The following is a 144,179-nucleotide window of genomic DNA, read 5'->3' on the forward strand; positions in this document are numbered from 1 at the left end:
TGGGATGATTGGATCTACTGACTCCTGTTTGTTATAGTACGCTTCTTTGCTTCAATGTTAGGCTAGTTGACCAAGTTACACTTCTTCAATGGATGGAATCATTTAGCACAATGATTTTAACCATCTCTAAGTAGTTGCTTCATTACAATTGGCTCACGGCCAATGAAGGTTTTGGTGAGTGGAGCTGAGGACATTCATTTGGGCTTGGTTCTTTAGATATTTTCTTGTGTGCTCATTTATTTTCCTTTAGGCCATGATGATATGGGTAAGTACTTGTCCTTTGTGTGATGCTTTTATACCAAAGGATATGAAATTTTTTTAATAGTAATATTATTTAAAATATAAAATTATACTTTTTATCTTGCTAAATTTGCAAGTGATTTAAACCTATATGAATGAAATGAAATTTGGATTAAAAATATTCATATTTTGTTTATTATTAATATTGATTAAGAAGATAGTGCTCTTAATATTCTTTACAACCTTTGAACTCAAGAAATTTATCAATATTCACATGATTAAAATAAAATAAATATAAAAAATATTAAAATTAATTTACCTTTCTTGTGAGAAAAGTCGTATTAATTTAATATTATTTATTATATAAATACTTTCAATTTTATATATATTTTTTAAATGTCATGGATAATGTAACCATAATGATGAACAATGCAAGTCCATATGAGGTGTGTTTTTCTTCTTTTTTTTTTTCTTTTTTAATTTTTGGTATTGTTTTCCTTCCTAGAAACTTCATAAAAAGATTTTTATCCTCTCACATTTTCATTGTTTTCCTTGAAGAAGGAGCATAAATATTAAGCCAAGCCTCCCCCAATATTAAGTATAAAAAAAAAAAAAAAACCTTATATCTCTTTTTCAATTGTAACTTATAGCATGCAATCATGAGAATTTCTAATATTTTCAAAGAATTATAAATAGTTTTTTTTTTCAGTAAAATATTTTATTTTATTTTAAAACATATAATAAATTAAAATAATAAAACTAATTTTAATACAAATTAATTTTTTTATTTTTAGATTCACTTTTGTTAGGTAATTTATCATGTTGTATTTTTTAGACGTAGTAAAAAATATATATATTATATGTTGATATTGCTAATTTTAATATATAGAATGTGAGAAAATATTATTTTAAATCAAATTTGCAGTTAACTCTTTCCTTATGAATAGATCTAAGATTGATTTGTCTTTTTTTTTTTTTTAAATAAAAATAAAAATCATAGAAACAACAACACACCAATCTTATTTTGAAGTGCAATTTAATTTAAATTAATGCTTGTCCTATATGTGTAATTTATGAATAGAAAAACAATTTAAAACACAATGATTTAACAAGCCCTAAATATATAGTTGCAAATATTATAAATATAATTGTAATATTTATGAATTCTTACATTCAAAAGACTTTGTACAACAAACATTGATTTTTTTTATTTATTAAACTATACATTTTATAATAAATTTACCCTTCAAAAATTATATATACAAATTTATGAATTGATTGTGAATAACTCATTAACTTACAAGTAACTCATGATTTGAAATTTTCGTACAACTTCTAATACAACTAAATAATGTGTAATGTAGGTGATGCAAAGTTGAATGCATAAATAAAATTAATCCAATCATGAATAGAAAAATAAAAACTAAAAACTCACTTATTACATCATGTCTTACTTTTAAGGATTTTATCCCAACAAGCTCCCACTAGCTCTAAAAGTAGATTAAGTATCGCATAAAGAATCTGCTTAATAATCGCATCACCTTTTTAAAGTATCTTACTCCTTCTATGTTTTCCATTTTGGTGGTTTCTTGGTTCTCTAAATTAAAAGTGCGTTTAAAAGTGATTTTAGAAAGTGTTTTTAGTTTTTTTAATACTTGAAAATTTTTATTTTTCAAGTATTAGAAATGTTAGAAACACTTCTCAAAATCACCATCAAACGCACTTTATGTCACCGCCCTACTATTATCACAAAATAAGATTATAGGCAATACAATCAAGGGAACTACATAAAGTACCATAAGGAATTTCCTAAACCAACCAACTTCCATTGTTACCTTAGAAGTAACAACAAATACCACCTAAAGTGTACGCATGCCTAGAGCAGACATGTGAGAGTCCTCATCAAACTAAAAGTCCAAATCTATGTATATAAGGGGTACCAACTCATCACAAAGATACACAAACATATAATTCTTATTCTCCAAAGATACTTGAGTATAAGTTTGATATTTGTTCAATGTTTTACTCTTGGATTGGCTAATGTTAACTAAGGGTACATTTGGGAGTGATTCTAAAAAGCATTTATAACATTTCTAACATTTAAATGATAAAAATTTTTAAGTATTAAAAATATTAAAAATGCTTCATAGAATCACTACCAAACGGGTTCTAATTATAGTAGCCCAACCCAATTCCTAGTGAGTTGATTGTCATCTATGTAGAAGACCTAAAACACCACCATGCTTCTCTGTATCTTTGTGTACACATAAGGATCATCATTGTTTAGATCAAAATAAGGGTTTTGATTTCTAGTCAAAACATTTGTTCCATGAACAAGATATGCTTGGATTAATCTAAAAATGGACTTATATAATTTGCATACTAGGTACTCTTGGCCCTTTGCTATAAAACTATTTAGTTGCATCATGTAGATACTGTCATCGAGATAGTCATTCAAGAACAATGTCTTGATATCCATTTGTCTTATCTCCTCATTGAGATGCATTGCAATATATAGGAATGATATGATACATTTGAGCATGGCTATGGACAAAAAGGTTTCTCATAGTCGAAACCAAGTTTTGTACTATTGCCTTTAACTATATGTCCGTCTATATAAGTTTCAACTATTCCACCTACTCCTTTCTTCCTCTTGTAGACCTACTTACATCTTTAAGTTTTATCCATTTAATTATTTCTACAAGATCCAAGACTATATTAGAATACAATGATTATAACTTTCCCGCCATAGGTCCTTACTATATACGAGTATCAATGTTGCTCATCACTTCATTATAACTTGTGGGATAAAATCCTCTTACTATAACCAGACATTCATGTACTAGAAGAATCAAGAATGGTATCTGTCTATACATTTATATCCATAGCATCCTATACAAACGTGGAATTGTCCTTTAGTGTTCTCTAGTCTATATCATCATTTGCCCTATTACTTATTAATTTATTCAACTTGTTTAGTAAAGACCTTTTACGAGTTTATAGAGGATACTACTTTATGATACATTTCTAATAAGTAATCTGATCCTCATATTTAAATTTAGTTTTTATAGTTATGTTTTTCCTTTAAAAAAGAGTCACTTTAAGATTTTATATATTTTTTATTTTGTTTTTCTTTAAAAAATAAACAAAAATAAGTGACGATTCCAATTTTTTTTTTAAAATTAGTTTTTTAGAATAAGAACTAAGTTTCATCGTTAAATGGGAATACACGTGAAAAATGCAAATCTACAAGTTGGTATAAGAGTTCCTTCTCAATTGAAAGGATACGAGGCCAAGCCTCTTGAGAACCATCAATCAATGAAGATGTTAGGCCTATATGGTAGGATGAGTAGTGATATCTACACCATCTAAGGAGGAAAAGTCCTTGACCTTCAAAACTATGTCTCTAAATAAATGCATGTGATTTAAAGTATTGAGGGTGATGAACCCAAAGTAGACAATATCAAACATGTACAAGAAGGTGAGTTGTAAAATAATGTCTTTGAATTGAAGATTAAATATTTTATAACCACGAGAGAATAGACCCAAAATAGATAATATCTTCAGAAGCGTCCAAATGTCATAACATAATCTATGAACCCTTGTATCTAAATGCAAAACCATTGAATAGCTCAGCCTCATTAAATCAAAATGAGGTAAAGGAAACATATATCTATCTATATATCAACTTATACATGGGTGAAAAAAGTACACCCAATTATCAACAACATCAATTTATATACTTTACACTGTTTCATAAAGCAAATTGTTGCTCCTCTTTTTGTCCTCACATTCAAAGCCTTTCACTCCAAAGAACTTTCCGTGCACTGTCTTAATCACTGTCTGATCCGATTTGGATTCTTGAATAGTGAATGCACACCAGGTCTACCTTTAATGGTCCAATAAAAGATTCCATGATCTTCCTTTTTCTCCCCATTCCAAGATAAGATTCTAATTTTCATCAATCCATTAAGATAGTAATACACCATCCATTGATGCCACTTTAGCAAGTAGTCTTCCTCCATACTCCACTAAATAGGAACTCTCGAGCAAGATCCTCTACTTGCATGAGTTAGCTCCACGTAAGTAAAAAAAAAAACAAACCTAAATAGCATGGTTTAAAATGCCTTTAAAGAATTATTTTTAAAACAAAAAAATATATGCTTAGAGATTTAATTATGAAAAACAATATTTTTATCTAATTCTATGTAAAAATACAACATATTTTGTAAAATATAAAAATTTCTAAAATATTCTTCAGAGTTTCGTTATTTTTTAAAAAAATATTTTATAAGAAACATTTAAAAATATCTTAAATTTGTTTCATAAAACAAACTATTTTCACAATAAATTCTCAAAATACCATGTTTTTCAATTAAATTAGGTTTTTTTTTTCCTTAAAAAAGAGGGAAATAAAGTTGTCAAGAATAGTTTCTAAACAAAGCTTAAAATTTTCCTTTTATACTTGAGATTAGACTTTGGTTTTTCAGTGAGTAATTCAAGAATACTTTTAACAACCAAAATAACAATAAAATAAATAAATAAAAATAAAATAAATATTTATAATAGGTTTTAAAAAAATTTCTACAAAAACATTTTTGTTAATTATATCAAATAATTATTTTGTTATATTTTAAAAAAGATTTAGAACTTGTTTGGAAATTATTTTTTAGACTAAAAAATATGTTAGATAATTTCTTCATAGAAAATAGTTTTTTGAAAACATGTTTTAATTGTTTTCATTTCCTTTTTTAAAATTATTTTAAAAATAATTATAAAAAAATATGAAAAATGATTGAAAATAAAATATTATAGGTAAAAATTATTTCTAACAAATATTTGAAAACACAACAACATTCCAAATTTTTAAATAACCTTTTGTTTTAAAAAACATAACAAAATTAGTTTTGAAAATAATTGTGAAAAACTATTTTCGAAAACCTTCCCAAGATATCTTTATATTCTAACATTTAAAACAGTGAGCAATAATTTCATTATTTCCATTTTCGAAAAAAAAAAAAAAAAACAATTTTGAAAAACAATTTTTCATTTCTCCAATTGCCCTCTCTTTACTGGTATGATATTGGTATTTACCTGGATCACTTTTTCAAATGAATAAAATATAGATATTCTTGATTTCATAAAATCCTGTGAGTGATGGAGAACAATTCAAAGAAATGTGTTGAAAAATTCATCATTTTTCTTGGACTTCCATTCCTTTTAACTTTCTTTCGCCATCTGTTTTGGTTATTCCAAGCATTCAATTAAGTGGAGTTCTAGTTGCCACGATTTGGTTGGTTCTACTACCACACAAACCTCAATATAAAAAGTGGGAAGTTCTGATTTAATACTTGAGTGGGTCCCTGAAAAAGATGAAGGGTGAGGATCGATACAAAGTTGTAGAAATATATTACTGTGACAAAGCACATGGAATAAGTTTCTGAAAATTAGAAAAAGATGCAAGCTTTTCCTTGGTATTAGCAAGTGGGAATAAAGAATAAGAAAAGGCAAGTCACTTCTTTTGATCTTTTTATGTCTCCATATTGAATGTGCCATTTGCTAAGTTAATTAATCCATTGCATGAATAAAGCTAAAGAGTGTGGTAGAGAATCCTTAGATTTGATTGGTTTTGTGGATCTAAACCTTTCCCAATTTCACATTATTTAATCTAATGGCTTGAGAGTCTTGATTTGTTTTTTTTTTTTTTTTACTTGATTAAAATATTTACTGAAAACCCAATTTTTGAAAGTTAATCATTTGCCATTTTTTTTTATTTATAAAAATGCATTTATTTTTTCTTGTAAAATTAATTTTTTATTTAAAAATTTACATGTAAATACTTAAAAATGCTAAAAAAATATTTATATAAAAAATAGTTACTTTTCAAAAAAAAAAAGATTAAATTAAAATTTTAAAGATTATTTCATCCATTTTACTTTTATATATATATATATATATATATATATATATATATATATATATATATATAAATTTGGTATAATAATATCTCCTAATAAAATAGTACTGAAATCACCTTCTTCAAGAAAAAAGTTACCAAATACAAAAAAAAATTTCATTTTAAAACTTGAAAACTTTTGTAGAAAAACTTGAAAATCTCATTAAATTCGCTAAATTAATTTTGTTGCAGTTGATTTGATGTGGTTCTGATTCCCAACTTAAAAAAAAAAGGGGAATTAAGAAAAGAGCATTTAAGTCTTAAATCTTTTTAAACCTACTTTAATGTACATTAGAAAAAGGATTTTTAGGCTTTCAAATGCATAATCTTTTGACTTGATGCTATTCTTGTCCTGATTTGAAAGAAAACTAAAATCTAAACAAGAGCTTTGAGTATGAATCCTTTTTGGTTTTTCTTTAAGATAACTTAATATGCATAAAAAGGGATATTTAGTGGTAAAAAAGATAGGCCTTAGGTTTATCCTCTCAAAAAGCGTGTATATGATTGCTAGCTAGGTAGTGCTCTAAGCCTTCGTTATTTATTTATTTATTTATTTTATTATTATTATTATTTGTGTTTTAACTCATTATTAGTATTGCTATTTTAATTTTTGAGCATTTTATACACCTTTCTAGTTGTACATTTTCCTATAAAATTTCTCCTAAACAAAATTAGAAATAGTGCGAATAAAAAGTAAAATATTAATATTCATTAGTTGCATACAAGAGCTATTTAGAGTGGGATTGACAGGTTTTTTATTTGAAGTATATTTAGTGAAAGTATTTTCTCTAAAAGTGTTTTTGATAGAAAATAATGTTTCTCTAAAATACATTATAAGTAATTTTTCAAAATTTTAAAAACGTTTTCTAAATTTTATTAAACATCTAATTTAATTTTTTTTTTAAACTAAAAACGTTTTCTAAAATTACTATCAAATACATTCTCAGTTTCCTTCGAATAAAAAGGGATAATCGTTTTGAAACTTAGCTTGTAAGAATGCTTTCTTGTCGACCTTCATTTTCATTTTTATTTTGATTTTTCACTTGATCAATATTATTTCAACTAGTACATAAATTTGATCTTTCTAGACTTTATTTTATTGGTTACTAAAACCCTGTATAATTCAGGTGGATGGGATTGTAGGAGCCAGCCGAAAGATGCATTAAATGGTATATTATTAATGGAACAATAAGAGGCAGTGCATACTTCTTCCCCCACAATTATTCTCATGTGGGTACCTTTTGGAACAAGCCTTTTCTATTCATTATAATGGTTAGTAGCCTCTAATATTCCATCAATTTAATTTTTTGGAGTATATTCTTTAGTGGGGTGGGGAGCGGAAGTTGTGTTTGATCTTCATATTCCTCCAATTTTTTATGATTTATCTTTTGTGCAGAGCAAGTTTGTTTGATGTGGTGGAACCCTGGAAGCACCAATACCATTGAAGAGTAAGGAAAATTTTCATAAAGATTCATGTAGAACTTGAAGGTGATTTCTTCTCAAGACGAACATGCTCCTAATATTTGGGGTTAGCCCTTGTTTATTTATTTATAGTTAATTTTTAAAATAAGTTGTTTTAGGATTTAAAGGCATATTGGATGGTTTATTTTTAAAAATTTATTATTTTTAACTAAGATAATTTTGTTTTAATGAAAATAAATTGTTTTTTTTTTGTTTTTTGTTTTTGTTTGAACTTATGTATTGATAAAAAAAAGTCACTTATTTTTTCTTTGATCTTTTCAATTTCCAACTTCTTTAATATCTAAATTCAATTTCTTTCTCAAAATAAAATTAAATTCATTGAAAATTTTTTAACTTAAAGGAAATTAAACTACGTACCCTGTTAGATTGAAATACAACAAAATTAAAATAAGTGGACTATTATCAATTCAGAAGAAGCTTTTTTTAGTGGCACTCAAAAACCTCTCACACTTGTCTTGATATCCACTAAAATCAATGATTTCAATTAAATTTGAAAAATAAGAATTTAGGATTTAGTAATCTCCCTAAAGTAAAAATCCAAAAACTAATGAATGAATCTCAACAATCGAGCATACATTTTAATCACAAATTCATAAATCCAAAGATATCACATGCAAGTGAGTAATCGTTTAATCTAAATTTTTTTTCACATTTTCTTAATACATCAAATGTATCTAAAAATCCTAAATGTTACCACATTACCAATTTCTTAACTACTTATACAAGTGATCATTATAAACATTTTTGTTATTGCAACCCATTTTGTTATTTTGGGACATTTGAAGATATATTAAATTTCATCCTTTTTGTAAAATTATTAATTTACAAATATCGTATCTTGGTTATTTAAAATACAGAGTAGATTTTTGTATATTTGGATACCAAGATGTATTAAACAATTAATTTCTAAAATTATTAGTAAGCAAATATTGCATTATACAAAATAAGAAAGAAATAAAATAATTATTTTTTACAAGGATAAACAATGGTTATTTAATTAATATGTAACAATATTTAGATATCATGATCCAACTATTAATCAGTTATAGTCTTTTTTTAATGTATTAGTTTAGGTTAATAATTTTATTTTAAAGATTAGCCGTTCAAAATTATTTTACCATTGCTAAAACTTTTTGGCTTCAAGAGTAAGGTGGTGTTTTATTTAATTCTAAATAAAACTTAAAACTAAATAGTATTTAGTAATATTAAGTATTAAGTTGTTTATTTTTTTAATTTTTTATTTTTATTAAGTCTTAAGAATTAAAGAAAAACCAACAAGTTACTTTTAACATTTAAAAAAGTCAAATATATATTTTGGTTTTTTCTATTTATTAATTTTTTTTTTAAAAAAAGTAATAAGTCAACACAAAAGTTAAAAACACAAATGGTTTGAATGTGAAAGAAAGTTACTTTTAGTAAAAAGTTAAAAAAAAAAAAAAAAAAAAACCAACACCTAAGTTTAAAGACTCAAGGAAGTAAAGGAAATTAAGGTAAGTATATGGGTTTGGATTTTGTTAAATAGTGACAAAATTAATAACTGTATTTAATGTAATAGCTAGAAGTATATGAATTTAAGAAGGTTTAAAATGTTGTTTTCTTATTTAATTTTCATCTTCCAACTTTATTAGATGTCTTATTATATTCTAACTAGTTTAATACTCATAAAAAGAAAACTATTTTTCATAACCCTAGCTAAAGGGGGATGCCAATCAAGCTTGAGGATTTGAGCACAAAATACATTTCTGAGAAAACCCACTAAGAAGCATGAGGGAGTACTACGTCATGGATGCAAAGGCATGTAAGTACTGGTTGATAATGATTTCAAAGGGTAGTAGCTACCAGCCAAATAATAGTGTATGCTTCTTTCATATTTAGTGAATTATTGTTGAGAGTTGATAGACCTATGCATTTCATAGATATATTGTTATTTAAGTTTGCTTCAAGTAGAAGGAAGAAATCTAACAAATTATGTTATTTATGTTTTGGGTGATTTTTGTTGAGGACTAAGTTGAATGAGATTAGATGATCCTAGTTTGAGAGTTATAGGGAATTTTATTGCAATATTTTGTTTTATCCCAAAATTTAAAGGGAGAGATTGTTAATGTCTTTATTTAGGTTGACAATTTTGTTCTAAAGATCACCAGTTCAAAACTACTTCATTACCATTGAGATTTATTGGTTTCAAGTGCAAGAATGAAGACTCAAGAAGTCAAACAAGTTAAGTATATAGTTTTAGATTTGGTTAAGTAATGACAAAATTAACAATTAAATTAATTAAATTAAAGTCTATAAAATTTAAGGAACTTTAAAATATTGTTTTCTTATTTAGCTACTACTCTAATTATTTTAGACTTTCTATTATATTCTAACTAGTTTTTGTCCTTATAAAGAGAAAACTATTTTCATAATCCTAATAAACAAGGAACACACACCAAGAGAATATACATACATACATACATACATGCATACATACATATCATTGCTTCACCATTGATCATAAACCCTCAAAACTAAGGTTTTGACAAGAAAAGCTTGAAAGTCCTTTCAAGGAGGAAAGACAAAGATCAAGTTTAAGCCACCAAGCTCAATATGGTTTTAAGATGATACATTAAGAAGTACAAGAAAATGTTGCATGAAGAATATGAAAAAGACATTAAGGTGTTGGTCATAAGTCTTGTTGGTTAGTAGGTTCCAAGATAGCTAGAATTGTATATGCTTCTTTCTTATTTAGTAGATTGTTGCTATGGTCATTAGACCTATGGCTTTTACATTTGCAAAGATTGATACAGTCTTCGTCAATGAATTTCCAAATATATTTGGTGTCTTTTATGTTCACTAAATACTTATTGATTTTTTAGATTAATACCAATTCTCACTGGCTGATCAAGAAAAAAAATGATTTGATTTAATCTTCATGAACTAGTCCTAAATGAATTAAATGTAGGATATCATTTTTGGGCATTATTTTATTGACTACCTACTCACCCTCTTCCACCTCCCACCCTTGCCTTTGATAGCTTCATGATAAAAAATAAACTTACAGTCTTGATCATAATTATGTTATTTGTTTGGTAAGATATATTTTCTAAATGTAGTGCTAGTTAGATCATCAATAGTGATAATATAGCTCTTCTGATACATCATTAGAGAAGGTTCTCTAACTTATATACTCCTTATTTCCTAAGAGCACCACATTGTTTGGCACCCTTGCTTTGCTAGTGCTAGGGTAGTTGATCATGAATTGCAAGACCATAGGCATTCAACTTAATCATATAAATGAACAACATCTTCTCAAGCTTGAGCTTTGCACTAAATTGACGAGTCAAGATGAGACACCCCACTAAATACTAAAACAAAGATAATATTGTCTCAAATGAATATGAAGAGTGAATAAGAATAGCCTCATAAAGAATGGTAGGGAAACTAAGACCAACATTGATTGCTATGCAATGAAGAATATTTTGTTGTTATGCAAACTAAAAGTATTTTTCAAATTAGCTTACTCATCAAGAATCCAAACTTTAATGCTATTAGGATAAGAATGATAAGGGAAATTTCTTTAATAGCCATTCAATGAAGGTCTGACCACTCTTATAACTTCAATTGGGAATCCATAATCGATTTAGTCTCAAGCTCGATTAGAGGTAGCTTGGTTGACATTTGATTAGTTTTATATCCCTCCTAAATGGAGTTGAAGAAAAGGTCAACATTGGACATGATCTTATATAAGCTCGAGACCGTAACCTTACTTGAGGACACAAAAAAGAAAAAGTAGCTCTCATTGTTGGATGGAACCCAAGTTAGGGATAAACATCCTTAATGAAAGGATGATTAGAAAGAGCATACAATCTTTGAGAAAAATAGGTCCCAAACAAGAAACAAAAAACAACCTAAAAAGGTTAAAAAAAAAAAAAAAAAAAGCTAAGGAAGTTGCCCAAAGAATAAAAAAAGCAACATAAACACACCATTGAACTTGAAATTGATGACAAAGAGTATAACAATCCTATGAAAACTAACAACAATATTTGGTAGAAAGCAAAAAAAAAAAAAAAAAAAAAAAAAAAAAAACCCCTCAAAAATCCAAAGGAGTTAAAAATTTTACTCAAAAAAATAAAGGAGTTAAAAATTTTAGAAATTGCCTCCTAGTTTTGAGTGACAATTAGGTTTTATACTTTGTCAAATCAACAATGAGCCACTTGTTGAAAGCTATGTAGTAGAAATAATTTAAATTTTCACTACAAAACATTTACCTCATTGGAAATGATATGTCTAGTTTTTCCTACCTATCAACAATAAAGAAGGAAATATAAGGGAAAAAAAGGGTCAATTAAGTGTTGACGATATCCAATGTGATGGGTCACTTGGTGCAAGCTCATGTTGGTCATCATAGGCCAGCCCTTAGCTCATTCATTACATGGTCGATTATGGCCTACGGGTAACATCCAATCCAAGGTCCAATGCAACTAAGATTGGGGCTCACCCTAATAAGTGGAACCAAGTTTGGCACATGCATATCAAACACCCTTAAAAGTCATTCATTTAGTGTTATTAAATAAGAATTAACCCATTAAAATGAGTTACTTTGAATGAAAGAGTTTGAGCCATAAAAAGTCGTCCAACATGAGAAGACTCCTATGACATTGAATCCGTCCTTTTTTTTTTTTTATTCCTTCCTCATTCCTCCTCACCCCCTTCCCCCTTTTTTTTTAGTCAGTTTTCTAACTGGCTAAAGATGAGAGATGGGAGTTTAGGTCAAATTCTATTAGTCCATCTCCCTTAGTGTGTATAAGAGAGAGGGCTTATCTTTTCTCTACGCTCAAAACATACAAAAAACCTATGCTATACATACATAGACTTTTATTTCTTTTTCTCCTACGTTTTGAGTGAAACCTTTTGGATTATAGATGTAGGGTATACACTTTTTAGCATTCACGACCTTTGAATCCTTCTTTTTTTTTTTTTAGCATTAACGACCTTCGAATCCTTCTTCACTACATTGTGAGTACATCATTATAGAATTATGATGGAGGTATAGCTAGCTTTAGGTCTTGCACTATCTAGTAATGAGTTTTTGTGATACTATCTATTATTATTGTTGTTATTATTATTACTAATGAAAAAAGATGCTCTTCAACTACACTTGATTTTATGGAATTGATTCGTGTAGTGTTTTAGTTCACAAAAGCATTTAGTTTAATATTAATTGTTGTCCAACAGTGAATGTTACTTCGGTGGAAGGTTAGTGACTACTGTGCAATAGATTAATATAGAGGGAAAATCTAATAAATCATAGGAGGAGGGGATTGGATGCCACCTCAGTTGTCTTAATTTATTGCAGTTTCAGCCGCCATTCTTAGGTTTCCTCGACAAGTGGAACGATTTGTGTGGCTCGTTGGAGAGGTACTCCAACATGCACTATTGTATTAATTCTCAGTTTCAATACATTCTCTTCTTTTACTAAAAAGAAAAGAAAAAATCATCAACTTGGCTCAAAAGAAAGAATTTTCAATTCACAAATTTCAAATCATTAGTAGTGGCAGCATCAGGGCCTATTATTTATTGTCGAAAGCCTTTACCATGTCTCCTAGCAGTAGTACTTCACTATGCCATCCTGCTTTTCCTAAGGGCATATTTCTTTAAAATAATAATTAAATGGGATGAAGTTGTACTCTTGGAAACTGAGAATGCTTCATTATTCTTCATAAATTTAGATACCTATAAACTTATTAAGTTGGTATTCATCCAATATTGGTTTGGAAATGATAATGTTAAATATGCTTTTAATCCTTAAAATTTTGATGAGCACCACATATATCCTATACTACTTTTAAGAAGACCCATTTAATGTTTGGATATAAAGTAGGAAAGTACGTGTTTTTTATAATGTTTATAATCACTTTTATAAAATAAAAAAGTGATATCCAAATAACTATTTTTAAAGTGTTTTTTTTTTTATATAACTTTGCTAAATACCTGATAAGAAAAGTGCTTTTGAGTATTAGAAGATTTTCTAAAATCACTTCCAAATTAACAAGCTCCAATTATACCAATATACACTTGTTTGCAAGCTAGCTAATCATTTAAGCGTTGTTGCATAACTATTTTTTAAAACAACTTTGAAAATCAAATTTTGAGAATAATATTTAAAAAATATTTTTTGATGTTTTTCAAAATAAAAGTATATTTAAAACCTAGAATATTTTAAACCTGTTTTTAATGTTCTTAAATATGTTTTAAAAATAATTTTTATATTTAGTACTTTATTTTTAATCATTTACCATATTTATATAAATATTTTTAAAACAATCTTTAGAAAATAAGTAAAAACAACTTAGAACAACTAAAATATGTTATTTGAAAACACCTAATTTTTTGGTCTTAAGAATAAAAAAAAGTAAAAAACAGTTTTCTCATTGTCAAATGTTTTTTGTTTTTCAACTGAAAACCATTCTCGAAAACAATTGTCAAATATGATTCTATATTCAGATTTTTTTTGGTATTATGTAATTTTTAAGTCTCTAGGATCAGCCTTTGCATATGTTTCATTTTTTTTTCCTAATAATTTTTTCCTTTCTATCGATGGATGGAACATGCCTAAAAGATAGTTGTCACTTGCTGTGGTAAAAAAAGGTTGGATCAATTTAATTACTTCCCTTGATAGAGTCTGTGCATCAGGAAACTCATCAAGTGCTTGTGTTTGCATTTAGAAAATCAGGTATGAAACACATTCACATACCAAGGAAAACCCCACATCTTATTACCAATATTGCACTATTAGTCAAAGCATCTATATGTATAAGCTACATCATTGAATGATTTCTATAACATGAGAAGAATAAGCCTGCTCTTGTTGTCCTAAACCCTAGAAAGTGTCATACAAAAACAAATGGATGCTAGCTAGCAATACTTTCCATCATTTTGAAGGAATTAAAGAGTAGAACTCCCATCAACAAAGTGGCTTTATCCTTTTGTCCTGCAACCACAGCTCAGTAATGTTTTTTGAAAGCATCTCTAAATTTACTTTTGTTTACTAAAAGTGCTCCAAAGACAACCATCAAAGATAGTTTTAGAACAAGTACCTTTGTATATATTGGAAGGTAGCTTGTAACCCCATATAGAGTGAGCCATCCTCTAGTTGGTGAGTGAATTTCTAACCTAGTGAGAGTTTCTAAGTTAGACCCTTATATTTTATCGTTGATTTCTCTTAAATTACTAAATCAACTTTATTGAAAAACATAGGGGTGAAAGATGGCATAAGTACATGTGTCGTTTTAGTGTGGTTTCTTCATGGAATTTAACATGTTGGTTTAATGTTGATGTAACTTCTGAGTTGCTAGGGTAACCAAGTCATATGATGTTCTAATTTTTATATATATAAATGGAACCAACAAAGATAAAGCATTTGATCTCCACTTTCAGGCTAACCACACATAAATATTCACTAGCATATTTTAGCAAAGAGATGGAATCTGAGATTTATAGCGAAAAGCAGACTATCTACGCGTGGAACCTCTTGATATATATGAGATCCACACGTCAACTGTTTAAGTCTGTCCAGGCAGCCTAGATGTGATATTGAGATATCAGGGGAGGATCTCTTTTAGGGTTTCTATTGAATGTATGTGATTTGACAAGATTCTTTCATTACAAAGTTAAAGATGGGGTGGAGTGGAGGGGGGCCTGAGCTAGCTGACCTTTTAGGCCTTTGTTTTAGGCTCAAAAAGCATACTGATGAACCTTGAAACCCTAAAGGAACTAAAGGGTTTTTTCACAAATTTAAACAAAGGGCAAAGCGTGGAGGCCATGAGATGAGGAGAAGTGCTGAAAAGCTAGCAAACATGGGCAGCTCATTGGCTCATGAAGAGTGGGTTGCACATGAAAAAGAGCAATTGCATGGTGACTAGGCTATCAAAATGTCCCATACAAGACCTTTTTCCCCTTGATGGATGGCCACTGAGGATACTAAATCTATTGAGAGCGGTACTCCTGAGGTAGACCCTCCTGAAGGAGGATGAAGAGGAATAACTAGCAGGGTTGATCCTCCATAATCTAAAAAATTTTGAGCTTTTGACCAATCATACGTATAGGAGGTTGTCACTATCAATATATGTACAAGATACTATATTGTTTGTTTTTTTAACGAAAAGTGCACTTTGACAGTAAGAGATTTTAAAAAGCTTTTGTGGAGTGTAAAGGAAGGTGCTGCCTAAATTATTCTTCAGAGCTGGAGAGTGATGGGGAAGAGGGTTCATGGATGTATATAAGAGTAAAACGACCTCCCATACAGGAGAAGCAATTGTCCGAAAAATTGTCCAAGTAAGGAGATGTGCAACAACCTCGAAGCTAGTCTAAACTAGTGGGAGGTTGTCTGCAGGAAGCAGAAAAAAGCAAGAAATGGCACGAGGGAAAATTCAGATGAAGCGTATTGAGAACCCAGTACACAGGCAGGTTACCTTCTGCAAGCGCCGAGCAGGGCTTCTTAAGAAGGCTAAGGAGCTCTCTGTGTTGTGTGATGCTGAAATTGGGATTTTCATTTTCTCCGCCCATGGAAAGCTCTATGAACTAGCCACCAAAGGGTCTCTCTCTCTCTCTCTCTCTCTCTCGTATTGTTTAAAATGAAACTCTCTCTCCCCTCCCTTCTTAAGTTTTCTTGGCATTAATGTTTAAGATTCAGCCCTCTCTCTCTCTCTCTCTCTCTCTCTCTTCTCTTCCTCCCCTCCCCCTTTTGCCTGTGTGTGTATGTCCTTCAGTTTTGTGTATTGTTTAAGATGCAACTTTCTTACTGATTTCCCTTTTCCTCATCACTATGCAAGAACCATGCAAGGGCTTATTGAGAAGTACATGAAGTCTAGTTGCGGGTCTCAGGATGACCAAGCCAAAGAAGCACAACTTCTGGTATGTTACCTTGCCACATCTTTACTAGATCAAACATCATCTCAGTTCTCTCTCTATGCAAAGCTTTAAGGTGTGGAAGGAATCTTATTTTATTCAAAAAGCTTGTGTTAGCATCGGATGCTGGTCTCTGTTGCCTCTTAACATGATATTAGTACTATTTACAACAGCCATGCCCAAACAAATATTATTACATTCTTATCACTACTTTTTGGACCGCGAAAATCATGATCAGTATTTGGCCATTTTTTTTGGGATTGGAACATTATGCCTCTCACCAAACAAGCTATATTATTAATTAGATGATTAAAAATATGCTTAAGGACAGTTGTCCTCTCCACCCATTTCTTTATTCTTTATGCATCCACTTTAGATCATGGGCCACGACCAGAATTTCATACAACTTAGTATACTGGTGCACTCTCCCCCGACAGTAGGATTTTTCTATCTACACTACCCAGCTAGTTCGTTAAAATATTATCTGGAGATTAATCTTGTAAGACACTCAATTAAAAGAAAACGTGCCCTGGTAGTTAACTGATCCAGGATCATTCCCAAGAACAGCCCTAGAATGATATTTGAGTCAGATCTCAGAAAAGAGACCTGACATACATGGAAGATGATACTGGTGCAGTATCATCCAAAGAAATCAAGTAATCAAGATTATCAGAAGAGGCTTTTAGAATACTAGATGGAGATGCGCATGCATACTATTATTGTGAGGAGTTCCTTATATTTATAGGTGTCTTTGTTGATGGAGGATCCAAGCATTACTGACTATCTAGCCCATGATGTCTGGAGCTGGATTAGGACAACCGAATAAAGTACGTTTTTAGAGATTAACCTAATTAAAAATAGAAACTATCATGTCCCACGTTGAGTGTAGATTTTCTCCTGCATAACTGCCCTAGTTTTCCCAAGCTTGAAGTTCACAGTCAGGAGCAAGAAATGTAGATATATGGTTAGTGAAAAATTAGGTTCACTTAGCAACCACCTAATGCCATAGGACAACCACTACATTTTCTACTCTTGAGGCATGCTAGAAGTTACACCTGACTAGTTTTTGGGCTAAGTTGTGCCTTGCAAACCTGTTACCACCGGACTACTTTTGTACCAAGGGGAGTTTTTCTGCCATTATTCGAACCATTGTTGTCTAGTGTTATGCTTATACTGCAAGATCCTACTCAATTTTTGTACCATATGCACAATTCGATTAGGGTCTCTTTGGTAATATTATAAAAAAAGTCTTCAAAAAAATAGTTTTTGAGAGTAGGTCTTAAATAACAATCTTCTCGAATTAGTCTCATTAAAGATACTATATATCTACATATATAATACAAGAGTTCCTATGAAAAACATCAAACTAAGATATATACATAGATTAACGAAAAGATTACTTAAGGGAGAGAGCCTTACAATTATGTTAAACTTGAGGCTTCTTTCTAGGAATAGAAGAATGATGTAGTTGCGTCCCTATGGCATATCAAAATGGTTCACTTTATTATTTATCTTTGAAAAAGTAGACATTCATTTAGTATATCTACCAAGTTATGCTTTTGACTTAAGCATATGTAGGGAACTTGCATCTCTTTAGCCCTATCCAATGGAGAACCTGTTTTGGATTGTTATTTATTTGAAAAAAAAAACTGATTTTATATTCATTTGATGTTGTTACTTATTTTATTTTATTTTATTTACAAATATAAAACAAAATAAGAAAAAAAAGTCTTAAACGAACTTTCAAAAAGGAAATGTGAAGTCCGTAGAATAAGAATGAATTCAAGGGTCAAGTTTCATAGTTGGGAAGTACTAGACACCTTCCTAAGCCTAAAATAAATTGGTTTCTACTAAGTAAACAAAGACATTTGTGATAATTATTCATTAATTCATCAAAAGATACACTGCTATAAAAAATCATAAGAAATAAACTATGAGATGTACAATCTATATATTGTGACATGAAGCATGGTAGATGACAAATAAACCACTGTATTGTCACAATTTTTAATTAGAAAGGTGGAAAGGAGCAAAGACAAAAAATAATCAAATCCCAAAGTCTCAATTCCACCAAAAAAGATTTTCTAAGTCAAGATCTCTTCCTATATGTTTTTCTAATTACATAGGAAGATTTCTTATAGGAAATTGCTTGTATAGTTGTCAAAGATATCTATTCCTAAAAGACGATCTCATAATAAAATATTTCTTTTATGATAATAGCAAACTCCCTTGTACGAACATATTCTATTAGGAAACTATCAATGACTTTCCAATTGATTCAAAATAGAATTTAAGAAACTTTTCCACAAACTCCACCTTAGCTCAAATTCCCAAGATTTAAACAAACTAAAAAAATCTTCTATGTTACTTCACTCTCACACCCCTAAGGGGCCTTCAAATATTACCAACACCAATTAAGTTCAAGGAATGCCTGAACTTAATTATAGGAATAGACTAAGTCATCATATATGTTGAATTATCCATTGTAGGGATTTTTTTATTTTTATTTTTATTACAATAGCACCCTATACAATCACATCTATAATAAAATGCATTCTAACATCAATATGTTTGATCCTCTCATGGAACATTTGATTTTTAGTCACATGTATGACACTTTGGTTATCACAATAGTCAACTCCTATTGTAAGCCTAAATCACCAACCAAACCCTTAAGTCAAATAGCTTCTTTCACTGCTTCTATAGCTTCCATATATTTTGGTTTAGTTGTTAACAAAGCAACTATAGAGTGCAAAGTTACTTTCCAACTTATAATACTACCACAAAGTTCATACATACCCTATCAGAGGCATTCTTCTATACAAATATCTAGCCTAGTCATAATCAACATAACTAACAATTGTCCTAGAGACGTTACTACTTTTATCATAACTAAGCCAACATGTGATATTCCTTTTAAGCATCAACAGATCCATTTCACTATTTTCAATGAATCTTTCCAAGGCGATCCTTATATCTACTTACCAAACTAACAACATGTGAAATGTCTTGCTTAGTGCAGATCACAACACATATGCTGCTCCCAATTACATTAGCATAAGGAACATGTAACATGTGCTCCCTCTCTTCCCCCATTTGTGGTGATAAAGAACTTGAAAGTTTGAAATGAACTGCTAATTGAGTATTTAATGAATTCAATCCTTGCATTCAAAAGCGTTCCAACACTTTCTCAATGTACTTTTTCCATGATAACTACAATTTCCTTGCTTTTTGGTCTCTATGAATCTCCATACCTCAATATTTTCTTTGTTAGCTCCAAGTTCTTTCATTTCAAACTCTCTCCTAAATTAAGGTTTCAACTTATTGATCTCAACATATTCTTGTAGGCAATTAACATGTCATTAACATGTAATCATAAATGAAAGAACCACAAAATAATGTCGTATGATAAACACAACTATCATACTCACTCCTACTGTAGTCATTACCAATCATAAAAGCATCAAACCTTTTATACTGTTGCCAAGAAGAGTACTTTAAATCACAAAGAGATTTCTTCAACAAACATAGTCTTCCTTTCTTGAAATAATGAATCCCTCAAATTGATGCATATAAATTTGTTTTTCTAACTTACCACGTAGAAAAAACAATCTAGATATCAAGTTGCTCTAACTTGAAATCAAACAAAGCAACCATAACAAGTAACACCTTGATTGAGCAATCCTTCACAACTAGAGAAAACATTTCATTGAAGTCCAATCCCTTCTTTTGTGTGTAGCCCTTTTCCACTAAGCGTGTTTTGAACCTAGCATCTTCCACTCTTGGAATTCTTCATTCTTTTTTAATATTTGTTAACAACAATCTTTTGATCTTTAGGATTCTCAACTAGTTTCCAAGTATGGTTTTTTTTTTAAAAAAAAATATTCAATCTCCTCATTCATATAAAAAATCCACTGTGTAGACTCTCTACTAGTTATGGCTTCATGAAAGTACGAGTTTGCTCGTTTTCAATGCTTTCTACCATACTAAATGAATATGCAACCAAATTTGTATACCTTTGAGGTGGTTTAATTTTTGTCCTTGTTTGATCTTTGGCCAAATTTTATTGTTGCTCTTATGGCACATTTTCTTCATCATCAAGATGTTGCACCTCTTCCTCCGTTGGCTTTATTGAAATAAATCTTTCTATGGTTCTTGAAGCTTTAACCTAGAACTCCATATTTTTCTCTCACACTAAGGTTGTTTACTAGATCAAATTGCTCATTCCTAGGACTCGACATTGTAGACTCATTAAAAGTCACATCTTACTAATAAGAAATTTAGAGAATTTTGAATCTAGGCATCATAGACTATATATCCTTTCACTACATTTACATATCTTAAAAATATTTATACTTCCTCACACTTGGTTCCAACTTACCTTCACTCACATGAGCATAAGCAAGATGACAAAAAATTCTTAAAATAACACAATTAGAAGGGTTGAAATTACTAGAAATTGAAGGAGATCTATTCACAAGATAATAAGTTGAAATTACTACTCTGCTTAAAATTCTTTCAACAATCCTGCATTGAAAAGCATGCATTGTGCTATTTCTAAAAGAGTTTTATTCATCTATTCTGTAACATCGTTTTGTTATGAAGTATGCCTAACTGTGCGATGTCTTGCAATACCTTTATTCTTGCCAAACTCATTAAACTCTTTCCTACAAAATCCCATGCCATTATTTGTTCTCAAGAGTTTGATATATTTTTCTATCTATTTCTCAATCAAAGCTTTCTATTGCTTGAACTTCCCAAAGACATCATTATTTTGCTTTTAAATATATAACCAAACGTTTCTAGAATAATTATAAATGAAGATCAATATATATCTTCCAATACTAAGTGATATGACTTGAGAAGGTCTCCAAAGATTAGAATGGATGTATCTAAAGTACCTTTAGTCCTATGAATATCTGCACTAAATTTAACCTTGCATTGTTTCTTGAATACACAATGCTAAAAAAAATATAGTTCTCCCATTTTCTGTCCACTAAGCAGATCTTCTTTGCTTAATGTTGTTCACACTCTCTCATTCATATGCCTAAGCTATATATGCCACAATCTAGTAGTCTTTAAAATTGATATTAAGGTAAAAAATGCAATTGCACCTATAATCGTGCAACCTTGTGTAAAGAACATTAATTTTTCTTCCCTTTCATCACAACAAGAGCGCCCTTTGAAATCCTTAAAACTTCACCTCCAACCATATATATATGTGTCCCTTAGAGTCAAGTGTCCTCAAAGAAATCAAAATTTTCTTCAACTTTAGAACATGTCTTACTCTAGTTAATGTCCTTATAATGTCATCATCTATCTTAATACAAATTGTGTATATCCCAATAACCTTATAAACTACATTGTTTCCCTTGAGAACCTTCCCACCATCTACAAGTTGGTAAGTACTAAACCAATCCCTATTGGTAGATATATGTTAATGACACCTTGTATCAATAATCCATTCATCACCTGAGTTACTAATAGTAACTAAAAGGACATTTGCAGTATTAAAATTTTCTTCTACAACTACTGCATTAGTAAAATTAGAAGTTTTTTTTTTTATCTTTTCCTTTAGGCTATGTTTGGTTCCCGAAAAGTACAAAGGAAAGAAAAAAAATGCTAAGGAAAATGATTTTCTCATGTTTGGTTGTCCTATGAAAAATATAAAAGAAAATCAAATATAATTAAAACTAATTAAAAACTTATGTATTTTTAAATTATTTAATCTTTATATTGATGAGTTAAAATAAATAAAATGAGTTTGAAGTAACAAAAAAAATAATTTATCAACTTTTAATCTATTTTTTTATTTTCCTTCACTTTTTCTTTCCTTCTACTTTTCCTTTGTATTTTCTTTCCCTCGCATTTTCCCTCAAATTTTCCGGGAACCAAACATAGCCTTAGGGTCTAGAAAATTTCTCACATAGTGTCGTTCTTTGTTGCAATTGAAACACTTGTTGTTTTGCCTGAACTTTGATTTAGACTTATATCAACATTTTTTGCCATTTTTTTCTTTATTGCTCTCCCTCTAACTACCAAACCTTCACCTAAACTTTCTTCACTACTCTCAGACACCATCTTCCTACTCAGCATCATCTATAGAGAGAGTATCTCTATCATACGTCATGGTCTCCATGAATTGCTTATAAGAATTCAATAGGGAACACATCAAAATTATGGTTTCATTTTCATCATCAATTCGAACATCAATATTCCTTAAATCCATGATATTTTAATTAAGCTCATCAAGATGATCTTTAATGAACATACTTCCTTTCATCTGAAGAGTGAATAATCATTTTTTCAAATACAAATGATTTGTAAGAGACTTTGTCATATACAAACGTTCCAACTTGAACCATAACTTGACAACAACCTCATGAAGTATCTTATTACCCAAGCACAATAGAATAACATTGTGCACTTTCTTCATAAGTTCACCCTTCTCTTCATCAAATATCGTTGTTGGTAAAGCCTTTCTATCCTTTAGTATTTTGGATAACCCTTGATGAACTAATAAGGCACACAGCTTAATGTTCCATAAATGGAAATTGTTTATTTCATCAAACTTCTCAAACTCAAACTTTGTTTTCATTCTAGGTCTAATATATGCTCTACTGTCAATTTATTGTGAAAAAACGTGACAAATAATAATAATAGGGAGAAGAAAATAAAAGAACAAAAATAGAAAACACACAATGATTTACATGGTTTGGCTTAAATCCGACATCCATGGGCAAAGATGAAAAAGAACTTCTATTATTGAAGGAGATTACAACCCTAGAACCCTCAAATCCCAAAGTCCCAATTATACCCAAAAAGAAACTCTCTCTCTTAGTCAAAATCTCTTCATATGTATTTTCCTAATTACATAAGAAGATTTCATATAGGAAACTAATTGTATAATTGTCAAAGATACCTATCCCCAAAAGGAGATTTCATAATAAGGTCTTTCCTCTATGATAATGGAAAACTCCTTTATTGGAATACATCCTATTAAGAACTATCAATGACTTGCCAATTGACTCAAAATAGAATTTGAGGCACTTTCCAAAAATATGGAATTAAAGTGTTATCCCATGTCTCATATGTATCCAATGGTCCAAATCAAAATGTATAATCCACACCTCTCTACTCAATTTAGTGTCAATATGCTTACATCAAAATTTTCATTTTCTAAAGCAACTAGTACAAGATGTAAAGATGAATGAAAAGAAAACCATACCTTGTACGACTATCGTAATTCTAATGAGATGATCTTTCAGTTGTAGTGGTCTCTTGTAGTTTCTCTTCTAGTCAACCCTATAGAGAACAAACAATAACCCAATAGCCTTCCCTTGCAATTTCTCTTCTAATCATCCCTACAAAGAACAAACGATAACCCATTAGCCTACCCGTTAATAGCATCTTTCTTTTTCCAAATAGTAATTCTCCAAAGCCCTAAAGAATCTCCTTCGATCTCTAATGAAAACTTTTGCATCCTACTATCGAAAAGTTTTAGTCAAATCCCATCTTAGAAAACTAAGATTCCCCTATTAGAAACTATTTCCCTCTTAAAAACCTACCAAGATTATTTTTTTCTTCTCCTCTTTCTCTCACACCGTATTCTCCAAAAACTCTCTCTCCTACCAAAAAATTCTATTAAGAGAGCCTGTCTCTTTAGAAAACTAATCCATTTTATCCTAGTTCCCTACTTCCATAAACAAGCTTTGGAAAATATTTTCTTCCCAAAAGTCTCTTGCTTCTTACCTAAAAAAAATTAGAAAACCATCACCCTTTTCCTCTCTCATCCTTCACCAATATCTTTTCTTTTTATAATTTGTAAATTTTCAAACATTCTTTTTGGATATGGGTTGGGTGAAGCCATTTTTTATTTGAACATGAAAAAATCAAAATCACTTGAAGTGGGAATCAAGATATTAATTTCAAGTGCTTGATTCCCACAATGTAAAGTGGAAGCTCGATAGGTATAGAAATGGGTAAATTAATGGTGTAAATTCATATTTTAGATTTCATGAAGGCCATGTTTAATTTTTTTTATTCAAGCATCTAGTATGGAAAAGGGTAAATTGGAAGTTTGATTTGAAGGGGAAAATGAGAGAAAACGACCTTGATTTTGATTTCAAGTGGAAAATTGATTTGGAACTCTAAGCACAAGTGGCTTTTCGATTGGCCTCTCTAAAATCGATTTGAACTAAAAAAAAAAAGAAAAAAAAAAAGGGAATCGGTTTTCATTTTGCTTTCAAGTAAGAAACTGGCTTAAAGACAACTTTGATTTCTCTACTATGCAAAAATTGAAAATTTTTTCTTTAGCTCTACATGAAATTCATGCAGTACTTGTCTAGTTTCATATTTCTTAACTTCTTACACATTGTTTGGGGTTCTCTAAGTCATCTTTGTACATGGTATGATCTCTTTTAGTACTAAGAAACACTAGAAAGATATCATCCCAAGTCAAATACATAGGGATATGAGTACAAGTGTGAATATGTATATATTGTACATATGTACAAGTAAAACATAGTGAGTTGCATTGAAGAATAAAAATAACCATCAATTTTGTCTTAGAACAATACGTACCCACTCAAATCCTGAAGCCTACCCTCCAACATGGTCACCAATACATCTCAATCTAATGATAATGATCTCAAACAAAAATATGATGAAATGGCATAACCAATGTAAGGAGACAAAATGAAAAACAAAAATGACAATAATTTTTCCAAGACATGGTCATGATGACCAAAATTAAGGGATAACTTGAAAAAGATGATGAATAATAGTATAACTCAAAGATGTGATCACGATGACCAAAATCAATAGAAATATCATAGATAAAAGGCAAAACTCGAGAATGTGGCCGTGATAAATGAGTAAAACTACAAAAAGAAAAGGCAAAACACAAGGATGAAATTTTAATGACAAAAATCAATGAACTGTAGTAACAAAAAAAGAAACTCAAGAACATGGTTGTAATAACCAAAATTAATGGGACTATATGATAATAAATTAGAACTCAAGGATGTAGTTGCAATAAACAAAATCAATGCAATCGTGATGATAAAAAGTGGACATCAAGAATACGGTTGCAAATATTTAAATCAATGAAACCATAAAGATAATAAAAAATCAAAACTTAAGAATGCAATCATGATGAATGAAATCAATAGATCCATAAATGTAAAAACTGAAACTCAAATGGGCAATCATGATAACAAAAATCAATGGAACCGTAAAGATGAAAAATGAAACTTAAGGAGTCACAATGACCAAAGTTAATAAACCATAAAAGACAAAAATAAAAAATCAACGATGTGGTCATGATGACTGATGTCAATGGAACCATAAAGATAATATATATATATACTCAAGAACGTAATCATGTTAATTGTAATCAATGGAACCATAAAAATAAAAACTAGAATTCAAGAACATGATAGTGATAATGAATGGAACCATAATGATAAAAATAAAAAATCAAATCCATGGAACTTAAAAAAGAAAGCTAAAGACACAATCACGATGATTGAAATCCATGGAACTAAAAAAGGAAAGCCAAGGACATAGTCACGATGATCGGAATCCGTAGGAACAAAAACTAAAAAAAGGAAAACCAACATATAACATCTACAAAATCCAAAGTAATCTCTATGTTATCTTAGGGGTGAATCTCTCTTGTTATCTCAATAAAAAAAGGTTATGCCCTAGTGTAAAAGATGTATAAGCTCCTAGTCAATTTGTGCACCCTAAGGGTGAATCTGCCTAATCATCTCAACATCATGGTTATGGCATAATGTAGATAACTCATTAAATCATAAAGGTAAAGCAACTATGTCCCAATATACAATGTCAACTAGATCTAGGTCAATCTCTATAAAAAGACGATTATGCCTTAGTGTGCACCAATAACTCTCAATCAATCCCCATGCTCCATGGGAATGCATCTATAATCTACAAATTTGAACCAATTTCAAACAGTATCCAAATGGGAACTATCGAGCACAATGTATGATGCCATGAGCTCATGATAGTCCTAATTAAGACCTAGGATGAAGAAAATAAATGAAGTAAACTAGGCCCAAAATCCTAATGATACAATTCATGCATGTGATGTACATAGTGTAGTACATAAGGAAATCCAGAGGTCTTTGAATACACTGACACTTTATGGTACAAGAGCGAGAAGAATGAGTGAAGAACATAGGCATCCTATGATATTAATAAACACACAAATGATTGGGAAGGATGAGGGATGAGAATCCAAATTAGTAAGAATGTAAGTATCCTTAGTGATGAATGTAACTTAAAAGAAAGAAATAAAGATATAAGCATAGGTTAGACTAAATCTAACACCCAAGTTGCCTACATGCCTATGATGGGTTGAGGTCCATACATGCTTAGTTCAAAAGACTATAAAAACAAAGAATAATTTTGTAGTTTTTTTTCTTTTTCTTTTCTTGTTTTCCTCTATTTTTCTTTTTATTTTCTTTCTTTCATTGTTTCTTTCTTTATTTTCTTTTCTTTTAACCATGCATCCATAATCATATGACAATCGGGGATAATAAGGTTGTGAAAACTCATGATAAAGTGAATAGACATGATGAATAATCATATGACACCACAATGATTGAAAGGTAGAAGCATATCTCCCATAGCCATGATGAATAGACATTGAAGATGACACCTTCATGAAATACACAATCTTGAAAGTCTTATACATATCACAAAAGCACACTAAGAGGCCCTTCCCCTAGGTACAAAGAAAAGGTGGACATGGTACTAAAAGAAAGACTAAGTAAAGGGCCTGACTAGATAGCAAGGGGTAACTTTAAATGCAAGGTGAATTAGGGTAAGTAAGGCTAGTAAAATGATGATAATCGATCATTTGACTACAATCTCAAACATAGTGTTGTTATGACTATCCATATTGATTGGTTCTAAGAATTGGTTTCCACATAAGTCTTAAGACCAAGTGGTCCCTTATTCTTAAGCCATCTCATTAATTATATAAGGCCTACTTCAAGTACTCTCTAGCAACCAAGGATCCTACACTCAACTACACTCAATTGTCTCAAGTCATCTTTTCCTTAATCTATAGGCTCTATCTTGGGTTTCTTCTCTCTTGATCAGCTTGGCATTGGGTGGAAAGAGGTAGGTGATGCTACGCAATGCTCATGTAGAGAATTTGTAGGACCATGCAAAGACTTCTGGTGATCAAGGTGAATCTTAATGAGATGGTGTTAGTGTCAAAATATGCATTTTCGCCTTTTTATTTAATGAAGCATAATGAGTTTTGATTGAAAGTCAAATCAGATGCATGGTGTATTAGGTCCACAATAGTGTCCTAAATTTAATTTTAAACAAAAGTTCATGCCTAAATCCAAAATGGTCAAATGAACATATCTAATAATGTCCACCAAGTCCCAAGAGTACACATACTCAAGATCTAATGAGCCCTAAAGAAAAAATAAACCGAAACTCCTAAACCAACTAGAGTAGTATTAAATCAAGACCATAGATACCAAATCCAATGCCAAAACTATATCAAATACCAAATTTGATGACTAATCTCACTGAAAATGAAAAATGAATCAACCATAATCCATGTTGCTCAATCATTGTTGTGTTGCTACAATAAAATTATATACAAATGCACCTATGTGTGGGCAAGTGCTTAGCCATGATTCTAGTTCACATCCTACCATGGTACAAGTGGTTTTGAAAGGTAGGTTGAAATAATATCCCAAGAAAAAGGTCGCACTAGCTAATGGTGTGCATGCTTTTGTACACCCCCAAAAAGATGGGACAACTTCACACAAGCATAGGTTACCACTTGCATGTCATGCATAACCTTATCATCTAGGGGGTGTCCTATGAGTAAAGGCTTCATGCTAGTTTGTGCACCTAATGACTCCCAAATTCATCCACATTGCTCTAGGGGTACATAGTGTGTGGTGTAGGTGCATTCAACTATCTAGCCAAACCATGAAAGAACTAAAAAAGAATGACATATACATATCTGTGTTGGGACAAAGCTTATACAGGTCTTTCAATAATTATCATATCTCCATATGCATCTCTGTACTTTTATATCTCCAATCCTCACGAAATCCTCTAAGAATGTCAAGTAATGCTCTATAGAGTCTTCATTACTCCATGTGTACCTACGAACTAGTACATCTCCAAGCCTTAGAAAACTTGTCAATGATGTAATCATGTGGTAATTGCCATCTTCTGTTTCTCTAGATCTAGTAGCGATGTAGCCCAAGTCCTACCTCCATTTCTGAATAGCCACTTAGTCGAAATAACAAGTTGTAGAAGACGTTGATCCGGCTAAATGGTAATATATACCAAATTGAATAATACATCTCAAATGTTCAAATACATCCATAACTTGAGTATAAGGAGTTGGTTGAGCAAGCTCAATTATTCATAACCGGATGAATATACATGCTATCCAAATGCACAACCACAAAAAAAAAAAAAAAAAAAAAAAAAGTCAGAAAGAGTATAAAGGAGAACAACTAATCATAGGGTCATTCAAGCAAACATAATATAAAAAAAAGACACACATAAGAGGGCATCCATCAACAAATTAACCAACATCATATATGCCTCAACTCATGAACTCATGTTCAAGTTTGACCCTCTAACCATCCTCAATGGAATTGTTATTTTGTGGATTTGCATATCTATAGCCCCATCTGATAGTGAACCTTTATTGAATTAATTGTTATTTATTTGGAAAAAAAAATGATTTTATTTGTTTCGAATGGTCAGTTACTTTATTTATTTTTTATTAAAAAATAATATTTTTTTATAAAAGAATAAACAAAATAGGGAAAAAAATCCCAAATACTCGGTAATTTCAGGCCTTGATCGCCTCACTCCTAGGGCCTGGTCTTCTCATAACACTCTGCCAGGCTTCTTTTTGCCCTGAAATAGTTGTAATCTGGTACCAAACTTGAGGAAACTGTAAGTAAACAGTTGCAGGACAGTCAAAATTGGGTAGCTTCAGGTTTTAGAAGGTTATCATTCTCTATTAAGCTTTATCCGTATGCCAAACAGGTTTTACCCTATACACGCTAGTGTCTTATGTACAGACTCATGTGATTTCAAATGCCTAGTTCTACTAAGTTTTTTGTCTTATTAAAATTATTTTTGTACAGAGTTCCTGAAAAATAGAACTTACCTTAAGGTATTCATAACCCTCCAGTTGAATAAGTAACTGAATCTAAAGTCTCTGTATTGTAATTTATGAAAGCCTATCTATTTCTAGTTCTCTCTATAATAATGAATTACATAACATTTTTTTCAGGACACAAAAGAGGAGATTAACATGCTAAAGCATGAGATTGAATTACTTCAGAAAGGCCTCAGGTATGACCAAAATATCCCTTATAATCAATATCTTTATGTGTATGTGTATGACAATTGTGATAAGAGTAGGAAGATTCTTGGAAGACACTTTAGGATAGTATTTTATTAAGTCGTTTTAATTTATTATGACTAACTTTGATCACTTATAGCTTGTAGGATTAATGGAAAGGTTGTGTTGTTTATAGAAGTTGACTTATTGTGAGAGATAGAGAACAGAGAAAATGGCATAGCGGCTTTTTCTAATTGTATGGTTTATCTCTAATCTATATATCGTTATTTAAATAAAAAAATTAAAATTTTAGTAAAAATTTTTTGTTACCTCAATTTAAAAACCTCAATTTTTTATTTTTTATTTTTAAAATCTTTGATATTTCAAACAAATGATGAGCATGCTGCAATAATAGTTTCTAAGCGGCTACCATGGAAATAGATGACAACTACATCAACATGAGATTTCAAACCTATGACTATACCTCAAAAGCTTGGAAATACTTAACCTACCTATTACGTCTAAGACAAAGAAGGGTCATTAACAATTCAATTTGAGGAGGTTGAAGGCTCCATTGAAATTTCTCCTAGGAAATGAGATTTGTTGGTGTGTATTATTATATTTTTTTCCACATGTTATAAATTCTTGTATGCATTGAGTTCATCTGTATATTATTTAAACTTCTATACAAAATCCATTGTATTTTATTTTAATACATTACATTACAAGAATGCATTAATTCATGTAGAATAAATGAAGTTCATGATCTAAGTATGCTTTCAGGTATATGTTGGGAGGTGGGGCTGGAACAATGACACTGGAAGAACTACGTATCTTTGAAAAACATCTTGAAATTTGGATCTATAACATCCGTTCAGCGAAGGTATTAAATATTTACTTACTAAAAATAAACTCATCTATGTTTACACTTTGTAGTTCAGCTAATAAATATCTGTGAACTTTTCGTGCATAGATGGAGATCATGTTTCAAGAAATCCAGTTATTGAAGAATAAGGTTAGGATAAACATATTTTTATTTATTTATTTATTTATTGTTTAATATGTAAAAGTTTTACATTCCAATATATGAATATGTTTGATAGTGATTTTAAGAAACGTTTTTAATTTTTTTTTTAATATTTAAAAGATAAAAATTTTAAATTTTAAAAAAATTGGAAGTGCTTCCTAAAATCACTAAGTTGTTAAATAGATATTTCCCAGTATAAATAACTAAGCTATTATTCCTCGAACAAGAAATTTAAATATTTTATTAAGAAATTTTATTATTATATCTTTAAAAATTATTATATAAAATATAGTAAAGAGAAAAATGCAAACATGAAGAATTTTAATAGAAAAGACAATGAAAAATTGATATGTAGTTTCTTTATGCATATACTATTTTTGCTTAGGTGGTGTTTGTTTTTTGGTTGAATAGAAAAAGTCAAAATATTTGGCTTTTTCTATTAAGCTAAAAGTACCTTATTGATATTAACCAACATAACTAAAGGGAATTTATTAGCAATAAGTTTAGTTTAATTATATTGGTTGATATCAATGGGTTACTTTTAGTTGAATAGAAAAAACCAAATACTTTGGCTTTTTTTATTCATTTAAAAAATAAACACCACCTTATTCTTTTCTCATTTCAACTAAATTTCCAAATCTTCCCTCTAGCCAATTCCACTACTATTGTGAAGGATATCATAAACACTTGTGTTCTTCTTCTCTTACTGTTGTCAAGGATATCATAAGTGCTTATATATGTATATATATTTCTCCAAGTGCTGTTGTAGATCTTACCCCATAGCTTATCAAGATTAGTTAGCTTCTAAGAGCATTTAAGTGGACTGATGTATATATATATATATATATATATATTGCCTTATAGAAGTTTCCATTTTTTTTTCTACTTTTGAGAATCTCAAGTGTTGTTGTAGGAAGTCTGTCTTGTCTGATGAGCCTATTAAAATTAGTTAGCTTCCAAGAGCATTTAAATGAATTTATATTTTTCTTATATTTCATATCTTAGTAAAGAAATAATTATTGCTTTTTATTTTTTGAAGGAGGGAATACTGAAAGCAGCAAACAATTATCTCCAAGAAATGGTAATCAAATAATTACAATAAATAGTAATTTAAATTTCTGTGCATACAAATTCTGCATATTTGACTAATAAAAAGTTTAATTTTTTGCAGATAGAGGACCAAACTGGAATTACCAACATTGCACCAATGATAACTCCGTATCCACTAACTCCACAAAATGAAATATTTCAAACTTAGGATTTGCACACTGGTAGACTCTAACTCATGAAAGCAATGGTGCAACTTAGTAATATCTTTGTGAACTGTATTGTATGAATAAAAACTCTGTAAACCTTTATAATAAGTTACTACTGGGTGGTGGTTGCCAGAGATTGTATTGTAAGCCTTTGTAAAATTTTGCTAATATGCAAGGTCCTAGTGTTGTTATTCAGCTTGAAATTATGGATTGGTTTGCTATTATATAATGGAACTATTTTCTATTATAATGTAGCATTTTAGAGATTTCTTCTCAATTAAGTACTTTCTTTTAAAGAGTTCTGATATAGGCTTTGGAGAATTTTGGTCTCTTTTTCTTTTCTTTTTTTTAATATAGTGATAATATGTTAGTTTGTTTTATAATTGAAATTATAAAATATTGTCTATTACTTTGTTCAATTCTCCCTTCGAACTAGATGGGGGTTGAAAGGTTCAATTTGTACTTCTTTAAGAGTTATATGTGCAAAGCTTAAGCCAATCTTACTGAGGTATACACCTAAGAAGAGATGTGAATTAGATGTCGGTCAATTTTAATCAATTTTAATAATTAATGATGCAAATGTGAAATTAAGCAATATCAAGTTGAATGTAAAGTAAATGAGGGTAGGAAAGAGATGATGCAAAAAAAAAAAAAAAAGACCATTTTATAATGGTTTGGTGCAATTTTGATTTACGCCTACTCTCCCCAAGCTCAAAAACTAAGTTGAAGGTTCCATTAATCATCCAAGGCTTCAACCAAGCCTTAATAACCTTTACACTTTGATTCTCAGTTCCAAGCTAGAGACCTTCCACAACTTGACTTCAAAAGATGTCTCACTCTTGAACTCTCTCATGCACAAGATTACAATTACAGTGAAGCAATACAACAGGATCCTAGCACAACTATTTGCTCAACTCAATTAAAAAGGAACCTAGGATTAAACAACACACTAAAGAATATGAAAATTTTGGTTGAATGCACTCAAAGATCAAAATAGAGCTCTTAGCGTGATGGACAATAAATTCAAAGTTCTCTTTTTTTAATAAATGAAGTTTGAAGCACTTATACATGGGATGTATCAAGAAACTAACCATTTAGATACAATTTCCTTGGACCAATTAACCTGGGTAGTCAATCATTTGACTAGCCATTAGTTGTAGGAAGGTATATATATTAAATGGTTATTTAGAGTCAAAACCTCAATCAATTAGCCAATAGCTTGACTGGTTAAGTTTAAAGCTCAAATAGTGACCAGGACAGAGTCTTAGAGCGTTTGAGAGAAATAGGAAAACATTTGAAAACCAAAAGGTACGTATGATGGGAATTTATAGACAGAAGTGTCGTTGGATGCAAATTAGAGCTCAAGCAGGACACTCAATGGATGTGCCGTTAGATGCAACTAAGAGCTCTTGAGTAGTATTGCTACTAAATGAGGCGCTTGAGCGCTAGATGCAATGGTCAAGCAGTCTTAAACTAATTTTAATTTTAACAGGGGATAAAATACTTAACCAAAAAGTTTAGGATCAAGACTTGACACCAAATAAAACAAAATTTTAAAGATAAATTAAAATGAGCAGATAGTTATGTCCAAAAACTCTTAACATTAAATCAATTAGTAATAACTTAAGTAAGTTGCTTCAGATAATACACATCAATTCATCAAGAATGAGGTTTCAAGATCACAAGTCAGAGTTAATCATAATCTAGATTTCGAAAGCCCAATGCATAACCATCAATGTATAAGAGAGCCAACATAGAAACATAAGTATGGATGTTTAAGGGAATACGACTTATTGTCTAGCTCTAAATTTTGAAATTGATTACTTAAAAGAGATCCAGTTGTGCCTTTAGTCAAATTAAAGAACACATCCAATAAATTTGAATTAAGATTGTTGGATTTCTATTTAACATGGTCTTGTTGATCTATATACAACACAACTTGACTTCCCATTAATTTGATATCATTTTTTATGTTTTTTTTTTCTTTTGAAAGTGGAGGTATTGTATGCCATGATCAATATTGATTTTTCATTTTCCAAATGTTGCAAGTGAGTTGCTTATAGTTGAGAGGATGAATCTTGGAAAGAGTATGAGAGTTATGCTTAACCAAAGATTCAATATTTTGCACTGATTCACTTCAAGAAACAAATATAATGATCATAGTCAAACAAGGTCTATAGATAATAAGATTTGAGCATGATAATGGATCCTTCCACAACAATCAAAGTCTACTTTAAGAGTTCAACTTAAAAAGCCTCCCTCTTAATCATGTACAAGATGTAACTAATATTGAATTTCCCACATACAAAGATATTTAATTATTAGGAATCATATACATCAATAGTGATTAACAAATATCTATGAATCCATCTATATCAAATCTTGTAGATATAGTATATTTCTCCAAATCACAAACTCAAGGTATTACTAATCATGCTAATATATCAAGTAAATAAACAAAAATCATATACCCAATGTAAAATAAGGCCAAAGGAAACAAAAAGATATAAATACTAAGCTCAAAACCTTTGAAGTCTATTTCTAAGATGATCAATTGATTAGGCATATGCCCAAGGATTTCCTAAGGTACTTAAACCTAAGAGAATCTAAGGGTTTGGTAAGAATGTCTACCAATTGATGTTCAATGGGGACAAGTCTAGAGAAACAACTTTTTTTTCAACAAGATCCCTAATGAAATGATGATGGATTTAAATGTGTTTAGTATGGGAATGAAGAACATGATTCTTTGATATATTTATAGCACTAGAGTTGTTACAATGTATGTTCATGGTCCATTACTTAATTCCATAGTGTTTGAGCATTTGTTTCATCCATAAGAGTTGCGTACAATGGCTCCAAGAAACAATATACTCAACTTTAGGCTACAGATAAGGATATAGTGTTTTGTTTATTACTGAGCCAAGTCACAAGACAATCACCAACAAAAAAAAAGCACCAGATGTGTTTTTATGTTCTCAACATTGCAGTCAACATTGGAATATCTAGCAATCACAAAAGAAGAATCATGAGAATACCACAAACCATAATCAAGAGTTCCATTTATATAGTGAATTATTCTTTTAACAGTAGTTAAGTATGACTCTTTAGGGTTTGCTTGGTACCTAGCATAAGCTCCAACACTAGAGATATGTCAGGATGACACATAGTAAGGTAAAGTAAGCTTCTTATCATACTTCTATAAAGATTTTGCTCAACATTTTTTCTAGATTCATCCTTGCTAAGCTTAGTGGTGGTGCTCATAGGTGTCCTAGAGTGTTTAGAGTATTCTAGACCGAATTTCTTCATTAATTCCTAGGCATACTTGGATTGAGAAAGAAAGATTTCATCTTTTAGTTAACTAATCCGCAATCCTAGGAAGAAGGTTAATTCTCCTACCATGCTTGTCTCGAATTTAATCTTTACTAGTATAGCGAATTATTCTTTTAACAGTAGTTAAGTATGACTCTTTGGGGTTTATTTGGCACCTAGCATAAGCTCCAACACTAAAAAGATATGTCAGGACGACTCGCAATAAGGTAAAGTAAGCTTCTTATCATACTTCTATAAAACTTTTGCTCAACATCTTTTTTAGATGCATCCTTGCTAAGCTTAGTGGTGGTGCTCATAGGTGTTCTAGAGTGTTTAGAGTATTCTAGACCGAATTTCTTCACTAATTCCTAGCATACTTGGATTGAGAAAGAAAGATTCCATTTTTTAGTTGCCTAATCTACAATCCTAAGAAGAAGGTTAATTTTCCTACCATGCTCATCTCTAATTCAGTATTTATCTCTTCAGCAAAACTAAAGGCAAGGTCACTAGAGATAGCTCCATAAAACAATATCATTAATATAAATCTGAGTCACTAACAATTCATCTTTGGACCCATTAATAAACAAGATTCTATCAATTTCCCCTCTTTCAAACTTTTTCTCCAAAAGATAGGTTGTGAGTCTCTCATACCAAGCTCTGGGGGCTTGCTTTAATCCATAAAAGAGCTTTCTTGAACCTATAGAAATAATTGGGGAATTTTGGATCCTCGAATCCCTTATGTTGCTTAACATAAACCTTTTCACTTAGAATAGCATTTAGAAAAGTAATCTTGACATCCATTTGGTAAAGCTTTATCCTCTAGAAGCATGCTATTGCCAAAAGGATCCTAATTGATTCTAATCTAGCTATGGGTGCAAATGTCTCTTCAAAATCAATTCCTTGTATTTGTGAGTGTCCTTTGGTGACTAATCTTGCTTTGTTTCTCACAATGACTCCATTTTTATCTTATTTGTTCTTGAAAGTCTATATTATACCTATGACATGTTTATATTTAAATCTAGGGACTAAGTATCACACATCATTCCTAGTGAATTTATTTAACTCCTAGAGTGCAATGGTCCAAGATTCATTTCCTAAAGCTCCCTTCATATTCTTTGGCTCTAATTGGGAGGTATAGCATATAAGACTCATCTCATTAATCTTGATTGTCTCCTAGTAACCACTCATTCATTAACATTTCCTATAACATTTGAGATTGAGTGGTTCTTAGGTATTCTAGATTTATGCTTACTTCTTATTTCTTCAAATGTATCATCTAAAGGTACAAATTCATCACTGTTAGGGTTAATGTTTCTTTCAGGGATATTAATAGGGTTTTCTTTTGTGATCTCCAAGTCTTTAGGGTTATCTTCAATTGATTCTTGGGTTAAAATTTGACTGTCAATTATATCCTGATCAAACCTAGTATCATTTATAACCACATTAGAAGATTCCTGGATAATTCGTGAATTTTAATTATAAACTTTTAGGTTTTACTCAAAGTAGAATAACTTAGAAAGATACCTATACCAGATTTAGCATAAAACTTCCCAAGGTTCTCCCCATTCCTGAGAATATAGCATTCACTACCAAAAGTCATAAAATATTTAAGACTAGGTTTTCTCTCAGTCCATAATTTGTAAGATGTCTTCTATGTTCTAGGCCTAAGAAAAATCTTATTGGTCGTATAACATGTAGTATTAATCGCTTTTGTCCAAAATTACATCAAGGTATTATGCGTATGAATCATCATCCTAGCCATTTCTTGTAACACTCTATTATTTCTTTCAACTACTCCATTCTGCTGAGGAGTTCCAGAGGCTAAAAATTTATGTTTAATTCCTTTAGACTCGCAAAAGAGGTCAACATCCACATTGGCAAACTTTCTCCCCCTATTACTCTTAATCCTTACAATTTGATGGTCAATCTCCACTTATATTTTATTGAATAAAGACTTTAAGTGCTCTATGGCCTCTGATTTCTAAAATGAATAATGAGAGTTTAACTTTTTTAAAATGAAAATGAGCCAAATGTTTCATTATATTCACACATTCAGTACTCAATTATCAACATAGTATTCTAGAACGTTTTGATTTTATATGCAATTAATTGAATTAGTTTGTTGAATTCCAAATTATCCTTAAAAATTTATTAAAAAATTAAATTATTTATTATGTATTACTTAATTTAAAATCAATTTACTTAGCAAGAAAATTAAAAAAATATAGTTGTGTATATAGGAAAAACAATAAAGTCATAACTCATAATATATCAATTTTGGTTTATTATCTTTTTAAGTGATTAGATCTATTTTTAAGCTCCAAATTATTTAAAAAAAATTTTAAACCCATTAATAAATTCAATACAAAGTTGCTTGATTTAAAGTTCATTTCTTTATTGAGAAAATTTACAAAAATATAATTATATACAAAAAATAAATAATAGAGTCATTATAAACCAATTTTTATCCACAAAATTTTGGTATTAATGAGTTTACATATTGAGTTTCAAATTATTACTAAAAGATTACTACATTTGTTAATCATTTTGATGCATTAAATCTTGTTTAATTTGGAATTTATTTGCCTAGTAAAAAAAATAAAAAATAAAAACAAAAAACATATGATTCTATGTAGAAAATAAACAATATAGTCATTCTAGACAAATTTTTGTCCGTAAATTTTTTATATTAATTGGTTAATTATTTGAACTTTAAGTTATTTTTAAAAATTAATAGCTTAGTTAACAAATCAAATGCATCAAGTCTTACTTCATTTCGAATTCAAATAAAACTTATTCATGTATAAAAATTGGAATTCAAAAACCTAATTCAATTAATTGCATATTAATGCAATTAGTTGAATCAGTTACATATATATCATATTTTGAATCAACTAAAAATTTACTTTTAAATATAAAAATTGTATATGCATGTATGCAACATTTGTTTTAAATACCAATATGACATAAAATTATTAGAAATATGTATATTAAGAGTTGATTTGGCATTATTTTTAAAAAACACTTTTAATCTTAAAAATACTTTTAAAGACAAATAAGATATTAAACAAATTTAGGAAACACTTTTAAAAATTTTTAAAATAATTTGTATATAGTATTAAAAAAATCACTCATACTATTTTCTAGAGAAACATTTAATAGGTGATTCTCCTAAAAACAATTTTAGAGAAAACATTGTGAAGACATTATTAATCATTCTCTAAAACTTGTTTAATATAAAATAAAGAAAATAATAAAATTGGGAAAACTAAAAATTAGTTTTTTTTATTAAAAAAAAAGTCATAAAAGAAAATTAGTTTTTAAAAAGAATTAAAATTCATATTTTTATAAACTTTCAAGCTGCAACTTCTTTTTATATTACTTTTCTTAACTAAAAGAATCATAAAAGAATCTAATAGAAACAAAATTTCCACAAAGAAGGTAAGAAAAAAGGAAAGTAGGGTTCTCTTTGGTAACCATTTTTAAAAACAGTTCAAGAAAATAGTTTTTGAAAATTGTTCTTTGATGTTTTGTAAAACAAAATTATATTTGAGAACCTAAAAAGTTTTTAACCTGTTTTTAATATTTTGAAATATATTTTAAAACTAATTTTTATATTTAGAGCTTTATTGTTAATCATCATACATATTTGTATAATTGTTTTTTAAAATAGCTTTCAAAAATAAGTTAAAATACTTGAAAAAAAAATATGTTATCTGAAAATATCATATTTTTTTGTTTTTGAGAACAAAAAATAGAAAATATTTTTTTTATTACCAAATATGTTTTCTAATTTTTTTGTTCTAAAAAATAGAAAACTGTTCTCGAAAACAATTGTGAAACAAACCCTAGGTATCAAGGTAATGATTAGTTTTTAGTTGATGTTTTATTTATATATTGGATTTTATTTTCACACTTTATTATTTATATAATAATGGATTTTGAATAGAAACCAATATCTTCTTCTTTTTCTTTTTTCTTTTTTTAAATTTGTTTCAATTTTTGAAATTTTAATTTATTTTCATATTCTATTAAAAATGATGAATTTTGAGCAAAAGCTAACATTTTCTATAATTTGAATTTATTTTTATTTATATTACTATTTATATTTTACTTCTATTGATATAAATCTTGATTTTTAGTCATATTATTGGCCCTGGTTAACAAAACTTTTATTAAATGTTAGTATGAAAAGACAATTTAACTCCCTTGCCCTATAAGAAAATTAAAAAACAATATTTATTAATTAAAAAATTGTAAAAGTTGAAATTTACATGAAAAAAAAAAAAGATAAGCTAAAAATATTAGAAAATAAGTTAAAAATCTTATTTAGAAATATTTTAAAAAAATTAAAATAATGATTTTATAAATTTTTAATGAAAAAAGAAGACATGGAAAAAAAACAAAGCAAACATAAGCAAGTCACTAATTTGAATAAGAGAATATAACTTTAGAATAATTTTATTTTTATTTAGACTTTATTTTTTTAATTTAATATTTCAATAATTATAGCTAATTAAGTCTTTTTAAAATTCTAATGTGATAGAGTGATGAGATGGTTTAATTATAAAACCATATTTTGACTATTCCTCAACTATGTCAGTTGTATTTGAACTGTTAGACAATCATAATCATCATTGCTGCTATTACAGGGGATTTTCACTTCATAAGGCTTATGCCAAAAATTAATTTAAGGATCAGATCAATATTATTTATTTATCTTCATGTATTTGTAGAATGAATAGAGTTAAAATCTATGGGAAAATCTTAAAATTAGGCCAATAGAATTCTGTCTACTATAATCTATAATAATAATATAAAAAAAAAAAAAAAAAAAAGTACTTCCAAATTTTCTCTACTCCTTTAATATTTTCTTTATTGAGTAATAACTTAATCCCTCAATAAAAAATAATCTTTGTAGAATATCAATAGATATTTTAACCTTGTCTTTTCCATTTAAAAAAAGAATTAGACATTATATTAGTTCATGAACTCTAATAAGAATTCTATCTAGATCAATAAGGATATATATAAAAACTTATATGAGTAATTTTATGGCATATTAATAGGAGTAGTCGCAATTATATTTTAGATTGTTGTTGCCACTTATTATTTAACAAGATGGTAATTAAAATTTTATAATAACAATAATAATATAATTACAATTTTTTTATAATTTATAAATATTATAATTACAATTTTCTATATTTTATCTTTCATCATCTTATATTCTTATTAAATATAAATTCATAACCCAAAAATAAAAATAAGTATTAAAATTTTTGAATCGTAAGTAATTCGATTTCTACACACCCCATATCCTTTAGGACCTTAATTTTTAATTGTTTGTGCAAGAGACCCACAAGTCATAACAACTATTTTTTGAGAAAATAGACACTAGTTTTCAAACATGTTTCCTATACTTTGAAATGTGTGCCAACTAGAAAAGGTTGACTAAAGGGAGACTTCCACTCTCCAATCCAATGGCTTCTAAACCTTTTCAAACATATCCCTAACCCAAAACAGGAGGAAAAAATAAACAAAAATCAAACCAAGGCCACCCATGATGGCCATTGAAAGACAAAGGAAACAAGTCAACCTTTGGAATCTCAACCTCAGTCAAACTACAAACAATAATGCGTAACTACTCAACTGTCCCACGCGTATATCCATCACACAAGGGCACAACCCCCAGAAGTCAAAACCAGCCCACAACACACGCAAGGGCCCATGGGGCACAGCCTAGTGTTCTTGGGAATAGGGACTTTGATACAATTGTAATAGTTTTGGAGCCTCTGAGAACAAACCCAGTATGTGAAATGTGAATGGAGATAAAGTATGGGATGTAGTGTTGAATGTTGATGGCATGAGTCTTATGACCTTATCGCTTCTATCTATTTATCTATCTATCCATCTTTCTGCTCAGCCATCCTTCTTTAAAACTCATCAAACACTAGTTGACTTTCTTGCTACGACAATGTACATTTGAGGTTTACTTCAGTTCTGTGTCTCCAATCCCTAGGCTTTCTTCAACATGTCATGTGGTTTACAGCCTCTACTTTTATTGAGCAGCATGTCATGTGGTTGATTCTCAATATGTCGTACAAACTGATCAATTAAACATGTAATCTGCAACTCTACAACTTTTCAGCCATGCCAGCTGCCAACTACGTACCTTGCTTGTTCAAATGATGATATGGTCTGGAAGATCATTAATTCGAATCCAAAATGAGCAAATTATTCATACAAGTTAGTATGCGATTAATGTGCTAAATATCATCATGGAATATGTATTAAGCAAGGGTGTACCAAAAACCGATTTAATTTAGGGTTATTTATTTAAAAGGATTATTAAAACCCAAATTTAAAAATTTAACCTGTCATCCTTTTTTGACACCGTTTTTCAAAAATGCCCTTATTATTATTTTTTTTTTGTAAAAATAATCATTTTTTTTAAATTCACATATAAATACTCAAAATAATAAAGTACATTTATAGTAAAAATGAATTATTTTTCAAGTAAAAACATGAAAATGGTTAAATTCAAAATTTTAAAATACAAAACAAATTAAACTAATTCAGTCCATGATTTCCCATTTAAAAATTCAAAAATAAATGGATTTGAACCAAAAGTTATATAGATGTTACTTATAAACAACCATTAATTAATTACATTAGTAATTTGTCGCAGATATTTCACATTGGATAGAATCTCAAACCATATTTATATAGCTTTTTTCTATGATTTAAGTTATTTTGTATGACTAGTATGGATGGTAATAATGGTTATTCATCATGACATTAGGTCATATAATAATGTATGGATAGGATTAATCATCAATGCTTCTGATTAATTTACTTCAACTCTGAGCTTCCCATCCCTGGAATTGAAGGATTGGCGAAGTATTTTTAATCATCAATGATTTTTATTTTTTGATTGGAACTTTTTCAATCACATTTTTTAATCAAAGGGTTAGAAGCATGTGATACAAGAAAATGGAGTTTGAATAAGCCTGTTCCCTAACATAAAATATTTAAATGCTTCTCTAACAGAGACAAAACTGGTTTTTAGAAATATTTTTATTTTTAAAAACTTAAAATAATAAGTATGTTTAGTTTTGCCACCTTGACTCAGGTTTTACAAACCCATCTTTTCCTTTTAGAGTTACAATTAAAGGTTTTTTTTTTTTTTTTCCGCTTTAAAATGAAGTAAAATAAGTGGTCACTCAAAAAATAATTTTTACAAAAATCAAATTTTCATAATAAAAAAAGGAGTCATGTGGGGATAAATGTGATGAAAAATATGGTCCACACATTTATATTAAGTTACCTTTGTATACATGCATATATATATATATATATATTATTTTTTTAAAATAGAAACCTCTTGACAAAATATAAGAATGCTTATCTAAAAAATAGATTTAACTTGATCTTAAAAACACTCTTCAATATTTTAAAATTTTGAGGAAATTAAAATTTTTCATTTTTTTTTTTAAAGTTTAAAATTTTTTGAAGTTATTTTCCAACACAAGGTATAAGAATTTATATATTTTGTAAAAAAAAATATCTATTTTTAAATACAAAAAATAGAAAATGTATTTAAAGGTAACCTTATTAATATATTTTGAAAAGTTCATTTTAAAAAAAAATTTAAATGCTTTATAAAGCCTTTTTATTTCTTCATTCAAAAATAAAATATACTTCTCATTTGTAAAATAGCCAAGCCTTATGGTTTATAATCTTGAAAGAAACAAAGTTAAATTTTTATTATTAGTTTCACCCATATGGGAAGGTGGCAAAGAAATGGAAGGTGGTGGGTCTTCTTGAAATTCCATAATATATGAGTTTGGATCACATGGAAACTCTTCAAAGATAGAGCCTAAAGAGAATTGCAAATGGTCTCATGAGTTTCATTTGTTAAATTATGGGACTTCTACTTTATTACATTCTTATAAAATGCTAAAAGATTAAACTAGGTAAAATGATTTTCATAAAAATGAATTAATTTTTGTTGTTTTTATAATGAGATTTAAGTAGCTATTTTATTATGTCTTTTTTTCTATTCAATTTTAGTTACAATTGGGAATCATGATTAACATTTAGCTATACTTCTACAATATTGTGAGAAAATAAAATTGTTAAGGAAGCATGATATGCTTATGAAACTCAAATCTTGCAAATTTAAGTTTTTAGAAAAATCGGTAATTCAATATGGTATCAAAGCTTAGTTTAGCAGGAGACTACGGGTTTAACCCCCTTCTTCGTCTTTCCGTAATTTATATTTCCCCTATTTGGTGGATGTCTCTCCATGGGGCCACATGTGGTGCAAGCTTAAGCTAAATATTGATAGTTCAAAAATCTCCCATTTGCAAATATTTTCCAATAAGAAGCAACTTAATGGTACGAAGCTGCTATTACATAAAAAATAAGAAAATTGGTAGTTGAAGAAAAATATCCCATTTACCAAATATTTTCAACTGCCACTAAGATGCAACTTAATGGTTAGAGGCTATTAAGTTAAGTTAAATTAAATGAGTATATTAATCAAACTGAATGGTGTCTAATAATGTTAGACTTGATGGACAACCACAATCTTTATGGATTAGAACCACCAACTGAAAGATCCTTTTCTCATCTAAGTCGGACAACAACAATATCAACTGCATCCATTAACGTCCAAAGGAGAAGTGACGTGCCTCGAATGGATCGAACCAAATTCTAATTTCTTATATTAACATTGGCCTGACTAGATGAATTAAATCTTTTAGTTATTACAAACCATGCAACTCATCAAACATTGGCCTTGGCCTCGAATCAAATTCCTTTTCTTTTTTTTTTCTTTTCTTAAAACTTTATTAAATGTCCATCTACCTCATCTTACATGACTTGATTTCTTTAAGTCATGATCACCATACATCATGGGAAACATAAATAAGGTTACACTCTAATATCCTTCTCACATGTAGTCTTTTTTGAGCTTATATGTGGATTTAATATTAGGAAAATTAAATAAGATGAGGTTCGAACAAGTAATCAAAATTTTAATGTCATGTTGGACAACTAATTTTGTCAAAATCTTGCTATTATAGGATTTGGAATTTAAATTATTTAATTTATACAACCTAAGAACGATTATTCTCAAGATTTATCAAAAGAATTGAATTCAAATGAGTAACTAAAATAATCAAATACCACCATAGACTATTGGGCATGAAATTTAATAAAGGGACCAATATCATAGGCGTGGGCTCCCGCCAGTTTATGGCGACATGCAAAAGTACATGCAAGTGGTGATGAGGGTAAATGTATGGGTCCCCAGTGAATTGAAATGGAGAAAGGAGGAAACAACTTGGGGAGGTAAGAAGTATAAATTTCCAAGAAAATGCATGCCTGCAGGCGTGTTGGCAATACATCAGTATGTAATTACTGCAATGGAGAGAGCAGATGGATGCATTTATTACTCTCTACCCACCGCCTTAGCATTGCTATTAAATCTCCTCACACACTCAAGCGACACTCCGCAGCTCCCAGTGCATTTTTTTTCAACCCCACCTTACTCTCTGTTAGCGTCTTTCTATCTCTGATGGCTAAGTTTTGGGTATGTTTCTTGTGTGTGTTGTTGGTGGGGAGTTTAGTTTCAGGCCAAGATGATGATCAGTTTAGTCCAGGAGGGCCAAAGAGAGAGATGGTTCCTGCGATGTTTATCTTTGGAGACTCTCTCATTGACAATGGGAATAACAATAACCTTCCTTCTTTTGCAAAGGCCAACTATTTTCCCTATGGGATTGATTTTGAAGGAGGCCCTACTGGACGATTCTCCAATGGTTACACCATGGTTGACGAAATAGGTGGAAACTCTCTCTCTCTCTCTCTCTCTCTCTATCTATCTATCTATACATATATATCTATCTCTATCTCTTTATATATATAGAGAGGGTACGAAGTGATATATATTAGCCTTTGAACTCCATATTTACTAATACATTGGTGGTATTAGTGCTAAAGGTTCCATGGGACTTCTATTCTCTCTCTCTATCTCTATCTTTATCTCTTTATATATATACATATATAGAGGGTACGAAGTGATATATATTAAGCTTTGAACTCCATATTTACCAATACATTGATAGTATTAGTGCTAAAGGTTCCATGGGACTTCTACTCTGTCTCTCTCTGTTTATCTATTTATGTGTGTATGTGAGCCGGTATCTATTGGGCTATATATTTACTGATAAGTGGTATTAAAGTTTCCAAAGAACTTCTGCTTTCAAAAGGCATAATCAGTTGCATGTATGTGACTTCTACCTCCAAAAAGCATTATAGGAAATCAGACCATTACATAGTCAAGAGTCCATTTCACGGACCAAAGACTAAATGTTAGAATATGTCTTTTGGATAACCCTTAATTAATAAGAATGCCATATAATCTTTTCACATCCCTTGTGAATTTTGATGGTCCTCATATAATAGGCATAGTGAAAGGTAGGATGGACAATGCATAGATCAACAGAAGGTAAGAAAGATGATCCCCTCCCTTCATTTCCCTTTGCATTTCGTTAATATTAATATTGAAAACAAATTTTAATTTACTGATATTCATTTTGATGATGAGTGGTGGGGAGGTTGATAACATATATATTTTGGTGTCACAATACATATGCAGCTGAACAGCTAGGACTACCTCTCACTCCTGCATATTCTGAAGCTTCTGGAGAGGAAGTGCTTCATGGTGTCAACTTTGCCTCAGCAGCTGCTGGAATACTGGACATCACTGGAAGAAACTTTGTAAGTACTTTCATATATGATCTCGTTTGAAAGAGATCAGCTATGGTAGTTCAATTCTGTGATGATTTTGGACACTTGATAATGTAAGATAATACTATCCAGAATGCAATTCATCATCGGTCCAAAATGCTTTGACTGTTTTGACAGTCTTTTATTCATACCGGCATTTGTTTCTCTCTTAAATGCAATTCATGAATGCATATTTAGCAGAGCAGCGTATTGATAATGGCTGTGGCAGCCATTAAATGACTTTCTATACTCACAAGAAATGACAACAGGGACTATGAGTTAGTATGTAGTTGGTCAATTCAATAACCGAAGTAATTAACCATGCCCTTGGATGATGAAATGGGTTGACTCTATTTTGTATTTTGTATTTCCCTTGTTGAATATCAGGTGGGGCGCATACCATTTAACCAACAGATACGCAACTTTGAGAACACGCTCGATCAAATTACCGACAATCTTGGAGCTGATAATGTGGCTGAGGCATTAGCAAAGTGCATATTCTTTGTGGGAATGGGCAGCAATGACTACCTAAACAACTATCTCATGCCCAACTATGCGACTAAGAATCAGTATAATGGCCAACAATTTGCGAACCTTTTGATTCAACAGTACAATAGGCAACTCAATGTAAGATTTATTTGCTTGCCCACTGTCTCTTTGCACCATTCTATATACTTGAGTGTCCATAAATACTGAATTCTTACATGTTGACAGACCCTTTACAATCTTGGAGCCCGGAGGTTTGTCCTGGCTGGGCTGGGAATTATGGGTTGCATTCCAAGCATCCTAGCTCAAAGTCCGACTAGCCGCTGCTCGGACGAAGTGAACCATCTCATTCTACCATTTAATGCAAACGTGAGGGCGATGGTTAACAGACTCAATTCCAATCTCCCTGGGGCTAAGTTCATTTACATTGACGTCTACCGCATGTTCCAAGATATCCTTTCCAACTCAAGAAACTATGGTATTTTTTTCCCTTTTTAATTTCACAATGGCAACTTATTTTTATTGTAGAAAATGTTAATGATCAATTGGTTTTTCCTTTTTCCTTTCTTGCTTTTAGGATTTAGTGTTATAAACCGTGGTTGTTGTGGAATTGGGCGAAACAGTGGGCAGATTACATGTCTTCCATTCCAAACTCCATGCTCAAACCGAGAACAGTATGTGTTCTGGGATGCTTTCCACCCAACAGAAGCCGTGAACATCATAATGGGGAGGAAGGCATTTAACGGGGATAAGAGCGTTGTTTACCCCATGAACATAGAGCAGCTTGCCAATCTCGATCTCGAGCCGAACGAACAGAAACCCTAGCTTGCTGTGCTAATGATCCATGCATGTCTTGAATGTACTTGTTCTATCTATGGGGCTATTTCATTGTTATAAGAGCAGAAATTAAGTGTTAGAAAATCAGAAATTTGTTTGTGGGTGCATGCGTGCTAATTTAATTGGAAGTTGGAACAACTTTTGTCTAGGTTATTGGTGTAATCCTTTTTTCTACAATAGCCTGGTGAGCTTCAACTTCACAAACTTTTTCTTTTTCTGTGGCATATGGACTGAAATCCAAAGTAAAGCTGACGCAAAATTAGGTAGAACTGAGAAATTCCTTGTTCATCAAGACCCAACTTTCTTTCAAACTGACTTAAAATTCTAGTCCAGTTCTGATCCAGCTGAGTTTAGCAAGCAGCGGGCAGAAAATTAAGACAAGAACAGAAATATACAAGAGAATTTCAGTAGTCAGCTATCTTTGGGCTTTAATTCAAATGAAACGCGACATCAAATCAGAGTTGGGTAAAAGGGCACACAAACATATTTATGAGACTCAGCTGCCCATCCTCCGTCACTGTGGGGCATCCAAGCGAGCTTCTGTTGAAAGTTTTCTTTCTTTTGAATTGACTCACCAACATCTTTTATGATTGTACTTGTGTTTGGAGTACTTTCTAAACATTAGGTCTAAACGTTAGCCTTATACAAGAGATTATGCATCATCAACCCCCAGTCTTTGTCTCACTTATTTAGGTATTATTAAGCCATTAATTCTGCCAATCTTCATAAGCTTGGAGTAGTCCCGTGACGATGGGCTTGTATAATAATGTTAGGACACCAACCCACCCGTCCCCATCATTTTTCACTTTTGCTACTCCGCCTGATCTCACAATGAATGCTGAATTAAATGTTACACATTCTTTCTCTCATCTACCTATCCCATTTGTTCAACGTTCAGCAGAATCTGATCCAAATTCCAGCTCAATCCCCTTCCTCTCTACAGTTATCGAGCAGGATGTCACGTGATTGACGCTAAATTTCCTGTACAAGCTCATGAATTAAACATGTCATCTGCAACTCTACGCCCTTTTATCAGCCATGCCAGCTGCCAACTACCCCTGCTTATTCAAATGATCACATGGTCTAGAAGATCATGTCATCAATTCGAATTCAAAATAATTAAGCAAATTAATTACTCACACCATTAGTTTTTTGTTAATGTACTAATTAATATAGGATCATAATATCCTTAAAAAGGGGTGTGAGAAAAACCGATTTAATTGATAAAATTGATCGAGTTGAACCATTCCAAATCAATCAATTTTAGAGGTTTTTAGCACACCAAATCAAACTAAATCCGAAATTAACTTAGATTGCCAATTATTACTAAGCTGAACCAAATCAAACCTATCAATTCCCTCTTTAATTTCAATCAGCTTAGTGATGTGATTTAACAAAAGAAGAGGTCTGAGCCAAGAGCTTTGGCATCGTATTAAACATTTGCTTGCTGTTAAAGAAGTCTAAACTATTAGTTAAGCAGGTATTTCTTCTTTCCCTTTTCATACATGATATTGATTGATTTTCATTGGGTCCCAACAACCTACCTTTTTTATGATAACATCAGTACACACTTTACACACCAATCAATCCGGTATGTGGAATCAACTAAATATTTCATGACAGAAAAATTAATCATATTGAAATTGAGTACCGGTATTGTCCCAAATTTGGTGACACTTGGGACCTTGTGATTGAGATATGTTTCATGCTATTCTTAATGATGGAAGTCTACGCTAGACTCCATTGAAGGGTCATTTAATATTTGATGTGTCAAGGTACTGCATCATGGCTCTCTCCTTTGGCAATTTGAGTAGTGATAAAGAAATTGATTCGGTGTGGAAAGAACATCCAAAAGTTTGGTAGAAAATCAAGCCAATATCTCAAAGATTGGCATGAAGAAAGTTGTTTTAAGATGGAAATTAAAAATGCGTTTTTATAGTGATTTTAGAAAGTATTTTTAATTTTTTTAATATTTAAAAGAAAAAATAAAATTCAAATGTTATAAAGACGAGCCATCTTGCATATGCCTTATTTTCTTGCATGGAAACTATGAGGATTCTTATCATATATTCAATGCCCCAAGACTTAGTTTTTACTTTCATTAGATTGAGAGACCAAAGATCATTTATCTCATTACTAATACTGTTATCCATTAATAATTAAGTCTCTCTCATAGATATTGTCATTTCTAGGACCAAACCCGTAAAGCTTTAACATATATATTTAAGTGGAAATCACTACAGCATTCCTAACTTCTTTCCTAGTCCTACAAGCACCCCTCATGCAAGTATATGACATCCTTATTGTCGCGAGCATGACATTCTTCTAATGTTTGGTAAGATTGTTGGTTAGATATATAGAAACCCTTACGGCGAGACAGACTCTCCACCTCAGAGTGAGAGATTGTCTCTAACTAATTGTAATGATCTGCTCCCTCCCATATAGATAGAATAGATAACATTTATATAAAAGGGAGCAGATTATTTTATGTCAAAGCATGCATGATTCCTATATGGGTAGAAAGGTGAAGAAGATAGCAAATGATGATAAAAAAAACCAAGGACAGATTACCTGCTTGAATTGAAAGAATATAACAGCCAACGGAAAATGTCAAAAACACTAACAACCCCAGCATTTACACTGGAAAACAGCTTGAAATTAAAGCAAATAAAACCATTACTTCTGCTCTTAAAATAAATTTAAGAAGTTCCAAACTCTTAAAGCATGGCCAATTGCTGTATATTTATGGGGTAAGCATAAGATTGTGATTTGGAACTGAATGATTTCTTGGCCATTATGATGTTGGCGACGTCGGTTGGATGAAAGGCGTCCCAGAAGATGTACTTTCTGCGGTCATCACAAGGTTCTTGAAGGGGAAGACAAGTTATCTGTCCGTTATTTTTTCCCACCCCACAGCATCCTTTGTCTACTACTTCAAATCCTGCACCATTCATACTCAAAACATGGTTAAAAAACAAGCATATGTATGCCCAATCCTCCTTTTAATTTATTAAACAACTATCCAAATTCACATTTTTTTTTTATGCTTATTAATTCCTCCTTTTTGACGACCTTGTTATTGAATGTCATATTTGTCAGACAATTGGGTTATGAAGATTAGAACTTCATAGAACCATGAAAGAAGTATAGTAGATTAGGCCATAGGGATCAATTAGAAGGAAGATTAATTGGGGGAAGTAGATTACCATAAGTAGCTGCATTTAGTACTAGGTCTTTGGAGTTTTGGAATGAATCCAGGTACACAAACTTGGCTCCAGGCAATTGACCATTGTTGAATCGATCAACCAGCTTTCGAAGCCCCGTGTTGAATAAATTAATTGCGTTGTTGATACTTTCATTGCACTGGCTACCACTACCATTAAATCGGGCCAGCTGATATGGTATGCATCCAATTTGGCCAACCGAGGTCACAACCACCTTACGAGCTCCCAGTTCATATAATTCCTAATCAATGAATAACCATGAATTCACATTTTCATCTCCAAAGAATAAAATGATAACTTTTCTAAAAACATGGCTGATGTTTTACAAAATCAAAAGCATTTATATACTGAATCTTTACATAAAGTACTTTTGAAACATTTTAGAAAATATGGTATTTCTCAAAAGATATGCTACTTAGATTAAGAAGTTACCGTTAGCTGTCGAGAGTAGTCCTGAAGAAGTGCAGCAGCATAAGCCTTTGTGGTGTAATCCGAACCAGTTGAATAGAAATCGGGCATGAAATAGTTGTTAAGGTAGTCATTGCTTCCCATCCCAGAATAGAAGATGCATTTACTAAGATAGCTGTTTAGAGCATTGGTATCTCCTCTGAAAAACCGCCTCATCTGCACAACTGTATTGGCAAAGTTGGAAACCTGTTGGTTCATGGGAATGTGATCTCCCTGCAAATCAATACACAAATCATATCATTATAAACATTGTGAACAAATTATAAGACACCATTCAGGGATTTAAGTAGGCTTTTCATTTAGGTTTTAATTACCAGATTGTTGCCGGTTTCATCACGAATACCAGCTGCTCCTGATGCATAATTCACTCCCCCAAGTAGTGCAGGTCCCCGGGTTCTCGCATAAGATGGAATATAATTAGAAAACCCTAGAAGTTGAGCTGCAAAAATTGCAAGAAAAAGGCAGATACATGTCAGAATAAACCAAAAATCTAAGTGTTTGATTAACTTTATGGATAGAATAAATACCATTTTATTCATTTATTTTACTGAAAGGAAGTTGAATGGAAAGTATTGGAAGAGAATGCAAAAACATTTTTCTAAATACAATTACCAAGAGCATCAACATAAGTTCGACCATTAGTGAACCGGCCAGTGACTCCTTGAGGAAAGTCAATGCCGTAAGGTCTGTAATTAGCTCTGGCAAGTGTGAGGATTCCATTGTTGTTTCCATTGTCCACCAGTGAGTCACCAAAGATGAAGAAACAGGGCACTTGGGGCTCTTGTGCCTGTGAACAAGCTCTAGCACTGAGCCAAAGCAAGGCCAAAAAACCCGAAAAAACTAACTCACTGGAACTCCCCATGTTGCAGCAACCTTAGAGCTTGATTGCACACAGAAAGCTTAGCTCCAAGTATGAAGATTTATAGTAAGGATTGTGGTATTTTGCTATTATGGGGTTCATGTGCTATGGCCTTATGAGATGGGGAAATATGGAAAGAGCCCGTGAGAGTAATGGGAAAAAGCTTTTAGTTGTAGATCATGTGTTATTTTCTTTTGATGAGCGGTGATGGAACGGTGACATCTCGTGACCAACAAAGGCTATATGTAAATACAACATGACAACTATTTCAAAAGAAAATGCCTTGCCTCCTCACATTACTTATTTATTTATTTATTGAATACAAAGTTTAAGGAAAAATAAAGCTACAAGAAAAAAAATTAAAAATTAAAAAAAAAAAAAAAGTGTAGAGATAATAATCATTTCATATATTTCTCTAAATTTATTTTTCTTTTTCTCTCTTTAGTACCAAAGAGGAATATATATACGAAGGAAAGAAAAAAATTATTTGGTTAAGGGAAAATAATAGAGAAAGAAAAAAAATGTTATAAAAAAATTATTTTCTTATATTTGGGTACATTGTATAAAATATAAAAGAAAATTAAATATAATTAATTTAAAATTTATATAATTTAAAAACAAAAAATTATTTTTAAATCATATAGCCAAACAAACTATAAACATGGAAAGAGAACAATATCATAATTTCTTAATATATATTTTACTTTAGCATAAAAGAAATTAGTTATAAAACATTAAAATGTGCAATGTTAGATAGCATGATTTCTATTTTTATTTTCAAAGAAAACATAATGAGTTTTTAAAAAAACATATTTAAAGTCTCTTTGGTAATTGTTTTTGAATATAATTTTGAAAAATAATTTTTAAAAACAACTTTTGAAAACTATTCTCTAATTTTTGTAGAACAAAAGTCCATTTAAAAACTTAAAATATTTTTAACTTGTTTTTAATATTTTTAAATATGTTTTAAAAATAATTTTTATTTTTAATCATTCGTGTATAATTATTTTTTAAAACAATCCTTAAGAAATAATTGAAAACAATAAAAAATAATTAAAAAATATTTTCTGAAAACACCATATTTTCTATTCTTAATAATAGAAAACAAAAAACAGTTTTTAATTATCAAACATATTTTCTATATTTTTTGTTCTAAAAAATGGAAAATCATTTTTTAAAAATAATTCTCAAACAGACCCTAATATGTTTTTTCATAAGAAGATTAATTTAGTGTTTTAAATATTTTTTAAGAAAAATGAATAATATTTTCTAAAAGGTTGAAAACAAATAAGTGAACAAAAGGTCATACACATTATAAAAGTAAGATTAACACTATAAATATAAAAGAAATAAAAATATAAAAATATAAACAAATATTGATATTGTAATGTATATTTGAAATCAAACACTTTCTCAAAAGTGCTTTATAAAAATTTTATCTATTTATTACATTATAATTATTACGAGAAAATAATTTATTTTATATTAGAAAATAATTCATTTTAATAGATTTATCATAAGAATATTAAAATGTTTTATTACTTCATTATAAAATAAAAATATAATTAAAAAAATAATGAACAACTATAAGATAACTTGAATAAGAGAAAATGGATTTGGTGGGTTTATTTTCCAAGTCGTGTAAAATAATTATTTATAAGCAAACTATAAAATATATTTTCTTCCATGATGTCAATAAAATAATATTTCTTGATATTATTTTTTTATTTTTTTGGTTTCTTTGCTAAAACCTTTTATTTTGATTGTTCCTCGTTCGCTTCTTTTATTTTTAATTTTTAGTCCTTAATTTTGTTTCTTTTTTAGAACCTTCTATTTTATTTGCCCCTCATTTGTGATTAGAAAGTATTCTTACAAATGATAGAGGCTTATAAATCTCAAAAATTCATAACTACCAATCAACACCCAAAACAATAATATAATTTGTTTTTGGACTTAAATTTTTTTTTCTATATATTATTTATTATTTACATTTTTTGACTGTATAAAAAAAGTTAAAATACTTAACTTTTTGTTTGATGTTAAAAATAACTTATGGAAACAACCAAAACATAATATCAACACAACTTTCACCTTATTAATACTTAATGCTTAATAAAAATAAAATAATAAAAAATAGTTTAATATTTAATACTATTAAGTTATATTTAAAATTAAAATAAAATTTATTTAAATTTAAGTTATAAAAAAAAAAAAAAAAAAAAAAAAAAAAAAAAAACAAACAAACAAATAGATATATGAATTAAACATCGATCAAAATATAAAGAACGTATTTTATTAATAAGGTTTTTACTAAAATTGATCGCAATCAAACTTACTAAAAAAACATAAGATTTAAATTTTTCCCTAAAGCCTTAGACTAGGTGTAGACCCCATTTTAAGAGCCGAGGAACTTTTAGTTTTTTTTAATATTGGAAGGGTGCTTTCTCTTCACCAGCAGCTGGCAGCACCCTAGGTAAGTGGGGGGACCCCTTCCCGACACATGAGAGAAGCTGCATGGACCGGCATGGAGATGGCAGGGGGCCATGCTGGTGGTTGGCAGACGACGTGCTCGCTGACGGGTGAATAGGAGAGCCGGTAATGGCTTGCGGAGGAAGACACAAACAGGGGGATAAGAAAGAAAAGAGAGAGATTTGGAAGGGGTTCGGGGGGGGGGGGGGGGGGGGGGGAGCTTCAGAGACAGGTCACAGCCAGGGAGAGAAGAAGTGGAAGGAGAGCTGTCTGATTTCTTGCCCACCTAGTTGGAGAGAATTATTTCGAGTGGTTTAGCAGCTCAACTTTATTTTGCTAGAGTGGAGTATTTCCAGGTATGTTTCTTATCCATCTCTATTATTCTATTGCTATTTTGCTCTCCTCAGTTTAGTGCTGGGTATTATTTAGCTATTTGTGTGTGAATATCATGTGGCTACTTTTGCTGATTTCTAAGTATTCACTGGACTCTGCCATTTTGACTCTTTCCCTATCAAGCTTTGTGTTGTAAAGGAAATGCTGGCTAGTATTATTTCCTTCTTAAATTGACCCTTCCAATGGCGCTAACTGCGAGCAAGTTTTCAAGTAGTCCTGTGGCGACCGACAGTACAAGTATCTCTAAATCGCGAGAAACTATTTTCTTCATTTTCCAAATCAATAAAACATCGTGGGATGCTGTCAAGTAGCGTAATATATTTCTTCCCACCTTATTCATTTTCCTCCGGCAGGCAACACCACACTCAGACTCTGCCACGTTTTACTTTACCGCAAATAGACTTGGTTTCACCCCAGAATTTTTAGAACGTGTCAAGCTTGTTACTTCGGTGGCATCACTAATTGGTGTTGGACTGCATAATGGTTTTTTTTAAAAGATGTTCCATTGCGGAAGTTTTTTTTTTTTTTGTAACTACAATTTTTTTTTGGCTCAGCTCTTGGTCTGACCCAGCTGTTTGGGGTCACCAAGGATAGCTTTGATAATTTAGTTTTTTTTATAATCCTCTACAATCTCAACTCTCTGTTGCCATTGCCACTCCTGGGCCTCCTTCCTCAAATTTGAACCCAGATTGATCAGAAAAATGAGGCCATCCTCTTGCCTATCTATGGATAACAACGGCGTTCTCTCAGGCAAATGCCATGACCTAGATGCACTAAAAGAACGTTTGCTGAAGGGGACCACAGAATATCGTTCAGAAATGGCTAAAAGCAGGGAACCCGACATGCCCTCTAATCCAACGGACCCGGACCAGTACAGCCATGAAGACCAGAATGGGGGTGCCACTATCCAGAATTTTTCACCGTCACCACTCTTCTGAGCTCCGCTGCATGACACGCCCCAACCCATACCCGTGATCATACTCAACTTTTTATCTCCCTTAAACCACCCACTGAACCTATTTCCCTTCGATCACATCCTTTTACACCCATCTAGCCTTTCAAGCCCATACCCCTCATCAATCCTTCGGTCCTTACCCATTTAGCTTCATCCCGACATGCATGAATACCTACGTCACAGCCACCCTCCTTTCTCTATCCATCCATGTCCACCTCTCACAATAGCAGGATACCCATGCATGCCACCACCTTTTCTCTCTCTACACTCTCAACACCCACTGCCCGTTTTCTCACACTCATCCTCACGCCCATTATCCAACCACCCCGCTTAGCCTTCCTTCTCATACATACACTCATCAAACCACCCCGCATGCCCTTTTGTTCTCGGAGAGAGGTTCTTTGTTTTTGTGTCAATGCTACTGCTCCTGGTGTGGTGATGCAAGTGGTGTTCTTTGGGGTGGCGGCGGCAAACGGTATTGATTTGAGTGTTCAAAATACTTGTTGTTGGGTTTGGAATAACAAAGAACAACAAAAGTCAGAGTGAGAGAGTTCAGCTTTTGCTTATGGAATTGGCGTTTTTGAATGAATTGAGGGCTCGGGTCAGAGCCTCAGAGGGAGATTTAAGCATAATTTATTCCAAAAAAAAATGCATGGGTCAAGGAGATATTATGGCGATGCTTGGGTCAGCTTCTCATTATATGTAAGGGGGAATGGCTGGGTCCGGGTCCGGGTCTGGGCCACAGCCTGGATTACCTGGATCCTCGGGAAATCGTTCATTAGTTAATCCGAGCATGCCATATCAGCCCAAGTCCGCATTGGCCCAATAATTTAGCTCGACATGCATGCTCGGGGGTCATAAAGAGCGTTCCAATCAGTTCCGTTTTTGGTTCCTATCAGCGCCATTCCATCCTAAGCCCACTTCCAAAGCCCACTTGCTCCACTTACTTTCATGCATGCATGCAGTGGAGAGTGTCACTCATACATATATATTTGTTTATTCGTACAACCTCTTCATTCTCAATATCAAGCTTCAATCCTCACCCTTTTAACTTTCAAATTTAATTGTCAAAATCTTCATTTTCAAAGTTTCATTTCCCAAAATCCTTTTCTAATTTTTAAGAGTTTCTATTTTAGAATGTTCTTTTTTTAGCTCCCCATTTCCAGGGTCAATTTTCAAGATTCAAGATTTTAATCTAATTTCCGGAACTCAAACATCTTCCCAAATTAATCTTCAATCTCAAATATTCGACTATTCAATTTCATACGTTTAGATATTATGTTTTTCAATTATTATTTTTATCTCGTATATCTTTATTTATCTCATTTAAAAACTCCAATCATTAAAATTTCCCTTCTTCAAAAATCCAACGTCATAATTTAATCTTTCAATCCCAAAAAAAATACTACTATTTGTTCAAATCTTATTTTCATAAATTAGAATTATAATCCCATTTTCATCTAGTTATTTAAAGTCTAATCTTTCAAAAATTCCATATCGTAATTTGATTTTACAATTCTAAAAATTCCACAATTCGTTTAAATCTTATTTTCATCAATTAAAATTATCCTCTCTTATTTATCTATTTATTTAAAATCTACTCCTCCGAAAATCCCATGCCTAAATTTAATTTTTCAATAATTCGCTTAAATCTTATTTTCATTAATTAGAATTATAAATCCCGTTTTTATCTAGTTGTTTAAAGTCTAAACCTTCAAAAATCCGATGTCCTAACTTAATTTTCAACCCTAAAAATTCCACTATTCTTCTTTATTCGTTTAAATGTTATTTTCCTTGAGCAGAATTGTCATCCTATATTTATTTACTTATTCAAAGTCCAATTCTTCAAAAACCTGACTTCCTAATTTAATTTTTAATCTCACAAACCTCACTGTTCATTTTCATCCGTTCCAATATCGTTTCGATTAATTAGTAGCATTATTCTATACTTACCTATTTATTTCTCCTAAAAATCTCAATCATTAAAGTCTAACTCTTCAAAATTCCGATTTCTAAATTTAGTTATCTGAAATTCCAATTGTCCTATCTCTGAACTTAATTTTCAATTTCCCATGCCCTAATCCCCGTATTTATCCCGCTACTTATTGTTATCGTTATCACTATTATTTTATGCATTATTTCTATAAATTCTGCCTTCGAATGATTTCCAAGATTGCCGACTTTTTTATAAATCGACTTTCATAATCTCTACTTCTCAAATAACTTACAATTCTGATTTCTTTCAAAATTTAACTCCCAAAGTCCCACTTTTCTCAACTTAATCTTTCTTTAAGATCCCGAACCCTCAAATCGTTTTCAAAATTCCAACCTCTTTCAAATTCAATTTCTAAAAATCTCATTCTCACATTCAACCTTTGAAAGTATGATGTTCAAATAAACTCTAAAACTCCAATTTCCTAGTGATCTTCGAGATTCCAATTTTAAAATTAAATTTCTAAAATCTAATTTTCTCTCAAATAGCTTTAATTCCGCTCTGGTTTTCAAATGATTCTTTGCTCCTCTTGATTTTAATAAGCGTGAACGAATTTTCCATAATTCCAGAATAATGGGATCTGTGACATTAAGTCATGCTTAATAAACGGGCTTTGGTAGGGGCCCCACTTGGGTGACTTTACAATTGATTGGTTGATAGTTTGATTGGATTATTATACATCTTACTCTCTGACATGCATGAGATTGTTTCTTAATTGTGTACTAACCCGCTCTCTTGATAGCGCATTGATCGTTTGATGCCAAGGTACGCCCCGCTCCCCACTTTGATCGTTCTTTATTGGGTGTTTTGATTCTCATATGTGCATGATCAATTTGAGTATCCATTGATTTTTCCTACTGATTGTCATGCCAGCTTCATTTTATTAGTAGAGACCCGACTTTAGGGATTTAGAGGGGTGCTATGGTCTTTACCGTATCTTCCCGATAAGTAACCTGACCCCCGAGCCTGATCCGATTTTTCGCAGATCACCTTTTCCAAAACAAGGAGTCGCACTTAGGGTTTTCTTTCTTATTTGGTTTTTCCCTTAAAAAAAATAAAACAAAAATAAGTGGCGGCTCCAAGTCTTTTTCTAAAAGCCAAATTTTTAGTTTCGCCATCGAGTGGAAAACGCATGAGCCAAAATGCGGGGTCCACACTAGGATTAATTGAAATTAAACATAAAATTGATGAAAATTCTTTCTAAAAGATTGGAAGCAAAATATTTTGACTTGGAAGAAATTTTCCATAGATTTTATATCAAACTATTATAATAATTATTATTTTTATTATTTAGATACTTGTTATAATACTTTTTATTTCAATGGTCCAGATGGATTGAATCATCGACGGGTCCAGATTCTTGTTTGAATCACCATTTGGACCAGAAGGAGTTAAACCATATGGTCAAACCAGACGACCCCATGCTTGACCCCCTGGATCGGTGGCTCAGCTTGGTCGGTACTTAAGAAGCACCCTATTTTTGTTTGCAGAATGGTTATTGATGTTAATGGGCTGGGGTAGGCCAACCAGGCCCGGTGGTCCAACTGTTGGATCGGTGCCCCGAAACTCATGTGCAATTATTGGATGGCTTCTCCTCTTCTGAATTTTCACGATATATATTTTGTTATTTTTTATTTTTAAAAATATTTATAGAAAAGGAATATTTTAGAGGAAGCCCCTCCGGCTGTGATTGGCTTCAGGGGTTTGGTTCCTGGGTGAGCTGGGTCCTCTGAGGACCAGTCCAAGCCACCCAAAATCGTTTTATTTTTCTTTCCCAAATTGGAATCGCTTGATTTTCCCTCATTCTCTCATGGAACTGAAACTATGTCACACACCAATACTCACATTTTCATCTCAGAGGTTCTTCTTCTTCCTCTTCTTCTTCGTCTTCTTCTTCTTCTTCTTCTTCCTCTTCTTATTGTTATTATTATTATTATTGAATTGTTTTACTTCCAGGCTCTGTTTGGATTCGTGGATAAGCAAGCAGAGATCGTTCAAGAAGCATTTCCGAATGCTCACTGAGGTTCTTTCTCTCTCTCAATCTTTTACCTGTGTTTGATTGCTGAGAAAACTAAGGGTTTTTTTTTTTCGTAATTTTTTTCTCAGTAGCCAGACAGAGGGTTTAACTGAGTAATTGTTGGGATTGACTGTAATTGCCTACGGGTTTTGTGGCTGCAGAAATGGAGGTTTCAAATTCAGGAGATTTCAAAGGGTCAACACTCCACCAAGCACAATTCAGTGCACATGGTCAAAGAGTAAAAGAAAATACATTCATATATAGAATTTGAATTTTATCAATTTACTACTAAGTAAAATTTTCACTTGTATTCATGTCTAGATGCTTGTATTTTGGATTGTGTGGTTTTCCAATTAGGGAGTAATGGGGTTTATTTGGCGGAATTTGGATTAAGAATTGAGGTCAAGTCTGCTGAAAAGATGTTTACAGCAAAAGAAAATTTAGGAAAATCAGCGTTTTTAAATCCTTCTGTTAAATTTGGCTCAAAAAGTATTTGAATGAGATTTAGTAGGTTTGTGTATAGATTTGTTGTAGATGTGGGAATTTAGATATAGTTGAAGTCAGGAGAGAGAGAAAAAAAATGTAGAGTTAATTTGTGAAGTAATTGAACTGATTAAGCTACATTAATATGTTCTGCCTGCCGTTTTGAAATTTTTGAGTGGCAGAGGTGAAACTTTGAGTTCGATATCGAAGCAATATGGGGTGTCCATATATTCAGTTGCTGCAGCTAATAAGAATATAGAGGATATCGACCTTGTTTTCTGTGGGCAGCACCTCAATATTCCTTCTTCTGCTGTGGGAGAGACTCAGAAGGTGTGCATTCGAAGATAATATCATAGATTAATTTGAGTTCTTTTTCCATGTCATGCTTACATTTTAGTTGTTAAATCTTGGAATAGTTGCAATTGTGATATGTATGTCCAGCATTTTGTTTGTTGAATGCATAAGTATAATGTAATCAATCTTTATCTCGATATGTTTATAAGCTTCTTGCTTGTTATATAACCACTGTTACATGTAATTCTGTTCTCAATAACATTTGTTATAAATGTTCTTCTTATACAAGAAAAGAGGATGACGGTTTTGGATGTAAAATTAGTAGGTTTCCTAATTATGAACCACTAGGTATAATCTATATATATGTGTTTGGTTCTCATTCTGAAAAGAGGGAACAAGGATGTGTAACTTGCATATGGTGTTTAGTGAAGGCATGAGGGTGGCACACAAGTTTCAAGATGTGTGAGGTGCATGCCTTGAGGGATGGGGCTTCACCTTCATGCATGGTTATCCCCTGTTTCAGGAAATCTGAAATTGAGAAGGGATAAATATACATTTCTGAAAAAATATATACATTTCTTATATAATATACGTTCACATAACTTCTACTCATCCTGTAGTATCTCCCACCTGAATACTAGAACTGTTAACAAGGTCCTAGAATATAACATAGTCAAATACCATAGTTGAAACAGATTATGGCACTTACCACAACGTAATTATAATACAAATGATACTAGTAGGTTCAAGATGGGCCTCTTTAAAGCATATTAGGATGGTCAAAAGGCATGTTCACTTTTGCATCCCAAAGTTGCAACATAGATGTCCACATATTGACAACAAGGTGTTATAGGCAATCATGTTGTATCCCTAGGAGCCATTTCCTGTCGTGCCTCCATAGTGATGACAAGGTGTTATAGGGAATCATGTTGTACCCCCTAGGAGACATTTCCTGTGGCACAAAGACTAAATTATTTAATTATTTATCCACACACACACACACACATGATGCATATATATTTCCATCTGAAACTGAGAAATACTGTTAATGAAAGAACAAGATTATTGACACATATTTGGAAACACAATGGTCAAAAACAAAGGAGGAAAATGACAATACATCACCATGTCTCCTGAGTCCTGATCCTCTTCAGTGTTCATTGTCACATGTTAGCTTCTTTGGTAGGGTTGAATTCATATTATCCAGAATTGTCCAAACTGAACCCATTATGCCAACACATTTTTATTGAAATATGTTAATTTTTAATATTGCAGTAGCATGAGAATATAAGTAGTAACAGTCATGTTAGTAAATAATATATTAAAAATCTTAGCTGTAATTAAAATTGATAAGTGGATCATCACAGGTTGAACAGCTTTTCAGGCTATAACTACAACATTTCTGTTATCCGGCTCTGGGCAGACTTTGCCTACCTTTGTAAGAACCATAAAACATTCTAACTTGCCTCCTGGTTCAACAATTCTTTTCCTTAAACTAATTTTTTTTTTATCATATCTATGACTTGAACCATGTCCTTTGTTAAATTTTTTGGAGCATGCTCTGGCATAAAAAAGGTCAAATTTATTATGGAAATCGCTGCCAATAGTATCCTTCATGCTGGACCTCCATCAATATTGTTTTCTGAATTTTAGAATGTTTTGGACTTTTTCTGGCTTCTAAAGCTGCACATGGTTTGTGTTTTTATCAGTTTCAAACTGAGAAAAGCAAGTTATCTAGCTTTGATACATTGAAAAGACATCAACACTCTTTGGAAGTCTTGGGCGGGCGGTTAAACCAAAAGTTATGCACTGTGGCACCATCCTTCCATAGCTTATCACATGTAAGTCCATTCTTGTTATTTTTGCAGAATAGGTGCTTTCCTTATCATTGATAGTTTATGCTGATTTTATCTTATTGTCAATATCTTTTTCTTGGAAGTTCATCAGTACTAGTAATCTCAGAAGGTTTGTCAATCTTATTATCAGGCTAAAACAACTGGTTATTTTCTAGTTCTGGTTCCTCTTATAGCATTTTGCATCAGATGCATAATTGGTGCCTTTCAAAATAGAGTTGTTGGAGATTTGAGACATCAAGCTGTTAATGAATCAGAGGTAGATTATCATGGATCCAAAAGTGTACGGTGGAAATCTGCTCTTGATGACATAAGGGAACCAGATACTCTGGACACTGGACTGCAACCGGATTCCATTGTAAGTTTTTGGTGTGTTCTATTGTAATTCCTTTTCTTTTTTTTTTTCTTTCTTTTTATAATTTTCTTTTATTGTTAAGTTAGCTGGGTATATTGCAGGTCAGTGCATCTGATTTTCAGTCAATGAGATGGAGGTTAAATTTATGTGATTAAATCTTGGTGGTTTTTTAGGTCATTCTTTCTTTTCACCATTTTGTACTTGATTTTGAAATTTATTTTTTCTCAGTGAAAGGATTAGTACAACTGTGAACAAATAGAGTCTGAGTAACTGCTGGATATAAATTTTAATGCCAAATTTACCTGATATTCAACTTTTGGGATCAGTTAGCCTTTGAGTGAATAAATTAGGGAGATAAAATGAGTATTACTCCTTGGATCATTGGAGTTGAGACAATCCAATGGAGCAGAGCTTTTGGCTTTCCTTTACAGTCTTATGCAGACTAAAAGTTTGTCTTATTAAAGCGAATTGGTGATTCAGCTAGCATCAAAGGTGAGGTAACAAATATTTTGAGTTCTGCTCATTTCATTGTATAGAAAACTCATCTATGAAGATTTTGGCAAACACATGCTTCTTTCTTGCTAAAGGGCCACACTACACTTGATTTATACCTATAACAGTTTTGCCTCTTGGTACGGTTTTTGTTAGGTGCTTTTGGTTTCTTACGGTTTTTTGTACTTTTTCATTTGCTCCTTTGACTACTCATTTCTTTATTTTTTAATCTTTAGGTAAAGACCTCATCACCTGCTTTCATTTTCTTACTCTTGAAATGAACTTTGTTTCTAGTTGCAAAGAATTATCGAATGAATTCATTAGCAGAAGCTTAGTTTTAGGCATGAACCTGTTTCCATGACTGGGAAGCAAAAACAAGGAAGCCATTTTTCTAATGCCTCAAACAGCCCTATACTTGCATGTGACAAGCATAGACAGCATGTTAAATTCTAGTTAACATGAGCTCTGATACTAAGTTGAGTTACCAATTTTCCTAAAAGCTTACATTGTGAGGATTTGAGTCCATGCTCTAATATTTTTAAATGTTTTAGAAACTACAAGGGAGATTTTGGAAATTTTCAGGGAATACTGGAGGACTTGTGAGAAACCTGTTTTCCATGAAGTTTGTATAAGTTTCTTACAGAAATCAATATTTGTTAGTGTTTCCAATTAAGTTTATATACCTTTCTCATTTGATTAATAAACATTTTTCTAAATTCATGTTTTCCTAATTTGTCTTGGACTCTGTTTGCTGCATGGACTTCCATTCTGGCAAACTATGAATTTCATCCCTTTATGCAGAATAAACAACATAGTGAAGAAGATATGGATAGGGTGTTCGTGTCTATCCATGTTTGTTGTCTAGCATGGATAGAGTAATTGAACAATATGTTATGTAGTAATGAATACTTTATAAATCGGAAATATACGTGCTCGTCAGTTATGTTAAATCTTGCATAATGAAGCAGAGCTTTCGGATTAGATATTGTTCATTACCATGATTGGTAGGAAGCCTGAATTGCACCATGTTGTCCTTTTACTCTTTAGGCAGTGTTTGATTATTATGAAAGTACTACTGTAAAATAAAAGTACTAATAGTTAGAATTAAAATTAAAGAAAACATAATTTCCCTGCATAAATATGATTTGAACAAGAAGTTTTCTTAACAAGGTAAATTTTGCTTTCTAAATAGCATGATAATTGTTGGAAGAACCCTTTTTTACCTGCATAAGTTGTCCTTGTCCATTTATCTACAAAAATTCAAAAAGCCTAAAATTATGTGATACAGCAGTCTGAAAAGTTCATAAGAATTGGCTCCTTCTATGTTGATAGGAGAGATTTCAAACACACCGATGACAACAAAAGCATTAGAAGATTACGTTTGCAGCAACTCCAGATTTTGAAGGTTTTGCAGAACTAATTGGCATGACTGAATAATTATGTGTTGCATAAATTTCTGAATTTTCCCTTCTTTTTTTTTATTTATTGGTCCACCAAATGGGCTGTGATTGGTCTTGAATCTTATGCTGTGAAATGAGATATATTCCTATTAAACCACAAATTTTCACTCTCTTTGATCTGAACATTCAATTTCTTTACACTTGACATGCTGGTGATTTTCAAACTTTCATGCAGAACCCTTCAGAAGCTCAAACTCAAGGTTCTGCTGAGGAGGTGTCTCATGCTCATGCAAAACTTGAACATGATTATCAGCAATTTCTGTCAGAATGTGGAATAAGCAAATGGGGGTACTGGCGTGGAGGTTCCCAGGGATAGAGCATTGTTTTAGCATTAACTCCATGCTCACCACAATATGGAGAACTGAAATTGCCCTATCTTCTGAATTTTCAACATATTACACAGCTCAACAAAGCTTCAGTTCCAACCCCAACTAAAAGCTTGAAAATCATCCTTGGAGTAAAACTGAAGCAAGGAGAGTCTCCCCTTTGCCATCAGTAGAAGATTTTGGTGTGTACATTGACAGTAGATGTTCAGATCTTGTGTAAATTTTAGCCTTACTTTCACTATTTTCCAGCTCCTAACTTTAGTTGGTTTCCTCATGCGTCCAGAGGTGATGGGAGAAATATTTCATCACCATTGTTTGATGAACATAGGAACTCAGAATGTAAAATGATACTATATTTTAAGCCCTGTTCCAATGGAAACAGCTTTGTTGGTTCATATATTTTTTGGATGTCATTGATGATAAAAAGACAAGTTCTCAATGGTACTCATATCCCATATTTTCATCTCTTTCATTCCATTCAGGTCTCTGTATAGCTATTTGTTGAGTTCTCATGGTAGAGTATCAGTGAATTACCTACATAGAAAGTAGTGGCAGCTACTTCATCCAAAATTCAAAAGAAACGCAAAAGCATTGCATTGGTGCCCTACACAGAAAATCCTCGTGTTACATGATGAAATTGGTGGATGAGTACTTTTTTTTTTTTTTTTTTTTGATAAGTAAAAGATAAAAAACTGTATTGAAAAGGGTCGTCAAAACAACAACCTGGAGTATACAAAGAAGAAACATCCCCCTCTCCCCAGTTAGAACGATTAGTTGTCAAAAACGAAGGTGTAAAAAAACTCCACCCTCAATGAGATCCCACTCAATCAATGAAACCAACTAAACTCGAATGACCATCTTTTACAAATAATTATATCTCTGACCAAAGAAAATAAACAAAAGAACTCTTTAAGTCTTTTGATGGACAACGCATCATCCTCAAACGCAATTTGGTTTCTTACCTTCCAAACCGTCCAAAAAATACACAAATGGTATACTCTCCAAACTTTCTTTCTCTTTTTTCCCACAAAGAACCCATCCCAATCCAAAAGCGTCACCTTAATTGTAGCTAGTAGCACCCACTGCACCCCAAAGAGAGAGAAAAACAACGCCCAAAGGGTCCTTGTCTTGGCACAATGGAGGAAGATTCGATTTATTTATTCTTCATACATTTGACAAATGTAGCATTTATTTGTTAAAGGTCATCCTCTCTTTTGAAGTTAATCCAAACTAAGAGCTTTTCCCTACGTTTCTTCCCACCCAAAAATGGTCACTTTGGGCTGCATATAGGCTTTCCAAATGACAAGCAACGAGAAAGAGACTGGAGGGCCTAAAACTAATGCTTTGTACAGAGACTTAATAGAAAACTTCTCACATTTAGTCTCTCTCCAAAATACCTTATCTTCTACATTTTGTTGAACTCTCTTCCCATTAAAGCCCAATAAAAACCCGTTGATTCTTTCAAATATTTTATTGTCAAAAGTACAATTTTATTTTATATCCAAACAATAAATGATTCTTCTTAAAATCATTTTTAATATAAGCATTATTAACAAAAACATGACATATTAAAGGCATTTTAGTTAAAATCAATCATAAATATATTATTAATAATATATAAGATTAATTTCATTCACCTCTCCTGATATTTGTGTTAAATATATTTAATCATAATTAATTTTAAAATTTTCCAATTACATTGTCTTATTTGTTATTTTTGTTCATCTTCCCTTTGATTCAAAACAATGAAGATATTTAATTAAATTTCAATTGCAATGTGACTAATTTTGTTTAGTTCAAACCTTAGGTGGCTGAAATTTATTATAATATATAGTTAACAATATAATAAAAAGAAGCAAATTGAAAAGAGAAAAGATAATGAGCTTATTCATTTATCAATAATGTTAGCATTGTTTGATAATTATTTTCGAAAATAGTTTTAAAAACAATTTCTGACAACAGTTTTTAAAATCTATTTTCTAATCATTATTATTTTTTTTTTAGAATAAAAGTTTGTTTGAAAATTAGAAACGTTTTTAATATCTTTTTAAATATGTTTTAAAAATAACTTTTCTATTTAGTACTTTATTTTTAATCATTCTCCATGTTTATGTAATTATTTTTTAAAACCACTCTTAAAAAAATAAGTGAAAACAATTAAAAATTGTTATTTGAAAAGTCTTAATAGTTGTTATTCGAAAACACCTTATTATTTTTTTTTTTTAAGAACAAAAAATAGAAAATAGTTTTTTTTTTTTTTTTTTTTTGGGTTCTAAAGAATAGATAAAAGGGAGAATAAAGTGAAGCAAAAAAAGGAGAGAAAAGGGAGAACAGAGAGATTAGGGTTTGCTCAGCACATGGCTAGAGCAAAAACAATTCTATTATATACTAGAAAAATAACAAAAAAAAAATGCCAAAAATGTGTTGTATAAGAGAGTTGTTATCCGCATAGCAGGTAATAGCAAAGCAAAATAGCTATAGTGTTTTACACTCTAATATCCCTCCTCAAGCGAATGGGGTGAGGCACCACTGTGAGCTTGCTTCTTAATGTCAAGAATCAAGATGAAGGTAGTGGCTTAGTCATAATATTGGCTAGCTGATCACTAAATGGAGTGTACTCAACGGTTAACGTTTTGTCAAGAACACGCTCTTGCACAAAATGATAATCAATCTCGATGTGTTTCGTTCTTGCAGGTAGGACAGGATTTATGGCCAAATTAAGGGCACTAATGTTGTCACAAATAGAGCAGGAGGTGAGAAAGAGGAAATGCCAAGGTCATGGAGTACGGTGCACAGCCATAGCACCTCTGCTGTTGCATTTGCAAGGCCACGATACTCCAATTCTATGCTGCTTCGGGAAACAACTCATTGCTTTGTGGATGACCAAGAGATAAGGTTGGGGCCTATAAAAGTGCATTAGCCACTGGTGCTTCGCCAGTCATTAGAACGTGATGCACAATCTGCTTCCATGAAGCAAGATAGAGAGAAATCAGGAGATGCAGTAAGGATGATCCATGAGATGTGTACCTCTAAGATATCTCAAGATTCGTTTAACGGTAGTCTAGTGATATGTGGTGGAAGCATGCATATACTGACGTACTTTGTTAATAAAGAAGCTCAAATCAGGTCAAGTTAAGTGCAACATTGTAATGCCCCAACAATCTGACGATACGAAGTAGGATTAGAAAGGGGCTCACCGTCAAACATTAAGAGTAAGGTGTCAGAGGACATAGGAGTGGAAGCAACCTTGTTCTCAAACATATCAGCTCTTTTAAGCAAGTCATGGGGATATTTTTCGTTTAACACAGATGGATGGAGTCCCCCACATGAGACACTTGAAAACCGAGAAAGTAGTGCAAAGGTTCAAGGTCCTTTAGAGCAAAGCTACTGTGAAAGTGCTTGATGAGAAGGTGAATCAGTTGAGAAGAAGTGCCTGTAACAATAATGTCATCGACGTAAACTAGAACAATAAGCATGGAAGGAGTAGTAAACAGAAACATGGATGAATCAGCTTTCGAATTGACAAAGCCCTAAGAAAACAAGCATTGACTGAGCTTAGTATACCATGCTCAAGGACTCTGTTTCATACCGTACAAGGATTTGTTGAGTTTACACACATGGTCAAGTTTGGATGAATCAATGAATCCCTATGGCTGAGCTAAATACACTTCTTCAGTAATTAGGTCACCTTTTAGGAAGGCATTATGAACGTCAAGTTGTCAAATAGGCCAACGATGAGAGAGAGCTAAGCAAAGAACCACCCAAATTGTCTCTGGCAATTCCTTCATTGCTCTTGTTGTTTATGTAGATGATATCTTGGTCTGTAGCAATGATCTTTCTATCATTTCATCTCTGAAGAATTATCTCCATGATTGCTTTGTCTTGAAAGATCTTGGTCCTCTTAAATATTTCCTTGAATTTGCAGTGGCATGCTCTAAGCATGGTATATATCTTTCCCAGCAAAAATATGCTGTCTATATTTTGAAGGATACTGGATTCCTTGGTTCTCGACCTACCAAGACACCCATGGAGCCCAAACTCTAACTTACTTCCACTTGTAGAGATCTTTTGTCTGATGCTTCTTTATATTGTCGGCTTGTTGGACGTCTCATTTACCTTACTATCATTAGGCTAGATATTGGTCTTTCCAGTTCAGATTGTTAGTCAATTCATGGCTAATCCTAGACGACCACATCTGGATGTTGCTTATCGCTTGCTTCAGTATATTAAACAATCCCCTAGTCAAGGCATTCTTCTTTCTTCATCTAATACACTTTAGCTCCATGCTTTTTGTGATTCTGATTAGGCAACTTGTCCAAAAACCCATCCTTCCATTACTGGGTACTGTATATTGTTGGGTTCTTCTCCTAGATCCTGGAAATCCAAAAGGCAACACACGATTTCTCATTCTTCTATTGAAGCTGAATATTTGTGCCATGACTACAACTTCCTATGAAATTCAATGACTCCTTTCCTTGCTCCACGATCTACAAGTTACCCATCCACAACCTGCCACCTGTTTTGTGACAACAAAGCTTCTCTCCATATTGTCACAAATCCAATATTTTATGAACTCACTAAGCACATTGAAATTGATTGTCACATGATTCATGAAAGAATTCAAGTTGGTTTAGTTTGAACTACATATATTCATACCAAGCACTAATTGATGTCTTTACCAAGGTTTTAGGAGCTATTGTTTTTCCTTCCCTTATTCACAAGTTGGGTGTTAATGACCTTCACACTCCAACTTGAGGGGTGGTATTAAGACATCTTTGATTTTAGGATTTTGAAAAACTTAATTTTAGAAACTTTGATTTTAGAATCCTTGCCTTTTTTCTCTCTATGGTTTTTCTTCTATTCTGCATCTTTCCTCTTCGTTTTTTTTTTTTTTTTTCTTTGTATATATATATATATATATATATACACACACACACACAAAAATATTACCATAGTAAATCTGAAGTTTTCACTCAATCCATGCATAGGATTTAATATATCCTTATTTTAAGAGTGAGATGAAACACGAATAGTTAAGACGCCGACTTCAAGGCCACCAAACACTCGGGTTCTGCCTCCACCACGTACATCACTTCCAAGAATTAAGAGCATCAAAACAAGACCAAACGACATATGGGATGGTTGATTCCGAGTTCTTGAAATACTTATTGAATCAGACATTTCAATATATAGAGGGAGAGCGCAAGAGAGAGGCAGAGAGACAATTGATTTAGAGATTGAATCACGCTTCTCTATAAGCTGTGGGAGGGAGAGCATTGAGAGATGGTTCCCTTCTCGTAGTATGATTGTGTGAGTCTCTGACTTCAGTGTCAGGCCCTCAACTAGCTTGATCGCCAATACAACTTATTAAACTACACAGTAAGAGAATAACACGTTAAATCTGAAAACTGCTATGTAAAAATCTTAATTCTTTCTTGCTTTTTATTACCACAAGGCTAAGCTTGGAACTTGATGAAAAAAAATCACCTAAATTCAGGATCAGGGGTATATGGAAATCTTCCCGTCATTAATATATGGTCAACGGTTGTTCGAAGTCCATGTCTAAGAACTGACTGGTAACCATCTCTGAATCCATCTCCATACACTGAAGTATCTGATTCAATCAGGTATTTCAGGAACTCGCCAAGCTTCCTCTCAAATTTAGATCTCGCCCCCTTTCTTGATGAAGTGGATGCAAGTGTCATGGATGATGAGGTTGATGCAATATTACTGCCATATCCCGACATGAGCTCGGTGTCCAACCACATGTAAGCTAGCACTTGACAGATACCTCCTTCAACGTGTTGGGTAAGAGCTCGGTGACCTCGAAGCCGCAGCCATACACGCATCATCAGGTGAGCTAGGATCGCCCCAGTCAGCAACCTAGGAAGGCTGTGCAAAACGTGAAATGTGGTTAATTTGCAACCAGGTACCAGTTTGTAGGGCTCCCTGATCATGTCTATGACAGTGCTCTCTTCTGCACCTGTGGCTTCACTTGGCGACTGTCTCTCAACCAAGAGTAATGGAACCTGCTGCTCCACTACAATATTTAAACTTTCAAAGAAGTTTTTCACATCAAGATAGAGGGGCTGGCATTCATGAGTGTCCATGATTGCATGGTCTAGACACTCCAGGCAGAGCTTGCGTCCGTCTTTGAGAGTCGTATATCTTGTGCCCCATGGCTCCTTTCGCTCACAGGTAACGCACGAAGGAGTTCCATCATGCTCATGAGAAGGACAGTACTTCTGGACCCAGAAAGGATGCTCCCTATGTTCCATAGGACCAGCAGGGTTTGCCCAAAAGAAATGCCCACAAACATCACATTTTTGACGACACTTCTCCTTGTAGCAAGATTTATGATAAGGTGACTCTCTACAGAGATAGAATTCATAGTCAGAGATTGATTGCTCACAAGCATGGCATCTAAAACACTCTGGATGCCAAACTTTGCCCATGCATTTCAGATATCGCCTCTGAATAATCTCAGCACCGCAACCAGCACAGATCTTGAACCCGGTCGAAACAGGGAATAGAATGGCTTGGTAGATACTTCCATTTCCAAGAGAAGGAGGATAAGTATAAATAAAGCCTTTCTGTATGGATCTGGAAAGTTGTTCATCTTCGTCTGACTGAGACTCATTATCTATTAATTCACTTCCACATTCAAGTTTGCTCTTCCCAAATAGCAAAGAACCTACAGCATCTTTACAAAATAGTTGGAAGCCTTTAATATGATCTATAACATAGCTGGAGAGCGTCATGACATCTTCTGTGTGATGATATTGTTGAAAGAGCCTGATAGCAGTTTTCAGACTCAGTTCCTCAGCCTCTCGTATTTCATTCACTCCATATGTAATTAATAGATGTTTTCCTCTGGTTGTTATAATTATTCTACTTCCAGGACCAAACTGAGGATTCTTTCCAGCTAAGAATTCTAACTGCTCTGAATTAGCCACATCATCCAAAACAATAAGAACCCTTTTGGAGCGGAGCCTTGCTTTCATAGAAGAGAACCCTGTGCTGGAACTGGACGCACCTAATAGCTGGGAAAAAAGCTTCCTATACAAATAAAGTAAGCCATATTTTTCCGAATCTTCTCTAACATTTTCAAGAAAACAGCAACCTTCAAATTGGCCAGAGAAGTGATCAAAAACAGCTCTGGCAAGGATCGTCTTCCCAATTCCCCCCATGCCCCAGATTCCTATAGTGAGAACATCTTCCCCATTTATGGCCAGCTCGGTGTCCTTTGAGGATCTGCAAATCATTCTATTCGAAATATGTCCAACGATTTCCTTGATAAGCATGGGCTCAGGCCTGCCACATTTGAAGTGCATGCACACACATGATAATTAATTAATTAATAAGGAAAAAAGGGAAAAAATAAATAAAGGGAGAAAAAGCCTTCAGAGCAAATATACACAAGTACCCACATGACTTGAAACTGAAAGCCATGATTTTATATGTCAACTAACCAAATGCTTGTTGTAAAGGAAACTATGAATCCATTGGATGGTGATTTTAGGAAGCATTTCTAACTTCTCTAACACTAAATTTTTTATCAAAAAAGAATTATTTTCAAGTGTTAAAAAAAATCAGAAATACTTCTTAAAATTATTGCTAAACAAACTCTATCGATGGTTGCTTTTAGCCTCTCCCATCATACCAAGGATTCTATTATAAGAAAAACAGTTTTATTTAGTATGGCTGTTCATATTGCCATTGATAATAACAATAATAAAGCGAAGAACACAGTAATACCAAATAGAAATTTGAGATATTTTGTAGAACTTTGACTGACTTAATGGTTCAAAACGTGAAATACAAAAGAGAATATTGAAAAGGAATTTTGACCCACCTTTGTTTCTCTTGCTATGTTTGAATTCCCCCATTTTAGGAAGTTGTTAAATACCTTCTCGACAAATTCAGAAAAATTGTAACCCCACCAAAATCATTTCACAAATCACATTAATTCTTCTTACCTTTGATCCCTCCATGAATTAATTATCAAAGTAAATGCCCAACAAACAAAATTTCTAAAGAATAAAACCATAAGATTGAGAAGATTTAGCTTTAGCATAACTGAGTATAGAAAGGTTACTTATTCCTGGAATCCCAGCCGGATAAACTGGCAACTTCAGTGAGAGCCTCCTTCCAAATCTGCACTTTCTCCATCTCCTTCGACTTCTGTGCATGTTTAGTTAAGGCTTTTCCGAAACTCCCTTTCTGTTCTCGTACATCAGAAGGATCCACATTGTAGAAGATGGGTAAAACTGTTTGTTCCATGGTGTTTTTGCACTGGAGGATCTTCACAAGCTCCTCCAAGCACCATGTGGAAGAAGCATAGTTTTTAGAGAAGACAACAATGGAAAACATGGACTTTTCAATTGCTGTAACAAGTGCTGGCGATATTTTCTCGCCTTTGGCAACTTCATTGGCGTCCATGAAAGTCTCGATCCCATAGTTGCACAGTGCTTCATAGAGGTGGGCAGTGAAGCCATTGCGGGTGTCTTTTCCCCTAAAATTCAAGAAAACATCGTAGCGCCACTGACAAGAAGATGCAGCAGCCATTGCCGGATCATGTGCAGAGAGTAGAGACATGAAATAGTCGGAGCTCTTAGCAAATCAACCTGCGAAAGAAAAAGGGTACAATTGATTGTAATAATTCCAAAGACGGAATTATAATGAAAACCGTGAGAGAGGTTGAAGAAGTATCTTCGAGTTAGATTATGGAAAAGAGAAGAATTCCTCAATTTCATTTCTAGAAGTCTTGGCAAAGGGTTTGCTCTCAAAAGAAAGAATAGCAGTGGAAACATCAGGAAAGACTTGGATTCATTTCAAAGGAAAAAGGAAAGAGCAGACAATACGGCAAAACGACCAAGCGCAAGGCCGAAAGAAGTGGAAACCGCGTCCAATGGTCCGATAATTCCAAGAAAAAAGAGAGAAGTGGGCCAGTTGCATCACTTGGGCTATAATAAAGAATAATTCCAAGAAAAAAGAGAGAAGTGGGCCATTTACATCATTTGGGCTATAATAAAGAAAACAAACCAAGGTTATGTCGTTTTAGAAGGCAACGACCATTTTAATAATCATGTTGATTAAATTTGTTATAACTATAACTTAATCCATATTTTGATCATTTAAAATTTGATTTTGAATAAATAAGTTAATTAAATCATAATTATTTCAAATTAGAAAGTTAATACTTATATAAGACTTAACTTGATCAAATTATCAAATTGGATCTTATTATTAAATGGGTTTAATGAGTAAAATTAATTATGTAGTATTTGGGTTTATATTTTTAATCTGATCTATTTAATCAAGTGTCTAACAAGACGCAAACACAACCCACTAACATGAATTGTCACCCCATTTAATCTTCAATAATCTAGATTAATAAATTGGATGTTTTTATGTTTCGATAATGATTGAATCAATGAATTATTTATGATTCCATAACTTTTTTGATGTAATGAATGTATAAGTAGGAAAACATTTATAAATTCAATCAATGCTACATAAATAAGAAAATTGAAAAAAAAAAAAATGAAAGGTTTAAGAAATGTTGGATAAATTATAGACGAACAAAGAACGATATTACAGCAGGTCAAATTATCATTTAATTTAGAGTAATTTTGAACTTTCATGCTATTGAAATGGCCCCCAGAAGAAGAAAAGTTTGGATTTTGAGGTGATTATCTTATTTCTTGTGGGTGGGCATGGCAGGGAAATAAGGGGTTGTGGGGTTGGGTGGGAGGCTTATGCTCTGCAATATGTGGGATATATAAATTGGGAATTACCTCATGATTAAAATGACATTACTTATAAAAATCAGAGTTTTCTTTCTTGCTTTTTACTACCACAAGGCTAAGCTTGGAACTTGATGGAAAAAAAATCACCTAAATTCAGGATCAGGGGTATCTGGAAATCTTCCTGTCATCAATATATGGTCCACTGTTCTTCCAAGTCCATGTCTAAGAACTGATCGATAACCAGCTCTGAATCCATCTCCATATACTGAAGTATCCGATTCAATCATGTATTTCAAGAACTCGCCAAACTTCCTCTCAAACTTAGATCTAGTGCCCTGTCTTGATGGAGATGGGAGTGTCATGGATGATGAGGTTGATGCAATATCACTGCCATATCTCGACATGAGCTCGGTGTTCAACCACATGTAAGCTAGCACCTGACAGATACCTCCTTCAGCATGCTGAGTAAGAGATCGGCGGCCTTGAAGCTGCAGCCATACACGCATCATCAGGTGAGCTAGGATTGCCCCAGTCAGCAACCTAGGAAGGCCATGTAAAATGCGAAATGTGGTTAATTTGAAACCAGGTACCCCTTTGTAGGGCTCCTTGATCATGTCTATGAGAGTACTGCTCTTTTCTCTCCCTGTGGATTCACTTGGTGACTGTCTCTCAACCAAGAGTAATGGAACTTGCTGCCCCACTACGATATTTAAGCTTTCACAGAACCTTTGCACATTAAGATAGAGGGGCTGGTATTCATGAGTGTCCATGATTGCATGGTCTAGACACTCCAGGCAGAGCTTGCGTCCATCTTTAAGAGTTGTATATCTTGTGTCCCATGGCTCCTTTCGCTCACAGCTAAAGCAGGAAGGAGTTCCATCATGCTGATGAGAAGGACAGTACTTCCGGACCCAGAAAGGATGTTCCCTATCTTCCATAAGACAAGCAGGGTTTGCCCAAAAGAAATGCCCACAAACATCGCATTTTTGGCGACACTTTTCCTTGTAGCAAGATTTATGATAAGGTGACTCTCCAGAGAGATAGAATTCATAGTCAGAGATTGGTTGCTTACAAGCATGGCATCTAAAACATTCTGGATGCCAAACTTTGCCTATGCACTTCAGATATCGCCTCAGAAAAATCTCGGTACCGCAACCAGCACAGATCTTGAACCCGGTCAAAACAGGGAATGGAATGGCTTGATAGATACTTTCATTTCCAAGAGGAGGTGGATAAGTACAAATAAGGTCTTCCTGTATGGATCTGGAAAGTTGTTCATTTTCCTCTGACTGAGACTCATTATCCATTAATTCACTTCTCCATTTAAGTTTGCTCTTCCTAGATAGCAAAGAACCGACATTGTCTTTACAAGATAGCTGGAAGCCATTAATATAATCTATAACATGGCTGGAGAGCTTCATGAAAACTTCTTTGTGATGATGTTGTTGAAAGATTCCTACAGTGAGAACATCTTCCCCATTTATGGCCAGCTTGGTGTCCTTTGAGGATCTGCAAATCTTTCTATTTGAAATAAGTCCAACGATTTCCTTGATAAGTATGGGCTCAGGCCTGCCACATTTGAAGTGCATGCAAACACGTGGTAATTAATTAATCAGGACTAGCCATAAAGGAACAACTAATAAAAATAGTACTTAGTATAACAATATATAGATGTTTTCATTGCACCTATATGTATAAATACATTAAGAGCCGGTTTGGGAGTGAAGCTAGCACTTTTTGATGCTTATAAGTGATTCTAGTAAATGCAAATTTTACATTTAGGAAGATTAAGGAAGGTAATAGAAACACTAATCCCCCAATAGTTTTAAAAGTCGATAATCATATGGAAAATGCTTGTTCCATTCAAAGGTAATTACACAAGATTATGACTTCTACTTGCAAATAATCCTCTTGAACCCTTTTGAAAAGGTAATTAGAAAATCTCCCTCTCATAAAATGGGGAAAAAAAGAGAGGAAGCCTTTAGATCAAATGTACACAAGTATCTTAAAAATAAAAGCCGCATGACTTTGTATGTCTACCAACTAAATATTTATTGCAAAGCAAATCATGAATCTATCTCATAGTAATTTTAAGAAGCACTTCTAATATTTTTAATACTTTAAAATTTTATTCGAAAAGTTGTTTTTAACTGTTACAAAGACTATAAACGCTTTTTAAAATTATCATCAAACAACCTCGATATATGTTTGATTTTAGCCTTATGAAGTATTCTATTATAAGAGAAACAATTTTATTTATAACTAATATGAGATAAATAGGAATGTAAAAAAGCTTTTTAAGAATTTATTTATAGAAACAATAGTTAATAAAAATTATTATCTTTGTTCATATTGCCATTGATAATGCAATAATAAATCAAAGAGCACAGTAATATCAAATAGAAATTCAAATATATATGATAAAAGTGAGAAATTTTGTAGAACTTTGACTGACTTAATGGTTCAAAAGGTAAAATCCAAAAGAGAATATTGAAAAGGAATTCAGACCCACCTTTGTTTCTCTAGCTATAATTATAAATAAATGTTTGAATTCCCCCATTTTAGGAAGTAAAGTTGCCCAATAGCTTCTCAACAAATTCAGAAAAATTCAGTACCCCCACCAAAATATTTCACAGATTGCATTAGTTCTTCTTACCTTTAATTCCTCCATGAATCAATTATCAAAAGTAATCTCCCAACAAACAAAATTTCAAAAGAAAAAAACCCTAAGGTTGAGAAGATTTAGCTTTAGCATTACTGACTATAGAAAGGTTACCTATGCCTGGAATCCCAGCCCGATAAACTGGCAACTTCAGTGAGAGCCTCCTTCCAAATCTGCACTCTCACCATCTCCTTCGACTTCTGTTCATGTTTAGCAAAGGCTTTTGCGAAACTCCCTTTCTGTCGTCGTACATCAGAAGGATCCACCTGGTAGAAGATGGGTAAAACTGTTTGTCCCATGGTGTTTTTGCAGTCGAGGATCTTCACAAGCTCCTCCAAGCACCATGTGGAAGAAGCATAGTTTTTAGAGAGAACAACAATGGAAAACATAGACTTTTCAATTGCTGTAACAAGTGCTGGCGATATTTTCTCGCCTTTGGCAACTCCGTCGGCGTCCATGAAAGTCTTGATTCCATAATTGTGCAGTGCTTCATAGAGGTGGGCAGTGAAGCCATTGCGGGTGTCTTTTCCCCTAAAATTCAAGAAAACATCGTAGCTCCACTGACAAGAAGAAGATGCAGCAACGATTGCCGGATCGTGTACAGAGAGTAGAGACATGTCGTATCTCTTTGCAAATCAGCCAGGAATAGCCGTCTTGGTGTTCCTGAAGGAGTCATTTTTAGAAGCTTTAGCCAATGTTTTGGTCCAAAAAGAAAAGTAGACCGGCGGCTACATGAGGGAAAGTCCTGGCCCTGAGATCCATTTCAAAGGAAATCCTGTAGAAGCATAGACCCGACCGGAGTGTAGGCCCCAGCTAATAGGAATGAGAATTGGATGGGTTCTTCCGAGTATGGGGATGGTTCATCCCAAACCCACCCCATTCTCATCCTCGACGGGTGGAGAAAGTTATTTTTTAACAATTAAAAGTTAGGAGTGAAAAAATAAAATAAAATAAAAATGGATTATTGATATAAGGTGTGATATAATAAAATGGTCTATTTATTACACCAAATAGTACCTTTTTCGATAAGTACCAAGAGTGGGTCTCTTAGTTTATGCTCTAATCTTATTTATTTTTACCCTATTTATTTGTACCCCTTTTCAATTTTAAAAAGCCTATTCTAAAAAATTCTTATTCAAAACTGCTTTTGAAAACGTTAGAAAGAGGACTTATGGCTTTTCTATTGTTCAAGAGCTTCATAGATTATTAATGGGAGTTTAAGAAAGAGGAAAAGCATAAGAAAATCTTTTATATAAATCAAGTCTCGTTTATTTTGTAATAAGGATAAATAAATAAGTTAAAAAAAAAAAAAAAAGCTTCTAAAGATTTTAATTATTGAAATAATGAATGAAAAAAGAGGGTATGTTATAATTTATTTCATTATTATAGTTTTTAAAAGTAGATCATGTTTTATAATTGTTTTAAAAATCAATTATAAAAAATAAATTTTTAAAATAGTTTTTTAAAATTAATTTATGGTATTTTGTAAAACAAAAGTCTATTCGAAAACCTCAAATACTTTTAATTTGTTTTAAAAATAATTTTTATATCTAATATTTTATTTTTAATCATATATATATATATATATATATATATATATATATATTATATATATATATATATATATTATGTTTTTGAAACACCCATTGTAAAACAAGTGAAAATAACTAGAAAAAAAACTAAAAATAGTCTTTGAAAATATTAGATTTTCAATTTTTTTAAATAAAAAACATAAAATAATTTTTTTTATTATCAAACATTTTTTTTTTTTTTTAGAGACAAAAAATTATTTCAAAAATAATTTTCAAATAGTGCCTAGGCTTTTTCATGTTTCCTTTTGTTTTAAAAAATACATGGAATAACTTCTACTTATTTTTTAAAAACTTCACTATTGCACTTTGTTTCTAAACATTATTTTCAGAGAACAATAGCCAAATAATACAATCATTAAAAAAAATAAAAAAATCACATGCCTAAACATACTAAAGAATCCAAACATCCAATTGAGATATCTACAAAATTTTAGCATTAACAGTATTAATCTTTATTTGATTTAAAATCTATTTTCATAGTAAAAGAGTTTGTAAGCATTGTTACATACAATGGAGAAACCACCTGATTATAAATAGGATGACTTTTTAAATTTCAAACCAATTGTTAAACTCATTCCTAAACATAACATATTAAATCTTTGATTTGAAATATATTTTTTTAATGAGAAAATTTTAAAAAGTTAAAAGAAAATTATAACTTATTTTATACTAAGGTATGAATTATAAGAAATTTGAGAAGGCTTTAAAATTAATTTTTTAAGAATAGTTTTTTTAATTTATTTGGCCCTATTTGGAAATTGTTTTTAAAAATAGTTTTGAAAAACAATTTTTGAAAATAGTTTTTGAAAATTATTACCTTATGTTTTGTAAAACAAAAGTTTATTTTGGAAACCTAAAAAATTTTTAACTTGTTTTTAATATTTTTTACATATGTTTTAAAATTTATTTTTATATTTAATACTTTATTTTTAATCAATCTATATATTTGCATAATTTTTTAAAAAAAATAGTCCTTAGAAAATAACTAAAAACATCTAAAAGATGTTTTTGTGAGAGTACCTTACTTTTTGTTTTTAAAAATAAAAATAGAAAATAATTTTCTAATTATCAAGCATGGTTTCATGTTTTGTTTTTTCTTAGAAAACAGAAAATTGTTCTCGTAAATAAATACCAAATACTCTTATCAACTATTTTTGAAACAAAGTCATGTTTAGAAAAAAAATTTCTCCATTTATCTACAATGTAATTTTTTAAAAAAAAAATATTCTCAATATTTGCAATTATTATTCAAAAATACCCTAAAAATAGAAAAATGATATCAAAATTTTATTTCTTGAAAAAGGAAATAGAAAATAGGGAAGCATGTCCATGCATGATAAAACAAGACATATTTGACAATTCTTTTTTTACTATTTAATTTTTTTCTAGTTATTAAAGTAAAAAATATTCACATTTTTTTGAAAAAGTCATCTGAGACGAGTTGAAAAATGTTTGAAAATTAAAATTTTAAATTATTCTCTACTATGAAATAAAAACTTTTTTTTGTAGATATATTTTTTTAATGAGAGTATTTGATTAAAAGCTACTATTTCCAAAAAAAATATATATGTTGTATGTATTGTTGATTATTATTATTATTATTATTATTATTATTATTATTATTATTATTATTATAGTAAATCAAACTTTTTTGGGGTTGGCGTTGGCCCACTTTTATTCTCTTTCACAATTTTCTTTCCGCATTCCCGATAGACGCGGTTTCCTTTCCCCTATCGGTGTGGGCTTCCTATTGTTTCCACTGCCAGGGTCTCAGCTTCTTGAATGGATCCCAGCCCTTTCCCCGAAGCTTCCATAAAGATAATCTAGAAGTTGAATTCTTCTCTTTCCCTGTTGATCAATGACTTGGAGACGACTTCTTCATGGTTTTTCTTACAATTCCGTGATTCCGTCGTTGGAATTATCACTGATCAACTGAACCCCATTTTCTTCACAGCTTAACCTGCCAAGATTCGTCTCTAATCGGGAGATCGATGGCTGCAGCATCTTCTTCTTGTCAAGGGAGTTACGATGTTTTCTTGAATTTTAGGGGAAAAGACACCCGCAACGGCTTCACCGCTCACCTTTATGAAGCCCTGTGCAATAAAGAAATCCGGACTTTCATGGATGCCGACAAGATTGTCAAAGGCGAGGAAATATCGGCATCACTTGTTACAGCAATGGACAAGTCCATGTTTTGCATTGTTGTTTTGTCCAAAAACTATGCTTCTTCCACATGGTGTTTGGACGAGCTTGTTCAGATCCTCAAGTGCAAAAATGCCAAAAAACAAACAGTTTTGCCCATCTTCTACAATGTGAATCCTTCTGATGTACGAGAACAGAAAGGGAGTTTTGCAAAAGCCTTCGCTAAACTTGAAGAGAAGTACAAGGAGAAGATGGAGAGGGTGCACATATGGAAGCAGGCTCTCACTGAAGTCGCTAATATATCTGGCTGGGATGCCAGAAACAGGTAATCTCTCAATGTTGATGACCAATGCTTCTTACTTTACAGTGTCTTTCATAACCATTTTAGGGAATGTTTTTAATTTTTCTAACATGAAAAAAAATTCAAATATTAAAAAGATTAATGATACTTATCAAAATTATTGTCAAATGCATTCTAAATACTTTAGTTTTAATTATTTTCTAAGCAATTACTTTAGATGATTAATTTGTCCAAAAAATAATTTATGAAAATAAATATTTGGGCAAAATGTCAAAATAATTTTTACTTCGAAAAATGTAAGCTCTAATATATAAGGATATTTCCTCCTTTTCTTTTCTTCTACATATATTGATATCTTTGAGAAAGATATTTTTTTCTTTCAAAGTTAAAAATAAATAAAATAAATAAAATTGATGGAGGGTTATATATATATATATATATATATATTGATGTAGGAATTAGTTTTTGGGACAATTATGCTTATCAGCCTTCAATTCTATGAAATTGAGGTAAAGTTTACTTAATGTTGCATATTTCATTCCACATCTTTAAATAATTATTTTGAAGGATTTTTGACTTATTAACCATATAAAAATATTAATTTTTAATAATTATTATAACTATTATTATTGTTGTTGTTCTTATTGTTATTTTGGATGGAACATCCTATCTTAATCCCTAATTACTCAAACCTATTTCCATCTCATTTTGAAAAATTAGTAGATAAATGAGGCTAGTTTGAAGGGCCCTTACCTAACCCTATTTAATTTTTTATTATTTTTTAAAATATTTTTTATTTAAATTTATTAACTATTTTAAAAATAAATTTAATTTATAAATAAATAAATAAATGTTATAAATCTTTTATAATTTATTTATATGAAAAGTAATATTTGTAAATAAAAATTTTAAAAATAGTAATCTTAATTTAAATATTCACAATAATAAAAGAGAAGTGGAAAAAAGACCAAAAAAACGTATTTTTATCTTTTTACTAATCTTAGATTCTCCACAAATTTATAAAGTTTTGTATGATCTAACTTATACCATTTTCCTCGTCCTTAATTACAATTTTTCCTTATTTTAACCCCCTAATAGAATTTATTCTCATAAATATTACAAATGATTTTTTAATATTATAAATGATTTTTCAAAATTTTAAAAATGTTTTCTTTTAAGTAACTATTTTTCTTTCAAAAATATATGTTTGATTAAAAATATTTTTTAAAATACACTAATAAACAAACTCATAGTTATCATTTTTGTGATTGGATTTATTTGTCGGTCTTTGCCTTAGAATGTGTTTCTTCTTCAAATGTGGCAGACACGAGCCCATGCTTACCAAGGAAATTATTCAATACATTTCAAATGCATTGATTAATAGATCTTCAAAAGATGTCGAGGCCATAGTAAGAGTAGATTCTCATTTACAGGTAAAGGAGCGAATTCCGGTGCTCAATATTCCTACTGTACCAAGTATTGGGGAAAGGAGCGAAATCCCAGTTACGAGCAAAAGGAAAATCAATCGAGTGAGAGAAACAGACATCAGAGGGTCAAGAGATGCCATTGAAGTATACTCCTTAGAGATAATGGATTCCGATATTTCTACTTCGTTGACTGTTGGGCAAAGGAGTGAAGTCCCGCTTACAAGCAAAAGGAAAATTGAGGAAATGAAAGAAACAAAAATCACTCACACTTCCCACTTAAGTTTCCTAAATCTTCTTTCCTCTCCCGTTGGCCTACATCATTCCAAGCTTCCCTCTTCGTCTCCACCATTTATTTCGCCTCCCACTTCGCCTACAACTTCGCATTGGCCTTCCCTCCTAGAATATTCCATGCTTCTCTCTACGCCTCCCTCTTCACCTCCCTCTTCGCTTCCTTCTTCGCCGGTTAATCCTTGGATACATTGGCCTTGAACACAAGCCCCTCAACATGGAAAGATGACCATTTGCCCAAAGCAATTATGTTTCATTAATCTAGGCGCAGTTATCGTGTATATGGTGAGTTTGTCTCCTTAAAAATGAAATATTGAATTATTCATGCATATGTGTATATAAAATAAATATTAAAATAAATTTAACAAATTAATTATCTCATTTTTTAATATCTTTTATATAATAATTAAATACAAGAGAAATATAAACTTGTAAATAAATTTATGGACATTTTTAACTAATAAAAAAAATAATACCAACACATATACCATCATTTCTTTTATATCTTTAAATATACATATATATAATTTTTTCAATAAAATAATTTTAATATATATATTATTACTTATTTTATTTTATTTTATTTTTTTAATTTTATTATGTTTGTATGAGTTTTAATCAATTTCTACCCTATCGATATTTTTTAGAATTTTTATTTGATATTTTTTATTCGATATTTGCTAATATTTATGCAAAATCCAACCCCAGTTTTTATACATATATTTTTTGAATCTTGGCCCTAGGTGATGTTCTCACTCTAAGATTTCAAGCATGATCAAGAAAGGCAATCCTTATAAGAATTATTTATAATCACATCTCTAATCAATTTATAGGTTGCTATTTTTTAAAAATCCGGTAGAGAAGATTTAGAAAAGTGTCTTCGATAATTTTTGTTTTTATTTTATTTTTATTTAGTTAAAAGTAACTTATTAATGTCAATTAACAAAACTAAATCCATTGATAACAAATTCATTTTAATTATTTAACTTTTTTTTATTCAATCAAAAAAACAAACACTACCTAATTTCTTTACAAATGACTTCTTTTTTTGTTATTGCTCATAATGCAAAAGTCTCTTTTGTGACCAAAAAAAAAAATACTAAAAATTGTCTTAAAAAGGTGACAAATTAAAATAATAGCAATTAAAAAAAATTACATGAGCCTTAAAGTAACCTGTGTTAAGACTTATATAAAATAATATATAAAAAAAAAAATCATTACTAAATCCCTTGAACCATGTTAGGGATTGTACTAAATCGGATGAACATAAGCAAATTTCCAAAACTATGGAAGAAAGCTTTAGTTCTATGGCTTTTGTTTGTCTAACATCGAGGATGTTTTAAATGTCATGCTTGTGAGCAACCAATTTTTAAAATTTTGTTCACTATGCAAGACAATTTTCCTCATCACAAATCTTGCCACTTAATTCCCACAAACCCACCTAGGGCACATCATTTTTTGGTATAGAAGTATTATCCTTCTAATGAGAATGTTGGAAGTTAATGGGGAACGTGAATAACGAACACGTATGAGAATAGTGAATATTTCTCTTACACTGGTAGAAATTCTTCCACCATACTAACAAATAAATAAGAAAGAATAACAATAATACAAGAACATCTAGTAAAATAATATCAAATAAAACATAAAAAAAAAAATTCATTTCAATAAAATTGACAAAACTTACGTCAGTGGTAAGGTGGATGATTAACCATTCTTTTGATTGGGGGTTCAACTCCTCTGGCACTTTGACTTGGTCAACACGGAGGTTTACTTTGGTCGTTTGCCTACATACATGCACTGACACAGATATTTTGGCGCATTAATAGCCAATCATTAACTTAACATTTTCTTTTAATATAACATATAAACTTAATTACATTATTACGGTTAGAGTAAACATATAAACTTAATTACAAGTTATGATTAGTATTGGAGTAATTATAACTCTTCTATCATTCAAAAGCTTCAAAGATGATTATCGAGGGTTTAAGAAAGAGCAAAAGTCTATCAGCTACTATTGTTTTTAAAAATTAGAAAATTTTTAAATACATATAACGAAATTTTTAAAAGTTAAAAAAAGCTAAGAAAATACTTGAAATTAAAAAAATAATTATATTTAATGATTTTAATTTTGGGTGGTTGAGAGATAATGAAAGAAGACCGAAAACATGCTATACTTAATTTTTTCTTTTTTTATAGTTTTTAAATTTATTTTTTTCATATTTTATTTTATTTTTTATAAATAGGTGAAACAACTTCTACTTCCTATTTAAAAATTTCTCTACTACACGTAGTTTTTAAAAATTATTTTAAGAGGAGTTGAAAAATATTTGAAATTTGAAATTTTAAAATTATTCTCTACCGCGAAATAAAAGCAATTTTTTATAGAGATATCTTTTCATGGCGTTGGCCCACTTTTATTCTCTCTCAATTTCCTTTCCGCATTCCCAATAGACGCGGTTTCCTTACCCTTTTCGGCGTGGGTTTCCTACTGTTTCCACTGCCAGGGTCTCAGCGTCTTGAATGGACCCCAACTCTTTCCCTGATGCTTCCATAAAGATGATATAGAAGTTGAATTCTTCTCTTTCCCTGTTCGCTAACTCGGAGACGCCGACTTCTTCACGGTTTTTTTTTTTTTATAATTCCGTAATTCCGTCGTTGGAATTATCAAATGATCAACTGAACCCCATTTTCTTCGCAGCTTGAGCTGCCAAGATTCGTCTCTAATCGGGAGATCGATGTCTGCAGCATCTTTTTCTTGTCAAGGGAGTTACGATGTTTTCTTGAATTTTAGGGGAAAAGACACCCGCAACGGCTTCACCGCTCACCTTTATGAAGCCCTGTGCAATAAAGAAATCCGGACTTTCATGGATGCCGACAAGATTGTCAAAGGCGAGGAAATATCGGCATCACTTGTTACAGCAATGGACAAGTCCATGTTTTGCATTGTTGTTTTGTCCAAAAACTATGCTTCTTCCACTTGGTGTTGGATGAGCTTGTTCAGATCCTCAAGTGCAAAAACGCCAAGAAACAAACAGTTTTGCCCATCTTCTACAATGTGAATCCTTCTAATGTACGAGAACAGAAAGGGAGTTTTGCAAAAGCCTTCGCTAAACTTGAAGAGAAGTTCAAGGAGGAGATGGAGAGGGTGAAGATGTGGAAGCAGGCTCTCACTGAAGTAGCTAATATATCTGGTTGGGATGCCAGGGACAGGTAATCTTTCTATATTGATGAGCAATTCTGCTTACCCTACCTGGTTAAATCTTTTAGTTTTAATTATTTTCAGGCAATTGCTTAGAAAGAATTTATGAGAATGAATATTTGGGCAAAAGGTCAAAATAATTTTTACTCTGAAAGATATAAGCTCTAATATATAGCCAAAAAAAAAAATTGATGGAGGGTGATCATTTTAATAATTTAATATATTTTTGGATATAGGAATTAGTTTTTGGGATAATTATGCTTGTTAACCATATAAAAATATCAAATTTTTTGTCATTTTCATTTTAGTATTTATATTTTCTTCTAATTTTTATATTATTATTATTTTTATCATTCTTGATGGGTCACCTTAACAATCCCATTTTGAAAAATAAATAAATAAATAAATGGGGCTAGTTTGAGGGGCCCTACCTAGCCTTGTTTAATTTTTTTTCGTTTTTTTCAAATGCTTTTTATTTAAAATTTTTAATGATTTTAAAAATAAATATTATAAATTTTTATAATTTATTTATATGAGAAGTAATTTTTCTAATTTTATATGTTAAGAAGGAGAAAAATAAAAATTTAAAATAATAATAATAATAACATTAAAAATAATAATCTTAATAAACATTCATAATAATAAAAGAAAAGTAGAAATAAACAAAATATATATATAATTTTATCCTATTACTAACCTTAGATTCTCCGTAAATTTACTAAGTCTTATATGATCCACATTACTCATACCATTTTCCTCATTCTAAAGTACAATTTTCCCTTATTTTTCCCCCTTTTAATATCATTTTGAATGATAAATGCTCAATTAGAATAGACATATTTTAATTAACTTTTTAATCATACTAATGTGAAACCAATTTAATCCATTTTGATTAACTTAAAAGTCATTAGCATTGGCTTAAGTTACATTCGAGAGTATTTTTTATTTAAAACATTTTTAATAAATATATTTTTTTAAAATATTTTTAAAAAAATCACTTATCAAGTGTTTTTTCAATAAATATTATAAATATATTTTTAATATTATAAGTTACTTTTAAAATTTTTAAAAGTGTTTTCTAAATTTTATTAATATCTATTTTTGAAAAAAAAAAAAGCTTTTTAGATTAAAAATATTTTTTTAAAATACTATTAATTATCATTTTTGTGGTTGGAATGTGGGAGGCATGAGCCCACGCTTATCAAGGAAATTGTCCAATACATTTCAGATGGATTGATTAATAAATCTTCAAAAGACGGTGAGGCCATGCAAGGGCAGGCAAAGGAGCGAATTTCGGTGCTCAATATTCCTACTTCACCGAGTATTGTGGAAAGGGGTGAATTCCCACTTAGGAGCAAAATGAAAATCAATCCAGTAAAAGAAATAGAAATCGGACAGTCAAGAGATGCCAAGGCCATGGAAGTATATTCCCACTTAGAGATAACAGAACCTGATGTTACCATTTCGCCTACGATTTGGGGAAAGAAGAGAAAGCGATAGTAGCAGATCACTCGAGGGCAAGTGAGCTTGATATTCCCACTTCAATAAAACAACTTTAATGTGTGCTATTACTTGTTTTATTATTATTATATTAATTTTTTTCAATATTTTTTATGATTTTTTTTTATAAATTTCCATTATATTGATTTTTTTAGAATTTTTTTTATATAGTTTTATTCTATATTTATCAATATTTATGTAAATTCAACAACGATGATGTTTTCACTCTTAGAAGTTAGAGCATGAGACAATAGGAAAGACAACCCTTGTTTTAGGTGGTGTTGGTTTTTTTTACTTAAATTTAAATACAACTTAATTTAACTTAAATCTAAATGCAATTTAATAGTATTAAATATTAAATTGTTTGTGTTAAAATTATATTTTAATTGTTTCAAAATATTATCTTTAGCATATTATATATATATATATATATATATATATTTTAAAACTGTGAAAATCCTTAACCCTAAAATCAACAATATTTATACAATTGGGAGTGAGCCAGTATACTTTAAAACATTGAGTTAGTCAAAGTTTTATAAAATTTCTTAACTATTATCATTTCTATATGTATCTATTATTATTCCAGATCTTCAAGCCAAAAGGGTTCTTACTTGTTTTGGATGTTATTTCTTTTTTTTTTTTTTCTGGTCATCTCTCATCAAGTTCCAAGCTTAGCCTTGTCATGTAGAAAGCAGGAAAGAATTATATTTGTATAGAGCAGTTTTCAGATTAATTTATCTCCTTCTCTTATTGTGCAGTTTCATAAGTTGCAATATTCTCCCCTAAAAAGCCTTCATGATCGTAAACCACTTGTTAAGACACCTCGAAATGAAATGAAAATTAAATGAAATTATTTTCATGTCACTCCACAATCCCATCCAATGATGGCTAATATATATTTCTCTTCTTCCAAGTGGATCTATGGTGTATTCTTGAGCTTTTAACACGGGTTTTTTCGAACATCCACCCACCTAATTCGGGTTTGAGATATTTTTTTCAATTCAAAAGCCAAAACAGATTTAAAACAAATTCAAATATTGTCTTATCCTTCAACTCTATATAATTAATTCAAAATATAAAAATTTAAAAATACTTTAATTTTTTTGCCCATAGGATAATAAAAAAACTATTTTTCAAAAAAAAAATTATGAAAATTTGTAATATATATTTATTAATATAATATGTTTCTTTTAAGTCTAATTAAAATTTTAAAAAATAAAAACATAAAAAAATTAAATCCGGCACGATAATACAAGCATTAGAAATGCTCACTTACTTGGCGGTGCCTCACATAAATTTTGTATTGGGACAAGAATGAGAATAGACTTAGGTAAATTGAGTAGTTGAAATATCAGATTGAATCAGACACTTGAGACCATGGAGATGGATTCAGAGTGGGTCACAAGGCAGTGCTTAGCTATGAGCGTATAACACAGCCCTTGACCAGATACTGATGACAGGAAGATTTCCATATTGCCCAAATCCCCTTATTTGGATGGTGTTTCTTTTTCTTCATCAAGTTCCAAGCAATGAAAGGAGAAACATCATCACCATTTTCTGGAAAAATAAGAATTCAAAATGCAAAAATCCACTGATACTTTAAACCCTCTTCCAATGGAGAATTCAACTGCCTAAGTGAGAGATGATAGAGATAGAGTCTCAATTTCTTTTCTGAAGAAACTACATGTCAAATGTTATCCAGTGAAATCAAAAACAAAATACAGTCTGGAATAGAAAGGAGGCTATGCACTTTCACTACAGGATTTTCAACGCACTCGGCGAACTTTCTCTTCTTGTCCAAGTCCAAGTGATTTCTGGGCATTTGCAATACCTTCAGGATCTGCAGTAACACAGATCGTTTAACAAAACTTAATAGCAGCAGCAGATTGAAAAGCAAAATAATGGACAGCTAATGCAATTATGTCTTGCTATTCAGAACACTGATGGGATAAAAGGTCAGACCATGTGGCCCAGGGTAATTATATGGCATGAAGGGAATTTGAGAAATTCACAAACACATGTTTTATTTATGACTATATTAGCAAAGGAAGCAGAGAACTAAATAACCAGGACAATAGAATTTCAGAGAGTTCTTTATTCCAATTCCATAGTGGAATGGTGAAAATCTTGGTTATGGCACACCTTGTTTAGTTGCTGAGAAAATCAGGGAAATGTGATGGACATTTGGAACCTAAAAGAGTGTTTTAAGATTGATATTTCTTTTCTTTTCTTTTCTTTTCTAGCTTATCAGCAATCAAACAAGTAATAAATCAAGTTAATTGAACTCACCAAAGAACTGAGTGAAAATTCGCGTGAAGAAGCTCAAGTTGCGAGAAACATTATATGCCATGGCAGGGGGAAGAGGTTTCACAATGGTGTCAATACTAAACACTCGTTGAAGAAACTGCAAGTACACAACAATACAAAATCTTAAAGTTGGATTGAAGAACACATGCATTCAGATGCCAAATTATCCAAACCAAAAAGAAGGATAAGGTGTGCAGCAGAGAAAGGATAGCATGGCCAGTCCCTTCTTCACCATTCAGGTCCTTTTTTACCTATGAAAAGGAGATGAGGATTAGGGGATGTGTGTTGCATGTGATTTTATCATACTTTGTAAATGCACTGACAATAAGTTGAACTTTGAACCTTTTGAACCAATACCATTCATGCACCATCCCATAGGTTGCAAGGGCATCTATTATTTTTCTTTTATTAAATAATGAATGAACAGTTGTGTTCAAAGTTAGTTTTCCTCCATATTCATTGCAATTACAAGAGCAATTCTATTTACCTATACCTGAGATACAAGAGTAGACAACCATAGCTCTAGTTAGTGGGCAGTTAAAATGTGTTATGAACCAAATTATTCTGTTAATTCTGCCCCTCACTACCATCCATAGACAGCTTTCTAGCATGCACACAATATGTCAATAACATCAGGCCATGCTTCCCATATAATGGATCTTCATTTTGATTTTAGCTACCAGATAAGAAGCACAAATGCAATGAACTTTAAAAATGAGCTATTTTCTCTTTCTTGTCTCCTTGAACCAAGGAGAATTATATCACTAGAAACCTAAGGGCAAAACATGCTATCTCTCCCTCCCTACATAACAATTAGTAAAAACTCCATCAGCTCAGCATAAAATCCAATCCACTAAGCACATCAATCACTAACATGAATAAGATTAGGAAAGGGATTTTTTCATTTTACCATCTCTAGAGACCAGGAACCACTTTCTAGGCTTTCAATTGAGAATGGTAACAGCCAATTCCAACCCAACAACCTTGGAAACCCATCTTGGATTAAGTCTCATTAGAAAGCCCCAATCTTCCTTGCAAGATTTGCTATGATCTTCCACTATCTTGTTGGCCACCAAGAATGCATCCAAAATCTGCTTCCCTTCGACAAATACTCCTCAGAGAAAGCAGATTCTACCATGGAGCCCATTCCTAAGACTTCTAGAGACGACCTTAGAAATGATCTTATAGAGACTAGCTCAAAGACTAATTGATATATAATCCCCAATATTAACGGACCATTTTTTTCCATGGATCATGCTTCAAGATGCTTTGGTAGTCAGTTTGATCTTCTATTGTTTGAATTGTCATTAATAATCCATTAAATGATATAATGCTAATATATCAATTCTCACATGTATAAGAATCATGCTTTCACCCTCACAGGGCAAATAAATTGGCAAGACACGAAAACTTATTGTAATGAAGTCCAAAAAAAAAACATTTTGCATACAGGTCCTAGATCTGCTAGGTAAAACTGCATTGTTCAACAACCAGTCCAGAAAATAATTTAGTCTTGCCCTACTTTCTGATATATCCAACTGAAACACCCTGTACTCCAGGATTAAGGATAGATATTGTGAAGTAGGTATTTGTGAAAGCATATATTTTGCTCATAACCTACTCGAATTCAATGAAATATAAGAACAAGAATTCCCAAAACTCATAATATTTTGCACTCTCTTTTGAATGTCAAGCTGGGAAATGGGTAATCTACAATTACAAAATATGATTGCAAATTCAATACTAAAACAGAAAACACAGAATTCGAAACTCAAAGAGCGTGATAACAGAAAGAAAACCCTGAACTGGGGATTCACAAAATTCATGTCACTAGCTCATAATTCCATTCAAATTCAACCAACCCAAAGCACAGCTCTCACTACTCGATATTTTTAAACTTTGAAATGGGTAGCCTTGAATCACACATCATTTTATCGCAATTCAATTCTAAACTGAAAAAGGGTAATCTAGAATCAAAGCCCAGAGAACCCAAAAAAAAACCCAAAGAAATTACAATTGGGAATTTTGGCAAAAGAACATCATTTGCTCATAATATATTCCATATCAACAAACCATAGAAACATCTCTCACCACTCATACACATTTTATATTGTTTGCTTCCAATTTTAATAACTCAACACTGTAGACACTGTTAAACTGGGAAATGGGTAGTCAAGGATAACAAAATCTAATCACAACTTCAATCCAAGAAAAGACCAAAAGAAACAATCGGACAGAATCCAAAATTCAAAACCCCCCAAAAAACCTAAAGAAACTACAAACTGGGTATCCACAAAAACAATTATTTGCTCACAATTCGGCCCAAAATCAAAAAAATTACCGGCAGAACAACTCATAGAGATTAAGAAACGATAGAGAGACCTGAAAATTACGCTGGAAGCTGTAGCGAAGTTCAGGATCAATCTCAGAGAGGGACTGGTCGTCGTCGTCGTCCTTGTCGTTTGGGCGCGTTTTAACACTCTTCTTGCGAGGAACGTACATGGTGGAGGCAGAACCTGGCTGCTTGGTGGCCCTGAGCCTGGCGTCTTGGAACTTGTCCTCCTGCTGTTGGTCGTCGCCTCTCCATGGTGCTGATGATAACAGCTGCTTCTTCGTTTTCGACATCGCTCAGCTGTGGCTTTGAGGTCCCGTTTGTTATCAATGGATAGATAAAGCTTTCATATGTGGGTACCCATTTTGTGGATCCGACCCATCCAAGTTGGAGGTTTTTTTTTTTTTTTTTTTTAACTTTTTATTTTTTCTTAATTAATAATAATTTGCTATAATTTACTTAGGCTATATTTGGATTCCGGATGAAGGAAAGTGTGAGGAAATAAGATAAAATGAAAACATAGAGAGAAAGAAAAAGTAAAGAAAAATACAAAATTGATTTAAAGTTAATAAATTATTTTCATATATTATTTAAAACTTTTTTTCTTTATTCAAATCCTATATATAAATATTAAATAATATAAAAATATATAAATTTCTTAATAATTTTAATTATATTTTATTTTCTTTCACATTTTTAATAATAAAACTAAATATGAAAAAAAATAACATTTTCCTTCATATTTATTATATTTGACTTTCTTTCATATTTTCGATTATGAAACTACACATGAAAAAATTATTTTCCTTCATATTTCTTAACATAGCTTTAATATTTGAAATTGAATTCATTTTAGTTGTCATACTTTCCGTGGCACATAGAATTGTAATATGATTGAATGATTGATCCAATCCTAGTCTATCCTCTAATCTAAGTCTAAATCTATCTTATATTTAAAGCTCATCTAAGTTCAATTTAATCAAATTAAATTTGGGTTATTAAGATTTATAATTAGGTTATAAGATTCAAAATATTTTTTAAAAAACCTTTTTACATAAATTAAATAAAATTTGAAGATAATAAAAAAACGAAAAAAATTTATATATCAGTCTAAAAATGAAAAATGTATTTATTTGAATTATGAGTTATTATTATTATTCACATGTATACGAATTCTTATATTTTGTATACTAAACTATTATTATTTTTTATTTTTAAAAATAAAAATAATTCAAACTAGATCTTAGTATATCAATTATTTATATTTATAATTCAAAATATAAAACTTTAATTATAAACATAGTAAATAATTTATATATTAATTAATGTTTAATTTTTCTAACTATCATTATTTTTCAAAATAATATTCAAGTGAACCCGGGGTTGCAAATCCATACCACCCCACTTTCATATTGTAGAGAAAAAAATTTTTAAGCCCAAAATATTTGAGGTTTTTAGATCCAATGTTCAATGCATCAGGGCCCAATGCGGCTCAAGTCCTTGGTTACAAAAGAGAAGGCCCAGCAAACAAACGGGAAGACCTAATTCTACGGTCCATGGCTCAAGTTCTAGGAGCCATTGCTCACTAGGTGGCACACAAGACCCAAGTAGACCTTTTACATAAAAACTTTCTAATAGTAACCTACAGGGTGGTTGGTTTTTTTCAGATTTTTTTTTAAAAAGCAATTTATTTTTAGATTTTAAGTTATTTATTTTTATACATTTTCATAACTTATTATAATTTTTTGGTTGAATAAAAAAAGTCAAAATATTTTATTTTTTTATAAATCGAAAAAATAACATATTGATTTTTTTTTATTTACTTTTTAATACTTAATAAAAATAAAATATTACAAAAACAAATAATCTAATACTTAACACTATTAAATACTATTTAGTTTTAATTTTTATTTTGAATTAAATGAAAAAGACAAACATCACCTTAAAGTTTGTATGAAATGGGTATTGTAAGTTCCTTTTTTTTTTGTTATAATTTTATTAATTTCCTATATGGATTTAGAAATAGGGAAAAATGGTGTCTTATAGATTTTATTTTGTAGTAGAAACTCAAACTAAAATTTTAAGGAAAATTATATTAATAAATTTTTATTTATCATCATATAACTTCTCCTTGTAAACTTAGCACCCATTTGGAAATGTTTTTTTAAACTTATTTTTTAAAAGCTATTTTTAAGTTAAAGAATAAAAAACAGTTTTTAAAAACAAGTTTTAGAAAATATGATAAAATGGACCCATATTTTTGTTTTGTTTTTAAAAACTAGTGAAAACAATTTCGACTTGTTTTCTAAAAATTGTTTTATATTTTACTTTATTTTTAAAAATTATTTTCGGGCAACAATGACCAAATAGTATTAGTTTTAAAAACATTTTTTATTTTTAAAAACAAAAAATCGTTTTTAAATTACACGATCAAACTGGCTTTGAGCTTTTTTGAGCTTAAATAAAAATTCCAATTCCAAAAAACCATAAGCAACCCTTGTTTGAAATAAATTATAATAAGTTGTTTCCTTACTTATTATAAACATAGATAATCAAAACACAAACTAATTACATTTAAAAACATAATTTTTTTTTCCCAATTATTGAAGTAGGTTACATTAGAAAAATTACTAAAATAATTATTGCTTTTCAATGAAGTTGAATTCCCTCAACATAGTGTTTTAACTTCTATTTTTTTTTTTTAACCCTTACAATATCATAAAATAACTTATATTATATAATATAGTGTGTGTATTTATTAACACCTGAGTTTGGGAATGGAATGGTTTTATGATGTGCAGGTGAGGGTGGGGGAAGAGATATTAATGCAAAGTTGAATGAAGTTGCTTGTGCTATGGAGAATCCAAAGGGCATATTACTTAATTTTTATAATATAGTGTGTATTTATTACTTAATTTTTATTTTAAATATTAAGGTTATTTAATAAAATTTATTTTAAATTATCGACATATTTATCATCATAAAGTATAATTAGAGCAAAAAGGTTAAATAATAATGAAGGTTATGAAGCAAAAAAAGATATTATGAAGATAATTAAGACAATCGAATATAAAAAAAGTAAAATAAATATGTAAAGTTAAAAAAAAACTAATTATTTTTATTTATTACTTAAAATTATTTTTTATTTTAAGTTGTACCATTAAGTTATTTTATCAAATATATTTAATTTATTTAATAATTTAAATTAGGTTATTAATTCACTTTAAGTTATTAAATTGTTTTACTAAACACCCACTTACTAATAAACTCAATTTTGAAGTTTCATTCTCACTTCATTTCTCCGTTGAAGCAATTGAAAAGAGGAGCTGAAAAAAATGAGAATGGGAAAGAGAAGAAGGACCACAAGACACCATTACCAGGGTGCCATCAATTATTTTGTAAAATAGAGAAGATGCTGTATGAAGTAAGCCACTCAGCCCAACCTTTTATAATAATTGATTTGGACAACTCAAGCTGCAATGGGTGTAGGAAAAGGGGGAAACCAACTCGGGAGTGGTATAGGAAAGTTGCCATCGCAATCCCTTAAATAATTGGTCGTCTGCATATTTTCACGTGTCCTGCTATTAAACCATAATAGCATCAGCAACTGCTTGCCTAGGATTGACCGTGATACCATAAATATAAAATATCATTTTCTTGTGTCCTATCTTGGATGGAAGACAATTTGGGCACCTGCAAAATGAAGAGAGGAACACTGCCCTTCATTCGTCTGTTTGGCTGGAGGGTACCCTGCCCCCCACTCACTTCCTTTTCAGTTTTGAAAAGGGTCATTGCTAGAATACAAAATCCTTGATGAATGAGAGAGAGAAACTGTTATTTTATTTTTATTTTTGGGGCTTTTTTTTTTTTTTTTTTTTTTGCCATTTTACAGTGAAACTAACCAAGGGAGGAAAGAGAGAGAGAGAGAGAGAGGGGGTAAAGAAAATTAAGAAAAAGAAAGACAAAAAAAATGTTTGATGGAGTCCCCTCAGACCAGTTCCACCAATTCGTAGCTGCAGCAGCAGCAGCTGCAGCTCTGGCTTCTTCAATAACTTCACAGTTGCAGCTGAGGAGTCATAGAAAAATCAGAATTGAATATATATCTATATATTTACTTAAAGATTTTATTCTTCTTTAAAAAATAATAAATGACACTGACTATAAATAAGTGATAGATAAAAATCATAAAATAAATAAAAAATTAAATTTTGGGGAGATTGTAAGTCTTTATCTTTCAATCACAAATTACACTACCATCCAATCCACTCAGCATTTTTCACTTTTTTTTTTTCTTTTTTCATGATTTCCGCTTTTGTTTATTTTTCTCTTTCAATTTTTATTGCCAAGTTATTTGAGAGCATGTAGAAAAATATTTTTACGAAATAAGCTTAAATTAAAAAAAAATCAATTAATAAAAAACAAGAAAATGCTACGTGGACAACTTAAGAGGTTCTTTTATTCTTTGATAGTTTTATGTTGTTAAGAACTTTAGAGTTTTGGGTCAAAATGATCCTTATTAAAAAAAATATAAGATTTAATCACTTTTTGAAACTTATGTTAAAATTAGCCTTTTTGGTGTCACGTAAGCATCATGTCATTAAAAAATATTTTTTTTCATTATTTTAGTTAAAATATTAGTTGGCAACTGTGACTTCATTTTTGAACTAAACCTATATTTTTCAACTGAAGTTTTAGTTAATATTTTTTAAAAATTAAAAATTAATTAAAATTTATTAAATTACAATTTATTATTAAAATTTTAAAAATATATTTAAATAATAAATTATTTATATTTAAATTTAAGAATATAGTATTACTTCAACAAATATAAGTTGATAAATAGAAGATATTATAAATGAATATTTTATTTATTAAAGTATATATTTTTAATTTCAATAATAAATTATAATTTAATAGTTTTTAATTAAATTTGAAAGTAAAAAAAATTATAATTAAAATCTCAGTTAGCAACTGTGGTTTAAAAGTATACTATTATTTCGATAGAAATAAATTTATCATAATACGAATAAATTAATATATTAAAAAACAATAAATTAAATATCTTAAATTAATAAATTATATAATTTTATATATTATTTATATGTTATATAAGTTTATTATTTTAAGATTATTAATTTATTAATAAATAAAATATTCATTTATAATATCTTCTATTTATCAATTTATGTTTATTGAAGTAATATTAGATTCTTAAGTTTAAATATAAATAATTTATTATTTAAATATATATTTTAAATTTCAATCATAAATTATAATTTAATATTTTTTAATTAAATTTTAAATTTTAAAAAATATTAATTAAAGCTTAGTTGTCAATTGATACTTTAGTTCAAAAATAAAATCTCAGTTAGCAATTACGACTTTAGTTCAAAAATAAAATCTCAGTTATCAATTGAAATTTCAGTTTAAAAATGAAGTCTTAGTTGGTAACTGTGATTTTAATTAAAAAATAAAGCCTCAGTTGTTAAATGAGACTTTAACTAAAATAATGAAAAAAAATATTTTTTTAATGATATGAGCTTACGTGGCGTGAAAGAGGTCAATTTAAACATAAATTTTTAAAAAAAAATTAGACCTTATATTTTTTTTTAATAAATGGACCATTTTGAACCAAAACTCATAAATTTAGCTGTATTTTTTTTATTATATTGTTTAGGGTAAGGCTATAACTCTATGTATAAAACCTCTCATATTCATTTTATATTGATAATGTTTTATGGTGGCTCCCTCTCTCGTGCTCAAACGTACAACATTGTGCGAGACAACATACTAAACTTTAGTATCTTAAACATATAAAACTTATCGTTTTTTTCTTGGAATAATACAAAGTGTTGACAGATTCAAATAATTCAAATTCACGTGGTTTCCTAAAAAAGAAACAGAAAGTAACGTGGGAGCACCTAGCAGGACCACTCCAGCTTCCAGAATTAGTACGGACAGCTTCATCCCACATCCCACCACCTGCTACATTATTGTCTCATTTATTTATTCTATTCACTCTCTCGGCATCCTCCATCTTCTCCTTCTCTATGATCCCAACTCCATTGTCACCCCACCTCTTCTTTCTCTGCAATGTACCCATTTCCTCATTTCTCACTCCCTTCTTAAATTTTCCATCTGGGTTTTGCTGGCTTTTGTTTGGTCTCTGAGATTCTGGCTGAAATCGTGGTCTATTCGGTGGCGAGTCTTCTCTGTTTGGATTGCATTGATCTTGTACATTTTTCCGTCTGGATCTGTTTGGTTTGGTTGGTTTTGACTGCATTTTCTCCTAGTTGTTGCTGTGCTCTTGGATTCTCCATTTGGGTGGGTATACTTGGATTGCATTTCTCTGTGAGTTTTCCATCTTCAGTTTGTTTGGTTTGGGTTTTCAACGCTTGTTGTGACGTTGGTTCTTAATGAATGCAAAGGTGCAATTGGGTCTGTGATTTTTCTGATTGGAGCGTGTGATCTGGGGCTTCTAGTGCCTTTGCTCAGTTAGTAAAGCAGCAGAAGGCACCATTTGTTCAAGACCGTAGTTCAAACATTTAGGAGCCATTTGGGGGTTGACAGCAAACAGGTTAGTGAATGTTATGCTTTTGAAAACAGTTCTCATGTTTTATTTCCTTTTGCCTTATGTATTCTCATGAGATAAAATATTGGTTTGAATGTTTCAATTTTGTGAAGCAAATTAATGTGGCTTCAAGATGGGATTTCCACTACCTATTTATGCTACAAATACTCCCAATTCTTTTCTTTTCTACCCCACCTAGACGAACCAAACAATGGGAAATGGAGATGGGAGATGGGAGATGGGAGATGGGAGATGGGTGACGGAGACTGAAACTGGAAATGGTGACATGCCTCTTGCTGGACCCTCAGCTAGCTTTGCAATTTGCTACAACTTTTAACAAACTGCATAAAAAATACACTGATGTACCTCTCCTCCTACCAGTTCTCTTCAAACGAACCACCAGATTTTGGGTTTTCTTGTTCTTGTTCTTGTAATGTGTTCTCCACCATTTCTTCAATTTCAGTTGTGGCTTTAGGGGAAGGAGGGGTTGTGGCCTGTTAAAAAGGCTGTCCTGGGTGGGAGAGTCAGTCTTCGTGTTCAAAGACCTGAACCAGATCTGCAGTAGAAGGAGTTCGCATTGATGGCTTAATTGGTTGGAGCTTTCCTTTTTGGCCAACAGAGCCTCATTGATTGATTCTTTGATTTGAATCTTTTTGCTTTTTCGTTGAATCTCAAGATTAGCAGAGGTTTTAATTTAATGGTCTTTGTGAAATGAAATTCTCAATGATTCCTCTGGTAGTCATCACGATCGATTATGAAATCAGAAAGGATTAATCAAGTGGGTGGTGGCCCCTCACTACTCTAGTCTTCTGTAGCTTCCCTTTACTAGGAAGCCAATTTCCTTCTTTATATAGGATTGCTTTTTATTTTATATATTTCCTCTTGGAGCCATGTTTGACTTGTGGTCCTGAGCTCCTGCTTATGTTTGTTTTTATAATGCATTTAATTGGGTTGATTTTGCTCCTTTGGGGCAAGTTTGAAATATTGAAAATGGAATGGAAAAGGAAGTTCATTTCATTTTCTATTTATTACTGCATTTATATTATTTATTGTGAGAATATGAATTAAAATCATTTTCAGGAAAAACAAAACCGTTTTTTATAGTTTTTCTATTCAGCTCTATTTTCATTTTATTCTTGCATATTGAACTAGCCATTAGAGTTTCTTTGTCTTATCCGACCTCTAGACTGGGAGGCGGGGAGGGGGGAGGGTGTGGTGGGTGGGGGCGCGGCGCGGGGGCTTCTTAGGATGTTCTTCATCATTTGCTTTATTCATATGTTTCTTTTCACTTTCTGGTTAACAAAACCTGCAGTTTGTATTTACTATCAGTTATAGGTAAGGCGCTCACCCATTAACTGTTCCTTCTTTTCTTTTTTTTTCTACTTTGATCTTTCTCCAAGTTGCCTTAATGCAATTAACATTTTTACAGGGTTACAAGTCATTCGTAAAATTCAACATTCCTCCTTGGGGTGGAAAAGCTGTGCTAAGAAGAAAGGAGGAAGCTAGTGTTTGGAAGCTGTGGGGGTCTCTTTGCGGGAGGTTTTGCAGGAGAGAGAGAGAGCTGGGTGAGAGGAAAACTGTACGAGCTGTGAGGGCCACCCACTTCTCTCACTCGGGCATCAGGAAGTTCTTTTCTGAGTTTGCCCTCCAGACGAGAGAATCCCTAAAAAGGCCTTATTTTCCTCTGCCACTCTCAATCCTCGCAGGTACTAATCTAATTATGTTATTATTATTATTTTTTTGCAACCCCCGTTTGATTCCCAAGAAAATCCATCCCACTTTTGATTTCCGGGAAAATTCATCCTCCTGGGAAAATCCATGCAAAATGCCCAAGGAAAACAAAAAAAATTGCTTTTCTTTTTTTTTGCTCCCTGTGTTTTCTGGATCTGTTCTAGGAGTCTCTTTGCCTTTGTGCCATTCGATTTAAATTTCACGAACCCTAAATCCACGATTTTTGAGCCAGGCTAAAAAACACAACCTTTGATTGCAAACCATGATCAGATTACCAAATAGCATCTCATGTTTTTTTGTAAAAAAAATTGGACAGATTTTGTATCCTGTGCGCGGGCTGGGCTGGTTGGAAATATCGGGAAATTTCCCGAAAAATCAGTAAAAATACCAATAATTACCGAAATTTTCGTCGACGATAATCAGTGACAAATATTGTGTCTGAGCCGGCTGATAAGCGATATTTATCCAAAATAGCCAAAATTTTTCAACATTTCAATCCTTGGGTGTCATCATATAAATCTAGCTTTCAAGAGGACTGACTTCATATATTTTGCTTCTTTTCAGTCTGTGGGGTGCTTTGTCTGGTCAAGGGCACCTAGAGTTGTTCTCTTACATTAAAGGCCTCCCCTGCTTCAAATCCACTCAGTAGATGTTTTCTTCATCCTTGATGAACTGAGGTTAATACAATGCCCCTATTCCATTCATATTTCTCGGAGCAAATACTTCACTTTTATGTAGGTTTTTCAGACTTCATTAGCAAATGTGAGTCACCTAGGTACTAGGTAGTAAAAATGAGAGTCGGGAGTTGTAGTGGAGGGATAAAAGCGTTGCCTTTGTATTGTCACAACACTTATTGGTGATCCAAAGATGATCATTTTAGATGAATTAGTATGTAGACTAAGACTTCTTCTTGGTGCATGTTTCTATATTTTATTTGCTTTATAATTTATATGATTTTTATTTTTATTTTTAGACAATTGGTATGGATCCAATAACAAGAAGGCATGTGTGGGGCATAATAGAGAATGCAAAGAAATGGTTGCTATTGAGTGTGATATTAGGACAATGACATACCATTTTTTTGCATTGTCTATTATGTCCCACACATGCCTCCTTGTTATTGGATCCATACTAATTGTCTAGAAATAAAAAGAAACTCCATATGAATTATAAAACAAATAAATTAAAGAAATATGAACCAAGGAAAGTCTCTAGTCTACATACCAATTAATCTAAAATGACAAACTTTGGATCACCAATAAGTGTTGTGGCAATACTAAGATAGCGTTTCATTCCTCCACTATAACTCCCAACTCTCATTTTTGCTACTTGGTGAGTCTCACTTGTGCTAATAAATTCTGAGAAATCTGCAAAGAAGTAAAAGCATTTGACCCAATAAATATGGATAGAATAGAGTCATTGTATTAACATGAATTCATACCAATGGTAGGCTTCATTGCATTGAAACCTCAATTAGTTTGAAGTCTCGATTTGGATTTGGTTCTATTGCCCATGTGAGGTTCATCGAAAGCACAAGCAGGAATACTTGCCCCAATGAGGATGCAGTTACCATGCCTTACGGGAAAGCCGTGAAGCAGTTCTTTAAATATGTAAGTCTAATTAGTAGAGATTGCTTAAACATATCCTTAGACTCCCAAAGTTTGGTTTCTGATTTTTTGAATGTTTTTTTACAGCATTTGGATTATATGGGTCACGTCCTATTGGTTATGTAATAAAGAGTGGTTGATGTTGCACAATTATTATTAAATAGGTCATGTTTAAATTAAGTTCTGTTTTTTTTTTTTTTTGATAACACTACGTTGAGAAAAAATATTTGAGGTTTTTAGATCCAATGTTCAATGCATCAGGGCCCAATGAGGCTCAAGTCCTTGGTTACAAAAGAGAAGGCCCAGCAAACAAATGGGAAGGCCTAATTCTAGGGTCCAAGGCCCAAGGCCCAAGTTCTAAGAGCCATTACTCACTAATTTGGCCACAAGACCCAAGTTGTATTTTCTAAACTTCAATTTATTCAACATTGCAGAATCTATTTGATGGAGGAATAATGGTAAAAGGTCCTAAATTAGGTCGATGCTATTTGATATTATCCCTATATATATGTATTGTACACGTATCATTTCTTTGATCATCATCTAATACTTTCTAAATTATTTATACATATAGTACATTTATCCATCAATTCTGAACATTTTTAGACATTTTACATAAAAAATTTCGTAAATTAACTTAGTGGATGTTTGTTTTTTATTTTATTTTATTTTTTACTAAAATAATTTGTTTTTAAACTTTAAATTGTTTATTTTTCTACTTTTACATAATTTATTATAATTTTTTTTTTATGAATAGAAAAAGTAATATATTGATTTTTCTTTATTTTTTAATACTTAATAAAAATAAAATATTATAAAAACAAACAACTAATACTTGACACTATTACACTATTTAGTTTTAATTTCTATTTAGAATTAAGTAAAAAAAACAAATACCCTAAAAGTTTGTATAAAATGGGTATTGTAAGTTCTTTTTTTTTTCTTTTTGTTATAATTTTGTCAATTTCCTATATGGGTTTAGAATCTTAAGGAGGTAGCTTTCGATTTTATTTTGTAGTAGAAACTAAAACTAAAATTTTAAGGAAAATTATATTAATAAATTTTCATTTATCATTCATTGTAAACTTAGGCCCGAGGGTTTGACAATGTTTTTTAAAACTTACTTTTAAAAGCTATTTTTAAGTTAAAAAATAAAAAACAGCTTTTAAAAAAAATAGAAAATATGATCAAATGGGACTATGTTTTCATTTTGTTTTTAAAAATCGATAAAAACAATTTTTACTTGTTCTTTAAAAATTAGTTTCTATTTCACTTTATTTTTAAAAATTATTTTAAGAGAAAGACTAGGTTTGCAACCCTCCGGGAAAACGATCAAATAGTAATATAAAATTTTTAAAACAGAAAATCATTTTTAAATTACACGTTCAGACTCTTAAGCTTTTTTTAACTTAAATAAAAATTCCAATTCCAAAAAAACCATAAGTAACCCTTGTTTGAAATAAATTATAATAAGTTGTTTCATTACTTATTATAAATAAGATAATCAAAACACAAACTAATCACATTTAAAAATAGTATTTTTTTTCCCAATTATTGAAGTAGGTTACAATAGTAAGAGTACTAAAATAATTATTCCTTTTTAATGAAATTGAATTCCCAATTATTGAAGGAAATTTAACTTCTAAATTTCCTTTTTTTTTTTTTTAACCTTTACAATATCATAAAATAACTTACTGAATAGATGCCTTTCAAGCCTCCATCAACCAACTAGCTAAGCCCCATGTGACGACCATTCATTCATGGTGTTTAGTCACATCGGTAAGCTAAAAAAGGGAAAAGAAACTTTCTTCTCTTTTTTACTTCTTTCTTCAACACCCACCCTTACTAATCTGCCTTCCACAGTCCAATGCTGCATCCAACACGAAAAAGAAAAAAATATCTTCCTAAATTACAGTTTGACAGGCTAAGGTTTCGTGCTTTCCACGTATATCTGCGGTTTTAGCTAACTTTACTGTCTCATCTCCAAAACCCTATTCAAGTTTTCAGTAGTCGACTTGGTTCGCGCATTCACAAAGTTAGCAACAGAAAAGGGTCTTCAATTAAAAAGGCAAAGCGATCTATATCAGTGGAATTAATGAAAGTTATTGTGTTGGGTAGTTTTTTTGTTTAGCATATAAAGGTTTGGGAGATTCATGGGATGGTTTTGGCCCTTTTTGAATGTTTGCAGAGGATAGTATGCTTTGAACTCCTTATGGGTAAGGAAAAAGTGTTTTTTCATGCATTCATATATATATATATATAAAACCATACGATAAACCAAATTTGATAAAATATAAATTTTAAGCAATTATTTAAAAGTAATTAACATTTTATACACTTTTTGATCAATATTTGACCATTCTAGGTATTACCTTTGGCTAATAAGTGTATGAAATTTAAATTATTTTTAAAATATTTTATTTTATAATTATTTTTTTCATGAGTATATGAAAACTTAATTTAAGTTCAATGGATCTATATAGTATGAAAAAAAGTTGAAAATGAGTTTCCGTATACTCATGTAAAAATATTTATAAAATATAAATCTTCTAAAAATAATTTAAGGTTCATACACTCATCAGTTAAAGATAGTATTTAGGATGATCAAATATAGTACTTATATTATTAAAAGGTAATACTCGAATGGTCAAAAGTAGTATTTTTAACTAAAAGTTGTATGAAATACTAATTATTTTTAGATAATCGTTTAAAATTTATATTTTATAAATTTAGCTTTTATTTTATAATTTTTTTATATGAATATATGAAAACACATTTTTCCCTATAAAATCTTATAACAAGCAGTAGAAATTCATTGTCTCAATCTATGAAAATGCTTCTACTATAAACCACCCTCAAATCTTGAAGGATATTAATATGAAAATAAAAATTTTATTTTATTATTAAAAATATATTATATTTCAATATTTAAAAATTAAAAGATATTATATTTATATTTATGAAATAATTTGGTTGGAACTCTCATGCATGCTGGGGTATTTACAATATTTTGCTAGAATAATATTTTATTACAATATTTTATTTTGCTAGGCTCTAATTCATAATTAGATTAGGAGTCATGATTAACATAAAAAAGACCTAAATAGATAATAATTTCTAACGTTACATAATTTTAAGAATTTAACTTTGATTCAAATTACTAACTTTAAAATTTTCAAATTTTATGAAAAAAAAAACTACATTAAAAAAATCTAATTTCATAATATAATAATATTTATCAAACTTTTTGGTAAAATTATCTTAAATTCCCTTAATATATTTATATTAGCTTATTTAAAAATTTTAAACACTATTTTTATTAAAACACATTTTAGTACATTTTAAATAAAAAATTTCATCATTTTGAAAGTCTAAGATTTTATATAAAATATTTTAGTTGAAATTTAATTTCTAAAATTTCACTAAAAATTTGTGGTGACAATTTTTTACTGTGAGTTAAAATACTTGCATTGATATTAATTTATTTAAATAACTAAACATCCTTATTAAAAGAACCAACAAAAATAATAGTTTATTATTTATTTATTTATTTTTCAATAAAAGGCTTAACAAGCTCTTATATATTGTCTTTTTCATTTGAAGATTTTTTAAGCGTATTTAGAAGAGCAAATATAAATTACTTTTCAAGAAACACTTGATTTTTGAAAAATAAAAATAATAATTTTATATTAAATAATATTTTAAAAAACAAATAAAAAATAATTTCTTTTTGGAAAATATTAAAATTGTTATAAAAAAATATGCTAATGTGTTTTCTATTTTATTTATTTTCATTTTCATGTAAAATTAGGTACTGAAGCTCGACGACGACGTTTAGTCTGGTTCACCTTTGTCTTCCTCATTTCTTAAAGTTGGAAGGTACCTTTTGCAATTGGTCCATGACAAAGGTATTCTCACCCCTCTCTTATAAACCAATGTTTTAAAAATTGGATAAGACCGGCCAGTTGAACTGTTGATCGGACCTTGATCTGGTCCGATTTAACTTCTGAGCTTGAAGTGGGTTTAGACCGACACTGAACCGCTCAGAACCAGGATGGTTCGATTCCTTGACTGCTATTGGGCCACACATTCATTCATGCCCCAACTTTCCATGGCCCAATAGCCACTTATATAGTCAATGTGGCATAAGTGTAACAATTGATTTAAAAGAAAAATCAGCGTTTAAACATGCATAACTTGTAGGCTTGAACAAATTAAATTTGTGCTACTTATCAATTTGTGCGCAAGAGTTGTAAATAAATAATAAAATAGATATATTATTTAAAAATTTCATCTCAAATATTTAATATATTTTAAACTTACAAAATAATAAGATATATTTTTTAAACTTATAAATTAATAAGATATATATAAATAATATAATGATATGATACTATTCCTTTTTCAATATATATTTTCATATTTAAATGTTATATATGTTTTATTTAATAAAATTCAAAATATTATATATATAAAAGATAAAAAATAAATATTATTGATTTTTAATTTTATATATATTTATAATTTTTTAAAATTATTTTGAATTTTAATAAAATATAAATTATATATTTATGATGTCAACGATTCGACTGTAGTTTAATCGCAATTATATATCATTGATAAAAATGTATTTTTGATTACTATAATGTTTGTATGCATTTATTTTTGTTTATATATCAAACTAAACTTTAACTACATTTAAGAACATTAATAGAAATAAGATTGAAATGGAAATCAAGAACAAACAAACCATATTAAGATCTTCAACTGAAGCAGAATCTCGATCTCTAGCCAATGCAACTTGTGAAATAATGTGGCTTTTCTCTTTACTTAAGAACATGCACATTTAGAATCCACGACTTGTCATATTGTTCTATGACAAGCAAGCAAATTTACATATTGGTTAATCCTATGTTTCATTAGCGCATTAAACATATTAAGATTGTTTGTCATTGAGCAAGAGAGAAAATACAAGTTGGTCCTGAAGATATTGCATGTTTTTTCACAACATTAGATTGTAGGATTGCTAACTAAGCCTCTCCATCTAGTTCAGTTTGCTTATCTTCTTAGCAAGATGGGAATTCACAACATTCATTTTCCATCTTGAGGGAAAGTATTAAACTAATTGTTTATGTTTTTGTTTTTGTTTTTCTTGTTATTGTTGTGCTAATAGAAATTTTAATATAAATAATATTATTTTAAGAAAACAAAGATAAAATAATCAACACAACGACACATGAGGTTTTTATATGGTTTGGCCAACCATGCCTATATCCATTAATGAAAGAGAAATTTTCTTTTATATGATAGAGAATATTACAAATGACAAAACCAAATACAACATTGAGTTCCTAAACATCCCATATTTCTCTACTCTTTGTATCTACACCTTGAACCGTGAGTCCCTCACTCCACCAGGCGTCTCCCATTATTCCTCACATTTCTATGCACTTCATGTAGTCTCTATAGACCCGTCTTCATTTCATAACCTTTTTTTTTCTCATGACTTAAAAATATTTATTGAGATATTCCTAATAACTTTCTTTATTGTATAAGAAAATATAATATTAGAATAATATATCAATTTATGAAATATTCTATACAATATTCTCTATAAAAAAAATCTATACTAATTATGAATTTGGGACATTTTCCAAATGTTATAATAAGTTAATATTTGGGAATTTGTTACAAGCTAGTTATAGGTTACAACCCAACACCGCATCATGATATATAGCTTTCTTGTATTTTCCCCCAATTTGATCATAGATTAAGAAAGTTCTTCTTGCAACCTTTTTTTTTTTTCCTAATAATTAATGGTCTTTGCTATTAGGGAATGTTTTTTGGTGTAAAATTTATTTCATTTAGATACAGGTAACACATTGTTTTAATTTTTTGTTCTATTTTATTAGAAATCAAACAATGGGTTAATTGGGTTGTCTTTGAATGCTTTTACTTGTTATTGCTATTGTTTAATATTTTGAATTGTAGGATTTTATTTTGGATCATGGCTTAAGCTAAATTTTTTTATAAAATTAACAATCAGGAAACAATATTTTGTATGAGATATCAAAAAACAATTCAACTTGACTTTGTTATAATCTTAAAAGTGAATGTATTATGATTGTTACATGGTTAAATAATAAATGGAGTTATTTCATCCTTTTAATCAAATAACCCAATAACAAATATGTGGAATATGAAGGGAAATAAATGTTTTAATAGGGGTATCTTGGGAAGAAAAAAGTCTACAAACTCCTCATACTTTTATATATACTATAGATAATTTGGGTTGATATCATGTTAAGAAAATGGAGGATTATACGCATATCTTCTTTTCGTGATCCCTACATTGATCACTCATGTCATTATTACTATCTACTACACTTTGAAAATATGATAAAAATAACTACACATTAAACTTTTTCTCTACTATTAAAATAATCTAAATTTTTTTCTAAAAATAAACAAAAAGTATAGTGCAAGTAAGGGACACTAGTTTGTAGGATTATAATTCCATGTCTTTCAATTTTCATGTTTTTCATTTTAATTTTTTCATTTATGTTACTTTGTTTTGCAAGTGTCAGTGCATATTCATGTGTTTATTATTTTATGTTTTTAGTATCAATTAATTAAATATACTTGAAATTCATTGCTTTTGATCTAGGACCATAACATGAAAAAGAGAAGAGCAACTTAAATCAATGATTTTGCAAAGAGGATTGTCTCTACTCATTCAATAGTACAAAACATTGTTGAAAAATAATTTCCTCCTCTCCATTAGTCATATTCCTTTTGTTTTGCATGGAGAAAGTAATTGATTCTAGATTCACATCTTCCACTATGCTTTATAATGTCTATGATCCTATGACTCTTTTCTTTCCACCTAGACCTCCATGCGAGGACAAGTTCTACATCAAGTTTCCATGCTTTGACTTCGCTTGGAGTGAGAATAGAAGCCTTAGGATTCAATTTATTGTTCATAATATCATGGCCAAGAATCCTAGGCATCTCATTCCTTTTAGTAAGGTATAAATTTTGAATTATGAATTTTTTATTGTGATCTCAAATTTATTAAATTTATTTAAAAAAATATATATACATATTTTATGATTAGGTTGGGGAAAAAAATAGAGTAGAGACAATGAAGGAAATATTTCTCTCTTAGTTGAGGAAAAAAGGATGAAAAGAGAAGAAAACAGTAGGAAGTGCTATTTTCGTTTGTATATAAGTGTTATTTTTGTTTGTTAAAAAAAAATAAATTAATTGTTCCACTTGATTTATGTGGAACTACATGAAAATATTAGAAAGTGAGAAAATTGAAAAGCTATATATTTACCATTTTTGGTTAGTAAATAAAGAATTTTATCCTAGTTCATTTGAAACAAATTAAAATTTATATTTCAACTATTTTGATTCTTTTTGTAGTGAGGCGTTAAATCTTCTTTTCTTTCACATGTATTTTGGTCTTGTTTTTTTTTTTTTTTGATGATCATTTTTTTATATATAATTTTAAGAAAATGGTAGACTACATATTTTGTTTTAATGCACTACATGTGCAATACAAGTCATTATTACTACCTACTTCACTTTCAAAGTTTGATTAAGAAAATAATTAGACATTAAACTTTTTCTTTACTATTAACATAATCCAAAAACTTTCCTAAAAATAAACGAAAAGTATGGTGCAAATAGGAAACATTTATTTGTAGAATTATAATTTTATGTCTTTCAATTCTCATACTTTTCATTTCAATTTTGTCATTTATGTTTCTTTCTCTTGCAAGTGCTAGTGCATATACATTTTTTAATATTTTATGTTCATAGCATCAATTAATTAATCAATTAAATGTTAAAATTCATCACTTTCTCTTTAGGACCATAGCCTGAATAAGAGAAGAACAACTTAAATAAATGGATTTGCAGGGAGGATTTAAATCAATGGCTTTGTAGAGATGAATGCCATTACTCATTCAATAGTTTAGAGCTTTATTGGAAAAGAATTTCTCCTCTCATGGAAAAATAAGAGATTTGCATTTGTTTAACTCTTTTCCTCTCCATTAGTCCTGTTCTTCTTGTTCTACATGGAGAAAGTCATTGATTCTCAGTTCGTGTCTTCCACCACATTTCATAATGTTTATGATTCTAAGAGTTTTGTTTTTCCACATATACCTCATTGTGAGGACAAGTTTTACGTCAAGTTCCATGCTTTAATTTCACTTGGAATGAGAATAGAAGTGCCAAGATTCAGTCTATTGTTCATAATATTATGGCCAAATTTCTTAATGTTATTTAAAAAAAAATCATTTTATGATTTGGTTTGGAAGAAAATAGATAAGGAAAGACAATGAAAGCAATGATTCTCTCTCTTAGTTGAGGAAAAGGAGGAAAAGATAATAAAACATTAGGAAATGTTACTTTTGTTTGTATGTAAGTGTTATTTTTTGCTTCTTAAAAATAAATACATGCTCTCCATTCTTAACTAAGAAACCGAATAGTTGTGGGGATTTAAAATTTAAAAAATTTTTCTTTATGATTTTTGTGTTTGGATTTGTTTTAAAATTGGTTCTTTAGTCATGGAGAAGGAACTAAAACTTTGTAAGGTATTGACTATCTATAATCTTTTTGTTTAATAAATATTAGCATATTTGCACTTTTTATAGAATTATTGTCATGTTTCTATTTTTCTTGTTTTACTTCATAGGCAATGAGAATGGTGGGTCTTTATGAATTTCCATATTGGTTGTCAACATGGGAGGACATTATCACATTTATTGCTTCAATCCTCTTTGGTCTCTTTGGAATGATGCTCCAGTTTGATTTTTCCTTGAAAAATATTTTTGTAGATGTGTTCATGTTCTTCCTTTTCCAACTTAATATGGTAACTTTTTTTTTCTTATTATGCTAAATTAATTATTAATTTAATTTTTTCATAGGCATATAAGAAAACTTGTTTCAGTATTTGTATAATTGATTCACTATGGTTGCTTATAATACTAGATTGGTTATGCTTTCATCCTCTCAGCCTTCATTAGCAAGTCATCTTCATCTACAATAGTTTATTTCTTCATATTTTTCAACGAATTTGTGGTGTAAGTAAGGTTCCCCGTTTCCCTTAAATTTATGGATTAGAAGTTGTCCACTCAATTTTAACTAATAGATTTAATTTGGTCATTCTCCACTTGTTATAGTGATTGAATTTCCCTACAATGACAAATTTTCCTATTTTTATCGACTCATATGGTCACTATTCCCTCCTAATTTTCTTGTTGAAGCTTTATTGTTGCTTTCTCATGCAACTACCACTTCTTGAAAATTTAGGATTAGTTAGAGTAGACACGTACAATATGCATTAAATAATTTGGAGTGTGTTATAATAATGATATGTGCATTAAATAATTTAGAGTGTGTCATAACAATTGTATATTAATTTATTAATATCTTTAAAGAAATTGAAAAAAATTAAAGAAAAGTTACATTGAAAAAAGTTTTCTTTAATATATTTAAAGAAATTGCACGTATAATGCTCCAATAGTGAATGCATGATATTTTATTTTTTTGAACAAAATTTTTGATGTAGAGGTTTTCTAACATAATTTCAAAATACATTTTATTTTATTACTGAATTTTAATTTTTTTTTCTTTCTTTCTCTATGATATAGTAATTAATTTAGAAAATAAAACCAAACATGTTAATTGCAAAGAAAAATGATGGACCTACTCCATGAACAATAGAAAATTATTTTATCATATGGTGTGCAAATTCCTCAAATCTAATAATCCAACTAAAGTTTAGATCTAAGCATGCATAGATTCACATAATAAGATATATATTAATTTAGAACATAACATGACAATTATAAAGAAAAATGTCAGACTTACTCTAACCAATGTTAAGAACTCCTTTATCCTAAGGTATGCAAAGTCTTTAAATCATAATCCAACTAAAGTTTGGATCTTACCATGCATAGATTCATAGATTAAAATGTATGTTTCGAATTAACAATATAAGATTTTTTAAAAGGTAATCAAAATAGTTAAAATTTAATATATCAAATCAAAGACCTAACAATTTCATGCTCTACAATAAAGTTGTGATCTCAAATTTCTTAACTCTATTTAAAAAAAAAATTATTTTATGATTTGGTTTGGAAGAAAATATATAAGAAAAGACAATGAAAGCAATGATTCTCTCTCTTAGTTGAGGAAAATGAGGAAAAGAGAAGAAAACAATAGGAAATGTTACTTTTGTTTGTATGTAAGTGTTATTTTTTGCTTCTTAAAAATAAATACATGCTCTTCATTCTTAAGAAACTGAATAGTTGCGGGGATCTAAAAATTTTAATTATTTCTACTTGATTTATGAGAAATTACAAAAAAAATATTAGAAAGAAAGAAAATTGAAAAGTTGTACATTTACCATTTTTGGTTAGTGAATAATTTTTTTTATCTTAGTTCACTTGAAATAAAATCAAAATTTATACTTCCACTGCTTTTATTTATTTCTTTATTTATTTTGTAGTGAGACATTATATCTTTTTTTCTTTCCAATGTATTTTGGTATTATTTTTTGCTTTCTTGATTTGTCATATATATATTGGGTTGATATCATGTTGAGAAAATAGAGGAAGTCAAAAGCGAATAGAACTTCTAGTCATACCATTTCTTTATGTTGGCATTAGTGTCAACTTAACAAACAAAAAATATTAACATACAATTAAAAAGAATGAAGAACGTATTTGTAGACCCCACGTAGGGTCATTTTTTATGATACTTATTTGGCCAGGTGGAGCAGCTTCGGGAGGCCACGTGTTGCCTCTTCATTGGCTGTTGAAGAATCAGGTTAGTGGGATTAGAAAGCCAATGAGAAGATGACACGTGTCCAAGGAATCTGCAACTGCAGACCGTTTTGCCAGCTGCAGGGATCCTTCTTCAGGCCGTTGAGAGAGATTTTGACAGGAGGAAGAGGAAAAACGGGGTAGAGGGGATTTTGAACGGGGAGCATTTTTAGAGAGCAGGGCCTGGAGGAGGAGGAACATCTGGAAACGGATTGGAGAGGAGCAGAGCAGAGGAGCCTTAGCTTCTAGAGAAGGCTTTTGGGTCCTCCAGGTATGGTCACTGTGGGTTTCACCTTTATTTATTCATGTTGTTCTCTTCTTTTCCTCAGAGAGCTCAAAAATCACTTTGCTATTTAGATGTGAGTATCAGAGAAAGCATCTGAACCTGATTGATTTTCTTTATGGTTGTTCACGAGCTTGGTGTGGCTTATTTATCCCTTTCTCCTTTGGTCTAGCTTGAAAATAATCTGATTATCTTTTTCTTTTTAACTACATTGTGCCTTGGAAGATTACATCTCTGTTTTTCATTCATAAATCTGGGTTTAGCTTCTTCCCTCTCTATTCATAAGCACAGGAATGACTCATGACAGATACTTGGTTAAGAAGACTTCTTTGTTTGTGAGTCTGTTTTGCTAATCGTGCTTTTGATATTTTCTCTATACTATTGGAGTTTGGTTTGGGTTCATTTTGACTCCCCAAGAGGAATTCTACTGGTGCCCTCCCTGTGTTATGGGGTGAGTAATGATATTCCTAAGGTTTTAAGAGAGAAAGAACAGGGGAAGGAATGTCTCATCAACCTTGCTAATTTCCCGGACCTGTGAACTTCTCATTTGAGACTGCCATTGCTTTCTGTATGATTAACGGCATCCCTGCCATGGTGGAAATCTCGTCTTCATCCTATACAAGATGTATCTTCCGTGTAGTCACCATCTTTGGAACCCGTTGCTGAAGCTTTCACTAAGTCAAATTGTGCTCGGTTTCACTTGTTGTTGCTACTGACTTTGCATGGAACAATATATGGCCAAGAAAGCTCTCAGGATTTCCACAGCAGAAACAAGGCCAAAGTGGGGTAACTTTATTTGAGAAGTGTATTCAGCAGAGAAAGAAGAGATTCCAGGGGAGTTTTGGGAGCTGAGAAGAAAAATGGAGAGAATGGTAGAGAGACAGGAGAGCTTTAAGGGAGGATAGTTTAGCTTGAGAGAGGAAGGAACTCAGGCATTTGGAGGACGAGTCTAGGGTAACAAGGAAGAAAAGGAAATCTGAGAGGGCATTTCCAGATTCCGAAAGTAGATCTAAGCTCAACATGGTCACCATCTAGTTCGTGAAGGAAACGAGACCACAAAGCTTGTTTTTATATCGATGTACCGATGCATTAAAGCTGGCAGATTCTGGATTGGTCAGTGCACTTGGTTTCTGTTAAAATATTCATACACAAGGTGATGGTTTTTGTGATACAGAACACCTACGATACTGCTTGGACTGCATTACTATTCCTCTCCTGTTGATGTGTAGTCTGTGGGTTGCATATTTGCTGAGATGAGAATCAACCATCATTGTTTCCCGGGTCTTTAAAGCGGGATCCATTTAGGCAACCCCCTGGTATCCAATCGCATATGATGCCGGAAGAGGAAGCTGAGCTTCAGATCTCCTAAAGCCAGAGGGGAGCCCCTGTTAAAGAAAAACCTTGGATGGCCATATGAACTTTTCCATGTGCCTGAAGATGCCAAGAAGCATTGGAGCCCTCATTCACTGCCAGTCCTGGTAGTGATAATCCCCAGGCAGATCTGAGCAGTTTCGCATTGAAACTGGAAGGGAAATTACCTCTGAAAGTCATTGTGATTCCTGTAGTTCTAGCATGGACTCACTACTCAACATCATATATGGCATTTTGGATTGTTTCCATCACGGCAGCAGCAAAGGTGTTGCCATACTCTATCACCAGAACCAGGAGCATGGTCAAAAGCGGTTAGGAAAATTGCAGCAGTGGTCATGGGAAGTGACTATGGCGACCACTAATGGGAGATTCAGAAAATCTGTTAGGTTTGAATAGGCTTTCAAAGCAGAAGATAAGGCTTGGGATGGAAGCATGTGTCTTAAAAAAGAGAGATAATGAAGAGTGGGTTTTTTTTAAAACCCATGCGCCATGGGTATTATGTGTTATGGCTGATCAAAACCACGCCAATGCCCTGCTGAATGGACATCTAGCCTACTCGTTTGCTTCATGGCTTCAGGTTCTATTTGATGTACCATCCGGACTCACTGAGTCACGTAACCAGTCAGAAAAGCACCTGGAATTCCCAAGCCTGGCTTCACTCTGAACTTGGACTTGTTGGTATGGGACTTCACAGCTATCAAATCTGGTTAGGGAGAACACTTCATTAAATCCTCATTGACGAAAATCTTGCATGGCCACCTTTAGCATTGCCACCCTTATGCCACGTGCCATCTCTCATTTCTTTATCCTGTTTTTTAAAGCGATTTCTCAAACCACATTTTGTAAATAATTTCCGAAGTTCTTGGTTTTTAAATGATTTCAAACCTCCAAAATTTTCATCCTTAATTAGCCTTTTTCTTAGGTTCCAAAAATGCGTTTTCCAATAAAATTTGCTTTCTTCGGCATGGAATTTTCATAACCTCTCTGTTTTTAAAATGTTTTAAAATAAGCATCTATTCAATTCCGTAATTCCAAGATATGGGATCCATGGAATTAATTCATGCTAAAATAGATCGGGCTTTGGTGGGGGCCCCACATACATGATTTTATGATCGATTGATTGATTGATTTAATTGTCATGCATGATTGATGTTATTCTACTCTATGTCATGCTCGAAATTATTCCTTAATTGTGCACTAACCCTCCTCTTGATAGCGCGTATTGGTTTGCCACCCAGGTACATATTTTCTCGCATCATGGTCACTCCTTATGTTTGTTTTTAATTCTCATACGTGCATGATCGATTTGAGTATTCATTGACTTTCTCATTGGTTGCCATGTCAGCTTCATTTTATTAGTAGAGACCCGACTTTAGGGACTTAGAGGGGTGCTACGGTCTTTACCGTACCTTCCCGATAAGTAACCTGACCCCCGAACCCGATCCGGTTTTTTTTCACAGACCGCCTTTTCCAAAATAAGGAGTTACACTTAGGGTTTTTCTTTCTTATTTTATTTACCCTTTAAAAATAAAACAAAAATAAGTGGCGACTCCAAGTCATTTTTCAAACAATAAATAAAAATCCATTTTTAAAATAAAAATCGAGCTAGCCATCGAGTGGGAAACGTATGAGCACGAAATGCGGGGTCCACAATATGTCAAACTAACTAAAGAGTTACATTTAGCTTTTCAATTAGAAAAGTTTCTTTTTTCAATTCAAAATAGTAACAATTTAAGATTCTATTATTTTTCCTATCTTTTCTTAGCAATTGAAAGGAGAATCAGGATTTTCCTTTAGTAAATTAAAACTTATCTCTTGGAAAAAATGGATTAAAACAAAAGAAATCAAAAATTTTATTTTTTCCAAAGTTCTATTAATTTCTAATTGATTGTTCTAGCTAACCAATTATTAAGATTATATATGATGATGCAAAATGGATTTTTATTTGGATCTCTACCATGTTTTCTTGGGAAACAATGACAATGGGAGTTTTTGTTTACCCTAAACTCTTCTTCACATCCTTTGTATCACCACCTTCTTTGAGAGTTGAGTTGAAAAGGTGAAATGAAATGTAAATTATTGGACAATCAAGAAGAATGACTAACATTGAATTTTACCTTTCTAAAATTTTTCCTATTGTTTTCTTTTTATTTTTCTTTCTTTTGCTTTTGTGCATTAAGCAAATCCTCATTAATGCATTACTACATGAGAAAGGAAAAATACATCATAGGTCATATGATCACTTCATCTTTGCTTTGTTTGTCTAGGTCAAATCATTTAGAACACATGATAAAGTGGATGCATGGTTGTATAGCGATCGAATGCATTGCCCAAGAGCGCTTCATTTTGTAGGAAGAAATGCCATTATAATTAGTTATAGTGTACATATTTATTTTACTTCAATTTCCAAACAATGGCACCATGAAGATCCCACCTTCAAATTCCAAAGTCCACTTCAAATTGTTGGTCATTGCTATACATTCCATTCCCTATTTGCCTCAAACATACATCTTATTTTGTGAACATGCTTGGATCCAAACTTCATTTGGACAGATGGATTTAAGGAATTTGCACACCCAATAGTGAAAGAGTTTTTTTTATCGTGGCTAGAGTGGGTTCAAACTTTTTCTTTGAGATTTTTTTGTTTGGATTTGTTTTTAAATTAGTTCCCTAATCATAGAGAAGGAATTAAAACTTTGTAAGGTATTGACTATATCTACGATCTCTTTGTTTAATAAATATTAGCATATATGCACTTTTGATAGAATTATTGTCATGTTTCTATTTTCTTGTTTTACTTCATAGGCAATGAGAATGATGGGTCTTTATGTCCATATTGGTTGGCATGTTGACATGGGAGGGAATTATCACATTTATTGCTTCAATTCTCTTTGTTCTCTTTAGAATGATGCTCCAGCTTGATTTTTTCTTGAAAAATAGTTTTGTAGATGTGTTCATGTTCTTTATTTTCTAACTTAATATGGTAACTTTTTTTCTTATTATACTAAATAAATTATTAATTTAATTTGTTCCTAGGCATATAAGCAAACTTGTTTCAGTATTTATATGATTGATTCACTATGGTTACTTGTGATGCTAGATTGGTTAGGCTTTTATCCTCTTAGCCTTTCATTAGCAAGTCATCTTCATCTACAATAGTCTATTTCTTCATTTTTTTTTCAATGAATTTGTGGTGTAAGGTCCCTATTCCCCCTTAAATTTATGGATTAGAAGTTGTCCACTCAGTCTTAACTAATAGATTCAATTTGATCATTCTCCACTTGTTATAGTGCTTGAATTTCCTTACATTGACAATTTTTCCTATTTTTATCGACTTATATGGTCACTATTTCCTCCTAATTTTCTTGTTAAAGCTTTATCGTTGCTTTCTAATGCAATTATCACTTATTGAAAATTTAGGATTAGTTAGAGTAAACAAGTACAATGTGCATTAAATAATTTGGAGTGAGTTATAATAATGATATGTGCATTAAATAATTTAGAATGTCATAATAATTGTATGTTAATTTATTAATATATTTTAAAAAATTGAAAAAAATTAAAGAAAAGTTACATTGAAATTTTTTGCTTTAATATATTTAAAGAAATTGCACGTGAAATGCTCCAATAATGCATGCATAATATTTTAATTTTTTTAACAAAAATTTTGATGTAGAGTTTTTCTAACATAATTTCAAAATACATTTTGTTTTATTATTGAATTTTGATTTTGTTTGTTTGTTTCTCTATGATATCGTAATTAGTTTGGAAAATAAAACCAAACATGGCAATTTCAAGGAAAAATATTAGACCTACTCTATGAATAATAGAAAATTATTTTATCATATGGTATGCAAATTCCTCAAATCTAATAATCCAACTAAGTTTAGATTTAAGTATGCATAGATTCACATGATAAGATATATATTGATTTAGAAAATAACATGACAATTATAAGGAAAAAAGTTAGACTTATTCTAACCAATGTTGAGAACTCCTTTATCCTAAAGGTATGCAAAGTCTTTAAATCATAGTCCAACTAAAGTTTGTATCTTAACATGCATAGATTCATAGATTAAAATGTATGTTTCGAATTAACAATAGAAGATTTTTTAAAAGGTAACCAAAATAATAGTTAAAATTTAATACCTCAAATCAAAGACCTAGCAATTTCATGCTTTACAATAATTCAAAGTTAATTTGAAATTTAAATATGTGATTTTTATAATGCTCTCACTCTAAAACTAAAGTAAAATTAGTTGGTACATTATGGCTAATTACAGTAGCGCACTATAAATAAAGATTTTGCCCTATTAATTTGCAACTTGTGGGTGATGTAAGGAAAATTATAATAGAACTTCTCCTCGTATGAGAAATAAATGAAGGAGGAGAGACTTAGGATAAAAAACTTATCCTCAAGCAGTTAAATAATATTTGTGTTTTAATAAAATTTAACATGGTTACTACATATCATTCACGATATATTTGGAAGTCTTATACTATTTCATACTTCTTGCATATCATATTCATATACTATTTCATACTTCTTGCATATCATATTCAACGAACAAAATCAAACATCTGAGATTTTCTTTTGTCAAAATTAAACAATTACAACTATTTTAATCTATTTAAAAAAATTGCACGCTCGAGTAATACCGTCAACCGGTCACCGTTCCGACCATTTGGACCAGATTGAAATCGAACCGGGTTGTGAACCAGACAAACAAGCCACCGATTCAAATGATTTTAATTTTTTTTAAAAAAAATTACAAAATGAAAATATTACCCTCTCATTGAAGAAAGGATTCCATAGAATTTAAATGGTTTTTACTAAAGCACATGTTGGGCCTGTCTTATGACACAACCCACATACCCACTCCAATTACTGTGGGCTGAGTTTTGAGCCCACAAGACCATGTAAAGCCTTTGCTGAGGATGACTTTTATAGGAGTCATTTGACTCCTTGTTCCTCTCATTTTCCGATGTGGGATTGCTAAATATCAACAAAAAAAAAAGGTTAAAAACATAACAAAACTCCAGCAAGAGGGTTTGAACCGTGGACCACCCCTGTATTATAATCCACCTAGGACACCACTCGGCTACATGTATTTTATTATTTAATATGCCAAACAAAACAACATATATTAGATTTTAAATTTTTTTATAATATTAAATAAAAATAATATAATATTTTTAAAAATTATGAAATTAGTTTAAATTTTCATTTTTTTTATATATTCACATTTAAATATTATACATATTTCATTAATAAAATTTAAAATATTAATATGATTTAATTTGATAATATCAAAGATATAAAATAATATTATTGATGTTTAATTTATTCATATATATTTTAAAATTTTTATAATTATTTTTAATTTTAATAATATATAAATTATATATTTATGACATCACCGGTTCGATAGCGGTTCGACCGCCGATTCGACCAGTGAACCGGTAACTTTTCTGGTTCGATCACCGGTCCAGTTCTGAAAACATTGGAAAAATGTTAGACCTACTCTAACCATATTAGAAAATTCTTTTATCATATAGGGTGTTTAAATTCCTTAAATATAATGGTCTAATTGAAGTTTGGAATTAAATATAAACAAGAACTGAGCATACATAAATTCACATAATAAGATGTATGTTTGAATAAATACTATAAGATTTATTAGAAGGTAATTAAAATAATTATTAAAATTAAATTTATTATCCCCATCAAAGACCTAACAATTTTACGCTCTACAACAATTCAAAGTGAATTTTAAATTTGAATATAAGTTTTTCATTTTGTCCTTAGACTGATTTTGATTTCATGCTATCAACCTTCATTAACAAGTCATCTTTATCTACAACTATCTTCATTAATAGACAATACTCCACCCTTAAATTTATGGATTGACCCAGTTACCCACTTAGTCATCACTAATAGATCCCATTTGGTCATTGCAACTTCTTATACTAGTTGGATTTCCATGATTTGTTTTTTTTGAAAAACATTTATGAGATTATATGGTCATTATTCTCTCTTAATCTTTTTGTTGAAACTTTATTTATATTTGTTAATGTAATTGTCACTTCACAAGATCCTAGGATTAGCTGGAGTGGACTAGTAAAGTATGTATCAAACAATTTGGGGTGTAATAAAAATGGTATGTTTATGTATTAAAGCTCAAAATCCTAATGTTGACATCACCTTGACATTCCATTTTCTTTTTAAATCACCCTAAAACAACAAAAAGGGGAAAAACGTAGTTAATCCAAACATTACAGTTCAGATATGAGATATTACAAAAACGTATCTAGGCAAAATAAATATTGGTTTTTGGAAATATAAGAAGACTTCACCTTGCCATGATATTAAGTTAACTAATTGATTTGAGTGGGAAATTCACTAACATTATTCATATTACTTATATAGGGGATCTATTACTCATATTTTTTATAAATTTTGCTCATAAATAGTAATGCAAATACTTTCCCAGTCTTTATTTATTTATTTATTTACTAATAGTTAAACATGTATTATGCACGTGAGTTGCACGTAGATGATGTTAAATAATATTATTTTCATAATTTAATTACTTTTTAAAAAATATTATGTATGTATAGTGTTATTCAAATATGTTACTTTTAAATAATGAATTTATTATATAAAAGCTAAAAAATTAACATATACATTTGTTTCTTATAGTCATTTAGATTTTTATTTAATCATTGTTTAAACTAAATTATTAACATATCAAATTATTTAACATTTGGAAATTAAATTAAATTATTAATTTTTAATAATAAATTATGATAAATAATATTTGAAAATTAATTTTAATTTTTAATTTTTAATAATTAGTTATGATTCATATCATATCAATTCAATTGGTATAATTGAATGACATTTTAATACAAACTTAAGTTATTAATAAAAATGTATATGGTATAGGTGAAGTTAGTTAGAAGAAATAATGTTACAAAAACTAATTAGTAATTATGAAAATTTGATTTTATAATTTTAAAGGTATAAAAATTATATATATATTATAAAAAAAAATAGTAACTTCAGATAAATTATTCGGTTTAGATAGTTTATAAATAATTTAATTTAATTAAAATAATAAATAAAATGACATAGTATATTAATAATTCATCAATAAATAATATTTAAATATATCAAATGTATTATCAAATAATATTTTATTGTATTAATAAATAAATTAAAATTTATTATAGTAATTTAGAAATATAGAATATTAGTATTTTAATGCTTGAAAATTAATTTTAATAATTAGGTGGTTTGAAAAAAGTTTTTTAGTTTTAATTTAGTTTTCATTTTCTATTTAAAAAAATTTTAAATTTAAATGTCTTATGTTATGAGATATATTATTATAATAGATAATATTATTCCTTTTATAATGGATAATTTTATATTGTATCAATTCATAATTAAAATTTTTTGTTAGACTTGTTTCCATGTCTAACCTCTTCTCACAAACACCAATTTCTTTCGCATACAATCTTAAATTGCAGTGTCAACTTACCTGTGTCAAGGTAGGACCTTCGAGGTTTCTAACCCTTCCATAAAATTGGAGGTGTTCCCTCCCTGTTGGAGTTTCCTAGAGAAGGCTGTATAATTTTGTCCTATAAACCAAAAGAAATAAGAAAATATTTTAAATAGAGAAAATAAGGTAACTTTAATTAAATAAAAAATAAAATAAGGTAACTTTAATAAATAAATAAAAAAATCTTACTCAATCTAAGGACAATAATATTTATTTTATTTAAGTCTGGATGTCGAGACCTTGAATGAATGCTTTGCCAGAGGTTGGCTTTGTGATCCCAGATAACAAATACAAATATCAAATATTTAAAAAGCATCTTAACTGATTAAATTTCAAATTTGCAAAAGAAATCAAAGTAGAGAAGATTTTCCATGTTAAAGACAAACTTTTCCAGAAAAAAGAATATAAAATGCTTCAAAAGTAAAACTGATCAACGAAAAGTTACTAGTTTTAAGCATTTTAGATGTTAGTGAAGAGTTAAAATTCATTTCATACTTACCATACTAATAAAAGAGGTTTTGCCTGCATCACTATTACCAACTATACCAAAGAACTCCCTTTTGGATATAGCTAGAGACAACCTCTCACTCCAAGTTTTTTAGGGTTTCCATCCCTTTCTGGATATACCTTTTCAAGATTATGACAAATGACTGAATAAGTCGACATGGGTTCATGCAGCCACCGTTCAACTTTCTCCCTCTGAAAAAAGAGAGAAAAAATGAGAATTACCAATTATAAACATAATTGAGTCAAACTTATAATGTTACAGAAACACATTTGTTTTTGCATAGAGATAGGATTTAACAATTACATAGAATGTGATTGAACATCCTTTCTATCAAACTGCCTAGGATAATCATAACCACAAAATCTCTTATGTGGTTAGAGGCATATCCATGGATAGGTTACGAATTCCTATTAGAATCAAGAATAATTATATGAGTGTACAGTCGTTACCTCTTCGAAAATATTAATATTTTCCACCTAAGGAGAAACTACAACAAATTTTTGCATTTTTAAGTTAGACTTCTTCCAAATATTTTGCAAGAATAGCAAAACCCTCCCTGTGACTCCATTCCTTGATGATATTAGTTGATCTATGTCATATGCAAACAAAAGCACTACCAACCATATCCATCATAATAATGCAAACATTTCTCATCCCATTCTTAGGGTTGCTCAAATCTCTCCACTGCATCCCTTGTGTTCCTGTTACACTACCAATGGATTTGTGGATTAGGTAAGGTTCCACGTTCCCTCTTAAATTTATGGATTAGAAATAGACTCAATTTGGTCATTCACCACTTGTTATAGTGATTGAATTTCCTTACAATGAATTTTTTTTCCTATTTTTATCGACTTATATGATCACTATTTCCTCCTAATTTTTTTCGTTGAAGTTTTATCGTTGCTTTCTAATGCGATTGCCACTTCTTAAGAATTTAGGATTAGTTAGAGTAGACAAGTACAATGTGCATTAAATAATTTGGAGTGTGTTATAATAATGGTATGTGCATTAAATAATTTAGAGTGTGTCATAACAATGGTATGTTAATGTATTAATACATTTAAAGAAATTGAAAAAAATTAAAGAAAAGTTACATTGAAAAAAGTTTTCTTTAATATATTTAAAGAAATTGCACGTGTAATACTCCAATAATGCACGCATAATATTTTATTTTATTTTTAACAAAAATTTTGATGTAAAGTTTTTCTAACATAATTTCAAAATACATTTTGTTTTATTACTGAATTTTGATTTTTTTTTCTTTCTTTCTCTATGATATAGTAATTAATTTGGAAAATAAAACCAAACATGTTAATTGCAAAGAAAAATGTTAGACTCTATGAACAATAGAAAATTATTTTAGCATACGGTATATACAAATTCCTCAAATCTAATAATCTAACTAAAGTTTAGATCTAAGCATGCATAACTTCACATAATAAGATATATATTAATTTAGAAAATAACATGACAATTATAAGGAAAAATGTTAGACTTACTCTAACCAATGTTGAGAACTCCTTTATCCTAAGGTGTGCAAAGTCTTTAAATCATAGTCCAACTAAATTTGGATCTTGCCATACATAGATTCATAGATTAAAATGTATATTTCGAATTAACAATAGAAGATTTTTTATAAGGTAATCAAAATAATAGTTAAAGTTTAATACCTCAAATCAAAGACCTAGCAATTTCATGCTCTATATTAAAGTTTTGATCTCAAATTTCTTAACTTTATTTTTTTTTAAAATTATTTTATGATTTGGTTTGGAAGAAAATAGATAAGGAAAGACAATGAAAGCAATGATTCTCTCTCTTAGTTGAGGAAAAGGAGGAAAAGAGAAGAAAACAATAGGAAATGTTACTTTTGTTTGTATGTAAGTGTTATTTTTTGCTTCTTAAAAGTAAATACATGCTCTCCATTCTTAAAAAATCGAATAGTTGTGGGGATCTAAAAATTTTAATTATTTATACTTGATTTATGAGAAATTACAGGAAAATATTAGAAAGAGAGAAAATTGAAAAGTTGTACATTTACCATTTTTGGTTCCTAGGCATATACGCAAACTTGTTTCAATATTTGTATGATTGATTCACTATGGTTGCTTGTCACTAGATTGGTTTTGGCTATGCTTTCATCCTCAGCCTTTCATTAGCAAGTCATCTTCATCTACAATCGCCTATTTCATCATCTTTTTTCAACGAATTTGTGGTGTAAGTAAGATTCCTCGTTCCCCTTAAATTTATGGATTAGAAGTTGCCCACTTAGTCTTAACTAATAGATTCAACATCTTTTTTCAACGAATTTGTGGTGTTAATAAGATCCCTCATTTCCCTTAAATTTATGGATTAGAAGTTGTCCACTCAGTCTTAACTAATAGATTCAATTTGGTCATTCTCCACTTGTTGATTGAATTTCCCTATAATGACAATTTTTCCTATTTTTATCAAATTATATGGTCACTATTTCCTCTTAATCTTTTTGTTGAAGCTTTATCACTACTTTCTAATGTGACTACCACTTCTTGAGAATCTAGGATTAGTTAGAGTAGATAAGTAAAATGTGCATTAAATAATTTGGAGTGTGTTATAATAATGGTATGTGCACTAAATAATTTAGAGTGTGCTCTAACAATGGTATGTTAATTTATTAATATATTTAAAGAAATTGAAAAAAAATGAAAGAAAAGTTACATTGAATTTTTTTTAATATATTTAAAGAAATTGCAAGTGTAATACTCCAATAATGCATGCATAATATTTTAATTTTTTTTTAAAAAAAATTGATGTAGAGTTTTTCTAATATAATTTCAAAATACATTTTGTTTTATTACTGAATTTTGAATTTTTTTTTTCTTTCTCTATGATACAATAATTAAGTTGGAAAATAAAACCAAACATGACAATTGCAAGGAAAAATGTTAAACCTACTCTAGGAACAATAGAAAATTCTTTTATCATAGGGTATGCAAATTCCTCAAATCTAATAATCCAACTAAAGTTTAGATCTAAGCATGCATAGATTCACATAATAAGATACATATTAAATTTAAAAATAATATGACAGCTATAAGGAAAAAATGTTAGACTTACTCTAACCAATGTTGAGAACTTCTTTATCCTAAAGTGTGCAAAGTCTTTAAATCATAGTCCAAAAGTTTGGATCTTACCATGCATAGATTCATATATGTTTCAGATTAACGATATAAGATTTTTTAAAAGGTAATCAAAATAATAGTTAAAATTTAATACCTCAAATCAAATATCAAGCAATTTCACGCTCTATAGTAATTCAAAGTTAATTTGAAATTTAAATATGTGATTTTTATAATGAACTTACTCTAAAGCTAAAATAAAATTAGTTTGTACATTATGGCTAATTACGGAAGCATTTTTTTTTACACAATACAACACTCCTTGTATATCATATTCAACAAAGGAAATCAAACATGTGAGATTCTCTTTCGTCAAAATTAAACAATTACAACTTTGAAGAAGAATTATATTGGAAAAAGAAAAGTTCTTAATCTATTTAAAGAAATTGCACGTATAATGCTTGAATAATACATATATAATATTTAAATTTTTTAATAAGAATTTTGATGTAGAGTTTTTATTAACATAATTTAAAAATAAATTTTGTTTTATTCCTTATTTTTTAATTTTCTTATTCTTTCTATGTGGCAAAAGAATTAATTTGGAAAATAAAAGCAAACATAACAATTACAAGGAAAAAAGTTCGACCTATTCTAACCATATAAGGGAACTCTTTTATCATATAGGGTGTTCAAATTCCTTAAATATAATAGTCTAATTGAAGTTTGGAATTAAACATGAACAATAACTGAGCATACATAAATTCATATAAAAAGATGTATGTTTGAATAAATACTATAAGATTTATTAAAATGCAATTAAAATAATAATTAAAATTAAATTTATTATCCCCAATCAAAGACCTAACAATTTCACACTCTACAACAATTCAAAGTGAATTTTAAATTTGAATATAAGTTTTTAATTATGCTCTATATTGATTTTGTTTTCATGCTATCAAACTTCATTAGCAATTTATCTTTATCTACAGTAGACAAGAATCCACCCTTAAATTTATACTAGTTGGATTTCCCTATAGTGATTTTTTTTTTTTAATTTTTATGGGTTTATATGATCATTATTCCCTCTTAATTTTTTTTTTGTTGAAACTTTATCTATGCTTGCTAATGCAATTGTCACTTCACAAGATCTTAGGATTAGCTGGAGAAGATGAGTAGAGTGTGTATCAAACAATTTGGAATGAAATAAAAATTGTATATTTATGTATTAAAGCTCAAAATCCTAATGTTGGCATCAACTTGGCATTCAATTTTCTTTTTAAATCACCCTAAAACAACAAAAAGGGGAAAAACGTAGTTAATCCAAATATTGCAGTTCAAATATGAGATATTACGAAAACATAAATGGGTAAAACAAATATTGGTTTTTGGATAGAAGACTTCACCTTGCCATAATATCAAGTTAACTATAACTAATTTGAGTGAGAAACTCACTAATACTATTCAGTAATATTATAGGGGATCTATTACTCATATTTGTGATAACCTAATTTTGCTTACGAATAGTGATGCAGGTTACTTACCCATTCAATAAACCTTTACTCCCCTTATTCCTTTTATTTATTTACTAATAGTTGAGCATGTGTTATGTACGTGAGTTGCACGTGGATGATGTTAAATAATGCTATCTTCATAATTTAATTACTTTTTTTTTAAATATCAGTGTAATATTTTTCAAATGTGTTACTTTTAAATAATGAATTTATTATCAGAATTTCCAACCAATGAAATGGCAACACTAAGTAGGCACTTGGTAAACAAACTTAATAACTTAATATGACTTAATAACTTAATTTAAGTTATTAAGTATGTTTGGTAAAATAACTTAATAGTACGACTTAAAGTAAAAAACAACTTTAAGTAACAAATAAAAACAATTAACTTATTTTTAAGTTCATATTTTCACTTTACATTTTTCTCTCCATTTATTCTAATTACTTTCATGATTTCTTTTACTGCTCCACAACCTTCATTGTCATTCAACCTACTTTGGCCTAATTATAATTTATGAGGATTAATATGTCAATTTTATGATTTAGAATAAATTTTAAGTTTATTTTATCAAATAATCTTAATCCTTAGAGTAAGAATTAAGTAATAAGTTTTAAATAAAAAACTTAAGTATAATTTAACTTAAAGTCAATTTAAGTCATTAAGTAATAAGTATTAAGTTTTACCAAACACTCCTTAAGCCTCCTCTTATTTGATGTCAATTTTACAACACTCAACTTCTGGAATAAACCTTTTAAATTCTCTAATATTAGTCTCATAATGACTAAAAAAGTAAAATTTTGAAACCTAATATATAGATTTATAAAGTTAAAAGTCTGATTACCCTACCGTCTAATTTTATACACGTCAATTTATAAATTAAAAATTAATTATCTTAATATCCAAGGTTACACAAATTAATTAATTAATATTATTTAAATAAAATATAAGTTAATTTCTAATATATATAACATCTTGATTTCCTCAACTTCCAATTTTTAAAAAGTAGAATTTCCTGGCATTTCTTGAATATCTAATGATGAAATGTAAATCCATTTTGTAAAATTAAATACTAACTTCCTTGATAACAACGATAAGTAGTCTATAAAATTAATTTCTATAGTATACATAATCGACTGCATTTGAAACTAAACTGGAACCCTTGAATCTAGAGTCGCTTGACATTTCAACCCAATTCCAACAATGCATTTTTCGGACTGAAAAAGTGAAATTACTTGGCCTTACATATTAGAACTCATTAAAGCCTAATTCGCATCATTATACTCAATAAAGGGAATGAGGGAAGCTCCAATAATGTTTTTTTTTTTTTTTTATCATGAATGTTAATGAGATTATTTTAGGAAAAGTGTGAACACGTGGATAGACTTAAAACCGTTTTTCACACTGAAAGCCAACAGTTTGACAAATAATAGATGGATAGAACCTAAAGATCAAACTAAAGAAAAAATAAAACAACTCTATATTTTTTCAAATATCCAAAGGCATCAATGTTTGTGCTAACATGCTTACACACATATTAGAATGGTAGAAGGGTAGAAAAAGACAAATTTCCCACATGTGAGATATACTTTTTTATTTTTTCCCACTCATTCTTAAGTTGTCTAGTAATATTATTTTTTCAAATTGTTTCTCCAATTCTTGAGCAACTTAAGAACACACTAGGCTTTAAATGTCCATCTGATATGAATCCCTTACTTGCCTCTTGAAGACAAAGATTGGAGAAGTGTCTCCTTCGCTTGGGATCAATCCAATTTACAATTTGCAATTTGCCATGGTAGTTTAACATGATGCATATCAAGACACAGAAATGTTTATTTCTATGTAGAAGGAGCTACAAAGGTATCAGATAAATTCTAAACAAAAATCCAATACCTAGACTTCACTATTCCCCTTAAGATTTACAGATAAATGCATCAGAATGCAAATGAGAAACAAGCAAGACAAAAGAAGCAGCCTAAAACAATGAAGAAAACAAAAAGGAAAAACAACGAGCCAGTTACTGCTCCATCTTACAGTAATCATCAATTATATGGAGGACACAGGGTGAATTTACAGTCAAACAATCATCAATTTTTTCTCCTAAATGCAAAACAGAGGCTTCAAATTATATGACTCCATGCCCTGTTTCCAATGCAAGAGCAGGAATTAGAATTATAGGAACCAACATGCCTCTGATCTTATATCTTCTCTGCCCACATGCTTCTTCACTCCTCTATCTTCTGAATTCTCTCTCATCATCATCTACCAATTGTAAGATCTATTCTTCCATTGACCCACTAGAAGTTGGCAAACCAAAAAGGTGACGCAACTCAACCTTCTGGTGGGGGGGTGTTGTGTTCCTAAACGTGGAAGATTCTTCATATCTAGCCTTCAGCTGTCATTCACCACAATACACGTTAGGAAAATGCAAAATGCAGTAGAAACATGAATATGCATCTTAAGCACTAATTGTAAAATAGGTCAATCAACATACAAGTCAAAATATGTCAAAACAAAGTTACCTCTCAAGGGCTGGCTATACATTGCAAACAATAATCTGCTAGAACTTCTATTCTGTCACATAGAGCCTTTGCCTCTTCCATTGAATGTGCTGAAAATTTTTTAGCAATGAAACCATTATGTAAAAAGTCGCAGCAAATGATTTTCTTCTATGATAATGACAGAATACTGTATGGATGAGACCATATATGACTAAGAGACTAATAAATAAGTTTACATACTATATATAGGAATGCAGTTCAGAGTGATGCAAGTCCAAATATAATGAGAGATTACTTGTCAAAACAATCATTTAATCTTGCTTTGCATGTTTTATAACATTCCATAAACTAGTTCTCAATATCAGATCTAATCCAATTGTAGGTTCATCCATAAAGACCACCTTACTAAATATTCATGAATTACTCCATTAGTTGCATGAGAGACAAAAATGTCAAGAGTTTTTAGCAGTCGGATAGATACCATATTGGTAAGACATACTTGAGGATTTCCAATCAATGAAATGGCAACACTGAGCCTCCTCTTCTCTGCTCTAGTATATTCACTAACCTCCTTGTCACCAACACCTCCACCAACAAGTTTTGCTCTCCTAAGAGAGTTTTCCACTGCCTGTAAACAAAATATGTAAAACAAAAACTATCAACTTGTTTCCATGTCTAACCTCTTCTAACAAACACCAATTTCTTTCACATACGATTAAAGTGCAGTGTCAACTTACCTGTGTCGAGGCAGGACCTTCGAGGTTTCTAACCCTTCCATAAAATTGTAGCAAATTCAATCCTAAAACATAAAAGACAGAATTCGAAACTCAAAGAGCATGATAACAAAAAGAAAACCTGAAGTGGGGATTCACAAAACACATGTCAGTAGCTCATAATTCAATTCAAATTCAACCAACCCAAATCACAGCTCTCACTATTCGATGCTTTCAAACTTTGAAATGCGTAGCCTTGAATCACACATCATTTTCTTGCAATTCAATTCTAAACTGAAAAAGGGTAATCTAGAATCAAAACCCAAAGAACCAAAAATAAAAAATAAAAATCCAAAGGAATTACAATTGGAAATTCGAAAAAGAACATCATTTGCTCATAATATATTCCAAATAAAAAGACCATAGAAACATCTCTCACTCATACACATTTTATATTGTTTGATTCCAATTTTAATAACTAAACACTATAGACACTGTTAAACTGGGAAATGGGTAGTCAAGGATAAAAAAATCTAATCACAACTTCAATCCAAGAAAAGACCAAAAGAAACAATAGGACAGAATCGAAAATTCAAAAACCCCAAAAAAACCTAATGAAACTACAAACTGAAACTGGGTATCCACAAAAACAATTATTTGCTCACAATTCGGTCCAAAATCAACAAAATTACCGGCAGAACAACTCATAGAGATTAAGAAACGATAGAGAGACCTGAAAATTACGCTGGAAGCTGTGGCGAAGTTCAGGATCAATCTCAGAGAGGGACTGGTCGTCGTCGTCGTCCTTGTCGTTTGGGCGCGTTTTAACACTCTTCTTGCGAGGAACGTACATGGTGGATGCAGAACCTGGCCGCTTGGTGGCCCTAAGCCTGGCGTCTTGGAACTTGTCCTCCTGCTGTTGGTCGTCGCCTCTCCATGGCGCTGATGATAACAGCTGCTTCTTCGTTTTCGACATCGGTCAGCTGTGGCTTTGAGTTCGTGCTTGTTACAAATGGATAGATAAAGCTTTCAAATGTGGGTACCCATTTTGTGGATCCGACCCATCTAAGTTGGAGGTCTTTTTATTTATTTTTACTTTTTATTTTTTTTATAAAAAAAATAATAATTTGCTACAATTTACTTAATATTTGACACTAATTTCATTTTGGCTGTCATAATTTCAATGGCACATAGGATTGTAATTTGTTGGAGTTATTCAAATTTATAATTATGATATAGGATTCAAGATTTACTCATAATATTTTTAAAATTTTGTATATATATTTACACTAAAACATAAACAATAAATAGAATAAATTTTTAAGATAATAAAAAAAATTATATATCATTCTAAAAATAGAAAAAGTATGTCTTGGGATTGTGAGTTATTATTATTATTATTATTATTATTATTATTTACATGTATATGAATTCTTATATTTTGTATACTAGAGTATTATTATTTTTTATTTTTAAAAATAAAAAATAATTCAAACTAGATCTTAGTATATCAAATATTTATATCTATAATTCAAAATACGAAAATTTAATTATAAACACAGTAAATAAGTTATATATTAATTAATGTTTAATTTTTGTAACCATCATTATTTTTCAAAATAATATTCAAGTGAACCCGGGGTGCAAATCCATCGCAGCCCCCTTTCATGTTGTTGAGAATCTTTCAAAAAATTTAAGCCCAAAATTATTTGAGGTTTTTAGACCCAATGTTCATTGCATCAGGGCCCAATGCGGCTTAAGTCCTTGGTTACAAAAGACAAGGCCCATCAAACAAATGGGAAGGCCTAATTCTAAGGTCCAAGGCTCGAGTTCTAGGAGCCATTGCTGACTAGGTGGGCCACAAGACCCAAGTTGTATTTTCTAAACTTCAATTTATTCAACATTGCAGAATCTATTTGATGGGGGAATGATGGTAAATTTTACCCACGAAAGATGAGATCCCATTAAGGATCCAAGAATTCTTGCCACATTATCACTTGAAGTATAAACTCACTAAAAATATATTGAAGTAAATCATCAGTCAAAAAGACTATAAAAATAAGGTCCTAAATTAGGTTGATGCTATTTGATATTATCCCTTTTTTAAAAAAACAAAAAATATTGGGCATAATACGAAGAGATTTGAATCAAAATATTGCTGATGATAGTACACTTCCTTAAGTATTATCCTGTCCAGCACTTGTTCACTATATAGATGTTGGTATGACAGAGGTAGAAGCAACAGTACAGTAAATGTTTCAGGCATCTCATATTCTAGCAAGTTGAAAGCTAGCTTATATTCTCAATTAGAAATCAAAATGAAACCTTCAAAAAAGAGCTATCTTTGTTGTCGGATGAGTTTATTTTATTGTTACGATAGTGTGCTATTTTATTGAAGTAATTTTGTCATAATACGAAGAGATTTGAATCAAAATATCCAACAAAATAATTTTCAAATCAATGCTTTTAAGTTGGGCATCCACATGGCTTAATTTGCTAAAAGGGAAAGAAAGAGAGAGAGAGTGACTATTACCAAATCGATACAAAGAAAATGAAACTATTTTGGTCATATAATATTGGGTATGAACTTTTTGATCAATATCATGAAACGATACTTATTATTTGGTAATACTTAATATTTATTATATATTGACTTAAATTAATTTTAAATTAAATTATATTTAAATTGTTGATTTAAAACTTATTACTTAATTCTTACTTTAAGTATTGAGGTGGTTTGATAAAATTAATTTAAAATTTATTTTAAATCATCATTTATCCTCATAAATATAATTGCAATAATGAAGGCCAAGTAAACTTTATTGAAGGAAGTACTAGATAACATCTTTGAATAAAATCATTCATTTTATTAGGAGAAGAACTAGATACGTTGACAAAGCATATGATTTTAGAAGTTGTCTTAAGAGACTAAAGGAGATAAATTTTAATTCTTTGAACACATCCTTGAGCAAGAATCCAAGCACATTTCAATATTTACCGTACCTGATCAAAAGACAAATAAAAAGTAAAGAGAAGAAATCATAATTATAGAAAAATAAAAAATTGAGGGGGTGGTGGGAGAGAGACATACCAAGGTTATCGTTTTTATAGATATTGTTGCATGAATTAGCACATCCAAACTTACAAACGTCAAGAGTATGAAGACAATTCTTTTCACATTCCTTTTGACAAGGAATACTATTACCACACATAAGTAAGCATTGGAGCTTGCACTCACTTAAAGACGCTGAAGGCTCGACAAGCATTCCCAATACAAGACCAACCACTACAAGCACCCGAACTACTTCCATTTTCTTCTTGGCAAAGAATGACATTGAGGTTTTGAAGAGAAGCTTTTCATATGGGGGAAAATTATTTAAATCGATCTCTGTACAATATTTGGAAATAATAAAAAGAAAAATTTGAAATTGGATTATGAGGGAAAGAAAAAAGATATTTTCCTTTTTTAAATGGAAGCAAATTGTGATCTTTCTTCCGTTAATTATACCTAGCAAACAGCTTTTTTTTTTTTTTTTTTCTCATTTAAAACAATCTCATTCCTTTCCCATACATCTCATTGTAAGTAATCCCGTGCACTTTCCATAAACATTTTCCTTTTTCTTAACATTGTATACATTTAATATTTTATCAATATAATATTAACATATAAGCACACTTTAACAAAAAGAGAATAAGATGAGATAAAGAAAGCGAATAAGAACAAAATTTTGATTCGAATGGGAAGAGAATAAGATCAAAGGAGACAATAAGATTTTGATGTAGATAAGAAAATTATAAGAGTGTTTATTAGTGATTTTTTGAAGTGATTTCAATTTTTTTAATACTTACTATCAAACATTTTAGGATAAAGGAAGTGGTTTAGTGTCTGATGAGGATCTTTTGGTAATTGACTAAGCCTAGTCTATTATTATTAGTGGAAAAAAATTTAGGTTTTGAGTAAAATGAAAATTAGAGGGCAATTTGATAATTGTCATGACTAAGTTTTCTATTATTATTACTATTATTAGAGAAAGGCAATTTAATAAATAGTTGTGTAATTATTCTTATTATTATTGTTGTTCATCTACCTACCCTCTTTAACATATAATTATATATTATTTCCATTTAAATGTTAAAGTCACCCATATTTAGCATCTTTTTGCATGGATGGTATAATTTTTGAAAACATTTCTTTGAAAAAAACCATTGTATCGAAAATAATTTTAAAATTATCATACTTGAGGATTTCATTTGTGCAAAACACGAATTAAATGTAAAAATGGACTCATCTTTATAAAAAAAAAAAAAAACAAGAAAAAAGACAAAAAAAAAGTGAAAGTGAAATTATTTCTATAAAAGACAAACTTAATATAAAATATGAAATTTCTTTATTTAAAAGACTATAATGATAACACAATTTATGATATTTACGTAGTTTTTTAGTTCATTTGTATTATAAAAATATTTTGATAAATATATAAAATTGTATAAGAGCTCATAAAAGGATTTTTTGAATTTGGTTAATTATTTAATTGGAGTCAACTAAACCGGTCAGGATATTGGAAATTATTTACCATGAATATATTGATGTGGATAAATGAAAAAAAAAAAAAGGTAAATACACTCTTAAAAAACTTTACGTCAAAAATACAAAATTTAAGTCGTGGACTATTGAAGCTTTAGTTTGTGCTTGAAAGCTCAAGTTGATCATTGAAGCTTGGGGTTGTGCTCAAAAGTACAAACCGATAATTGTACGGAGTTGTAGCATCATATGATGACGGTGGATGGTGACCGCCTAGGTTTTCCCTTGGTTTTGGGGCAAAGTTTGGATAGATATGGGGAGATGTGGGTCTCTAGTACGCTGCCATTGAATGTTGTTAGGTGTAGGTAAGGCGTGTGTCTGAGAACCAAAATGGGTTGTTGGGGGTTGATTTAAGTCTAGAAAATAATTCTCCCCAACAAAGGAAATATAGGTGAGGAGAAAAAGCAAAGATGGAATATTTAAAGGTGTTACTGCAGTTAATTTTTAACTTTTATTAAAAATTTAAATTAATTCTTAAATTAGCATATTTAAGAGTTTTTGTTTTTCAAAGTCATAAATAATAAAAGGACCAATATTGAATATTACTTAGCTCATAAGCATGTTTCTTTTGTATGATCGTCTTTGTTTATAGATTATGTTTTTAATTTAAAGTATATTTTTAAAAAACAATGCTAACCATATACTATCATTTATATTATCTTGTGTATTTAATAAAAATAATCACTTTTTATTATTATATTTAATTATCATTTATATATATATATATATATATACACCAAAAAGACCATGTGTATCAATTACTCAAAACCCAAGATTAAGATGTTAAAAATTATGGAAATATTAATTACTGAATGGTTGGATTTTATAGAAATATTAGAAGAAAATTTGAAAAAAGAATCAATAAAATAAAAAGTTGATCATAAGAAATAGAAAATAAGCAATAATGTATTTTATTGAATAAAACAATAATATTTGCATAAATTTTTTTATAATATTTAATAATAATTTTTAAAATTTGAAAATATATTTAATATTAAGATATGATAATTCATGTAATTTGGATGTATTGGTGGAAATTAAAGAAATGATATATATATATATATATATATATATATATATAAATTCGGTAGGAAGTGAAAAATAGTAACATAATTAAGAATTATGGGTTGAGATATGTTTGACAGTCACTATGTGTGGTTTTAAAAAATTGGAAAAAAAAAATTCTTTCTATTTTTTTCTTAAGTTTTCTTTCCAACTTTTAAAGCAGAATCTAAGAAATTTTTTTTAAAGTTATATCTCCCCCTTATCTAAATATAAAAAAAAAAAATAGCAAATATTTTTTCATCTTTTCCCTTAGTAGTCTCTTAAAATTTAATAGTAAGCATAGCTAAAGTAATAGTGTAATAGGTGAACAGTAATACTATGGATGCTATGAGGGTAGGAACGGCAACGAGGAGGGTTCGGGATGGGTCACCCCCATCCCAACCCCCACCCCGTTTATTAAAAACAATTCTCATCCTCACCCCGCCTCGTTTAACTTATATATATATATATATATATATATATATATATATTTAAAAATTACTTAAAATTTTTTTAATTACATTAAAATAAATATATTTTATAAATAATAAAATTATTATATTTTTATAACTTATTTTATTAAAATTTTTTATTATTATCTATATATTAAAAATAGTAAAATAAAATTTTAAATTAAATTAATTTTAAATTTTAAATTAAATTTAATTTTAAATTTAATTTTATATATAATTGAGGCGGGGCGGACCAAGTTAAGGCAATACCCGAACCCATCCCGGGTTTTAAAAAAAATCTCATACCCGTCCCAAACCTATTTATTAAAATTAAACCCCATCCCATTAGGGGCGGGGCAGGTGAGTACCCGAAAAAACCCGCCCCATTACAATCCCTGTATGAGGGTTGCTTTCCATGGAGTTTTTTGTGAATATTTTGTAGGAGAGAGAAATGACTTTTTTTGGAAAACGGAGTGGGATGAATCTATGGTTGGTAGAAATGTTATGTTAAAAGGTTGTTCTATGGTACCCACTCTTCATTTTGGGGGTACCTACCCCACATTTGACCCCAATAAAAATATGACAAGTGTAAAGTACATATCATTAAAAAATTTATAAAAACTTTTCAAACTGGTAAAGATGACTTATTGGTGAGAAATAATCACATGCATTTCATATATATCTATATATTACAACTTTTTTATAATTTATTATTAAATATCAAATATAATTTGTTATTTAATGCATTACCTAACTCTATTTAAAAAAAGAAAATCTTACCTACTACTCTTATACTCTCATTATTCATATATAAAAAAAGGATAGTAATTTAATATAAAAATTAAATAATTTCAACTACCAAATTACAAAATATGTAAGATGTATTTTGATGAATCAAATTTCAAGATCAAGTTTAAAACTTTTTGAGAGAGAAAATTTAAAATTTGTATTATATGAAGAAGATGAAGGATTTCAAGTGATTACAAGTGTCAAAGGTAATATTTGATATTTTTTTATCCAAATATAATTGTTGTAGGAAGAAATGTGATGTTAAATAACGATTTTAGAATTTTTTATGAGTTTATTATAAAATTTTGTTATCAAATTGTTATTAATATTTTTATATAATTTTTTTTTTGTTCATAGATTAAATTTGAAGATGAAGCTTTATATGTCTTGAAGGATGTCAAGTGATTACAAGTGTTAAAAGGTAACATTTGATTTTTTTTTTTCCATTTACATATAACTATTGTAGGTAGAAATGTCATGTTAAATGACATTTAAATATGTAATGATTTATAATATCTAGATTTTTTAATTTTTTCTGAGTTATTTTTAATCAAATTGAGAGCATTTAGTAATTTGTTATGAAATTGTCATCAATATTTTGTAAGAGATGGTACGAACTATGTAAGAGAGGGTATGAATTTTCTAAGAGATGGTACGAACTTTCTAAGAGGGGGTACGAACTTTCTAAGAGATGGTACGAACTTTCTAAGAGTGAGTACGAACTTTCTAAGAGATGGTACGAACTTTCTAAGACAGGGTACGAACTTTCTAAGAGATGGTACGAACTTTCTAAAAGGGGGTACGAACTTTCTAAGACAGTGTACGAACTTTCTAAGAGTGGGTACGAACTTTCTAAGAGTACGTGCGAACTTTCTAAGAGTGGGTACGAACTTTCTAAGAGTACGTGCGAACTTTCTAAGAGAGAGTGCAAACTTTCTAAGAGATGGTACGAACTTTTTAAGAGATGGTACGAACTTTCTAAAAGAGGGTACAAACTTTCTAAGAGAGTGTACGAACTTTCTAAGAGAGAGTACGAACTTTCTAAGAGAGAGTACGAACTTTCTAAGAGAGAGTACGAACTTTCTAAGAGTTGGTACGAACTTTCTAAGAGAGGGTACGAACTTTATAAGAGTAGGTACTAACTTTCTAAGACAGGGTACGAATTTTCTAAGATATGTACGAACTAGATAATGTAATTCTCTAACTACTCTATCTTTTATATTTCAGTTTCTTCATAGATACGATGGACAAAGGCAAAGGAAAGGAATTTATCATTGATTTGAACGATGAAGACTTTGATTACCAATATGATAGCATTGTTAAAACTGAGTCTGATGAAGAGGCCATTCTAGTTTCGGATAAGATTTTAATTGATTTAATTGTTGAAGATGTATGGAAGATGGAGTTTAGCTCAGTAGAGGAGGCGGAAGAATTTTATAATTTATTTGCTAAAGTTACCGGATTCAGTGTTATAAAAGATGATGTGAAACGAGATAAAAATCAATATAGTATCTCGTAAGTGGGTTTGTTCGAAAGAAGGATATCGACATAGAGTGTATTTAGAGAATGAAAATCGAAAACGAGAATCTAAGGCAGTAACTCGAGTTGGTTGTGAGGCAACATTTCGGATTGGGTTTACAAACAAATGAACAAGTGGGTTGTGAAAGAGTTTATGGCTGATCATAATCATCCTTTGGTGGAACAAAAAAATACTCAATTCCTTCGATCCCATAGGGTCATTAAAAATGCAGATAAGGCTCAATTGAATGCAATGCGAGGTGTTGGCACGGGAACTAGCCAAATTATGGATTACATGGTGCAATAATCAAGTGGATATAACAATGTTGGCTTCACAAAAAAAGATCTATATAACCATGTTGATGCTGATCGTAGAGTTCATCTAAGAGATGGTGATGCAGAGGATGCTTTGGCTTATTTGTGTGGAAAGTTTAAAATGGATCCATTATTTTATTACAAGTACAATGTTCATGAAGACAACCGTCTAGCAAACCTGTTTTGGGCAGATTCTACAAGTAAATTGGATTACAGTTGTTTTGGAGATGTGTTAGCATTTGATACAACTTATCGGACTAATGCTTATAAAAAACCGTTGGTCATACTAGTTGGCATTAACCATCACCATCAAATTATAGTGTTTGGATGTGCATTATTGGTAGATGAGAGTTTTAACACTTATACTTGGGTCTTGGAGACTTTTTTGGATGCAATGAATAACAAGAAGCCTCTTTCTATTATTACTGATGGGGATAAAGCAATGCATAAAGCCATTAAGAGGATATTTTCATACTCATGTTATCGATTATGTGCTTGGCATATTCAACGCAATGCATTCACTAATGTCCATGTCAAAGATTTTACTAATCATTTTTCTAAGTGCATGTTCATGGAAGGCACCGTTGAAGAATTTGAATGTGCATGGAATGACATGTTGGAAATGTTTAATCTTCATGGACATAAGTGGGTGACAGATATATATGCTAAGCGTTCTAGATGGGCAGAGGCTTATTTAAGGGGGCATTTCTTTGCTGGTATGAAAAGCACACAAAGGTGTGAGAGCATGAATGCATACTTGAATCGTTTCCTTAAAACTCGTTTGAAGCTATTTGAGTTTGTCAAGCATTTTGATAGAGCACTCTCACGTATTCGTCATAATGAGGCAAAGGCAGAGTTTGGGACACACCATTCTTCAGCTATTCTAACAACCAACCTTTATACACTTGAGAAATATGTAGGGACTGTTTTCACAAGGCAATATTTTCTAAAATTTAAGGATGAGATGAAGAATGCAGAATTGTTTTTCCCTGTCAGTATAGAAAATCATGGAGGTTATCGTGTCTATACATTGACCAAGTTTAGAAGCCCTGACAAGATTTGGAAAGTATGTTATGGTAATAGTGATCGGTCTATGAAATGTACTTGTATGATGTTTGAGTCAGTTGGTTTTCCATGTCCCCACATGATTGTTGTAATGAAGATAGAACACCTTGAAGAAATACCTGAGACTTGTATTATGAAAATGTGGTCTAAGTTAGCAAAGGAAACGGTCCAAGTTCATCATGACAATGAAAATCAAGGTGATGCGACTAACATCATACAATATGGTGCACTCAACTCTATGTGCTCACGGAGGTCTTATTTTGCATCTCAATCGAAAAAAGCTTTTAAAGATGCTAGATGTGAAATACAAAGACTCACTTGTCAAATGGAAGAACTTTGTAAAAATTCAGCGGAAGAAAGTGAACGAGAAGATTTGAAAGCTACAAAACACCATGTTCGAGATCCTATCATTGTGAAGACGAAAGGTAATCCGGGTAACTTAAAAGACAAATTTAAGAAACCAAGGCATTGTGGGAAATGTAAGAAAGTAGGACACACTGTTCGAAAATGCCTAGAGTTCGTCAACACTCACAATGCATTTATCAACATTGAAGATTCAATTGAAGATATGGTATGTTCAAACACACATTCACTAAATTCATTAATTATTCACTTTATAGTTATTTTTATTTGGTTAAATTGGTTGAAATAAAAAATTGAATTCTTTATATTAATACAGGAGGACATGCCTTCATTACTAAATCACAACATGGAAGGTGGATCAAGACACGAGACAAATGAATTTTCTCAAAATGTAAGTTTAACATTTTTTAAGTAATTTTTATTATGATGTGAAAAATATTACTTATTAGAGTAATTGAAAAATTAAATCATATTACAGACAACACTTGGCACATTTCAGAATGGTCCATAAACAAGCTTAAATGATTCATGGCTCAGGTTACATCCACCAAATTACTTCACAAACCAAGTAAGAGTCATAGAATAACTTATATACACCACATATCATATATCTATATATTGATAGAAGTTCCTAAACATTTAGTATTTAATCATATGGATTTTCTTTCAAAATATTATGTATAACTGTAAATATTTTCAATGTAGGTCACCATGAACCACTTTACATCCGGAATTTCAGGAGCAAGTTCTACATATCATAACCAATGAGTTGTACTACAATGCAAAAAATTATGTACAAAAAAAAATCAACTCTTGATTGTATTCTATACTCTTTTTCTCTTTATTTTTGCATGATTTTGAATTTTATCTAATATTATAGCTTTCTCATTATTTTCATCATCAAGAAGTAATTTGATTGCCAATTTGTGTCTTATAGCTGTAGAGTCCTAATGGGAAGGGGTTGAACTTGAGTCTATGAAATCAGATCTTCGCATATGATTAATGACATGGACTCCACAATCCCACCTAACAAATAAAATGAGTAAACATTTATCTAGTTAGTACATAGAAATATTATCTTGAACACATTATATTTGAAGAAACAATTATGCTTGCTTACCCATTGGCTTGCACATCTACCCATGTAGGTCTTTCAATGGGAACACTTGATAAATTCTTTAGATGCCCATTGAGATTAAAAAAATGTGCCACTCTTCAACCTAATATTCATATCGTTATATCTTTTAGCAAAATAAAACATGCTATTTAACAACTAACATTAAAAAGTAATAAAATTCATTAAAATATAAGACATACCACAGTTTCTCACAGATGAAGTTCGCATGTCATCCTTTCTATTGATGGTAATGAATCCAATATATGAATATTACGTTTGATGAAGATTTATAACACACAAATACCAATGATCCGGACATGTATCGTGCATCGGGATGTAATCTAAACAAAACACACATTTTAGCATTGATAATTATTTACAACTATGATATGAATACAACTTCATATATGTACCTTATCGCAATCATTCATTTCATCCATGTGTTTGATAATATGTGTGAACATCTTGGTAGTAGTTGCCAATTTCTACTACCATGTAAGATTATTTGCTATGCAAAAAAAAAAAAAACATATATATATATATTATAATCACAATATTTATTAGGTTTATTTTTTCTTTAATAAGAAATATAATGGATGAACATACCGCAAATGTGGTGGGTAAGTAGCATCTGGTAGGCTGTATTCCTTTGAATTTGTTCTCAAAACTATTAAGTTTGCATGCAAATACATTTATGATCTAAAAATGAAACATAAAAAAGTTAACAATGTTAATTATGTAATAGAATTAATAAGAATTGGGTTTGTCCTTGTGTTACTCACCACATCGAGTAATTCTTGTCTAGGCCCTAAAGTCAAGAAGTCTGCTCGATTTGCATGCTCATATTGAAAATTAACAAGATGTTCACTGCAAAATATAAGATATTTAATAAGTATAACTTTTAAAACATGACATACATAAAGTATAGTCAAAATAATTGGTTTACACATCTTTTGTCCAATGAAACATCAAACACATAAGCAACAACTAGAGACTCAAGTGTACTCAAGGAATATGAATCCTCCACGTTCGGCAAAATGGACATGGGGATTATCTATATTGAAAACATCTCTAACAAACATTAGTTATCGTTCACTATATTATTAAGTATTTAAAAAATACTACATCAATGAAGTAACATATTACCTCTAATACCTTTTGTGATCCAACAACTATGCTTGGGAATCTCTTAGGCTTTGGCATCTTATTGGATTGATGAATGTAGGGTGACACTTTGAATTTACTAGGCTTGCATTCCATTGTTGTTTGTGTTTTCTTCAATTGACGTGGGAACACCACCAATGAACTTAGTTGTTCTTCTTGTTTTTCAACATATGGAACATCAACATTAACCTATCATGTATTCGAACATTAGTATATATATATATATATATTTATATATAGAACTTTGTAAAAAACTAGGTCTTCATAATATGCAAATACCTTTTCATCTTGACATTGATTGTTGACAATGGGAGAAACATGTAACTCCATGTCACCACATGAGTCATTCTCACTCAATCTCTCTTCTACGACAACATTGCTCATAGGAAAAAACAAACGTTTCAATTCCAAATATTTTTTTCAAATTCGCTAAAAGTTGATTCTTTACAACTTTCATCCATATCAGAAACATTGTTTTTAGCACAAATTTTTTCAACTTCTCAAAAGCTTCCTCCATACCCATCAAACTTTTTTCTTCAACCTAGTAACAAATAAAAATTTCCAATATCTTGAAAAATAAAGTTTGAGATGAATAAACTAATGTATATAAATATAGTATAAAAAAATACCTTATGCCCTTCTTCTTGTTGTTCATGAACTTTTGCATCTTGT

General features: G+C 30.7%; 10 protein-coding genes and 4 long non-coding RNA genes across 30 annotated transcripts in view; 8 read left to right on the forward strand and 6 right to left on the reverse strand.

The window, feature by feature from the left end:
• Positions 1-195, forward strand: part of LOC117906822 (disease resistance protein RPV1-like) — an 8,267-nt gene extending 8,072 nt beyond the window's left edge. Inside the window, exon 7 of the mRNA XM_034820049.1 lies at positions 1-195. This exon is cut by the window's left edge and continues 209 nt beyond it. The gene's annotated coding sequence lies outside the window, so the exon portion shown is untranslated.
• Positions 196-15,942: 15,747 nt separating this feature from the next.
• Positions 15,943-32,469, forward strand: LOC117907407 (agamous-like MADS-box protein AGL12). Its single transcript, XM_034820941.1, has 7 exons — positions 15,943-16,254; positions 16,492-16,573; positions 29,889-29,950; positions 30,723-30,822; positions 30,913-30,954; positions 32,006-32,047; positions 32,138-32,469. Exons 1-7 carry the CDS (start codon positions 16,073-16,075, stop codon positions 32,222-32,224), a joined length of 597 nt encoding a protein of 198 aa, XP_034676832.1. The 5' UTR covers positions 15,943-16,072; the 3' UTR covers positions 32,225-32,469.
• Positions 32,470-45,070: 12,601 nt separating this feature from the next.
• LOC117906089 (GDSL esterase/lipase At1g71691-like) lies at positions 45,071-47,855 on the forward strand. The gene is made up of 5 exons (XM_034819036.1): positions 45,071-45,382; positions 46,198-46,319; positions 46,716-46,955; positions 47,043-47,292; positions 47,392-47,855. Exons 1-5 carry the CDS (start codon positions 45,118-45,120, stop codon positions 47,637-47,639), a joined length of 1,125 nt encoding a protein of 374 aa, XP_034674927.1. The 5' UTR covers positions 45,071-45,117; the 3' UTR covers positions 47,640-47,855.
• A 2,337-nt stretch (positions 47,856-50,192) lies between these two features.
• On the reverse strand, positions 50,193-52,222 carry LOC117906365 (GDSL esterase/lipase At1g33811). Its single transcript, XM_034819357.1, has 5 exons — positions 51,956-52,222; positions 51,658-51,782; positions 51,308-51,556; positions 50,858-51,116; positions 50,193-50,592 (listed from the first exon to the last, which is right to left on the reverse strand). The coding sequence occupies exons 1-5, from the start codon at positions 52,203-52,205 to the stop codon at positions 50,369-50,371; spliced, it is 1,107 nt and encodes a 368-aa protein (XP_034675248.1). The 5' UTR covers positions 52,206-52,222; the 3' UTR covers positions 50,193-50,368.
• Positions 52,223-59,681: 7,459 nt separating this feature from the next.
• On the forward strand, positions 59,682-65,736 carry LOC117907138. Of its 15 annotated transcripts, XM_034820543.1 has the most exons (9): positions 59,682-59,872; positions 59,969-60,035; positions 60,191-60,267; positions 60,689-60,842; positions 62,516-62,647; positions 62,793-63,017; positions 63,101-63,115; positions 64,839-64,911; positions 65,142-65,220. In XM_034820543.1, exons 1-8 carry the CDS (start codon positions 59,823-59,825, stop codon positions 64,860-64,862), a joined length of 744 nt encoding a protein of 247 aa, XP_034676434.1. In that variant the 5' UTR covers positions 59,682-59,822; the 3' UTR covers positions 64,863-64,911; positions 65,142-65,220. The 15 variants fall into 15 exon arrangements, 14 of the variants coding, with proteins under 14 accessions (XP_034676434.1, XP_034676425.1, XP_034676426.1 ...); XR_004649947.1 differs by lacking the exon at positions 64,839-64,911 and having other exon boundaries at positions 63,097-63,187; positions 65,142-65,225; XM_034820534.1 differs by lacking the exon at positions 64,839-64,911 and having other exon boundaries at positions 65,142-65,736.
• A 4,555-nt stretch (positions 65,737-70,291) lies between these two features.
• LOC117906321 lies at positions 70,292-74,075 on the reverse strand. Its single transcript, XM_034819308.1, has 3 exons — positions 73,391-74,075; positions 70,780-72,606; positions 70,292-70,664 (listed from the first exon to the last, which is right to left on the reverse strand). The coding sequence occupies exons 1-3, from the start codon at positions 73,888-73,890 to the stop codon at positions 70,631-70,633; spliced, it is 2,361 nt and encodes a 786-aa protein (XP_034675199.1). The 5' UTR covers positions 73,891-74,075; the 3' UTR covers positions 70,292-70,630.
• A 915-nt stretch (positions 74,076-74,990) lies between these two features.
• Positions 74,991-78,323, reverse strand: LOC117905752 (protein DA1-related 1-like). Its single transcript, XM_034818631.1, has 2 exons — positions 77,821-78,323; positions 74,991-76,613 (listed from the first exon to the last, which is right to left on the reverse strand). The coding sequence occupies exons 1-2, from the start codon at positions 78,321-78,323 to the stop codon at positions 75,188-75,190; spliced, it is 1,929 nt and encodes a 642-aa protein (XP_034674522.1). The 3' UTR covers positions 74,991-75,187.
• Positions 78,324-81,076: 2,753 nt separating this feature from the next.
• Positions 81,077-83,780, forward strand: LOC117907453 (TMV resistance protein N-like). Of its 2 annotated transcripts, none has more exons than XM_034820998.1 (2): positions 81,077-81,765; positions 83,066-83,780. In XM_034820998.1, exons 1-2 carry the CDS (start codon positions 81,290-81,292, stop codon positions 83,655-83,657), a joined length of 1,068 nt encoding a protein of 355 aa, XP_034676889.1. In that variant the 5' UTR covers positions 81,077-81,289; the 3' UTR covers positions 83,658-83,780. The 2 variants fall into 2 exon arrangements, with proteins under 2 accessions (XP_034676889.1, XP_034676890.1); XM_034820999.1 differs by having other exon boundaries at positions 81,090-81,765; positions 83,175-83,261.
• Positions 83,781-85,962: 2,182 nt separating this feature from the next.
• Positions 85,963-88,227, forward strand: LOC117907429. The gene is made up of 2 exons (XR_004649996.1): positions 85,963-86,672; positions 87,890-88,227. It is a non-coding gene; the product is annotated as an uncharacterized LOC117907429 (long non-coding RNA).
• Positions 88,228-89,730: 1,503 nt separating this feature from the next.
• LOC117905347 lies at positions 89,731-93,121 on the reverse strand. Its single transcript, XM_034818253.1, has 3 exons — positions 92,854-93,121; positions 90,454-90,568; positions 89,731-90,004 (listed from the first exon to the last, which is right to left on the reverse strand). Exons 1-3 carry the CDS (start codon positions 93,094-93,096, stop codon positions 89,931-89,933), a joined length of 432 nt encoding a protein of 143 aa, XP_034674144.1. The 5' UTR covers positions 93,097-93,121; the 3' UTR covers positions 89,731-89,930.
• A 5,710-nt stretch (positions 93,122-98,831) lies between these two features.
• On the forward strand, positions 98,832-102,424 carry LOC117906401. Its single transcript, XR_004649805.1, has 4 exons — positions 98,832-99,127; positions 99,232-99,380; positions 100,804-101,080; positions 101,670-102,424. It is a non-coding gene; the product is annotated as an uncharacterized LOC117906401 (long non-coding RNA).
• An 18-nt stretch (positions 102,425-102,442) lies between these two features.
• Positions 102,443-102,892, forward strand: LOC117906402. The gene is made up of 2 exons (XR_004649806.1): positions 102,443-102,715; positions 102,800-102,892. It is a non-coding gene; the product is annotated as an uncharacterized LOC117906402 (long non-coding RNA).
• Positions 102,893-129,718: 26,826 nt separating this feature from the next.
• Positions 129,719-131,240, reverse strand: LOC117906429. 2 transcript variants are annotated; one of them, XR_004649812.1, is made up of 4 exons: positions 131,123-131,240; positions 130,885-131,013; positions 130,407-130,495; positions 129,719-130,279 (listed from the first exon to the last, which is right to left on the reverse strand). It is a non-coding gene; the product is annotated as an uncharacterized LOC117906429 (long non-coding RNA). The 2 variants fall into 2 exon arrangements; XR_004649811.1 differs by having other exon boundaries at positions 130,867-131,013.
• A 6-nt stretch (positions 131,241-131,246) lies between these two features.
• On the reverse strand, positions 131,247-132,074 carry LOC117906428. Its single transcript, XM_034819450.1, has 2 exons — positions 131,832-132,074; positions 131,247-131,392 (listed from the first exon to the last, which is right to left on the reverse strand). The coding sequence occupies exons 1-2, from the start codon at positions 132,072-132,074 to the stop codon at positions 131,360-131,362; spliced, it is 276 nt and encodes a 91-aa protein (XP_034675341.1). The 3' UTR covers positions 131,247-131,359.
• Positions 132,075-144,179: the final 12,105 nt, after the last annotated feature.

This window comes from Vitis riparia, chromosome 18 (genome assembly GCF_004353265.1).
Source record: "Vitis riparia cultivar Riparia Gloire de Montpellier isolate 1030 chromosome 18, EGFV_Vit.rip_1.0, whole genome shotgun sequence".
Classification (NCBI taxonomy): Eukaryota; Viridiplantae; Streptophyta; class Magnoliopsida; order Vitales; family Vitaceae; genus Vitis; species Vitis riparia.

Excerpts from the sequence above, each read along its gene's own strand:
- LOC117907453 (XM_034820998.1), top strand. The coding sequence starts at position 81,290 with ATGGCTGCAGCATCTTCTTCTTGTCAAGGGAGTTACGATGTTTTCTTG. Across the intron at positions 81,766-83,065 it reads GGCTGGGATGCCAGAAACAG|ACACGAGCCCATGCTTACCA; the intron begins GTAATCTCTCAA and ends CAAATGTGGCAG.
- LOC117907407 (XM_034820941.1), top strand. The coding sequence starts at position 16,073 with ATGGCACGAGGGAAAATTCAGATGAAGCGTATTGAGAACCCAGTACAC. Across the intron at positions 16,574-29,888 it reads CCAAAGAAGCACAACTTCTG|GACACAAAAGAGGAGATTAA; the intron begins GTATGTTACCTT and ends CATTTTTTTCAG. Across the intron at positions 30,823-30,912 it reads ATAACATCCGTTCAGCGAAG|ATGGAGATCATGTTTCAAGA; the intron begins GTATTAAATATT and ends TTTCGTGCATAG.
- LOC117906428 (XM_034819450.1), bottom strand. The coding sequence starts at position 132,074 with ATGTCGAAAACGAAGAAGCAGCTGTTATCATCAGCGCCATGGAGAGGC. Across the intron at positions 131,393-131,831 it reads GCTTCCAGCGTAATTTTCAG|TTTAGAATTGAATTGCAAGA; the intron begins GTCTCTCTATCG and ends ACCCTTTTTCAG.
- LOC117907138 (XM_034820534.1), top strand. The coding sequence starts at position 59,823 with ATGGAACTGAAACTATGTCACACACCAATACTCACATTTTCATCTCAG. Across the intron at positions 59,873-59,968 it reads CTCACATTTTCATCTCAGAG|GCTCTGTTTGGATTCGTGGA; the intron begins GTTCTTCTTCTT and ends TTTTACTTCCAG. Across the intron at positions 60,843-62,515 it reads CTGTGGGAGAGACTCAGAAG|TTTCAAACTGAGAAAAGCAA; the intron begins GTGTGCATTCGA and ends TGTTTTTATCAG.
- LOC117906089 (XM_034819036.1), top strand. The coding sequence starts at position 45,118 with ATGGCTAAGTTTTGGGTATGTTTCTTGTGTGTGTTGTTGGTGGGGAGT. Across the intron at positions 45,383-46,197 it reads CACCATGGTTGACGAAATAG|CTGAACAGCTAGGACTACCT; the intron begins GTGGAAACTCTC and ends ATACATATGCAG. Across the intron at positions 47,293-47,391 it reads TTCCAACTCAAGAAACTATG|GATTTAGTGTTATAAACCGT; the intron begins GTATTTTTTTCC and ends TCTTGCTTTTAG.
- LOC117906365 (XM_034819357.1), bottom strand. The coding sequence starts at position 52,205 with ATGGGGAGTTCCAGTGAGTTAGTTTTTTCGGGTTTTTTGGCCTTGCTT. Across the intron at positions 51,557-51,657 it reads ATGAAACCGGCAACAATCTG|GGAGATCACATTCCCATGAA; the intron begins GTAATTAAAACC and ends ATTGATTTGCAG. Across the intron at positions 51,117-51,307 it reads ACTACTCTCGACAGCTAACG|GAATTATATGAACTGGGAGC; the intron begins GTAACTTCTTAA and ends TTCATTGATTAG.
- LOC117905347 (XM_034818253.1), bottom strand. The coding sequence starts at position 93,096 with ATGTCGAAAACGAAGAAGCAGCTGTTATCATCAGCACCATGGAGAGGC. Across the intron at positions 90,569-92,853 it reads GCTTCCAGCGTAATTTTCAG|TTTCTTCAACGAGTGTTTAG; the intron begins GTCTCTCTATCG and ends GTGTACTTGCAG. Across the intron at positions 90,005-90,453 it reads AATTTTCACTCAGTTCTTTG|ATCCTGAAGGTATTGCAAAT; the intron begins GTGAGTTCAATT and ends GTGTTACTGCAG.
- LOC117905752 (XM_034818631.1), bottom strand. The coding sequence starts at position 78,323 with ATGTCTCTACTCTCTGTACACGATCCGGCAATCGTTGCTGCATCTTCT. Across the intron at positions 76,614-77,820 it reads GGCTGGGATTCCAGGCATAG|GCCTGAGCCCATACTTATCA; the intron begins GTAACCTTTCTA and ends CAAATGTGGCAG.
- LOC117906321 (XM_034819308.1), bottom strand. The coding sequence starts at position 73,890 with ATGTCTCTACTCTCTGCACATGATCCGGCAATGGCTGCTGCATCTTCT. Across the intron at positions 72,607-73,390 it reads GGCTGGGATTCCAGGAATAA|GCCTGAGCCCATGCTTATCA; the intron begins GTAACCTTTCTA and ends CAAATGTGGCAG. Across the intron at positions 70,665-70,779 it reads ACCCCTGATCCTGAATTTAG|TTTAATAAGTTGTATTGGCG; the intron begins GTGATTTTTTTT and ends CTTACTGTGTAG.